Raw genomic sequence first — 144179 nt, 5'->3', positions numbered from 1 at the left:
CCCAAGCCTGGTGCCAGAGCACATGGCTCTTTAATACACTGCTGTACCTTCAATAAGAAGCCTTAATACAGAGCGGGATGGGATGGGATGGGATGGGATGGGATGGGGTGGAGTGAGGTGGAGTGGGGTGGAGTGGGATGGGGTGGAGTGGGATGGGGTGGAGTGGGGTGGAGTGGCATAAAACGGATTAGAAAAACAACACAGTGAGGAGAAGGAAGGAGAGAATGGCATGTGTCAGGAGAATAACACACATTATCAGAGGAAAAAAGTAGGAAAAACAGTACAACGTGATCACTGCATTTTTACAGTAAAGCCACTTGTCCATTCCTTTTCTTCAAGGCAGTTCTGAGTATGAAAATGAGGGAAAAAAAGCCAAGAGAATGTTGAGGAAAAAACAGCACTCCTTAAAAACACAAAGTATTGTTCATCTTGTCCCAGTGATGAGGGAAATGACAAGGCTGGGTGCTCCCCCTTTCAGAATGTTCTGACCTAGCTATGCTGACATCAAGATCATTGAGAACAAGCAGATATTTCCTCTTCTTTCATCAAATGCAAAATTTATTTCTCCTTCTCTCTAGCAAGCTGATAAATGACAGAACAGAAGAGGACTAGATCTACCAGGCTCAGGTCCAGCTGAAAGGGACTGGTTCCAGAGGTGAGCTTGGGCCAAGTTTCTGACAGGTCATTAATCCCAATGGGGCAGCAGGCATGGCGGGCCATGCAAAAATCCAGGCCATAGTTATGGTCAGCAGCTGGGTGCCCAGAAAGAAGGTAGCGAGGACCCGCTTCACAAGAATAGGTTTTATATCAGGATTCCATTTTTTAATGAATTTTGTGCAGAAAAAAATGGGTACCCTTTCCACAGACAAAATACTGTGTCACAGCTAGGAACTAAGATACAAAGAAATGTCTTGGTCACATCAACTATTCAAAGGCCCAGATGCAAGTCTAGGAGCAAAATCTCTTGCATGCCAAGTCACTGAATCTCCTCACTGGCAGCTGTACAATCATTAGGACTGACCAGGCTGCTCTGCCGGGTGGAAGTCAAGAGGTTCCATCTACAGGTACTCTGGGCCCTCTCCCCCTGGCCCTATCTGATTTCAAAGCAAGTTAAGGTCCCAGCTAAAATAATGGAAATTATGTATATTATGATTTGGAGTCTTAGAATGCCAGCCTAAACTATGGACCCACTGTCTATTGAAATGTTCCAGACTCTGAGCAAAAAAAAAAAAAAAAAAAAAAATTAAATATGTGGTGTGATGAGGGACCAAGGCCACTCATTAATTCGCTATTTTTCATTTATCAAACATGACAAATGAAAGACTGTTTCTGCTTTGAAGGTGCTCACACAAGACAGACATGTAAATAAATTACTATGTACTTTGAGTAAAGTGTCATGCCAGAGGCAAGCACATGTTACTTCGAGTTTACTGTGAAAGCTCAGAGGAGGAGCATCTTAATCAGACTTGGGAGAGGGCAGGCTTCCAGGAAGAGATGAGGCTTAGCTCAAATATTGTAAGATAAGAATGAGTCCACTGGATAATTGAAATGGAGAACATCTTGGAAAATACTTAGTTTACTCAGTATATATTTGCAGAGATCATATCAGGTACCAGACACTCTGCTAAGGACCAGGATATGGCAGTGAACAAATACACATGGTCCCTGGTTTCATGGAAATTGCACCTACGTACCTCACACCATAGACACTATATAAACTCTCAGTTGGTATCTCTGATAGGAAGAGAAATTTGAAAGAGATTTATCTCATAGAAGGTTGTTGCAAGAGGGTCAAAATGAATGAGGGTCAAGGAAAAGCCAGAATTGAGCCTGGTATGTATACAATTAATGGCTTGGAGCCAAAGTCCCAGAGAACAGGATGGTGTGATAGGTAGCAGGTCAATAATCCAAGAAGATGGTCATATGCAATAGCCACATTGCTGAGTCTTTTGGTAGGTACCAAATCTTCATAACCTAGTGAGAGAAGGCAATGCAGGTATAATGGAAGGTGAATCCCCAGGTATTCACTTGGAGCAGAAGATAGATGTTAAGGAGGTTGAGCATTATCTCACTTCAGCAACCAAGAGGCAGGGAGGTAGAGAGAGGGTGACCCTTCAACTACAGAAGCCACCTGGTGTCTTGTATCAAGTACGGAGGAATAGTAGGTGCCAGGAAATGGGAGGGAATGATGGGCCCAGCCATTGGTAAGTCCCTATGAGCCACTCCATGGACTCCTGAAGAGAAGGAAAGAGGGATCTGGGAGGGTTGGAATCCTGAGGACTCCATGGTAGGAACTGAGCCAGGGTAAGAGTTTCGGTGTGGCTCCAGAAATGTGACACCCTGACTCAAAGGCTACCACTTCTTAGTCAGCAGGGCTCCCTCTCTTTAAGATCATAACACTAGATCTCAGAATGAGATCTCTTGAAAAATGAAATGGGCAAGAAAAGAAAGTAAGACTGACCAACCAGGATGCCTCAGCTGTTGGAGGCCAGAGCTCTCCTCTTATAATGAAGGTAGGCTGGCTGCCTTCACTAGCTGCTCTCAGCTTTCCTGGAATGCCTGTTGGTGACATCACCCGTTATCTCAGCCAAAGATGCATGGCAATGTATGGTTGATCTTCTTGGCAACAAAAGGGCTCCAGATATTTCTACTAGATACCAGCATCTCCCTTTCAAATGAAGTAAAGACATACAGGCAAAACCAGTGACCAGTGTTGGGGGTAGCAAAGAACATTGTCACATACTTGGAGAGATACATGGATAAAAGGCAAATGCCCCCTCCTTCATCCAACAGCCCTTTCTCCTCTCAGTCTTCATACTCTCCCTCCCACTCCTTTTTTTTTGAGATGGGGTCTCACTCTGTCACCAGGCTGGAGTGCAGTGACACAATCTCAGCTCACTGAAACCTCTGCCTCCCAGATTCAAGCAATTCTCCTGCCTCAGCCTCCCGAGTAGCTGGGACTACAGGCATGTGCCATCATGCCCAGCTGATTTTTGTATTTTTAGTAGAGACAAGATTTCACCATGTTGGCCAGGATGGTCTTGATCTCTTGACCTCGTGAACTGCCCACCTTGACCTCCGACAGTGCTGGGATTACAGGCATGAGCCACCATGCCTGGCCCCTGACTCCTATTTCTAAACATCTTACCTCTTCCTACCACCCATGAAGGTTCCTTATCTTACCAGTCTTCACCACCAACTGCTCACATGGTGTTAGGTTAGCAGGCCCCCAAAATAAACCAAGAACTTCTCACCATCATCTACAAGGCCTTTCCCAGGGGGCACAGGCAGAGGCCAGCATATGTTACAGGGAAGGGGTCCCAATCCAGAACCCAAAGAGACAGTTCCTGAATCTCATGCAAGAAAGAATTCAAGGCAAGTCCATAAAGTAAAGTGAAAACAGGTTTATTAGGAAAGTGAAGGAATAAAAGAATGGGGCCGGGCGCGGTGGCTCACGCCTGTAATCCCAACACTTTGGGAGGCCGAGGCGGGTGGACCACGAGGTCAGGAGATCGAGACCATCCTGGCTAACATGGTGAAACCAGGTCTCTACTAAAAATACAAAGAAAATTATCCGGGTGAGGTGGCGGGCCCCTGTAGTCCCAGCTACTCGGGAGGCTGAGGCAGGAGAATGGTGTGAACCTCGAGGGGGCAGAGCCTGCAGTGAGCCAAGATCGCGCCACTGCACTCCAACCTGGGCAACAGTGAGACTCCGTCTCAAAAAAAAAAAAAAAATGGCTACTCCATAGACAGAGCAGCCCTGAGGGCAGCTGGTTGCCCATTTTTATGGTTATTTCTGGAGTGTATGCTAAACAAGGAGTGGATTATTCATGTCTCCCCTTTTTAGACCATATAGGGTAACTTCCTGATGTTGTCATGGCATTTGTAAACTGCCATGGCACTGATGGGAGTATAGCAGTGAGGACGGCCAGAGGTCACTCTCATTGCCATCTTGGTTTCTGTGGGTTAGAGTCAGCTTCTTTACTGCAACCTGTTTTATCAGCAAGGTCTTTATTACCTGTATCTTGTGCCAACCTTGTATCTCATCCTGTGACTTAGAATGCCTTAACTGTCTGGGAATGTAGCCCAGTAGGTCTCAGCCTTATTTTACCCAGCTCCTGTTCAAGATGGAGTTGCTCTGGTTCACACACCTCTGACATAAAGGAGTCTGGGAGAGGAAGTTGGGAGCTTCACACTCTGGTGTCAGCTTAGTATTTCCTGAAGGCACAGGGTTTTGTTTTTTTTTTCTCTTGTTTTTTTTGTTGTGGTTATTGTTGTTTACAGCGTCACTCTCAGGATATCCTGAAGGCACAGTTTAGCTAGGAGGGAAGATAATGAAGAACAAACTCAAAGGCATGATGAAAGGGAGAAAGTGCAGCAAGTGAGTGACATTTAGCCTCATTTTGTAAGTGAGGAGAACTGGGGGCTCAGAGAGGTTAAATTACTCAGTAAATGTTAAACAGCACATGAGTGCAAACAAGTTATTAATCAGGTCAAATTTGAATTCTAAGTCCACTTTAGAAATTACATCATGCCCACAATAATAATCTGTTAACATTTGTTGACTATTTACCATTTGCCAAACCCTCCTCTAAATACATTTTACATAAATAACTCATCTAATCCTCACAAAAAAAAAACATGCAAAAGGTATTAGTATTCTTTGAGGTAGATACTCATATTATCTGCATTTTACATATGAAAAAACTGAGATCACACAGTTAATGAGTGATAACACTAGGGGATTTATACCTAGATGGCCCAGCTCCAGAACTCATGTTCTTAATTCTGTCTCATGCTGACTTTCTAATTCTTGCTGATGATCAATAATCACTTTGCTAAGCCCTTGATGGAGAAATATGCACAGGACAATGCCCAGAAAATCAAAGGCAAAGTAGCCCTTGATTTCATGAGCTGAGACTTGGGGCAAAACTTCCAACGCAGAGATCTCTGGCAAGACAAGTGGGGCAATGTCTTTTCTCTAAGATAAGCTTAAACACTTCTAACCCAGATAAGACTCAAGAGGTCTGTTCTATTTTAACACTAAAGCTGTATTTCAGATATTAACAGCCTGAAGTAAGGTCAGCTCCCTCTCACAGAATGGGCTGAGTCCTTACTCTACATTCTGTACTGTAGGGAAGACGAACTGATAGCTTGCAGAGGGATTTGAATGTGGCCAGTGACAAGTCTTGACCCAGCTGAAAAATCATCAGCGAAGGCAGCCAAAATCAGTTGTTTGAGGATCTCATCCCAGAATTATTTAAACTGTATCATGGGCAACTCTGCTGGGACAACTAAGACTAAGAAGACTCAGTTAGAAGTCAGCGTCCCAGAACTTTAAGTCCAAGCTGGTATGAGAGAAAGCCTTGCAGCTGAGTTTCCTGAAATTTCAACTTTGACTGTTTGAATCTCCCCTTATTGCAGTCATACATGAGGTCACCGTGGCTTCAGATGCAGGAACCAGAGAGCTGAGGGGAAGACACTAAAGATAGTTAATGGCAAATGTGTTTAACTTCAAATGGGGACATCTTAGAGCAACCTTGTGGTCAATAAGGAAGTAAAGAGGCGAAGTTATTAGCCAAATCCCCACTGACTGGGGGTGATTTATTCCTTACTCCAATGCTATTGGGACACTCTGATGGCAATCTCTTTATTCCTTCGCTTTAACCATTGCATTCGATGTGAAAACATTTGTATTTGGGCCTCTGGGGCAATGAGGTGCCCTATTCTTCTCAGGGACCACAGTACAGCAACACTTAGGCTGAAGGTCTGTCTTTGCCTTTCTGCTCTGTTCAACATTGAACATGTTCCTTACCCTCTCTGAGCTCCAGGTTCCCATTTGTGAAGCTAAGAATGATAATAGTGATGGTACCTAATTCAGTAGGTGATTATGAGGATTAAATGAAAGAGGTGGTGTAAAATGTTCAGCATCTCATGGTTTCTAACGTATTACTCTTTTGAAGCTGGGAAAGTGCTATTGAGACAAATCTCAATTCACATCAACTCAGATATTTTCACTACCCCCAGATCTGCCTGTTTAGCCCCATGAGGGAGCTTCAATCCTCTCCCTACTAATGGCTTTCAGTCATCAGCCCCCTTACACAGTAAGGACAAGCAGACTTTTCCACAGTACCCAGTGGGGCACATAGGGTGGACAGGAACATGTGTCCCAGTGGGAAGGACAGACATGGGGTGACTAGCAGGCAATCCAGGGGAGAGGGAGTCAGAGCTGGAGATTCCGGGGACAGTGCATGCTGCAATGCTCATACTGTCCCAGCAAATTTCAAGTTCTGGGACTCTTTTTCCCAGAGAGTTTTCAAAAAGAAAAAGGAGAGAGAGAGCAACAAAAAGAGAGAGACACATTATTTCACTGATTTTAAAAGCACTGACCTTTTAATCTGTTCTTCCAAAGAGAAAATGGCTTGTGTTTCACAGTCTCATTGGAATTAGTGATCCTGAATACATTCCTTGAAACAGACTCTCATAAATCTATATATGTATGAGTTAAAAAGATAATGAAACGCTCTGATTCTGGGAACCAGCAGTCCTCAACAATTAAAACACCCAAAATGCATTCATCTCAAGCCCTTCTCTTTTTGGACCCAAAGACCTTTCCTTCCATTCTCACTTATGCTCATTATAATTCAATCAAAATAATACTCAGCAAGCTTATTTTTTTTGTCCAGACTTAAGAAAGCCCTGTAGAGAATACAAAATAAATAAAAGAATGAGGCCCCTACTCTCAAAGAACTTAGACCAGGGACAAGGTAAATTCAATTATTTATCCTACCAATATTGTCAGGTGCTACAGATATAATCGTGACCTAGATAGACACATTCCTTCACTATATGGAGTTTACAATCCCAAAAGGTATTGAAAATAGGCAGTGAGCAAACTTAGAGCTAAACTCTGGGTCCCAGATAAGTGGTAAGGACAGAAAAGAGGCTAGTAGTTTTCATTCATTTGAGTGCCTACTATGAACTAACACTATGAATGCTACTTTGTGTGCATTTTGCATTATTTAATTCTACAAGGAAGGGGTAGATTTTGTGTGACTTTGTGAGGGAATTAAGTGGCTGACCCAGCTCACATAGACAGCTGATGACAGAACTGGGATTGGAAACCAGGTCTGACCCCAAGGGTGTGTAATTTCAGCTACTGTAGAAGTGCTATAGTACAAAGACATGCTGAAGATGCTGGATCCAAGGCCTAAAGAATGGATTGGCTCTCAAATCTGTGGTGCCTACTAAAGCCAACTCCTCATTTGATTCTGAGGTTCACAGAAATAGACATGTATTATCACAGATTGAGCATATATGCTGTTCTTTCTTGGCCTGAGGACAAAGCCTTCTGCTTTAGAGAATCCCTTTTCCCCACTCTCCATTGAGTGAGGTGGAAGATTCCCCCATTTGTTTCTGGGAAGAGCTGGTATTAGTTTCCTAGGGCTGATACAAGAAGTTAGCACAAACTTGGTGGCTGAACATGGCAGAAATGTATTATCTGCAACTTCTGGAAACCAGAAGTCCAAAATTAAGATGTTAGCAGGGTCATACTCCCTCTGAAGGCTCTGGAGGAGGATATTTTTTTTCCTGCCTCTTCCAACTGATTGTGGGTCCTGGAATTTCCTGGCTTGTGGCAACATGACTCTAACCCCTGTTTCTGTCTTGATGCGGCCTTCTTCCCTCTGAGTTCTCTCCTCTTCTTATAAGGATACCAGTCACCAGATGTATGGGCCTACCCTAAACCCAGGAAGATCTCACCTTAATTGAATATATCTGCAAAAACCCTAGTTCCAAGAAAGGTCGTATTTTAAGATTCTGGATGGATATGAATTTGGGGAAGCTACCATTCAACCAACTATGAAACTCCATTATCTTTTGTTTTGTATAGAGAGAGGTGGATGTTGGTCAACTCACAATTGCCTTTCTAAGCATCATATTACTTATGATGATGTTGTGAGGTGCAGTAGGAACCAAGTGGAATGGGAGCGGAGATATATTGCTTTTATTCTTAACTTCATCATTTACCAACTGTGTGACCTTGGATAATGTATTTCACATTTCTCAGGTAAGAAAATGGAGGCTTAGGCCAGGCATGGTGGCTCATGCCTGTAATCCCAGCACTTTGGGAGGCCAAGGAGGGTGGATCACCTGAGGTCAAGAGTCTGAGACCAGCCTGACCAACATGATGAAATCCCATCTCTACTAAAAATACAAAAATTAGCTGGGCGTGGTGGCAGGCACCTGTAATCTCAGCTACCAGGGAGGCTGAGACAGAAGAATCACTTGAACCCAGGAGGTGGAGGTTGCAGTGAGCTGAGATCATGTCATTGCACTCCAGCCTGGGTGACATGACAGAGTGAGACTCCATCTGAAGAAGGAAGGAAGGGAAGGGAAAGAAAGAAAGGGAAAGAAAGGGGAAGAAAGAAAGGGAAAGGAAGGGGAAGAAAGAAAGGGAAAGGAAGGGGAAGAAAGAAAGGGAAATGAAGGGAAAGAAAGAAAGGGAAAGGAAGGGAAAAGAAAGGGAAAGGAAGGGAAAGGAAAGAAAGGAAAGAATGAAAGGAAAGAATGAAAGAAAGAAAGAGAAAAGAAAATGGAGGCTTAGAGACCATTAGAGACATCCAAACACCCACCAAAGATTGCTGTTATCTCAATAGGTTATTATTTAAAAGTAAGTGAACAGCCAAAGATAACATTTCAAGTTTACCTTCCCTCTCATTGGGGCCCTGTGACATGCTCTTGCTTATGGAATATGTGTCACCTCTAGGTCAAGTTGGTTAAGATGTGGTTGTGCCTTTTCCATCCTCTACCCATATGCAAGCTGAAGAGGACTGGGGTACAGGGTACAGGAGAGGATGCAGCTCCAAACATGGGCAGAGCCTGAGTCCCTGAATCACAACATAGGAGACCACCCAATAACAGGGAGCACAAAGAGCAAACTGTTTTGTGAACATGAAATCAGTGTCTACTGCATCTACTAAGTCATTTAGAGTTGGGGTTTGGGAGCTGTACTTGTTATGGCACCTAATATTACCGTAAATAATCCCCTACTCAAAATCATGGACTAGAAGGGCTGAGATACAACTAAAATCTTCCTCCACACCCTATATTCTTCCCACGGTACTTTCTTTTCTAGTCTATGAAAGGCAGCAGGATCTGGACTCAGGCCAGAATCTCCATCCTAGAATCAGGATGAGCAACTGGCTGGAACAGAGTTTATCCTAAATCCCTTAGGAAATTGAGTTTGATGGATGGGGTGCAGAAAAGCAAGTGCTCAGGGTGTCATGGAGTGCACAGGAATGGTGGATTGGATAAATCAACATGAGCATTGTGGAGGGTGAGCTCAGAGCCAAATCTGCAAGGGAATCTCAGGGTGGATGGCCAATTCCTCAGGCTCTGCAAAGGCAGATGTCTTTAAGATGCAGCATAACCTCTTTCAAATTTATGGCTTCCTCTTTCTCCATACAACCAACGCAACACAGAACAACTTCTCAAAGATATTTTATTGTTCTTTTACTAAACCTAAGCTCTCTCTTTTCTTTCCTGCTACAGAAATGTATTGGCCTAACATAAAGAAACCCCTAACTACAAATTCAAACATTGGATATTAAAAGTCAACTGTTAGAATTAAAAAAAAATTAAAAGAACAGTTCTTATATAGTACATTCCTTTGAAAAGCACTTGTATTTCCCATTATTGAAGCAATGGTATTTTACTCATCCAAACGTAAGAAATTTGAAGCTGTTGTAGAATATCCAGAGGAAGTTTGCAGACAGAATTTCCTTTCAAAGATTAAAGCATGTTTGAGCAAATGCTTAGCATTTTATCATACATAGGAGATCCCTTTAGAACTGGGGACTGGGGCTTTGTCAGGTGGTGGAAAAGGCCTCTATTACTGCATTTAATGCCTTGTGTTATACTTAGTTTTGTACATTCTGAGCACTGGGTTTGAAGCCTAACGGACATGATGTTCACGGATTCATCATAAGGTTTGGTCTTTGAAACCCAACGAATACTCAGATCGAGCCATGCTGGCTTCTTCCCAAGGAAGAGATACTCACAAGGGACAATGACAAATGGGAAAACTCAGCAAAATGTTATTATTAGTTGAGCTTCTGCCCAAAAACCACATGAAGAGCTCTCTGGTAAATTTAACAGAAAAGAAAGCAGAATTCACCTGAAGCCTTGGAAAGAGGGATCCACTCCAATTCCATAGACCAAAACCCCAGTTACCACCAGATGGCTGTTCTGCTCATGACTGAAAGAATGACAACATTTAAGTTTGAATAAGAGAGACAGAGAAGGACAGAAAGAAAAGAGAGAGGGAGAGAGACAGAGAGGGAGGGAGAGAGAGGGAGAAACTGTCATTATCTTAGGGCTGCCCTTGTACATATAATCATCCTTACCTCTGGTATACCAAGTGGAATCAGATTTCCAGAATTTACCTATCAGATGAAGAACGTCTGGAGTGAAGAGGAAAAGGAAAGCAAAAGAGGGAGAGTTGAACCCTGTGGGTGCACCTTACACCCTAAAAACCTACAGTGGTGCTCACAGAAGCCTTCTATTTGTGTGGCCTCAGGAAAGTCATCGGTCCTATATGCCTTGACCTTCCTCAGATAATTGACATGGTAAATAAAAGGAATAAAACACATAGAGTCTCTAAAGCAATGCCTAGGCTCAAAAAATCTGGTACCATTCCTAGCTCAGATCAAAGTAAGGGAAAGTCTGAGCCTAATATAAAAGTCAGGTGGCCCCAGTTGCAGAAAGAAGAATGGAAAAGCTGAGAAGGGATTCGGGATTAGGATGATGACACAGAGTCAAACTGGAATAAGAACCAGAATTCCTGGACCAGAAGAAACAAGAGCCTGGCTCACTAGGAGACTGGAGTACAGGTCATGATGAGATCCTCAGGCAGGTTATATATCCAAGGATTTTTTTTTTCCTTTCTGATTAAGAAGCTAGTTAGTTTCAGAGCCTGAGGCAAGCCAGGCCTGCTTTGGGGACTAAATGGCCCGTGCTGCAGGATATCAGAGAAATATGAGGGAGGGAGCCAGGCAGGTCATTATTTTTTCCAGGTGCCAACCTACAAAGGGAGTGGAATCTGGCATTCACAAGCCAGAAAACTGCCAACATTTTTGACAACTGTCATTTGATTTAATTGTTCTGAGGCAGCATGGCTCAGCAGTAAATACACTTAGGAGGCTCACAGAGAACTCAGATATTCTGGTGGCCACTGTGACATGATGAACAACTGAATAACTCTATCAAAAGGAGAGCAGGCCAGGGGAGGGAGGGAGAGACAGCTGTGAGAAGAACTGGGCTGCCCTATTGTTCTAGTAGGAAAAAAGTCCAGGACTCAGAGCTCAGCAGTTCTTCTTCTGGGCTCTGACCCCTAATCTAGAGGTTTATGCAAAGACGCTTTTTGGTGGAGGTCTCTGGTCTACTGGGGATGATGGAGTAGTCGAGCTTTTGTAGGTTTTCAAAGACTAGGGTACAGAAGGGATTTTTTTTAAACCAGAGATGTTGAATGAAGATTCAAAGCTACAAAATCAGAGTATGGAAAATAATGCTAATTACTTATTTATTAAACAATTACAACGTCCAAAGCACTATGTTAAGTGCCTCTATGAATTATCTCATTTCCTCCACTAATTAACCCTAATGTCTTAGTCTGTTTTGTACTGCTATCACATAATACTGGAGACTTGGCAATTTATAAAGAACAGAAATGTATTCTCTCACTGTTCTGGATGCTGGGAAATCCAAGATCGAGCCAGTGGTATCTGGTATAGGCCTTTCTATTGTATCCTTACATGCCGAAGGTGAAAGAGCGAGAGAGAGTGAACCCACTCCCTCCCTTTTTATAGTGGCATTAATCTATTCATGGGGGCTCAGCCCTCATGACCTAAACACCTCCCCAAAAGCCTTAAAAACCAATGCTGTTGAATTAGGGATTAGCTTCCCAACACAGGAATACTGGGGGACACATTCAGACTGTAACACCTATGGATTCACAACAATTGTAATACCAATTGTTTAAATGATGAAACTGAGGCTTCCATATGTTAAATAACTCCCCCTGGAATACACACAGCTGGTAAGCAGCCCCTCAGGAACTCACACCAATGCCGCACTTCAAACTGCACTCCTATGTTGCCAGGAATCTGAAGTTTGATGAAAACATATACTTAGTTGCTGCTAGGATGCATTTGGCTACAAGTAATAGATTGCTTGACTGACAGCCTAAAGTGTAATAGTTACTGTTTACTTAATGAAGTCACATCCCATAGATTGGTCCCTGTCCAAAGTCTCCGAAGGTTGCTTGGCCTCTCTACTGTTATTGAAAGAAAGGGCCACACTTCAAGTATGACATTCTCACTTAACAGCTCGCATCCCATTTCTGTTCCCCTTTACAGCAAGACTCTTTAAAATAATTTCCCATACCCTCTGTCTCTCCTTCATCTCCTGCCATTCTTCCTGGAACCCAATCCAATAGGGCCATTTCCTGCACCACCCCAATGAAATGCTTCTTTGAAAGTCACCTGTGACCTCCACATTGCCTAATTTAACAGTCAATTCTCAGCCCTTACTCAACCCATCAACAGCACCTCATAAACAGGATGACCCATCCTTTGAGAAACACCTTCTGACTTTGCTTCCAGGACTCCGCTCACTCTTGGTCCCCCTTTCACCTTTATGGTCACTCCATCTCTGTCCTCTCTTCCGGTTTCTCCTCGCTTGTCAACATCCAAATTTTATGTGCCTCAAGGCTCAAGATTTAAGCATCATTTTACTGTATTTGCTCCACAACCCCTAGGTAATATTATCCAGGAGAGCTTTAAACACCATTTATAAACCTATCAAAATGTATTTCTCCAGCATTAAATTTCAAACCTGAATATAAAACTGACTTTTTGACATCTACACTTAGATGTCTCCAAAGTTCACATGTCCCAAACTGAACTTCAAGTTTCACTCCCTTTCCGAAGCCTAATTTGTCCTCAGTCTGACTCTTCTCATTAAACAGCAGCTCTGTTCTTCCAGTTGCTCAGGTCTAAAACATTGGAATCATCCTTTTTCTTTACCTTTATCAGCCTACATCCAAGCCATCAGAAAATCCTGTCGAATCTTTGAGATAAATCTAGGATCAGTCCACTTCTTAGTATCTCTCATCCTACCCCTTTAAGATGATGGTCTAAGCCCCCATCATCTCTTACATGAGCTATCAAAATAGCATCTTACTGTTCTCTGTATTTCCACCTTTGCTCCCCTATATTACATTCTCCGAAGAGCAATCAGAGTCATTTTTTTAAAATGCAAAACGTTCCTTAACTGTAAATGTTCTAATAGCCCTCCTACTTATTCAGCTTGCTTGCAGAATCCAAAAAGCCTGTTCTCTGGCCTCCCATTACCTCTTTGATCTTAATTCCTATCACTCTCACCCAAGCTCAGTATAATTGTGGGATCTGACCTACGAGAATGTTATATAGTCAATTTAGATAGTAATGACCAGGACATTTTAATGAAATAGAATAAAATATAAGAGACACTATCACAGCGCATTACACATAGTAAAGGTGGGTTCTTTTGTGAAACTCTGAATTCAGTGTGTGTGAGGGCATGTGTGTGTGTACTTGGTTAGAATATAAGATTTATTTCTCACTGTGGGTCATGGTCCAAAAGTTTGGCACTGGCTTACCCTGCTCCAGTCACTCAGATACCTTTTTAATTTCTCCAACATGCCAATCATTCTACTGCCTGAAGGACTTTGCCCTTATTACTCTCTCGCCTGGAATTTTCTTACACAAGATATCTGCTCCCTCACTTCTTTTCACTCTTTACTCAAGGTTAACCCGATTAAAGAGGTCTTCTCTGGTCACATTGTATAAAACAGCACCTCATTGCTATCTTCCCATTCTGCTTAACTTTTCTTCATATTGCTTCTCACCACTACAGGTTAATTTTTGAAACTAGATTATCATCTACCTTCCTCCATTATAAGTTCCATTAGGGTAGGGATTTTGTCTGTTCTGTTTACTACTTTTCTAGAGATCCTATTTTAGTTTCTGGCACACAGTGTGAACTCAGTAAGTATTTTTCAAATACATTAATGACACAACCCAATCAAGAAGGAAGGAGGGCAGCCGCAGAAATAATTCTCTAACCACCGATTGTTGTCTTTTAACAGGGTAGTCTCCAGCAACTTTCCTCTTTCATCTCGTTGTTCAGAAGTTGATCATATGACTACCCCCAAAGCAGTATCAGTCAAAGAGGAAGTCAATTTCTACTTTTGGCTTAGACCAACCATGACCCATTCTGAGGAGATGGTGGTGAAGCTTCCTACCTGGTGCCTGCACAAAATTGGATTCTATTAGTCAAGAAGGACTTGGAGTGCAGGAGGAATGGACGTTTCAGGTAACTAGTAGGATATGTCACAAAGACCTCAGAACGTTCAGGCATGCTCAGCAGTGAGGTATAAGACCTATGCCTTCAGAGGCATGCAGTATGGAGGAAGAAGACTCTAGGAAGGGCCAAGTGAATTGTCCAAACCCACAAAGCCCCTAAGTGGTGAAGCTGTAATTCAAACTTGGGTTGTTTTGGCCCAATCTCTACTCTTCTAAGCTTTGAACCTCAATTACTTTGTGTCTGTGAATTTCAGCTTCCTGAATGTGTAAAAGGGAATGTCATTAGCTACTGAGGAAAATAAGATAACTTCATAGCAGAAAGGACAAAGACACAATATATAAATCTTAGAACTATTCTGGTTGTGATTTATTGAACACAGAATTTTGTCAGGCAGGGCTTTCTCATTCTTTGAAGGGAGAAACTGACCCCCTCCACATACAAGCCATTTGTCTTTCTTGAAACATCTATGAAGTATGTAAAAATATAAAATTCCTGGAATTGGAGTCTAGGCATTTTAGTTTGAATCCTAACTCTAGCTAGACAGCTTTGGGTAAATCACTTAAACCTTCTGAACCTAAGTGTTCTTTTCTGAAAATGGTTATATGTATACTTTTTTCATGAGATTGTTGCAATTACTAAGAAACATATATATATGTATAGAATATGTTGTAAAATAGGTGAGCAATAGTTGTAATAATAGAGCAATTAATCTTCAATGCCCACAATATCCTATCACAATTTTTGGAGGAAAGAAGGGGCTAATTAACTCCTAGTTTCTCTTAACCATATTATATTCTCTGCAATGAGGAGTCAAATCTCACCAAATGCTCTTCTTTCTAGAGATGAGAATAAGGCATTTCTCCAGGAGAATTGATCTCTCTCATTAGAAGGGGTAGGAGAAGCCTCATTCAAAACGCTGAGTGTACTTCAAGTAGGGAAGGAAGAAGCTAGGGCAGAAACATGAGCTGAAAGCTCCCAGCTTCCCTAAATAAACTGAATTCCTCGCCCAGCAGTCACGAATCCATATTGGGCCCTGTGTGTGGGCATCAGGTTGGAGGCCTCCTTATCTGCCTTCCCCAGCTCCTGGCACAGAGTCAGGACAGGACCCAACTCCATTTTAAATAGCAGGGAGAGTTTAGTTGCTCCATCTCGGGGGATATCAACAAATTCATATCCAAAAATGTTTAGTGAACATTTTTGTGTGAGGCACTCTTCTAAGCTCTGGGGATAAAACCATGAAAAAGACAGACAAAATATCTATTTTGATGGAGCTTATGTGGTAATAAATTTCAGAACAATTAAACTAATAAAATAGCTTCAGCTAGATGTGAGTGCTGTGAGGAAAATGAAATAGGGTAACGTGAGAGGGTGGCAGGGCATGAGGACAGAACTCTATTAAATAAGGCAGTTGTGGGAAAACTTTTCTAAGAAGGCATGTTTGAACAGAGACAGGAGAAATTACGGGGTAAGTCTTATTCCTGTACTGAATACAGGCCGTCCTCATTATACACAGTAGTGCAGGGCCATGACCACACACGCTGAAGAAAGCAGTCTTAACCCTGGAAAAAAATACGATTTCATGACCTTTAAAAATGTTTGTCAAAGCATTTCTGTCATTCATAAATGTAAAGAGAGATAAAATCAAACTAATAGTCCAATTTCCCTCCTATGTATATCCTCTCTGTGTGACAGAATTCTGTTTCTGTCCCATTCACATTAGATTTGCTGAAGACAATTGAATATGAGCAGAAATGACGATGTAACTTCTCAGCCAAGTTTTAAGAACTAGCCCTGGGTTTGCCATGTCTTTATTTTCTATCCTAATTAGGGGCTGCTCCATATGCTGGTAAAGTAAGGATAATGTAGACCGCCACATAGTGCTCTTGAAAGGTGAATGAGAAATACACCTTTATCATCCTAGGTGATGAAATTAGTGCATATCAAAAACACCCAGAAGGCTTGGTAAAGCAGATTGATGGGCCCCATCCTTAGAGTTTCTCATCAGTAAGTCTGGGGTGGAGACCAAGACCCTGCATTTCTGACAGGTTCCCAGGTGATACTGTTGCTGCTGTAAGAATTGCTGTTCTAAGCCATGAAAATCTGGGGATTCAGTTGTTAGCGCAGTGTAACTTAGCTACACTGACTGCTACAGAGGGGAAATAAAGCAGTTATGCACAGATTTTAAAAAAAAGAGTAATTCAGGCAGAAGGTACTTCAGGGTTTTGGAATCAGATTTAAGTTAAAATCCCTCCAACTACTTACTGTGTGCCAGGCAGTACGCCAAGATACATGACGCTGAATGAGAATTCCTGCTCTCAGGAAGCTTATACCTTTGGAATATTTATTCAAGTTAAAAAATGATACCTTAACTACTTTTGTCGCCCAAGAGAGTGACACTTTTGATTCTGCTAAATGACTTTATATTGAATCAAGATGAGTTAATTTGAGTATTTCTTCCAGAGATTTCAAATTTGGTTAAAGATATTCTGGTTACACCTGATCTATTATTGTAGAAAATGTTAACTGAAGATTCTATTGGACGGACATCAACAACTTCGAATGTGTAATGAGTAGCAAGAAAAAAATAGCCTTCAGTAGAATAGGGAGGAATTCTTCAAAGAAAACTAACATATGAGCTAGGGAGATTGTCCTCATGTCTTTCCAGATTCTGGTTCCAATTCTATCCTAAGGCCCAGCTGTTTTCTTCTTCTTGGGTGGCTTACATGAGATACTTACGTATTTTTATAATGAAATCCCCCAATCCCTGTATCTTTTTTTTGCTTTAGCAGACCCCAGAGGATATTTATAACTTACATCCAAAGAATCATAAGAATGAAATTTTAAAACAAATAAATGCAATACACTGTGATAAGCGCAGTGCTACTGGTCTATTGAATGCACTGTGAATGACTGATGAGCCGATCATGCTAACAACTCAAGCACATTGTCCTTATGCTCTAAGATTGCAAGATAGATGTAATGACATACTTCTTTGGCAGCACTTAAATATATAATAACTCACTAAGATATTATTTTCAACTGACCAGACACTGCTTTTAGACAGGATATCCTACAGGGAATTGTAGGAGGTGGAGTATTCTGTTTGTACTCAGAGCCAATGAGGGGGAAGACTTGAAAGGAAGAGGATTTATGTTAAGGCTTTACTAGGTTTTATTCATTGTCTAGCCCAGTGCTAACCCTAGGCCTCAGAGGAACCCCCTGCGTGGTTCCAGAAACCAACTTCAGCCCTGCTTCCTGCACCAAAGCACTCAAATTCCCATCTTGGTCACTGATGTGTAACATTACCTGCTGATGGAAATGTTTCTCTTTTTTTTTTTTCCTTGAGACGGAGTCTCACTCTGTCACCCAGGCTGGAGTGCAGTGGCATGATCTTGGCTCACTGCAACCTCTGTCTCCCGGGTTCAAGCGATTCTCCTGCCTCAGCCTCCCGAGAACCTGGGACTACAGGCACCTGCCACCATGTCTGGCTAATTTTTATATTTTTAGTAGAGATGGGGTTTCACCATGTTGGCCAGGCTGGTCTCGAACTCCTGACCTCATGATCCACCCGCCCCAGCCTACCCAAGTGCCGGGATTACAGGCATGAGCCAATGCGCCCGGCCTGTTGTCATTTTCTAACTGAGGTCTGTTCAGTGCACACACTACAAGGAGGATGATGAGGCATTACTGCCTCTTAAGGTGCATTCATTCCTTCATTTATTCATCCACCCATCCAGCCATGCATTTACTTATTCTTTTTAAATGTAATTATCACCCATGTATCATGAGTCAGACCTCATGCTGTAGATATACAAATGCAATAGATATAAACAAAAGTAAAATATTATTTCTACCTTCCAAGAATCTGCAGTCTTATCTAGTAGATAAGAGCATTGACTTTGAAGTTTCTTCATCTTTAAAATGACTTGTTTATTATAAATTGGTTTAAATATTCACTGAGATATCGCATGTAACTAAAGGATAAAGAACACTCTGGTACTTCGATAAGTGTTATGATAGTATGTATTCTTCTATCCTTTTACTTTTGGCTTATCTGCGTCTTTATATCTAAGGGATTTATTACAAAAAACAGAGGTCTTGCTTTTTCATCCAATCTGACCATCTCTGGAGTGTTATACCATTTTGATATAATGTAATTATCAATGTGGTTGGGATTTAAACCACTATATTGAATATTTGTTTTCTTTTTATTCTATCTTATTGTTTTTTCCTCTTTTACTACCTTCTTTTGAATTAATTAAGTATACTTTAGTATTTCATTTTGTTTCCAATATTGGCTTAATCACTATACTTTTGTTTTTGTTTTGTTTCTTTTTAGCTGTGGCTCTCAAGTTTACAATATACAACTTTAATCACAGTCTTCCTTCAAACGACATTATTCAACTTTATGAATAGCATAAGCATTATATATCATTGCAATTTCTTTTCCCTCTTCCCATCCCTTGTCCTATTATTGTTTTATAATTTTCTTCTAATGTGATAAACCCCATAATATGTTGTAAACATCTTTGCTTGAAACAGTCAATTAATTTTTAAAGTGATTACAAATGAGGAAAAAAGTATTTCACATTTATTCCAATAGTTACCACTTCTGGTGGTATTTATTCCTTTTTGTAGATTGCAAATCCTATCTGATATCATTTTTCTTATGCCTAAAGAGCCTAAAGTTTCTTGTAATGCAACTTTTTGTAAATTGTCCCAGCTTGTACTTTTCCAGTTTTCTTTATAATTTTTGAAAAATATTTTCACTGTAGAAACCATATTTTCTGTTCAATCCTTTAAGTATATCACCTCAATGTCCTCTAGTCTGCATACACTTTGAGAAGAAGTCTGCTGGGATTGTTAAATTTGTTCCCCTGTATGCGATGTGTCCCCTCCCCAGCTGCTTTCATTTTGTCTTTATCTTCAGATCAGTTTTTTCAGATATTTAACTCTGATGTGTATTTACATGATTTTCTTCAAATTTCTCTACTCGCTACTCATGATTCATTGAGTTTTTTGATTCTGTATCATTCTCATCAAATGTGAAAAATTTTTAACCATGACTCCTTCAAATGCTTTTCTAGTTTCCCTCCTTCTGAAATTCTACACATACATCATGAGCCACTGAGTTTGGAAAAAGACATGAGTTTTGTGGGAAGCTGGAATACCTTACCCTACATCTGCAGCCTCTTAGAGTCCTTTTGCTTGCAGTTATACAGTCCGTTCATGATTATTAATTTTACTGTTGTTGTTGTTGTTGTTACTGTAACAAAAGAGCATGAGGGAGAGAGACAAAAGGTGAGAGAACATTGGTCCCACATCAAATAGAGCATGTTCTCAGTTCCAGTCTTCTAAGAGACCTATGAAGCCTGCTGATGAAGATCTCCGGAGAGCACAAAGAGGGGACCAGCAACACCTATGGCCTTCCTCTCCATTTACCATCTTCTCAGCCGTCTACCACCACTCACTCATCACCCCATCCCAATCTTAGTCCCCATTCTGCCAGGGCTGGCTCTGGATGTAACTATCTCTGTGACGTTTCAGGGAATATAGGTTAGGCCTTCTGATTCTCAGTTATCATGGGTGTCACAGTGCTTGGCATGTACAGAACTCTCTATTGGATGGATGGATGGATGGATGGATGGATGGATGGATGGATGGATGGGTAAGTGGATGGATGGCAGGATAATAATTAAATATCTGAGTTTCGGAATCAGGCAGAATTGGTTTAGAATCCAATTTCCTTTACTTACGACCTCAGTAATCATGGGCAGATGATAAAGTTTTTCCACAGTACGATTTTCTCGTTGGAAAAATATTACCTAACTCATGGAGTAGAATATTCAGTAAATATTAGCTTTTCAGAAGTCATTACAGGAGCTAGCTTATTGGATGTTGAAGAACCTTCCTTCAAGATTATTTTGATAATGATGAACAGGATGAGGTAGATGTTGAGGTAGGGAAAGAGAAGGAAAAGTATAAAAGATCATGTAAAATTCAAGAATGAATTAAATGATTCTTGGCATCTGAAGACCAATGCTGAGATAAGTAGATTAAGCAACCAGCTACAGGGATCTCAATGTACATCCAAAAGTAATTTAGAGAGAAGGAAAAGGGAGAGGTATATACTCCACTTTCTCCTTCTGTAAACTTGAGAAAGTGAGTTTGGAAGTGGTTTCAGTTTTCATTGCTGATGTTCTAACTTGGAAAGCCATTGGAAAGTAGTTAACCTTAAAGGCTCTGATTCAAAATTCTTTGTAATTTCTCTCCCCATGGCCGTAACAGGTAGGAGTCACTGCCTTTAGGAGTCAGTGTCCAGGCCAGATGTGGTGGCTGAGGCCTGTAATCCCAGCACTTTGGGAGGCCGAGGCAGGCAGATCATGAGGTCAAGAGTTCAAGAGCAGCCTGACCAATATGGTGAAACCCTGTCTCTATAAGAATACAAAAATTAGCTGAGCTGAGCCTGTAATCCTAGCTAGTAGGGAGGCTGAGGCAGGAGAATCACTTGAACCCAGGGGGCAGAGGTTGCAGTGAGTCAAAATCACGCCACTGCACTCTAGCCTGGGTGACAGGGCAAGGCTCCGTTTCGGGGAAAAAAAAAAGTCAGTGTCCATACAGAAAGTCAGGAACCACATTAGGTATTTCACAAAGAAAAGAGGACGTATAAAAAACTAGTTTTCAACATGCTGCCAAGGCCTAAATACAAAAAGAAGGTGTGATAACATGATAACACAGAGATGATTAACTGCAGGGAGTAGCGACCACCCCAGGGCTGGAGGAACATGGGATGAGAGATGGCATTAGCAGAGCCCAGGAGTGTACCTGCTACAGCAGGGCTGGGATGCTGTGGGTCAGAGCTGGAGCTGCCCAGGAGAGATGGTCCTAGTCAGTGCTAGAGCCATGCAGGAGGGTGCTACTGGAAGAACTGAAGAGGGGTCACCCTGCTGAGGCTATGGTCACCAAAAAGAGAGCAGCTGTGGCTAAAGCTTAGATTATGTAAAAGGATGCAACCCTTTCTGAAGACACAGCCAAAAGCAGGAAAATGGAACAAATTCAAGACTTTCCTCTCCCTAACAGTGCCTCCTTGTTGGCAAAAGAAACAAGAAGCCAGATGGTAGGAGAGTTCAGGAAGTGTAATTCACACCGGCTCCCAGCTTTGACATTATAGGAAACGGTACAGGAAGATCACCTCTACTGGAGAAAGGAGAATAAGCTGCAAGGAAGGAGATGATTACACTGATGATGGCCATGACAACGATGATGACTACTACAGTAAAAATAACAATGGCAACAAATAGCATTTACGACCAGGCACTATTCTCTAAGCACTTTGCATTTATTGGGAGGGAGAAAGAGGAAAAAGGAGAGGAAACCAGGGGTAAAGAGAGTGAAGAAGGAGGAAACCACAGTGCCATGAGATTTAGCATTTCATCCCTGAGAAATTTCATTTTGTCCTTCCTCTCAATCACATCCCTCCTCTGTACAGACAAAGGAGGAAAAATTAACATTTATTGGATGACAGCTAGGGGCTAGGCACTGTGCTGAGAAATTTTACTACATTACCATATTCAATTTTCACAAGAATCCTGTTAAAAAGGAAAACAGGCTAGAGAGGTTAAATAACTTGCTCACAACCTGCAAATAGTTCACAGACAGTAAAATTTAGTTCTGATTCTATCTGTCTGAAGCTCATGCTGCTAGAAATTAAGTGGAAATAGTAAAAGCTGTTCTCACTCAGACACCCAACCAACGCTCATCCCTACTTCTTCTCAGAATACTGCTTGGATCTACCAGGAGGCTCTGTGGCCCTGGTGCTGCCTTTTAACTAGGAATGTATGTAGCGAGTTGGAAGCCTCTAGCCTGGAGCAAGCCATGCTGCCCTAAATGGGATGTGCTTTGAGAAAGGGGTTTTGAAGTTGATAATGAAAGTAATTCTTCCCCTAATGGAGCTGAAATAGCAGACCGTGAAAGCCTGTCAAGCAAAGAATAGTTTAAAAGAAAAAGAAAAAAAGACAGAAAAATTAGAAGTGCCACCATAATCCACTCCCTAAAAAGAGGAATCTAATTCAAGAAACAGTAAGTTATCTAAACTGAATAGCAGGAAGAGACCCATCAACTGTCTTGCAAGGAGCTGCAGCTGTGAAGGCTCCCTGGTGTACAGGTGCCTCTGTTGGGAGAGTAGCAACCTGAACTGTAGTCGGTCAAGTACATGTCAATGTGAACAGGTTTAGTGTCCTTTACTGGAGAGACCACCTTGATAATGGAAGGAGATAGAAGCATTCGTGCCCTAGTGCTCAAAGCAGGAAGAAAAAGGGACCACAGTATTAGTTTTCTACCATTGTTGGTTTCTATCACTACAGAACAAATTATGACACACTTAGTGGCTTAGAACAACCCACTTATTATTATCTCACAGTTTCTGTGCATCAGGAGTCTAGGCATGACTTAGGGTCCTCTGATCAGAGTCTCAAAAGGTGGCTATCAAGTTGTCGGTCAGAGCTGGGTTCTTATACGAGGTCTGCTTTCAACCTCATGTGGTTGTCAGACAACACTCAATTCCTTGTAGTCGCAGGATTTGTGGACTTGCTTCTTCAAAGCCAGCCACAGAGAAAGAACAGCAGGGAAGATTGAGAAAGTCAGTCTCGTGTGAGTACACCAGCGGAACATGCCCTTATGCAACATAACGTATCACAGGAGTGAAGTCCGTTCACCTTTGATATACTTATTGGTTAGAAGCAAGTGATAAGTCCCATTCATAGTGAAGGAGAGGGAATACTAGAAGGACATGAACCCCAAAAGCCCCAGAGGCAGGAGTCAAGAGTCTGTCTTCCACAGTCACTGAGGCTGCAGACCAGAGTAGTGATAAGATGCTGATAAGAACCTCCCTGGCTTTCTTACCTTCTCTCTCTCTTCATCTTATCCTATACACCCAGTCTTTTCTTACCTTGCACTCCCACCAACCCCATAACACCATGCAGCAGCTTCTGATCTTTCCACATTTCCCAGGGATCCATTTGCCAGGAAACAACACCAGAAGACTTTGCTGCTCACGGCTTTCCTGAGAAGTCCGGGAGAAGGAAAGAAGGCCTTTGGAGGGCTCTGTGTGCATCAGCAGATACATTTCTAGGGCCTCTGCCCCAGGGCCTAGTGTGGGAATGGATTAGCAGGTGATGAGAAGAGGCATGGCTATGTTTAAACCTTCTCACCTATCTAATCTCTTATTGACTGAGAAACATCACAGGGAGGTGTCTGGTAGGAATTAACACTAATTCCTTCCCAACTCTTCAGTGTCCTGGCTCACCCACTGCCTCCTCTGCTGGATGCTCCACGTGGGGTATGTCAGTGAGAGAGGATCCTGGGTAATTGATTAAGAGACTAACACCCCCCTTTGGAAATACATGATCCCTGATCCCACCAATGCTTCCTTAAATAAAACACAGTAAAAGTAAGATCTGGGGCATCCCAAATGAATTAAGAAAGAAAAATGAGAGTGGGGGTAAACACAGAAACAGCATGGGTTTTATTTAAAGAGGAAAGAAGAGATCAAAGAAAAGAAAAATGAAAGAAAAGGAGAGAAGAGAAAAATAAAAGGACTAATTTTTCTCTTAAAGCTTAATTCTGCGGCTAACTGGATCAGACGAGGCCCCCAGGAACCTGTTCATTCACAGTGCATAGTTAGGCTTGCTAAAGGGTGGGATTCAAGGTAGTGAGGGCGCCAACAGGAGCCACATGGTCAGGGACAGGGTCCTGTTGATTACGAAGGTCCTGGCTCTTGTCTCCCAGGTCCAGATTTCCCAGTACACAGCCTGAGACAGAGGAGATATTCTGGAAATGTTTGTCAAATGCACCGGTATTTTGTTTCTTATGCCAATCTTGATTAAGTCATTCTCCTCCAAGGCTATGGTGACCCCATTTTTATGCACATACTATCTATTCATCCATTTCTCAGGTATTTATTAAGTGCTATGCTACCTACTCAATGTCAGTCACTGTGATGATAAATAGTGCTCTAATAGTGAATCAGCTGACATGGTTACTTTCCTAATGAGCCCCTGCTGTTGGGCAGAAATCCATACAACCTAAACAGTGTTAAAAGTAATACGTTTTAAGTTAGGCACTTAACCCCAATTTTATGGGATACAGAAAACATTTTGGAGCAAGGTACTTCTAAGACCTAGTTGGTGAAAACAGGCAAGATGGCTTGGCACAGGTGTATTTCATTTAAAGGGAAGAGCATGGTAAAAGGCCCAGATGTCAGAGCAGCTCAGTAGAGAAGATGAACATTATTTAGAAGGATGAGAGCAGGGACAAGTGCAAGCTTCCAAGTACAGGAAGGTGATATAATTTGGCTGTGTCCCCACCTAAATCTCATCTTGAAATGCCGTTCCCATAATCCCCATGAGTCGTGGGAGGGACTTGGTGGGAGGTAATTGAATCATGGGGGCAGTTACCTCTATGTTGCTCTCATGATAGTGAGTTCTCCTGACGGTTTTATAAGGTGCTTTTCCCCTTTTTGCTGGGTACTTCTGCTTGCTGCTGCCATGTGAGGAAGGACATGTTTACTTTCCTTTCTGCCATGATTGAAAGTTTCCTGAAGCCTTCCCAGCCCTGTAGAACTGTGAGTCAATTAAACCTCTTTTCTTTATGAATTACCCAGTCTTGGGTATGTCTTTATTAGCAGTGTGAGAACAGACTAATACAGAAGGACGGGGGTCCTGAGACACAAGCCTAGAGGAATGAGCAGCGTTAGTTTATGTTTGGTATTTTCTTCTGAGACAAATGGAGAACCTCCAGAGGACTTTAAGCAGAAAGAACTACATGATCAGACTTGTGTTTAAAAAGCTTTACCCCTGGCATGGGGAATAGGTTAAAGGAGATAAAACTGAAGGTAGTCAAGCTAGTTAGGAGGCTAAAAGACAACAGTCCAGATCAGAGATAAAGGTGACCTGAACATAGGTAGAAGTGGAAGAGATGGGGAGAAATGAAGAGATTTGGCGGGGGGAGCTGGGGGGGAACTGCTAGAATTGAATGGCTAACTGGACTTAGGGGAAGTGTCAGGAATGACTTTCCTCCTGGTATTCGTCTTGTGTAACTGGGTGGAGGGTGGTGCCATTTACTGGAGGGAAGACAGATGATGGGCTCAAATACAGAGGAGCTCAGTTATCTATGGAATGTCCAAGTGGAGACACCCAGTAGGTTTCAGGAGGGAAACCTGAACTAGAGACCAATATTTGGGCAGCATCAGCATGGGGTGGTAATGAAGGCCACAGCCCAAGTGAGTCTGGGCCAGGAGACATGGATCCTGCAGCCATGCCCCCACCTCTCTGCTCATGCATCCTCCCTGGGTCAGATTCTTGACTCCCAGCCCAAACAAGAAGTGTAGATATGGCTGAGCTCCATTAAAACGAATCTTGCAGCAGTGTTTTGGTCGGGGGACTTCCTTAGCATCAGGTTTGGGCAACAGAAAAGCTTTCTGCTGTTTCTACTGTGATTCCTAGAGCCAGAAATGTGTATTTGGAAAGTTGGCTATTTTTATACTGCCTATATTTGCTGCAATTATTTCCTTTCAGTTTCCCTTAGTGTTTAGTAAAAATCTTTCCAAAAATATCAGCCTGTCTCAGTTGTGTGAAAGGCACAGAAGTAAAGAAAATTTTGTCAAGCTTGGAGCCAACTATTTAAAAGGTGGCTGTGGCTTTAGGAGGCTTGGCTTGGTGTCACAGGAGGAACAAGCTGGAAGGAGACCCACAAGGAAAGTAAAACCCTGAAGAACAGAGTTGGGGGTCACTTGTGCAGCCACCCCTTGCCACCTGAAATTAATCTTCCAATCTGGTTCTCTACTACCACTTGTAGTGGAGTGTTGTGGAAAGATAAAAGACACTGGTGTCAGAAATGAATTTGAACCCTAACACAACCACTTAGCAAACTGAGAAACTTTGGGCAAATTACTTAATTATTCTGGGCCTCCATCTTCTCATAGGCAAAATAAAAATAATAACGAACTTGGAGTGTTTTTAGAATAATGCCTGCAAAACTCAAGGCTTAGAGCAAGCGCTCAGTATATGGTGCCTGTTGCAATTATTACCCTGTGGGTGGCCGTAAGTAATGAAAATGGCCAAGGACTAGAATTCAGAAATCAAAGATGGTCCTTAAGTAACAGAATCAAGTGGACCAAATGGCAAACATAATGTAGGTTAGCATCTGGTCAAAGCCAGGCAATGAGTTCAAACCCAAGAGGTCTGCAGGAAGCAGAAGGACGGAACAAAGTACATAAGCGTCCCCAACCTTGAAAAGATGACAGCCTGAGATCACGTCCTGCTCTAGCTTCTCGCATTTCTCTTGCTGGAACAGAGGTCTACTCCTGGGCTTGGTTTCCCTGTGATCTGAGGCTGGTCCAATAGCCAGAGAGAGCAGGTGGCTGGAACATTATGGTTTTTCTGATATGCTGAGGTGCTCTCTCAAATCATTCATGCTGAGTCCTTGCTGCTTGCCAGTGGCTCTGAGTATAGCCCATAAGCTCTATTTTTCCTATCCACTCTTTCCCACAATCCCTAAGAAATTGAGCAGGATAAAACCTCAACTGCATTTCTACCTGAGCACCTTCCAAAGACTGGGTGAGTGACTACAGAGAGAGCAACTCATGGCCTCCAGCCCATTTCCTCCCCCTTGCCAGTTGTCTCTGTTCCTCTTCCCACCTGCCGCCAGTGGGGGTGGATGGATTATAGTCACTTCCTAGGAATTAGAGCTGGAGAGATGACAAAATTGCTAGGGAGCAGGTGTATCTGGCATGGATTCACTCTTTTTGGTGGGGGGTAGATATTTACATCACTGGAGCTGAAAGAAATCATGAAAATCACAGAATCCAGGGGCTGCAAACTCAAATGTAGTCGCCTCAATTCCTCACTCCTTTGTCCTTGGGTCAGAAAAGTGCCCTTCCTGAGAGGCCAGCACATGGTGCTCTCCTGGGGGCACAGGTCTTAAGTTGTCAAAAGAGAATGAGCTTCAAGACTTTTATTCAGAAGAGGGGGATGGAAAGTCATGCCCCTGCTCCTGAATGTGAACGGGGAACCAAGTGGCCCCAGGAGCTGTCAGCATCTAGATCATTAACATAAGAAGTCAGCCTGAGATCAAAGGAAACCACAAAGGAGGGTAGAACCAAGAGATCTGGGGGCAAAGCACAGGAGGACAGGGTAGATTGGAGTTGAAGCCACAGATGTATTGTGAGCCCCGAAATGAAGGAAACTCTGAAACCTGCAGTGCTTTGGGAGTTCCTAGCTGGTGTGCCAGTAAGCCAGTGTGAGTCAGATTTTCCATTCCTTGAAATGTGGGAGCTTCTTCCTGATTTACTGAGGAATCCCTTCCCTACTGTTCTCCTCCCACTTTAGATCAACATGGGCCTAGAGTCAAGGAAGCCCTTCTTGCCTTACTCCTTTCTGCACTCTATTTAGAATGCTGGCTGCCCTTTGACTTTGGGAAAATTACTTAAGCTTTTAGGGTTTCAGGTTTTTTATCAGTGAGGTGGGACAGTAATAGGCCCACCTCATATAATGTACTTAGCCCAGCACATAAGTGCTCAATGGATATTGGTAGTGGTGGTTCGTCATTGTAAGTAGTAGTAGTAGTAGCAGTAATAGTATTGGTGTTGATATTAGTGATGCTTAATTTTATGTGGTAACTTGACTGGCCACAGGGTGCCTCAATTTAACACTTTCTGGGGGTGTCTGTAAAGGCATCACTACATAAAATTGGCATTTGAATCAGGATTTGGGCTCAGAAAAGCAGATGGCCCTCCCCAGAATGGGTGGGCATCACCCAATCCATTGAGGGCCTGGATAGAACAAAAAGGTAGAGGAAGGAGGAATTTGCCTCCCTTTTTTTTTCCTGCCTCATTGCTTGAGCTGGGACATGTCATCTCATCTTCTCCAGCAATCATGCTGGAATTTACACTGTCATTTCTTCTGGTTCTCAGGCCTTCAGACCCAGACTGAATTATACCACTGACTTTCCTGGGACTCCAGCCTACAGAGAGCAAGCAGGCTGCAGATTGGGGGACTTGTCAGCACTCATAAACATGTAACACAATTTATATTCATATATATATATATTTATATATATATATTTATATGTGTATCTCAGCACAGAAATAGAATATACTTATTTCATCCCTTTCCATTGAATATATACATACATTTTATATCTATTATATATATATAGAGAGAGAGAGAGACAATACATATATGTAGTTATATGGAGACAGCAAGGGTATATAGTATATAATCTGTAAATATACGTTTTATAAATGTATATCTATATGTTCATATATACATATATAAACCCTCTCTCTCCATATACCTACATATATATGTATATATTCGATGGAAAAGGATGAAATAAATATATGTGTGTGTGTGTGTGTATATATATATATTCTATTGGTTCTGTTTCTTTGAGGAACCCTAATACAGCATTATTACCCAAACCCTAATCCTGAGAAAGTTCTTCCAAATCTGCCGTGTGCCCTCCCCCAGCTTCCCATCCAATACAGGTCCATTATCATCCCTGCTCTACAGTCTGGGGTAAGTTACTGGGGTAAGATCAGTTAACTTCATATCTGTTCTTGCACAATCTAGGGAAAAGCACAAGGTTTAAGAAGGCCTGGAAGGGGAGACCTAGCCAGTTGCCAGTTGAGAAGAGTAATGGTGTGACCTGGGTGACAGCCAGATCAAGTTGTCTTATCAGAGCAGCTGACAGAGAAAACAGCTGAACAGACTAATCCAAAGCAAAGCCCTTACTGTTACACTGCTAGACAACCCAGGCATACCCAAGTCAATTAATAAGCCTAAAGATAAGGAGCAGGGTAAAAATTTGGGTGCAAATTGGAAGACAACTGGAGCAGGGCAGGAGGTAGAACAGATTCCATAGTGATGGTTATTCTGACCTGTGATCTTTGTTGAACTGAACTGCTTTCTCTAGACACTATTGTTACCAAAGGAAATAACACGTTCTCAGTCTACCTTACTGCTTATCGGTTGTGTGGGTCACAGGAATTGGGGGTGAGGGACTGCTTTAAAGGATCAGGATCAGGGTGAACAAAAACTACTGAGGCTTCAGTGTCAGTTATCCCAAAGCCCACATGGATTGTGTGATTCTGTAAATCCTAAACTAAATAGGAGCAACCATCTCTGATATTTATTTTGTGCGACTGTCAACCTCAAATGCCATCCTGAATTCTGTATATGACAGTCACCAGCCTGCCTGATACCTCATTGATCAACTTTTCCCCATGCTACCAAGCCATGCCAGGTGGACAGAACAATTCTCCAGGGAAGCCAAGAGCTATCACTTCCTTTTTCTACCTAATACATTTTGTCCCTGATAATCCATTTGTCATATCTGACTTTCTCCTTCCTGCTGGCAGCAACCAGAGACCCTCTCATTACACGACTGCCAGGCTTGCTTCAGCCTGAACTGCTGCAGAATTAACTTGTCATGTCCGCTCCACCATGGGAACCTGTGGGGAGTCAGAGCCTCAAACAGCTGAAACACCGGAGGGAAAGATTTCCTGCCTGTGTCATTTCCATCTACAGCACCATGGTGCACTCATTAAGGCGTGGGTTGGAAGGTGCTATAGACAGATACGTGCACTGGGAGGATGGAACCTGCTTTTGAACTTAAAACCATGAAGACACGTGTTTGTAAGACATTTTGCACCTTTCAAAAACATTCTCAGATGTGAACAGGCCATAGGGAGGTCATTATTTCTCTTTTCACAGAGTTAGTTGCCATGTTGCAGAGAAATCTCTGAACTCTAAATCAGGAGCATCAGTTTAAGTAATGTCTCTGCTACTAACCAATTTATGAATCTATGCAAAGTCACTTAACTTTTCCAATCCGCAGCTTTTTCAACTCCAAAATGAAGGCAATAAAACCAATGTTAAAGGCACTTGATTAAATGAAGATAATTTTTAAATGCTTTATAAATTTTGAAGTACTATACACATCGATCCATTACGATGATTATATTATGAAAGCGCAGCTCAAGCTGCAATGAAGCATCAGAGAAGGCAGGTAGGGCAGTGGGTGCCCAGAAGTTCTGGTCTCTACTCCTTTTTCTCACTCTGTGGCCTGGGGTGAGTCATTTAACTTTCTTGTGGATCCACTATTTCATTTATAAAATGGAAAATAATAAAAACTATTTTGAGATTAATTTTGAGGATTACATTAGATAGTGCAGGTAAAGTATTCTAGCACACAGGCTAGCATACCATAAACCTTCAACGAACAGTTCGCATCATCATCAGTATTAACTTCTGGTTAACTAAACATCTGGACCAGAATCCATGATTTCTGGTTTAGTGCTGCAGAAGTTTCTGTTAATTTGATGAACCTGACTTCAAACCACAGAATGTTAGAACTAGGAGCACACGATACCATAGTTACCTTTCTGTTACTACAGACAAGAGATCTGGAGCTTACATAAGAAAGTGAATTGTTCAAGGTCATAGATGGAATAGGAAAAGAGCTCAGACTTCAGCCCAGTTCTGGGCTCTCACTCCAGTATGCCTTCCACCATCCCATGGAGACAGAGACTCACAGATCTTGGAACCGCAAAGACTGAGAGATCATCTAGCTCATTCCATCGCCCATGGTGGAAGGAAGTCACAATGCAGAGAAAAAAAAATGGCATGGCATGGTTACACAGGGGCTGGAAGTCATTTCAGTGTATACATATCTTAACACACCATACTGTACACCATGAATATACCCAATTTTTATATGTCAATTATGCTTTAAAGCTGGAAGAAAAAGAATGGAGAAAAAATATATATATGATACACTTTGTCCATCTGATTCCAGAGCTTAAGCACATATTTACTCAGTTTCTATTTTTCTCACTTGTGGAAACTCAGGCTTAGAGAGGCAAGTGATTTTCCCATGGTTTAACAGTGATGAAGAGAAGAGCTGGCAGGACTGCCTAGTCCTCCCACTACAAGTTCACAGCAATTTCCATCAGGTAGTATTTCTCTTATGCAACCTTCACGTGTATACTTTCTGGCCAAGTCTTCCTTGGATTTAACATTCTGGGATTCACATACAAAGTGTTTGGAACATTGGGACCAGGTCATGGTGGACAGGGATTATGCTATTCTGCCTACATGAGAAGTAAGAGAAATGGGGAATAGGATTTGGCAGGTGTCAGGCAACTAGACTGTCAAGGGAATGAAAACTACTTCCTTTAAAACTGGTGTAAGGGACTAGCTATGCTTAGCTTGAAGAGTAGAGTCCTACCTTTGTGTGGCAAGGTAGGTTTCCATGAAGTTTCCATGAAACTTCTTTACAAATTTTCTGAAAAATGCCAGGTAGAAGAGGAAATAGATTAACAAACGTGTTATTTGGATTCTGGAGTCAGAGAGCCCTGGTTTTGAATTCTGACTTTACTGCTTCATAACCATGAAAGCTTCCTCAAGTGAGTTGGCCTCAGATTACCTACATCTGCTGCACATAATCCAGTATGAATAATGATGCCCTTGTCCACCTGACTCCAGAGTCCATGTGACTGCACTGAGGATTAAAATGAGCTAAATCCCAATCCAACGTTCTTTCCACCTCAATCTTCAAAGAACTTACAAGGCCCTAGTCAATTTCCGAAGTAGGAGGTAGGATTACAAAGAATTTCCAAAGCCCTAAATTGTGTGATTATATGTGCCACTTCAATAGACTCAGATATAGACATCATTTATGTCACGTCTGTAATATTTGAGGGGGGAATTATGTCATTTAATGTGTATCAGCATCTGTAAATGATACAGGTGCATTTAATTATGTGGGTTCTCCGTAGAATTACTTTGCCCAAGAAGGCTGTCAGCAGTAGTTTTCATAAAACAACTCTATAGTTCCTTTGAGACTTCCTGGTATGCAGAGATAAAAAGGCTAATTTCATTATTTTTCAAAAGAAAAAAAAAAAAAAAGCCTTACTCAGTAGAGGGAGATCTCCCAGTATTCACAACCTGGTACTCCACTCTAAAACAGGCTCCATTCAGGTGGGTGCGGTGGCGCATGCCTTTAATCCCGGCACTTTGGGAAGCTGAGGTGGGCACATCATCTGAGGTCAGGAGTTCGATATCAGCCTGCTCAACATGATGAGACCTCCACCTCTACTAAAAATATAAAAATTAGCTGGGTGTGGTGATGTGTACCTGTAGTATCAACTAGTTTGAGGCTGAGGCAGAAGAATTGCTTGCAGCCAAGAGGTGAAGGTTGCAGTGAGCCAAGATCATGCCACTGCACTCCAGCCCGGGTAACAGAGTGAGACTCCATCTCAAAAATTAAAAAAATAAAAAGGCCCCATTCCTTTCTTGGATTCCCCATTCCTTTGGTTCTGGTTTCTTCTCTGGGTTGGCCTATTCAGATTGATGTTTGGGTTAGTTGAACTTCATGATTAGTTTTCAATTTATTCTTTCTTCCTTGATCTGGCCCATCCCTGTGCCAAGCTCAGGTTTTCCCAAATCATCTTCTTCTTCTTGCTGCTGCTGCTGCTACTACTATCACTCATTCATAGAGAAGTTGCAACTCATTGAGATGGAAATAAAAAATGATTGTATTTTTTCAGGACCTCTCCCCAAACTCTGTTATATATATTTTACTGAAATTTTATGGAAATACATACATACAGAAGCATGCACAAATTACAATAAATTCCACAAAGCGAAAAACATTTGTAATTACAGCACAGGTCAAAAAATAGAGCATTACCAGAAAAATAGGAGCTCCCTTTGAGCTCTCTCATGGGCACTATTTCCTCCTCTTCTCCAAAGCTAACTATTATTTTTACTTCTAACATCAGAAACTATTTCTATATTTTATGAAGATTACTATAATGGAGTTATACAGTATGCATTATTTTGTGTCAAACATTGTTTACTCAAAATTACCTAATATCCACTCACATTGTGAATAGCAGTATTTTGCTCATTTTCATGGCTTAATAGTACTCTATTTTTACGCATATGCCGTAAGAGATCAAATCAGTCTTCTGTTGGACATTTAGGTTTCCAGTTTAGAGCTATTATAAATAATGCTGCTATAAAACATCTCCACATTTAATTTAGTGCACATATGTATACTTTTCTGTAAGATATATATCTAGGGGTAGCATTGCTAGGTCATAATATCTGCATATATTCCGTTTTAGGAGTTATTGCTAAATAGTTCACCAAATTGGTTGTACTAATTTACACTCCCACCAGCAATGTTTGAGAATGCCGATTTCTCCAATTCCATGCTAAAATTTAGTATTGTCAGTCTCTTTAAGTCATGCTGGTGGCTGTGTAGGATTATATTATTTATCTCATTTTATTTAATTTACATTTTCCCAATGAATAAGGAGACCAAGCACATTTTCATATGCTTCTTGGAACAGTTGAATGTCTTAATTTTTGAGGTCTTTTGAAGTTGGTTTATTGAAATACAGTGACATACAGAAGCATTCGATTATTTTTCTATTGGTTTTTTTTTTTAATTGACTGATAGGAATATACATATATAACATATATATTCTTTTTTGGTTTTTTGAGACGAAGTTTCACTCTTGTTGCCCAGGCTGGAGTGCAATGGCTAAATCTCGGCTCACTGCAACCTCCAACTCCTGGTTCAAGCGAGTCTCCTGCCTCAGCCTCTCAAGTAGCTGGGATTACAGGTGTCTGCCACCACGTGCAGCTAATTTTTTGTATTTTTAGTAGAGTCAAGGTTTCACCATGTTGGCCAGGCTGGTCTTGAACTTCTGACCTCAGGTGATCCACCCACCTTGACCTCCCAAAGTGTGGGGATTACAGGTGTGAGCCACTGCACCCAACCTACATGTATTTTATATATATATATATATATATATATATATATATATATATTCTGAATTTGAATTTTTATGTATACAACATACATATAGCAAATATCTTCATCCACGTAATTCTTTCAATGAATATAAATTTCTCAATTTAACGTAATCCAGTCTAGCAAAATATTGGTGTATTTTGTGTCCTAAGTCTTTGCCTGTCTTTCACATTTAAATCTAAAATCTCATCAATGATTCTTGTGAACAGTGTGGCATATGTCATTAACTTTTTAAAATTTAGAAATTCAGTAGACTCAGAACCAATTATTAAACAGCCTTTTCTATGCTGTAGGCCAGCTTTATCAATACCACACAGTGGCCCTTTAAAATTCCCAGTCATGAGGCTAACACTAACCCTAACTCCTGCTACTCCCTAATCCTTCCCCTTCCTGTTACATCACTGCCTAGAGCTTTACCTCTTTCACTTTGTCCTACCAAAATTCAATCTCCCCAGCTCCACCCCTTCTCAACTGCCCAAAACCATCTCCTCCCAACATCTCACTCCTGTAGCTTATGTTGGAGGAAAAGGAGAAAACAGTTTTCAAAGAATTCTGATATCTGGTGTATTAATCCAGTTGGGTTACAATAACAAAATACAGTAGTTTCCCCTCATCAGCAGGAAATGTTCCAAGAACCCCAGTGGACACCCTGAAACCTTGGACACTACAGAACTGTATATATACTATATGTTTTCCCATACATACATACCTAGGATTGGGTTACATTTATAAATTAGGCATGATACTCTGTTTTGTGGCTATTGAGTAAAATAACGGTTACTTGAATTCAAGCACCGCAATACTGACAGTCAATCTGGTAATGGATTTGGCTGCAAAGTGACTAACTCAGGTAGCATGTAAAGCATGGATCTATAGGACAAACGGGATGATCCACATTCCAGGGTGGACAGAGTGGGACAGTGCAAGATTTCATTATGCTGCTCAGAACAGCACATAGTCTAAAACTTATGAATTGTTTATTTCTAGATTTTCTCTTTTAATCTTTTCAGACCCCAGTTGACTAAGGATAACTGAAACCATGGAACACAAAACCTGAAATAAGGGGTGACCACTGTACCATGTGGCGTGGCTTAAACAACAAAAATGTATTCTCTCATAGTTCTGAAGTCTGGGAGGTCCAAAAGCAAGCTGCCACCTGATTTGGTTTCTGGTGAAGAATATATATGTATATTCCTCGTAGACGGCTGCCTTTTCCTTGTATTCTCCCATGGTAGAGAGAAAAAGAGCGAGCTTTCTGGTGTCTCTTCTTATAAAGATACTAATCCTACTGTATCACCCCCCAATTATGATCGCAATTAACGTTAATTACCTCCTTACAGACCCTACTTTCAAGCACAGTCACATTAGCAGTTAGGGATTTAACATACAAATTTAGGGGGAAGACACAGTTTAGTCCACAATATTCTGCCCCAAACCCCTCAAATTCATGTCTTCATCACATGCAAAATACATTCCTTCCATCCCAACTGCCACAAAGAACTTAACTCATTCCAGCATCAACTCTGAAGTCTGAAGTCCAAAGTCTCATCTAAATATCATCTAAATCAGATATTAATGACACTTAAGGTATGGTTAAACCTGAGACAAAATTCTTTAGTTTTGAAACTGTGAAACCAGACAAGTGATGTCTTCTGAAGTACAATAGTGGGACAAGTGTTAAGATAGACATACCCATTCCAAAAAAAATAAATAGGAAAGAAGGAAGGGGCGATGGGTCCCTGATATGGTTTGGCTGTGACCTCACCCAAATCTCATCTTGAATTCCTATGTGTTGTGGGAGGGATGCAGTGGGATCTAATTGAATCATGGGGCAAGTGTTTCCACTGCTGTTCTTTCGATAGTGAGTAAGTCTCATGAGATCTGGTGGTTTTAAAAAGAGGAATTCCCCTGCAAAACTTGCTCTCTTTGCCTGCTGCCATCCATGTACGATCAGACTTGCTCTTCCTTGCCTTCTGCCATGATTGTGAGGCTTCCCCAGCTACCTGGAATTCCAAGTCCAATTAAACCACTTTTTGTAAATTGCCCAGTCTCTGGAATATCTATCAGCAGCATGAAAATGGACTAATACAGTACATTGGTACCAGCAGAGTGGGGCATTGCTGAAAAGATACCTGAAAATGTGGAAGCGACTTTGGGACTCGGTAACAGTAAGAGGTTGGAACAGTTTGGAGGGCTCAGAAGATGACAGGAAAATGTGGGAAAGTTTGGAACTTCCTAGAGACTTGTTGAATGTCTTTGACAAAAATGCTGATGGTGATGTGAACAATAAGGTCCAGGCTGAGGTGGTCTCGGATGGAGATGAGGAACCTGTTGGGAACTGGAGCAAATGTGACTCTTGTTATGTTTTAGTAAAGAAACTGGCAGCATTTTGCCCCTGCCCTAGAGATTTGTGCAACTTTAAACTTAAGAGAGATGATTTAGGGTATCTGGTGGAAGAAATTTCTAAGCAGCAAACTATTCAAGAGGTGACTTGGGTGCTGTTAAAAGCATTCAGTTTCATAAGGAAAGCAGAGTATAAAAGTTTGGGAAATTTGCAGCCTGACAATGCAATAAAAAAGAAAAATCCCATTTTCTGAGTAGAAATTAAAGCCAGTTGTAGAAATCTGCATAAGTAACAAGGAGCCAAATGTTAATCCCCAAGACAATGGGGAAAATGTCTCCAGGGCGTGTCAGAGGTCTTCATGGCAGCCCCTCCCATCACAGGCCCAGAGGCCTAGGAGGAAAAAGTGGTTTTGTGGGCCCAGTCCAGGGTCCCACTGCTGTGTGCCGTCTAGGGACTTGCTGCCCTGCATCCCAGCTGCTCCACATGTGGCTGAAAGGGGCCACTGTAGTGCTCAGGCCATGACTTCAGAGGATGCAAGCCTCAAGCCATGGGAACTTCCATGTGGTGTCGAGCCTGTGAGGGCACAGAAGTCAAGAACTGAGGTTTGAGAACCTCTCCCTAGATTTCAGAAGATGTATGGAAACACTTGGATGTCCAGGCAGAAGTTTGCTGCAGGGGCGGGGCTCTCATGAAGAAGCTCTGCTAGCGCAGTGCAGAAGGGAATTGTGGGGCCAGAGACCCCACACAGAGCCCCTACTGGGGCAATGCCTAGTGCAGCTGTGAGAAGAGCACCACCATCCTCCAGACCCCAGAACGGCGGATCCACCAACAGCTTGTATCATGCACCTGGAAAAGCTGCAGACACTCTACACCAGCCACTGAAAGCAACTATGAGGAAGTCTGTACCCTGCAAAGCCACAGGGGCAGAGCTACCCAAGATCATGGGAACCCACTTCTTGCATCAGCATGACCTGGATGTGAGACATGGAGTCAAAGGAGATCATTTTGGAGCTTTAAGATTAGACTGCCTCACTGGATTTTGGACTTGCATAGGGCCTGTAGCCCCTTTGTTTTGTTTTAGCCAATTCCTCCCTTTTGGAATGGCTGTATTTACCCAATGCCTGTACCCCCACTGTATCTAGGAAGTAACTAACCTGGTTTTGATTTCACAGGCTCATAGGTGGAAGAGACTTGCCTTGTCTCAGATGAAAGTTTGGACTGTGGACTTCTGAGTTAATGCTGAAATGAGTTAAGACTTTGGGGGACTGCTTGAAAGGTATGATTAGTTTTGAAATGTGAGGTTTGGGAGAGGCCAAGGGTGGAATGATATGGGTTGGCTGTGTCCCCACCCAAATCTCATTTTGAATTTGTGTGTGTGTCATGGGAAGGGCCTGGTGGGAGGTAATTGAATCACAGGGCAAGTCTTCCCCATGCTGTTCTCATGACAGTGAATATGTCTCACGAGATCTGATGATTTCAAAAGGAGGAGTTCCCCTGCAAAAGCGCTTTGTCTGCTGCCATCCATGTAAGACGTGACTTGTTCTTCCTTTCTTTCTGCCATGATTGTGAGGCATCCCCAGCCATGTAAGTCCAATTAAACCTGTTTTGTAAATTGCTCAGTCTCAGGTATGTCTTTATCAGCAATATGAAAATAGATTAATACAGTCCCAAACGAATCCAAAACCTAGCAAGGCAAATTCCATTAGATATTAAGCCTCATGAATAATCCTCGGTTAGCTTGATGTCCCACCTTCCAAACTCACTGGAATGGCAGCATCACCCTCCTGGCTCTGCTGGGCAGCCCTTGTCCTTTAGCTGGGCGCAGCAATCCCCCTGCCCCTTTGTCTTGGCAAGATTTGTCTCTCAGAAGTCACCATCCATAAGGGTTTCTTCAAGGGCTCCCCTCCCAAAACCGAGGAGAAAACATCCTTGTCTCCTGGGCCTGTGTGGGAGTGGCAGCTCTGAAGCCCTCTGAATCTCTTTCAGAGTGATTTTCTCTTTTCTTGAATAATAGTGTATGTTTGCAGTCAGATACCTCTATGGTTTAATCTTGTAGATTCCAGGAAGTCCAACAGCTGTCCTTCACTCCATATTCCACTTTCTCTGCCTGCTTTAGTTCAAACTGGCAGTGTCTGCTGGTATCATCCCATCTCTATTCCTGACTTCTATTGAGATGACTGATTCGGTCTACAAGTCATATTCATGATCTCCTTATCAAATGGTTGTTTAGTCTTATATTTAGTGTTCTCTTCAGAACAAGGTTTCTTGTTTTTGTTTTTTTTTCAATATGGATACTCTGAGAATTTTTCAAGTCTTCAAGTTCTGACTTGGTTTTGCTTCACAATTTCTTATTTAATCCATCCTTCTTCTTTCACAATTTACTATAAGCATTCAGAAGAAACCAAGCCTCTCCTTCAACACTTAGCTTAGGAAACTCCTCAGACTGAGTCCTACAGAAATGAATCCCATGTTGTTGCCCAAAAGTTCCACCTTCTGCAAAACACTAGAACACATTTCAGTGAAGTTCTTTGCCATATTATAACAAGGATTATTTTTTTCCATTTACAATAACAAATTCCTTATTGCCACCTGAGACCTTACCAGTACCTCCCTTAACATCCACACTTTTATAGTATGCATCTCAGAACTCTTCCAGCCTGTACGTCTGAGTTCCAAAGCCACTTTCACATTTTTTAGGCATTTATTACAGCAGCACCACAGTTCTTAATACCAAAATATGCATTAGACTGCTTGGGCTGCTATAACAAATTATAGATTGGGTAGCTTAAATAACAGAAGATTCCAGCTGATTTAATTTCCATTCAGAGCTCTCTTCCTGGCTTGTAGATGGCCACCTTCTTGCTGTGTCCTCACATGGTGGGGAGGACAAGCTCTCTGGTATCTCTTCCTATTAGGACAGTAATCCTTAGCATCAGGGCCCCACCCTTATGACCTCATTTAACTTTAGTTACCTCCTTGTAGGCCTATCTCACACTAGGGGCTAGGGCTTCAACATATGAATTTTGGGAACACAGTTCAGTCCATAGCATCTGTTAATAGAAGTCTTACCATTTTATTCTGTTTTATCAAGATTGTCTGGGTGATTCTCAGTCTTTTCAATTATTATATAAATTTTAGAATCAACTTTTTGATTTTCACAAAAATATCCTAGTAGTATTATTATAATTAACCTGTAGATCAGACTGAAGAGAAGTGGTATCTCAAAAATATTTAGTCTTCCAATTTATAAATATGGTATATCCTTCCATTTATGTTTGGTACTTTTTATTTGTGAATTTTTGTTTGTATATTTTGATGTTGCATTGTCTGATACATATTCACAATTGTTGTATCCTATAGGTGTATTAACCTTTTATCATATTTATCTCAAATAATTTTCCATTATAAATTCAACATTCTCTTATATTAATATAGCTTTGATAGACTGTTTCCACTCCTCTAAATACTTTTATTTAAGGACTATCTCAAACGCAGTTGTGGCACTTAATTCAATTTTAAAATCCTAGCCTTTAATTAGAATATTTAATCCATTTACATTTAATGTAACTATTAAATATAAACCCAAATTTGAGATTATAACTAAAATCTTACTATTTGGTTCTTTTTTTCCTCTATTTTCTTTTTCTCTGATCTCTTGACTTTGGATTAAAAAAAAAAATTCATGTCTCCTACTAGCCTACCAATTGTATTTTTTTGCTAGTCTTTTAATGGTTACAAAAGACATCAAAAATTTATCATTTGCTTATCACAATCTAATAGAAATTATTTTTAAGCCACTTCCCAGATAGTGCAAAGGTAGAAGTATTTTATATCTATTTAACTCACTTGCATTTTGTATTACTGTTGTCACATATTCTACATAGAGCTTAAACCCTAAGTGTTATTCTTTTATTATTTTATTGATTTATATGTTTAAATCTTCATTTTTTCATTTACATACACATTTACTTTTTCTGTTGCTTCTCATTTCTTCTTTAATTCTGTGCTATTCTGAGAATATTTTCTCCTACATGAAGACGTTTGGTATTTCATTTAACATGGGTAAGATGGTAATAAATTCAGCTTTAATTGAAAATGTCTATTTCACTTTAATTTTTGCTCTGAGCAGAAATTTAAGTTGGCAGTTATTTTAGCAGTTTGAAATTTGTCTTCCGAACTCTGTCATTTCTATTGAGACACAAGTTTTCTTACTGATGCTCTTTTGAATGTAATGTGTCTCTTTGGCTACCTTAAAAGTTTTCTATTTGTCTTTGGTTTTCAACTAACTTACTATAATGTACCTACATGTGTTTTCTTTATATTTATTAATCTAGAGATCTGTTAAACACCTATAATCTGTGACTTAAGTTTGTCATTCATCAGTTTAGAGAAATTCTCAGCTAATATCTATCTATCTATCTATGTATATATGTCTATCTATCTATGTATATATGTCTATCTATCTATGTATATATATCTATCTATGTATATATGTCTATCTATGTATATATGTCTATGTATATGTCTATCTATGTATATATGTCTATCTATGTATATGTGTCTATCTATACATGTATATATGTCTATCTATACATGTATATATGTCTATCTATACATGTATATATGTCTATCTATACATGTATATATGTCTATCTATACATGTATATATGTCTATCTATACATGTATATATGTCTATCTATATATGTATATATGTCTATCTATATATGTATATATGTCTATCTATATATGTATATATGTCTATCTATATATGTATATATGTGTATATCTATATATGTATATATGTGTATATCTATATATCCATATACGTACATATATCGATATATACCTATATCCATATACGTGTATATATCGATATATACCTATATCCATATACGTATATATCGATATATACATATATATCCATATATGTATATATCGATATATCTATATGTATATATATCTATATATCTATATATGTATATATATCGATATCTATGTATATCTATATATCTATATATGTATATATATCGATATCTATGTTTATATATCTATATCTATATATCTATATATATCGATATCTATGTTTATATGTCTATATCTATATATATCTATATATATTTTTTTTTTTTGAGACAGAGTCTTGCTCTATCGCCCAGGCTGGAGTGCAGTGATGCAATCTGGGCTCACTACAAGCTCTGCCTCCTGGGTTCACACCATTCTCCTGCCTCAGCCTCCCGAGTAGCTGGGACTACAGGTGCCCGCCACCACGCCCGGCTAATTTTTGTTGTATTTTTAGTAGAGACAGGGTTTCACCATGTTAGCCAGGACGGTCTCGATCTCCTGACCTAGTGATCCACCTGCCTCAGCCTCCCAAAGTGCTGGGATTACAGGCATGAGCCACCATGCCCGGCCGCTAATATCTCTTCAAATATTGTTTCTGCTTTATTCTTTCTCACCTCTATTCTGTAATTTCCCTTATACATGTTAGCCTTTTTCACTCCAATATTGTATATTTTGCATTTTTTTCTGCATACCCCCATTAATTTTTCTCTTCATGCTCAAGTCTGGATTTTTTAAAAATAGGTCATCATTTTAGTCTTTCTTTGCTCCTATCTAATCTACAGTTAAACCAAGTAATCAAATTCTAAACTTTAGTTACTGCATTTGTGTATTCTAAAATTTTAATTTGTTATTTGTCTGGTTCCCAGGTCTATGATGAAAATTTCCAATTTACCTAAATCTTTGAGCATGTTAATATTCTTAAAGTCCATTTTTAATAACTTTAGTATCTATATCTCCTGTGCGTATCTTTTCATTATTGGTTTTTCTCTTGTTTTGTCTTCTAGTACACTTGGTAATATTTTATCGAATGCTATTTTCCATAATTTTTAATGGGGGCTCTGAAAAATATTTTTTCTAAAGAGAGGATGTTATTTTATTTGTAATTGGCCACAAGGGTAAAGACAGATCATCTCTGTTCTTATTTTATAAAGGATTTTGTAAAGGCTAGTCTATTTCCAGTTTTCTTTCTAGCAGAAGGCAGCCCTTCAGGATTTTGTTTTTAAGTCTCCCTCTGTCATGTAGGCTGGAGTGCAGTGGCACGATCTTGGCTCACTGCAACCTCTGCCTCCTGGGTTCAAGCAATTCTCCTGCCTCAGCCTCCTGAGTAGCTGGGATTACAGGTGCACACCACCATGCCTGGCTAATTTTTTTGCATTTTTAGTAGAGACAGGGTTTCACCATGTTGACCAGGATGGTCTTGATCTCCTGACCTCATGATCCACCCACCTTGGCCTCCCGAAGTGCTGGGATTAGAGGCATGAGCTACAGTGCCCGGCCACGATTCTTAATTAAAATTTATTTGTCTGGTTTCCAGTTCTATGATGAAAATTTTCAATTCATCTAAATTTTTGAGCATGTTAATATTTTTAAAGTCCATTTTTAATAACTATAGTCTCTTTTTTAAATTAAAAATCCTGAACGGCTGCCTACTACTAGTATGGTTTCTCCTTGATGAACCCTAAAGTCTAATTATTTTCCCCCTCTATGTCCGTGAGATGGGTGGAAGCTTTGCCTGTCTATGCAGACTTCTAACCACCACTTTTTGCTCAGCCTCTCAAGTCCCTCTTTTGAATCAGCAAATGTTACAGGGAAAAGTAGCACCCAAAGTCAGGTTGACTTCTCTCTGGAATCTTGACCCCTCAAGTCTTAGCTGTCTTGATAGCTCTCCAGTTCCTTCTTATTTTTGTCCAGTTTTTCTTCTTGTTCTTGGAGGGTTCACCTGAACAAGCTAATTCATCTTTGCCAAAAGTAGAAATTCCAACTGTATCACAGGAAGTCCCCTCTCCCCTTAATAGTGTGTTTCTTAATGTCATAGTGGCACCAACCCACCACTCTTTCACCTTTTAATGTCTAACACTTTGTCTCATTCAAAGCTCTTCCCTGTTTCAGAGCAGTCTAAGCTACAAGTGGGGTGGTGGGGAGAAATCCTCTATTTTACCTTGCTTCTTCCCCGAGTGTCCTCTGGTGTTAAGCTAGCAGGAGAAACAAGGAGACAGAAGTGTCATTACATGAAGGCATATACCATAATGAGTTGGCAGGTCTTTTTCTGTCAATAGCCTCTGCTCCTTGACATTGATGGGCTTAAGGATTCTTTGTTTAACAGTCATCAAAATACTGACTCTTTCATGAAAAACACGTGTTGGTTAATCACGAGCCCTGTGGGTCTCCAAACCCTAAATACATACACCATCTTGGAGAATGAAAGAGCCAGATCAAGTTTGTGCTTTCCATCTTCCCAATCCCTAATACCATTGATATACTACATAAACTTTTTGTTTGTTTGTTTGTTTGTTTTGAGATGGAGTCTTGCTCTGTCACCCAGGCTGGAGTGCAGTGGTGTAATCTCGGCTCACTGCAACCTCCACATCCCAGGTTTAAGCAATTCTCCTGCCTCAGCCTCCCCAGTGGCTGGGACTACAGGCTAGATTCCCTTCATCTAGACCTCAGTTTTACTGAGCACGAATTTAGCAAAACAGCTCAAGCCCAGTTGGCTTCTGGGGTTTCTTTTCAATCCATATGAAACTTATATACCTTATCCATGCCAAATAGTAGACTATGGAACTGCCTTGTTGGAGGAGAGGATAAGGCTGATTTTAATCAGCTCTGCCATCTCTCTCCTATTTATTTCTCTTAATCCCAACATTATTAAACATTCTGCAGATCCAGCAGCACTATAAAATTTCTAGGAGTTGTACAAGACCCCAGGGCAGAGGACAGAGGTGTCAGTATGGACATATCGACACTCTCCTTTGTCCCTCTGGTTTGAATGGAGAAGTGAAGTAATGAGCAATGGGAGAAAGCCTGTCTTCATAAGCAGTTTTCTCCCCAGAGCAGCTTGTCTCATTTGCAGCCCTCATCTAATATTGACTGTCTGAGGACTCTAGTGGGTGAGAGCTACAGACAGTGTCTAAACTGGTGCCTTGTAGTTAGCCCTCTGAGATGGGGGCTGATATCAACTGATGGCAGTTTTGTTAAGTTGCAATATGTGATACTTATCTTCTTTACTCAGTTTTGGACCTTAGCCAAAATTCTAGAATAGGAAAAACCCTGCTTGACACCATTAGAATAGCAATTGTTATTAATAACACATAGGAAAATACAATACATATTATATTAAGCATCCTTCAAATACTTTGCAGTTCATCCTCTACCTTAATTTAATCTTTATAACCACCCTATGAGGAAGATACTATAGTAGTCCTCCCTTATCCACAGTTTCACTTTCCATGGTTTGTTACCTCTGGTCAACCATACTCCAAAAATATTAAATGGAAAATTCCAGAAATAAACAATTCTTAAGTTTTAAATTGCATGCTGTTCTGGTAGTGTAATGAAATCATAGGCCATCCTGCTTGAGTCATGAATTATCTCAGTTTACAGCATATCTGTGTTGTATACACTACTTGAATTAGCCACTTAATAGCCATCTCAGTTATCAGATTGACTGCCAGGGTATCACACTGTTTGTATTTATGTAACCCGTATTTTACTTAATAATGGATATAAAGTGCAAGAGTATTGTGCTTAATTTATAATTTAAACTTTATCATGGATATGTATACACAAGAAAAAACATAGTAAATATAGGGTTCTAGACTATCCACCTTCAGTCATCCACTGGGAGTCACGGAACCTATTCCCTGCTGATAAGGCTATCCCCAAGTTACTGGTAAGGAAACAACAGGATAGAGAAGAAATTATCCCCAAGATCACACAATTTGTAAAAAGTAGGCTGCGTTCAAATGCAGTCACCCAAGATCTTCAACTCAATGCAGGAAGTTTCCACAGTCTGAAAGAAGTAACAACCTCCCATGCCCAATGAGGTCACCAGCAAGTTGACCAGAGCAGGTGGGGAATGCAGGTGCAATGAACAAACACATCCAGCTCCTCCGAGGACAGTTCCCCTTTCCCTCCACTCCCTATGCCCACAGAGGACAGAAATACATAATGAAAGCTGAAAAACTACTTTTCAAACACCTTAAACTCAACTGATAATCATGAATTATCTGAGGTTCTGTCACTCAACTGCAGGAGCACATTCTTCCCTTCTTCCTGAAAACATTTCTTTAAAAAATCCTGCTACCCATAGATGTTACAACTCCACCTACTGCAGGTTTCATTTGCATTTCAAAAAGGCAAGGAACCAAATATCCTGTCATCTCCTGAGCATAGAGAAGAAGAAAATCCCTCTGCTTCCCTCAGGGAAGCCCACTGTGACCTCAACAGCCCCTCCCCCATGAGGCAGAGGATGTTGCCTAGAGACAGCCAGAGGCTGGAGCTGGGGACAGAGACTGTGGGGAGTCTTGATGTAGTCTTGTCCTTGATGTAGTCTTGTCCTTGAAATCCATTCACAGCTCTGCTGAGATCTCGGGAAAGAGTCTCTTAATAAATATGGGGTTTTGTTTTTTCAAATTTTGGAAAAGTCACCTCTGGTTTTAAAACAATTACTTTCTGCTCCAAACAGATTAGTCACTTCCCAAGAACCATGCTTCTCTCTTTTTCTTCTCCTGTCAGAGTCACCTGGACTCAGATCCCAAAGTATGCTTCTCAGGAGAAGCACACAACAGAGAAGTCAAATTTTTCCCCTAAGGACAAAAGATGTTACAGCTTTATTTCTGTGAAAGTATCTACAAAATCTTAAATTGCAATGCACGTATTCTTTGACTGTGTTATTCTACTCTCTTTTAAATAACAAATACATGAAATGATCTTCATTGCAATACTGTTTATAATAGCAAAAAAAGCTATGATCAACCAAATAATGTAGTGATTAAATTCTCTATGATACACCTAATATATGTAATAAAATATTGTGTAGTCATTAAAGACAATGATATGCAGTAATATAGAAAATGCTCCATGATATAATTTTGGAGGGAAAACAAGATACATAACAGTATGTAGGTCTTTCAATTCTGGTACAATGTTGAATTGAGATAATGCAACCATTCCATCTACATTTCTACCACACTCCAGTAAAAGCCATTACAATTTTGGGTAAACTATAACCCACCTTTCCCTCATGCCCTCACAAAAATTAATAGCTAAGTTCAAAAGAAGAGATAGTCAGGTACCAAACACGAAGAAATTAGAGACAGTGAGTTAGGTTTCTGCCGTATAAAGGCAGCCTGAAAAGGAATCAGATTCAGATATATGTCATGACAGCTGGGGGCTGGAATCTTCATGTGCATGCAGAGATTTAAGCTGGGACTGAGAACCACACATCTTGAAGAGCTAACCCTCAAAGAAGAACTTGAAAATGGTGCCAATGAAAATAAGAAAATGAATCTTATTTCTGCTTTGATGCTAGAGTGGAAAAAGAAAATTTCCTATGAGAACATAAAATCCCAAATCTGAGCTACATGTAAATATGAAACCTGAATATATGCCTTTCCAATGGTATAAGGATCTTCAGTTCAAGAAACTGATCTGCAATTGGCCCTATGCTTGTAAATATTTTTGGAGATCACAGAAGAAACTAATGTAGACCCATACTCAGGAGAAACTTCTATAACCCAGGTGTCATCAGACTATCCAAAAAAATAAAAAAATCCCCAAAGATGATGAGCTCACAGAAAAATAACTACAAACCCCCTCAGGTAATAATCCACCATGGAGGTGATTCAGAAGACATAACAAACAGCTTTAGCACCTACAAGAACTTGAGTTAAGAGAACAATCTGTATGAGACCCTAAAACAGTTATGTTTAAAATGATTAGAGAGATAAAAGTATAGAAACCATATGAAAAGACAGAGCTCTATGAGAAAATAAAATAAAATGTTTAAATGTATAAAATAAGACTTTCAGAAATTAGGACTCTAGTAATTAAAATTCAAATTACTCTAGTAATTAAGAATTTTAAGTAGCCTTCAGTTTAAACATAGTCCATCTCTATTCCTAAAATTTACCACAGCAATAGTAATGTCAGAGGCATTTGAACCAGAGCAACTCCATCTTGAATAGGGGCTGGGTAAAATGAGGCTGAGACCTACTGGGCTGCATTCCCAAGAAGGTTAGGTGTTCTAAGTCACAGGATGAGATAGGAGGTCAGCACAAGACACAGGTCATAAAGACCTTGCTGATAAAACAGACTGTAGTAAAGAAGCCGGCCAAAACCAAAATGGTGACCAAAATGACCTCTGGTCATCCTCAATGCTCATTATAATGCATTAGCATGCTAAAAGACACTACCACAGCACCAGGACGGTTTACAAATGCCATGGCAATATCAGGAAGTTACCCTATATGGTTGGTCTAAAAAGGGGAGGAACCCTTAAATTCCAGGAATTGCCCACCTCTTTCCCAGAAAACTAATGAATAACCCACCCCATGTTTAGCATATAATCAAGGAATAACTGTAAGTATCCTTAGTCCAGCAGCCCATGCTGCTGCTCTACTTATGGAGTAGCCATTCTTTATTTCTTTACTTTCTTTAAAAACTTGCTTTCACTTTACTCTGTGGATTCACCTAGAATTCTTTCTTGTGCAAGATCCAAGAACAATTTCTTGGGGTCTGGATTGGGACCACTTTCCAGTGTTAGTAAAATATAAAAATGTATACACTCAGAAGGTAAAAAGATCAACAGGAAAGGTAACTTCAGAGGAAAAATGACAGCACAATTTTTCAAAATGGAATCAACCTAACAAACTAAAGAAAGCTGAGACCCAAGATCCTGTAGGAAGGAAAGCCAAATAGAAAGAAAAAGCAAACCAAAAACACCACTATGCACTTGCATAACCCCAGGAGAGCTTTAAAAATTGAGGTCCCTGATACCTGGGAAGGTGGTTGGGAACAAAACCAGAATTCCTTGAAACTCTATTTCAAGAGCCTTTGACCCCCAAATTCCTCATTAACTTTACACAGCCAAGCGACTCCCTCTCCTCCATTTAAGCAGGAGAATGTACTACCTATAAAATTGAACTAGAGAGATTCTACCCTGTTACCCAGGGCACAGCAAAAGAGTAATACAAGTGTTAAAAGAGGGAAGGTTAAAATATAGATAGATTGGATGGATGGATCAATGGATGGAAGGATAGATAGATACGTACATACACACATAGAGATAGGTAATGATCATGATAAGGTACCCCACTTGGCTCCCAAATGGTATTAGGAAATTAGAGAATTCCTGTCTGGAGAAAGAAATGGCAAACCCAAGAGAAGAGACCTACAAATACTGACATTTGAAAGCAGTCCACTGAATTGTATGGTTCCCTACACAAACACTGTTTGGCAAAGCTCATCAGTCAACAAGTATCACCCAGGAGAGAGAGAGCTCAATGTTAATCAATATTAATTACTTCACACTATTAAAGTGGTGACAGACAGCAAAGAATAATCAGAATCAAACAGACACTCAAGACCTGCACAAAACAAAATCTGCAATTCAGAACTAATTGGATGAGTATAACAGCAGATGTAGCATGAGTAAACTCAAAGGCAAATCAATAGGAAATATCTAAATCAAACCACAAAGAGATTAGAAAATAATGCAAAACACACAGCAGTGCATAAAAGAGCTTTAAGATGTGGTCAAAATACCTAACATCAATGGAGCTGAAGAACCAGAAGGAAACGAGAGCATCGGGTAGAAGAAATATTGTAAGGAATGATTTCTTAAAGCTTTCCAAATCTGATAAAAGACATCAATACACATAGTCAAGAAAAACAAAACTCAAAAATAATGTCACAGCCAAACTAAACACTAATGAAGAGAAAATCTTTAAAAATCCACCCCCCCCCACCACCACAAAAAAGAAATCGTCTTTGGAGAAACAAAAATGAGAAATATAACTCAATTAACAGATACTATGTGTCTTAATCAATTTTCTATTGCTTACATCTGACACTGGGTACTTTTTAGAGAACAAGAATTTATTTCTTATAGTTATGGAGGCTGATAAGTCCAAGGTCAAGGGACTACATCTGGTGAGAGCCTTCTTACAGGAGAGACTCCACGGAGTCCCAGGGCAGTGCAGAGTATCACACGGTTCCAGGGCAGTGCAGAGTATCACACGTTTGGGGACTGAGCATGCTAACATGCTATCTCAGATCTGCCTTCCCCTTCTTATAAAACCATCAGCTCACCTCCCATATAACTCATTTGTCCGTGAAAAGATCAATCCATTCATGAGGACAGAGCCCACATGTTCCAATCACCTTCTAAAGGCCCTACCTTTTGACACTGGCACATTGGGGATTAAGTTTCAACATGAGTTTTGGAGGGGACAAATATTCAAAGCATAGCATTGCAAAAGCCAGAAAACAAAGAAATTGCCTCTTTAAAACTGTGAAGGAAAATGATTGCCAGCCTGGAATTCCATTCCCACAAAAATATTCTTCAAATATGAAGGTAAAATAAAGACCTTCCTGGACAAACAGAAATTGAGAGAATTTGTGACCTGCAGACACACTACAATAGATGAAGCTTTTCAAAATAAAGTTATTCCAGATGGATTCATGAAAGTGCAAGAGGAATTAAAAAGCACTGGATGGGGTAAATATATGGATCACTTTTTAAAATGTATTGACTGTTCAAGGCAAAAACAATGGCAATACCTTGTGAAAACTATACAGTATGTTGAGGGAAATGTGTGGTAATAATAGCAAAAAAAAAAAAAAGTGGGGTGGAGAAGATGTGAGTGGAAATACTGAACAATATGATTGCAAAAATCTACAGGAGATAAAGTGGACTAATAAAAATATATAATAAATACCCAAAAAGTGGTAAAAGGGAGTGATTGAACAAAGAACAGAAAACACAAATAGTGAGATGACACATTTGGTAAACTTAACCAATTATAGTAGTTAGCTACAGTAAATGAAAATAAACATTCCAATTAAAAGATTATCAGCCTGGAGAAAACAAGATCTACCTATGTGCTGATTATAAGAAATGCATTTTAAACATAAAAAACAGATTAAAAGTGAAATGATGGAAAATATCTATCCTCCAATATACAAACACTAGCAAAAAAAAGCATATATGGCTAATATCAGAGAAAGGTGATTTTAAGAAGAGTTGAGAGAAAAGTGTGACATGTAACAAAAGAGTCAATTCAACAAGAAGATATAGCCACCCTGAAGTTGAAAGTACTTAATAATATAGCTTTAAAATATGTAGATTTTAAGTAGACAAATGATGAAAGAGCTAGACAAAACTACAACAAGTGTTGGAACTCTTAACACACATTTCTTGGTGATAAAAAAATTTAATCAGAATAAGTTATATAGCTATAGAAGATTTGAGCAATATGATTAACCAATCTAACCAAACTGAATACATCCAACAATGCAAAATGCACATCTACTACAAGTACACGTGGAACATGTACCAAAACTGACAATACCATAAGCTAAAATTCAAGTCTCAAAAAATGTCCAAAGAAGGAAATGATTTAAAGTGCATACTCTAATAACTGGGAGATTAAATAAGAACTCAGTAACAGAAAGATAACTAGAAAATCTCCAGATGATTGAAAATTAAATAGCACACCTCTAAGCCATATATCAAAGTGTAAATCAAAATGAATTTTAGAAAATTTTAGCTGAACATTTCAAATACTAAAGTCTAAATTTATGAGATGAAGCTAAAACAGGTCCGGGAGTGAAAGTAAATATGTGCATCTATCAGAAAAAGAAGAAAAGTTGAAAATAAGTAGGTTACCAATTCATAAACTTTAAAAAAAAACACCAAATTAAGCCCAAAGTTAAAGGAAACAAAAATAAAAGCAAAAAAAAAATTACAAGAGAAAATAGACACACAAGAGGAATTCAATAGAATGAAAAGTTGATTATTTAAAAATATTAATAAAATAGATGAAAATATAACAAGACAAAGAGTAAATACAAATTACAAATATCAGGGGAAAAAAGGACATTGTTACAGAAGTTGCTGACATTTAAAGGATAAGAGCACACTATGAACATCTTTATGCCAATAAAGTTTAAGTACATGAAGTAGACAAATTCTTTGAAAACACAATTTATCAAAACTCATACTAGAAGAAATAGAAAATATGAATAGTCCTGTAACAAAATGGCTTCTCTGGTAGATTTTATTAGACATTCAGGGAATAAATACAAATCTTTTTGAAATTCTCCCAGAAAACAGAAAAACAGGAAACACTACCTTCTACTATGAGTTTGCCAAAACCTTATCCTAAAATCTGATAAGAACATTATAACAAATATAAGGTCAATATCCTTCATGAATACAGAAGTAACAATCCAAAACAAAATCTTAGCAAGTCTAATTCAGTAGCTGATTTTCTTTATTCCAGGAATGCATTAAACAAATAAACAGTACAAGAAACATTATAAATAATTGAAGCCAATCTGTTGTGAAATAATAATAGAAGTTGGGGCAGGGCCAAGAGTGCCAACTAGAAGCAGCAGTGCTCTTGGAGACTCCTATCGAAGAAAACCATGTGTGTGAATCCTTCACTGGTAACCAAGGTATCCAGGTTCTCTCATCAAAATTGACTAGAAGGCTGGCATGACCCATGGAGAGAAGGAAGAGCACTGTGGTGCAACAGCCCACCAGAGAGCCACACAGGGAAGGGGAACCCCCTACCCCCAGCCAAGGGAGGCAGTGAGTGAGCACACTACCCAGCTGGGGAAACTATGCTTTTTCCACAGAACTGTGAAACCCACAGATAGGAAGATCCCACTTGCGACCCCCTGCCACCAGGGCCTTGCATCCCAATCCTGTAAAGTGCAGATACTTACAGCCTCTCAGCTGGAATCTGCGTAAGCCTACCAAATTCTCAGAAGGGGTGGGGTGGGGGGCATCCAGCATCCAGCACTGGTCTGCTGTCTAAGCCATTTGAGTTCCTTGTGGGAGGAATAGCAACTAGTACTTGGACTCGCAACAGCCTAACACACTAAGCTCCCTGGGTGAGGGAAGGGCAGCACCAATTTCTACAGCTGCAGGCTGCATTTTTCCCCTGCTGGAGCCAGGGAGACTGGATGGCTTGGTCCCAAGACTTGTCCCCATGGCCCAACACACCAACTGTGGCAGTCTGCCACCAGAGTGCCTCTTCAGGTCTAACCCTGACCCATATTTCCTCAGTGAGCAGGGTTTCCCTGCAGGATCTCCAATCACTCCAGTCAGAGGCTCAGGGACAGAATTCTGATCTCCTTAGGCCTGATCCCCTAGGTGGAGGTGTACCCACAGTCTCTGCAGACTACCAGACTTAGCCTCTCCTCCCAGTAGTTCTGAGGAATCCAGAGAATTCCTCATCTGAGGAATCCAGCCCAGATGAGTGGGTTTCTCCCCAGCGAAACATACCCTCTCCACCAAGGGACAAAGTGCTTCATTAAATGGGTCCTGCTCCCCGTGCCACCCAACTGGGTGAGACCCTCCAACAGGGGTTGTCAGACACCCAATACAGGAACAATCCTACTAGCATCAGGTTGGTGCCCCTCGAGGTCAGAGATCCCAGAAGAAGCAGGCACCCATCTTTGCTGCTCTCCAGCCTCCTTGAGTGGCATCTCCAGGCACAGGAGCAAATCAGATGAATAAGGCCTGAAGTGAAGCCCCAGCAAACTGCAGCAGCCCTGAAGAAGAGAGACCTGACTATTGAAAGAAAAACAAGCCGAAAGAGACAAGAACAGCATCAACAACAACAACAACAACAAAAAGGCCCCCACAAACACCCCATCCAAGGATCAGCAGCCTCAAAGACAAACTCACAAAGATGAGAAAGAATCAGTGAAAAAATGCTGAAAACCCAAAAGGTCAGAGTGTCTCTTCTCCCGCAAATGATCACAGTATCTCTCTATCAAGGGCACAGAAATGGACAGAGGATCAGATGGACAAATTGATAAAAGCAGGCTTCAGAAGATGGGTAATAAAAAACTACGATGAGTTAAAGGAGCATGTTCTAACCCAATGCAAAGAAGCTAAGAACCGGATAAAAGGTTAAAGGAATTGCTAACTAGAATAACCAGTTTAGAGAGGAACATGAACGACCTGATGGAGCTGAAAAACAGAGCATGAGAACTTCGTGAAGCATACACAAGTATCAACAGCCAAATCGACCAAGTGGAAGAAAGGATATCAGAGTTTGAAGTCCACTTACTGAAATAAGACATGCAGATGACAATGGAGAAAAAACAACAAAAAGGAATGAACAAAGCCTTTAAGAAATATGGGACTTCATACAAAGACCAAACCTACGATTCACTGGAGTACCAAAAGGAGATGGGGAGAATGGAAAAAAGCTGGAAAACACTTCAGGATATTATCCAGGAGAACTTCCCCAACCTAGCAAGACAGGCCAACATGCAAATTCAGGAAATACAGAGGACACGATTAAGATACTCCATGAGAAGATCAACCCCAAGACACAAAATCATCAGATTCTCCAAGGTCAAAATGAAGGAAAATATGTTAAGGGCAGCCAGAGAGAAAGGCAAGGTCAACTACAAAGGGAATCCCATCAGACTAACAGCGGATCTCTCAACAGAAACTCTGCAAGCCAGAAAAGACTGTGGGCTGAAATTTAATATTCTTAAAGAAAATAATTTTTAACCCAGAATTTCATATCCAGCCAAACTAAGCTTCATAAACAAAGGAGAAATAAAATCCTTTCCAGACAAGCAAATGCTGATGGACTTTGTTACCAGGCCTGCCCTGCAAGAGCTCCTGAAAGAATACATATGGAAAGGAAAAACTGGTACCAGCCACTGCAAAAACACACCAAAATATAACGATCAATGACACTACAAAGAAACTGCATCAACTAGTGTGCAAAAAACCCAAATAGCATCATGATGACAGGATCAGATCCACACATAATGATACTAACCTTAAATGTAAATGGGCTAAAGCCCTCAATTAAAAGATACAGACTGGCAAACTGGATAAGGAGTCAGGACCCACTGGTGTGCTATATTCAGGAGACCCATCTTATTTATGTGCAAAGACACACACAGGCTCAAAATAAAGGGAGGGAGGGAAATTTACCAAGCAAATGGAAAGCAAAAAAAAAAAAAAAAAAGGCAGGGGTTGCAAAATCCTAGCCTCTGACAAAACACTTTAAACCAACAAAGATCATAAAAGACAAAGAAGGGCATTACATAATGGTAAAGGGAACAATTCAACAAGAAGCACTAACTATCCTGAATATATACGTACCCAATACAGGCGCACCCAGATTCATAAAACAAGTTCTTAGACAACTATAAAGAGACTTAGGCTCCAACTGTCAGTATTAGACAGCTCAACAAGACAGAAAATTAACAAGGATATTCAGGACTTGAACTCAGCTCTGGATCAAGTGGACCTAGGAGACGTCTACAGAACTCTCCACCCCAAATCAACAGAATATAAATTCTTCTTAGTACCACATTGCACTTATTCTAAAATCGACCACATAATTGGAAGCGCTACTCAGCAAATGCAATAGAACTGAAATCATAAACAGTGTCTCAGACCACAGTGCAATCAAATTGGAACTCAGGATTAAGAAACTCACTCAAAGCCATACAATTTCATGGAAATTAAACAACCTGCTCCTGAATGACTCCTGGGTAAATAATGAAATTAAGACAGAAATCAAGGAGTTCTTTGAAACCAATGAGAACAGAGACAACACACTAGAATCTTTGGGATGCAGCTAAAGCAATGTTAAGAGGGAAATTTATAGCACTAAATGCCCACATCAGAAAGCTAGAAAGATCTCAAACTGACACCCAAACATCACAATTAAAAGAGCTAGAGACACAAGAGCAAATGAATCCAAAAGCTAGCAGAAGACATACTAAGGTCAGAGAAGAACTGAAGGAAATAGAGACAAGAAAAACCCTCCAAAAAAAAAAAAATCAGCGAAGCCAGGAGCTGGTTTTTTGAAAACAGTAACAAAATGGATAGACTGCTAGCTAAACGAATAAAGAAGAGAGCGAAGAATCAAATAGACACAATAAAAAATGATAAGGGGGATATCACCACTGACCCCACAAAAATACAAACTACCATCAGAGAATACTACAAACACTTCTACACAAATAAACTAGAAAATCTAGAAGAAATGGATAAATTCCTGGATGCATACACCCTCCCAGGACTAAACCAGGAAGAAGCTGACTCTGTGAATAGACCCATAACAAGCTCTGAAATTGAGGCAGTAATTAATAGCCTACCAACCAAAAAAAAAAAAAAGCCCAAGACCAGATGGATTCACAGCTGAATTCTACCGTAAATACAAAGAGGAGCTTGTGCCATTCCTTCTGAAGCTATTCCAAACAATTGAAAAGGAGGGACTCCTTCCTAACTTATTTTATGAAGCCAGTATCATCCTGATACCAACACTGGGAAGAGGCACAACAACAACAACAAAAACCTTCAGGCCAATATCACTGATGAACATTGATGTGAAAATCCTCAATAAAATACTGGCAAACTGAATCCAGCAGCACTTCAAAAAGTTTATCCACCACAATTAAGTCGGCTTCATCCCTGGGATGCAAGGTTGGTTCAACATACACAAATCAATAAATGTAATACATCACACAAACAGAACCAAAGACAAAAAACACATGATTATCTCAATCGATGCAGAAAAGGTCTTTGATAAAATTCAACATCCCTTCATGTTAAAAACTCTCAATAGACTAGGTATTGATGGACCATATTTCAAAATAAGAGCTATTTATGACAAACCCACAGCCAATATCATATTCAATGGGCAAAAGCTGGAAGCATTCCCTTTGAAAACTGGTACAAGACAAGGATGCCCTCTCTCACGAAAACTGGTACAAGACAAGGATGCCCTCTCTCACCACTCCTATTCAACATAGTATTGGAAGTTCTGGCCAGGGCAATCAAGCAAGAGAAAGAAATAAAAAGTATTCAAATAGGAAGAGGGGAAGTCAAGCTGTCTGTTTGCAGATGACATGATTTTATATTTAGAACACCCCATCATCTCAGCCCCAAAACTTCTTGAACTAATAAGCAACTTCAATAAAGTCTCAGGATACAAAATCAGTGTGTAAAAATCACAAGCATTCCTTTACACTAACAATAGGCAAGCAGAGTGAGTGTGTGTAAATTGACAAGATAATTCTAAAATTTATATAAAGGTAGAAAGAACCTCAAGTAGTTAAAAACATCTTGAACAAAATTGAAGCATTTTGACTATCATATTCCTATAATACCTATGAAGTTACAGTAAACATGAGGGTGTGATATTGGTTCAAAAGAGAAATAAAACAATGGAAGACAACAGTGATTCAGAAATAGAGACTCATATACACTGTTATTTGATTGATTGCTTGGGCAACTCTGGGGGGAGAACGGTATTTTTTAAATGTGATCTTTAATTTTTTTTACATTTTGTTTTTAACTGACAAACAATAATTGTATATATAAAGTACAATGTGATGTTAGGATGTATGTATACACTGTAGAATGATTAAATTAGGCTAATTAACCTATACATCACCTCACATATTTAACATTTCCTTATGGTGTAAATATTCAGAATCTACTCTTTTAGTGATTTTGAAATACACATTATTGAGTGGTGTTTTCAGTATATGATTTTGAAGCATGTGATTTACTCATATGAAAAAATAATGTTATCTTGGCTTCTGTCTCACATCAAAGATTAACTTGAGGTGGAATGAACACATACCTAAATATAAAACAGAAAAATATAAAGTTTCTGGAAGAGAACATAGGATATCTTTACAAGCTTGGGGAATAAAAAAAATTCTTAAGTAGGACACAAAATACTATAAATAAGAAAGATAATTTGCATTTCATTAAAATTAAGAACTACTATATATCAAAAGGAATGATAAGAAAGTGAATAGGGAAGTCTCACACTAGATGAAATTCTCCATGCACGTATTTGACAGGAACTCACATCCAGAAAACATTTTTTTTTAAACTTCAACAACCCAATTTTAAAAAAGTAGAGCACTTCACACAAGAGGATATCCAATATATCTGCAAATGGCCAATCAGCATATGTAAAGTTGCTCAACGTTGGGAAATGCAAATTAAAATCACAAAAGAATACTACCACATAATCACCAGAATAGCTAAAACTAATAAGACAATGCCAAATTTTGGCAAGGATGTGGAGCTACTGGGTCATAAGGGTCCAAGCAACTCCACTTCTGTGTGTGTATGTGTTAGGCTGTTCTTGCACCTCTATAAAGAAATACCTGAGACTGGGTAATTTATAAAGAACAGAGGATTAATTGGCTCACGTTCTGCAGGCTGTACAGAAAGCATGGTGCTGGCATCTGCTCAGCTTTTAGGGAGGCCTCAGGGAGCTCTTACTCATGGCAAAAGGGAAAGTGGGAACAGGCACTTCACATGGCAAAAGCAGGAGCAAGAGAGAGGGAGGTGCCACACACTTATAACAGCCAGATTTTGTAAGAACTCATTATTGTGAGGCTAGCACCAAGAGGATGGTGCTAAACCATTCATGAGAAATACACCCCCATGATCCAGTTGCCTCCTACAAAGCCCCACCTCCAATACTGGGGATTACAATGCAACATCAGATTTGGGCAGGGACAAATATATATATCAGCATATACAAGAAATGAATGCACATGTCCAACAAAAGGTGGGATTCTCATGGTAATTTATTCATAACAGCCAAATCCTAGAAATGACTCCAATGTCCAACAGAAAAAGAGAAGAAATGTGTATATTTCATATGGAAGACAGCACAGAAATAAAAAAGAATGAACCACCAAAACATACAACACAAATGAATCTCACAGATATTAGGTTGAATGACAGAAGCCAGTAGTTTTCATCTTCTGTTTGGACCCTGATTGATACAAGTACATACTATATGATAGAAGTTCAAAAATAGACAAATTAACCTATGGTGATAGAAGTCAGAACATAAATTACCTCTGGGGTTGTGATATTGACTAGAAAAGGATAGGAGGGAGTCTTTTGAGGTGCTGGTGGTATTCTACACATTGGTCAGCTACACAGTTGTACACATATATAAACACTCATTGACCTCCTCTTCACTGTATCCAAGTTAGACTTCAGTAAAAAAGAGAGAAGTTTGAACTGCCCTTTCAAATCTATTTTCCTATTATCTTTTCCTTGTCAAATCATAAGTATATTTTAATGTTATAGTGTATTATTAGTCTGTTTTCACGATGCTGATAAAGACATACCTGAGACTGGGCAATTCACAAAAGAAAAAGGTTTAACTGGACTTACAGTTCCACATGGCTGCAGAGGCCTCAGAATCATGGCGGAAGGCAAGGAGGAGCAAGTCACATCTTACATGGATGGCGGCAAACAAAAAAGACTTGTGTGGGGCAACTCTCATTTTTAAAACCATCATACCGCATGAGACCCACTCACTATCATGAGAACAGCACAGGAAAGACCCACCCCCCAAAATTCAATCATCTCCCACCAGGTCCCTCCCACAACACGTGGGAATTATGGGAGCCACAGATGAGATTTGGGTGGGAACACAGAGCCAAACCGTATCATATAGGTATTATTTCTTGATCTATTAGAAGTATTACATTTTTCACACCTATTGTTTATTAATTTGGTCCACTGATTATGTTTATGATTTTTTGTCATAGACAGTTGTTAAATTTTATACATACAAATGTGCCTGTATTTTTTATAGCTTCTAGGAAGTAACTACATATATATGAAAGATTTAGGTATATAAAAATTAGTGAATAAAAATCTTACAAATGTCCAGGAAATTACACATATAGTCTGGGAGACCTTGTGACCTTGCTAACCATAGCTAACCAAAAGCTATAACAGAAAAGATAATATAATAGGAAAATGGCTTTGAAAGGGCAGTTTAAACTTCCCTCTATAGAAATAAAAGCACGAGTACATAAGGACGTGAGTACTAGGGTGTTTATTTCAGTATCATTTTAAGTGGCAATGAACTGGAAATAACGTTAATATCCATCAATAAAGAAATGAGTGAGTAAACTGTGAAGCATTTGCACCATGGAATATTATGTAGCCTATTATAGAAAATAAATTAGAGCTATCTGAGGAGTTGGAAGGATTTCCAAAAAGGCATCACTGAGTGAGAAAAGCAAGATAGCTGAAAGGTTGTATATTTTGACTCCATTTGTCTAAGGCAACAAACTTTTAATATGTACAGGTACATAAATGTCTATATATGATCATATGGATACTAAGAGAAATTTGGAAAAATTCAACCTACATTACTAATATAAGAATACAGTGACAGCAAGTAGAGAAAAAGAGATTACGTGTTTGGGGGAAAAAAGACAAGCCTAAGACAAAGGAGGTATAGGGCTGGGCACGGCGGCTCACATCTGTAATCTCAGCACTTCGGGAAGCTGATGCAGGCGGATCACTTTAGGTCACGAGTTTGAGACCATACTGGCCAACATGGTGAAACCCTGTCTCTACTAAAAGTACAAAAATTAGCCAGGCATGGTGGCAGGCCTGTGATCCCAGCTACTCGGGAGGCTGAGGCAGGAGAATCGTTTGAATCCTGGAGGCGGAGGTTGCAAGGAGCTGAGATCGTGCCACTCCATGTGTAAAATCATGTGTGTACAAATTTTTTAAAGTATTTTGACTTAAAAGGAGAAATATTAAAAAATTAGTAAACTGAAGTTTAAGCACAAGAATTTACAGTAAAAATCTGAGAAAGGATGAAACAACAGATAAAACATCAGAGATTAAAGAAATAGGAAAAAGGGCCGGGCGCGGTGGCTCATGCCTGTAATCCTAGCACTTTGGGAGGCCGAGGAGGGTGGACCATGAGGTCAGGTGTTCGAGACCTGCCTGATCAACATGGTGAAACCCCATCTCTACTAAAAACATAAAGGTTAGCCAGGTGTGGTGGTGGGTGCCTGTAATCCCAGCTACTCAGAAGGCTGAGGCAGGAGAATTGCTTGAATCCGCGAGGTGGAGGTTGCAGTGAGCCAAGATTGTGTCTCTGCACTCCAGCCTGGGCAACAGAGTAAGACTCTGTCTCAAAAAGAAAAAAAAAAAAAGAAATAGGTAAAAAAAATGATAAACATGAGTAATAAAATCAAAAGCTAACTATTTTAAAAGACTATGCTCTGTCTTTAATAAATCCAACAAACCTCTGGGAAGACTGATCAAGGAGAAAGGAAGAGTGACTGCACACACCAGGACAAAGAAACAAACACACATCCGCCAAATGATGTAACAGATTGTCCTAGGAATCTAAGCTTGGAAGAAGAATTAAACATCACTTGCTGCAACAATTTACACAGTCACTGAATTCTTGCTCTTCTTAGGAGTATCTATAATCAGACGTGTACCTACATAACTATTGCAACACCACAGTGGTCTTGCAGTCAGAAGATCTGGATTAAAGCAGACATCTGCCACAGCAGGACAAGGAAAAACAAAACCCACTCTCCTAACATTTATTGAAGGTTTACTCTCTGCCAAGCCTTATACTAAAAGCTTTATATGCACGCTCATTTAATCCTCACAACTCTATAAAGTAAGAACTATCATCATTACCATTTTACCCATTTTTGCAGATGAGGAAATTTCAACACGAAGAAATTAAATTGTTTGTTGAGGGTCACGTGGCTAATAAGTCAAAGAGCTGGAATCATCCCAGGTCCTCTGGGCCTTGGTTTCCCATTTATAGAAGGTGGCTCTATCTCAGAGAGGAGGACCTCAAAACAAAGCCATAAGGAAGCTGAATGTAAATTGAAGACTATAAAGGGTAGATAAATATTACTTATAGCATAGTAGCATAGTAGCTAAGAATGTGATTTTCAGAGTCAAGCAGACCCGGGTTCAAGTCAGTCTTTGCAATTAAAAAGTATCCTTGAGAAAGTGATTCTCTCAACCTAACTTTAAGGGTTGCCAGAGTTAGCAAAATACAAATACAGGAAGATGAGTTAAATTTGAATTTCAGATAAACAATGAATTTTTAGCATAAGTATGTTCCATATAATATCTGGAATGTAATTATACTAAAAAAAATTGTTCCTCTGCAATTTAAATTTAACTGGGCAGCTTCTGTTTTATCTAGCAACCCCTAACCTTAGTTTTCTCATCTGAAAAGATAAGATAAAAATAAATAACTGGTAATGTATCAGTGTCACCAAGTCTTCTACTTGTCTTTAAATATCCATCCTTGTCTTCTCCCTTAGTAACAGAACACTAAATTTTTAGCTGGGCTTGAAGCTACCCAACTAAATGATTACATTTCCTAGCCTCCCTTGCAGAAAGAAATGGCCATGTGACTAAGTTCTGCCCAAAGATGTGATGGAGAATATAGAGTAGAGAGATTTCTAGGAACTTGCCTTGAAAATAAAAGATTACATCCAGTTTTTGACTTCTTTTCCTTACATGGATGTAATCGCTGAAATTCTAACAAATTCCGTTCTAGGCCATAAGGATTTGCTGCATGCCCTGAGAGTTGGCAGACACAAGAGCTGAAAACATTAGGCAGGAATGACCGTTGGCCACAGTCCTTACCTTGGCTGCATGTTAGAATTTTCTGGGCACTGTTGAAAACTCCCCATGCCCCAAACAATTAAATGAAAACTTCTGTGGACATCTGTACTTTTTAAATTTTAAAATTAATTGTTTCATTGATATAATTGTACATATTATTGCGGTACAATTTGATGTTTTGAGACTTATCTATTTTGGATAATGATCTAGTCAAGGTAGTTGGTGTATCCATCGCCCAATGCATTTATTATTTCTTTGTGGTGAGAACATTCAAAAGCCTCTCTTCTAGCTATTTTGTAATATAGGATATCTTATTGTTAAACATTTAAAGCTTCCTAGGGTCACACTGTATGGCAAAGGAGAAAACAACTGCTTTAAGTTTTCTTCACTGATTTCCAAATAATACCCTACGAATAACAAGAATTGCTATGGCCATCCAATGGACATTACAATAGGGTAGTTTTCGACTGGGGTCCAGGATTCATGGATTGTTTTTTTAACCAAGCACTCCAGGTGGTGCTTATCTTCAGTCAGGTTTGGGAAGCGCTGTGTCAAGGTCAATGAGCATATGAATCAGAATCACTTGGAGAGCTCATTTTTTTTTAATGAGATAGAGTACACATATCACAGAATTCACCAATTTCAAGTGTGTACTTAAAATTCAATGACTTTTAGTAAATGTACTGAGTGGCACCATAAATCATTTTATTTTTATATTTTGTAGCAACAGCCTCTCACTATGTTGCCCAGGTTGGTCACGAACTCCTGGGCTCAAATGCTCCTCCCACCTCAGCCTCTCAAAGGGCTGGGATTACAGGCCCAAGCCTTTGCACTCGCCCTATAAATCAGTTTCAGAATATTTTCATCCCCCCAGTAAGATCCCTCCTGCCCATTTACAGTGAATTCTCATTCCCGCCTCTAGCCCCGGGCAACCACTAATCTATGTTCTGTCTTTATAAATTTGCCTTTTCTGGACATTGCATACAAATGGAATCATATAACATGTGGTCTCATGCCTGGCTTCTTTCACTTAGTGATGTTTTCATTTCACTTAGTAATGTTTTTGAAGTTCATTCATGACACAGCATGTGCCAGGAGTTTGTTCTTTTTTTTGCTAAGTAGTATTTGATAATACCACGCAGCAAAAGTTTGCTGAAACCCAGACCCAGTCCTGGACTCCACCCACTTAGATATTCTTTTTCAGTTGAATTTGCATTTCTAACAAGCTCTCAGCTGGTGCTGATCCATAGACCACACCTTGAGTTGCACTGGTCCAGAAAATGCCAAACCACAACTGACTCATTTAACACATCAGTCTACTAAGTACAATTTCCCAACTAGTGACAGAACTTCATCATGAAGTTCATATGAGTTCATCCTAAAGAGACTTATCGCCAGACTTTGCCTTTTATTTTTACATTGTCATCTACTGACAAAGGTGTCACTACACACAGATCCCTGCCAAAAGTTCAAAAGCCATTTAGAAAATTAAAGGAAAATAAGATCATCAACACTCAGGATCATTACATTTGCCCAACAACTGCAAAGAAAATGTTTTGCTTCATTAACAATTAGTAAAGATAATTTGAAAAGACAAAAATTAAAATTATGCTAATACAGCAAACTGTCAATCATATACTTAAATATCAAATATTCATTGTTAATGAGAGTGCAGAAAAATAAGTGTTCCCATTTACAGCTGGTAGAAGATTAATTGGTAAAACTATCTTGGAGGATAACATCACAGTATTGTCCATATCAAGGTCTTTAAAATACTCGTGCCCCTTTCTCAGAGTCACAGAACTTGTGGTTGTAGCAATGATAGTTGAACCCAGATAGTCTCCAACGTCTGAGTTATTAACCACTACAGGACATTTCCTCTTAAAGGAGTTCACAGTCTACTTAGAGAACAGAGATTTCCACAGAGTAAATAAAGGAGCAAACTTTTATTTTTATGGAGGAAGGGCATGATAAAAATATAGTATGAATGGCTGGGCACAGTGGCTCATGCCTGTACTCCCAGCATGTTGGGAGGCCAAGGCAGGAGAATCACCTGAGGTCAGGAGTTCGAGACCAGCCTGGCCAACATAGTGGAAACCCGTTTCTACTAAAAATACAAAAATTAGCCAGCTGTGGTGGCACACACCTGTAATCCCAGCTACTCAGGAGGCTCAGATGGGAGAATTGCTTGAACCTGGAAGGTGGAGGTTGCAGTGAGCCAAGATTGTGCCACTGTACTCCAATCTGAGTGACAGAGCGAGACTCCTTCTCAAAAATAAAAAAAAATTAAAAATATAGTATGAATGGAACATGTAACAAGTCTTAAAATTTTCATATTAGAAAATGGATACTTAATTCCAATGGCTTTATGTTACCTTTCTGATAAGGTGGAATAGATCACAGATATTTAGAGTTGTATTAGGGAGTTTTCACTCCCATTTCTAATGGGTAGATCTTCTGGACTGGCTGGACTCAGTGCCTCTCAGCTAGGCTTGCTTGTGTGTTTGTGTTCTGTTCTAAGGTTGTTGAGCACTGGTAGCTTGGCTGGACAGTAGCTAGTGTCAGCTGCCCTCATTCACATGTCTGGAGTTTGCTGGCTAGGAACAATAGGAGTGCCACATGTCTGTCACCATCCAGCAGGCTGCCTCAGGCTTCTTCACATGGCGGGCTAGCCCAGGCTTATTCAAACAGTGGCAGGTTTCAAGAGAAGCAAGAAAAGGCAAACCCCAGCGTGCAAGTCTTTTGAAGAAGAATCTGTGGCCACCTTTGTAATCTACCACAGTCTACCCTCTGCAAAATTTACATTCTACTCACAGACAAATATGCTTGTCCCATCTCCAGACCCTCCAAAATATCATCCAATTATAGCATCAGGATTAAGCTCTAGGATTCTATTTTTAAAGATTTCTCCTAATGAAATAATTAAAAATGCACATACATATACAACACTGTTTGAAGCAGTGCTGTTGTTCATGTAGAAAAGCCAACTGAAACTTAAGTGTTCAACACAGTAGAAAAGGGACTACACATACTTTAATATTTTCAATATGTTACAGAGGCCAAGAGCCCTGATATTTGGTAAAAGTGATGAGTTCAAATCCCAGTTCTGCCAATTGTGGGCTGCACAACTCTTAATCTTTAAGAGATTAAGGAAATCACTTAATCTCTCTCTGCCTCAGTTTCCTTATATGTAAAATGGAAATAACAACACAACCTACCTCACAATATGGTGATTCCTAAAAATATTAACATAAAATTACCATACGGTTCGGCACATTTCTGAAAGCAAGAACTCAAACAGATATTTGTACACCCATCTTCATAGGAGCATTATTCACAATAGCCAACAGGTTGAAGTAACCCAAGTGTCCAAGGATAAACAAAATATGGTTTATTTATACAATGCAATATTATTCAGCCTTGAAAAGGGAGGAAATTCCACATGTTACAACATGGATGAGCCCTGAGGACATTATGCTAAGTAAAATAAGCCAGTCACAAACATTGTATAATTCCATTTCAAGAGGCACCAAGAGAGCCAAATTCATAGAGGCAGAGAGTAGATTGGCAGTTTCCAGGGGCTGGGGGGACAGGAAATGGGGACTTGTTTAATGGGTACGGAGTTGCAGTTCAAGATGAAGAACTTCTGGAGATGTACGGTGGTGACTGTTGCACAACACTGTAACTGTACTTAATGCCACTGTATTGTACACTCAAAAAATAGTTAAATGGTAAATTTTAGGTTATGCGTATTTTACCACAATAAAAAATGGAAAACATAACTGCCTCATAGAGTCTCTGTAAGAAATAAATGAGTTAATATATGCAAGCCATTAAAATAGTAGCTGGCACACAGTAAGCATATGAGTGATACATGACAAATAAGATGCAATATACTTTCAAATATTAACATGTAAAAATACAAGAGAAGGTTAAACAGAAATGCAGAATACATTTTCAGATCATGCAGTGTCGGTAAAAATCTAATTTTGCTTCGAATATATATATTTTTTATTTTTTATTTTTTTGTGAGATGGAGTTTCACTCTTGTTGCCCAGGCTGGAGTACAATGGTACTATCTCGGCTCACTGTAACCTCCGCCTCCCATGTTCAAGCGATTCTCCTGCCTCAGACTCCCAAGTAGCTGGGATTACAGGCATGAGTCACCACACCTGGATAATTTTTGTATTTTTAGCAGAGATGGGGTTTCACCATGTTGGGCAGGCTGGCCTCGAACTCCTGAACTCAAGTGATCCACCCACCTCGGCCTCCCAAAGTGCTGGGATTACAGGTGTGAGCCACTGCACCTGGCCTGCTTCAAATATTGTAAAGATCTATGTATATCTACACATAGGAAAGAAAGGATGCAAAATCAAGTGCAACAAAATGTTATCCTGGTTAGTTTGGGGTGATGAGATTATAAGTGATGTTTGTCTTGATATATTTCTGATTTTTTCTCCTTTGAGCAAGAATGTGTGTTATTTTTATAAGCACCACCCCTAATCATACTTTTTAGGAGTTTAAGGGAGCTTTTCTGGCCCAATATCCTGTTTATATGTCCTCAATAACTAGAATGTCTTTCTTTTTCCAGAAAAAGACACCAACCACATGCCCTCTCCATGTACTGTTTATATTCCCTCAAACTTCACCCATGTGCTCAGATCAGGGGTCCCTCTAATAAAGGCAGTTCTCAGAACATTCATTTCACGTCCTGTACTCAGAGGAATTCTGAGAAGCACCAGAGACAAGGAGACTAGAACTTCAAGGAGACTTTCTTGCCTGACTTTCCTGCCATGGATGCTGTGAACCTTTCACAGCTTGTGCTTTTATCACTGCCTAGAGTTATTCTCCCTATTCCACCTTTGTCAAAATACTTTCTATTTTTCAAGGCCCAACTGGATTTCCTATCTTTGTGCAGCCTTCCCCAATTCTCCAGGCCGAGAGGAGCTCCCCATCCTGAGTTGCAAAGGCAGTTAGCAACTACCCAATCAGTTCTCTTGATGTGTCTTCCTACACAACTAAAACTATGAGTTTCCTGAGAGCGGGGATGGTACTCACTCAGGTCTGCAGCAGGGATTCAATTAATACATATTAGATACAAAAAGTATTTTGTTTGGTTTTACCTTGGCTATGCCACATACCTAATGGTATCCACAAACTCATATGTTAAATGACAGACTATTCTTGTCAAGTTTGCATGATAAGAGAATGTAAAGATCCAGTAAATCATCTGAGGTGGCGGGGGTCAGACAACAATAAAACGTCTTATTCCAAAAGTGTCACAATTATCCCAAAGAATCATGATAATAAGAATGAGTCTGCCTGAATCCATCTCAGCAAGCTGAGCCCAAAACATTGTCCTGGTCAAGCTTTAATTTATACTGCAAGAAATGGAAATTTTTCAATGATATCCACCTGAATAATTGAATGGTTTATTGCTTTGGAGAGGAACAATTGAGTAGTGTACTTCATTGTTTGGAAGAGGACTGACTGAATGTTCCATAGCTTGAGAGGGGAACAATGGGGCATGAAACAATTTGGAAGAGAAATAATTAGCATTCCATTGTTTAGGAGAGGAACAATATCCCATTCCTTAAGATAGGAACACTTAAGGACAGACTTCTACCAATTTAGGACACTATTCCAACTAAAAGTTATTTTTCAAGCCATTTATTTATTTGGAACAGAAAATATATTTACCTAAAGGAATCATGCTTGTAATTATTTGTGAGATCCAGAGTAGTACCTTCATCACCTCCAAAATCTATTAAGTTTCCATTATATTTGAAGTAGAGTGCCAGTTTCAATTTCATTGACATTATACCACCAATTCTAACATTGTACCAATAAACAAGTGTATTCCCAAATCTAGCTCTGGCTACCAAGAGGTTGCTTTACTGCCTTCACTGCAAACACATGTCCTCTTTCTCCACTGTCCCTGCTGGAAGTGCTTCCCAGGTGGACAGATTAGATACTTCAGTCAAGTCATTGTAACTCTCAAATATTCTGCATAAAGTAAAATTGACTTGTGTGTATTGGCATAAGAGAAAGTAACTCTCCAGGCTAGTCATTCCTTAGGGTGTCCCGAATGGAGCATTGACTCAAATGTTTTGGATCCAAAAGTCAGTGAGAAATTTAAGGCTAAATCTCAACGTTCTATCACTTTATCTTGTCTCCCAAAAGTACCATCTGCTCAGCCAATGGAACAAGATTTCAAAGCTCTCGTTGTCTTCAAGCTTTTTGCCACCATTTAGGAACTGAGATGAATTTCTGAAAGTGACAATATCTTTTGGATAGATTTCAAATAAACCCTTCCACTCTCTTCTATTTTAATGTCTGTGGTAGACTGTTTGCAAAACTGGCCACCATAGTTTCCCTCCCCTTAATCACACCCTTGCATAGCCCCCGCATAGCCCCCTACCCCACTGACTCTGAACTTGCCCATATAGCTTCATTAACTGATGGGACAGCAGAAAAGGCAATGCAAACAGAGACTTAAAAAGTGCTTATGCATTGCGGCTTGCTCTATTTTTTGTTGCTTTTTTCAACTTTTATTTTAAAATCAGAGGATACGTGTGCAGGTTACAAAGGTATATTGCATGATGCCGAGGTTTGGAGTATGAATGAATCCATCACTCAGGTAGTACCCAGTAGTTTTTTTCAACCCTTACTTCTCTTCTTCCCCCTCCTCTCTTGCACTCCCATGTCTATTGTTTCCATTTTTATGACCATGTGTACTCAATGTTTAGCTCCCACATATAAGTGAGAACATCCAGTATTTTGTTTTCTGTTTCTGCATTTGTTTTCTTGGGATAATGGTTTCCAGCTGCATCCATGTTGCTGCAAAGAACGTAGTTTTTTCTTTTTAATGGCTACATAGTATTCCACAGTGTATTTATAGCACATTGTCTTTATACAGTCCACCATTGATGGGCACCTGAGTGATTCCATGGTTTTGCTATTTTGAATAACACTGCAATGAACATACGGGTGCATATGTCCTTTTTGGTAGAACAAATTGTTTTCCTTTGGGTATACACCCAGTAGTGGGATTGCTGAGTCAATGGTAGTTAACTCTCAGCTCTTTGAGAATCTCCAAACTGCTCTCCAAAGTGGCTGAACTAATTTACATTTCCACCAACCGTGTTTAACTGTTCCCTTTTCTCCACATCCTATCCAACATCTGTTTTTTATTTTTTCATTTTTTTAACAAAAGCCAGTCTAACTGGTGTGAGATTGTATCTCATTGTGGTTTTGATTTGCATTTCTCTGAGGATTGGTGATATAGTTTGGATGTGTGTCTCTTCCAAATCTCATGTTGAAATATGATCTCCGATGCTGGAGGTGGGGCCTAGCAGGTGGTGTTTGGGTCATGAGGCCAGATCCCTCATGAATGGCTTGGTGCTGTCCTCTTGGTTATGAGTGACTTCTCACTCTGAGTTCATGTGAAATCTGCTTATTTAAGAAGAGACTGGCACCTCTTCCCTCCTCCTCTTACTCTCGTCGTGTGATACACCTGCCCCCTTTTTGCCTTCTATCATGATTGTGAGCTTCCTGAGGCCCCCACCAGAAGCCAAGCAGATACTGGTGCCAAGCCTGTACAGTCTGCAGAACTGTGAACCAAAATAAACATTTTCCTTATAAATTACCCTGTCTCCTTTATATTCATGCAAAATTGACTAACACAATGATGGTGAGCATTTTTTCATGTTTGTTGGCCACTTGTGTCTTCTTTTGAAAAATGTCTGATCATGTCCTTTGTTCATTTTTTAATGGGGTTATTTTTTGCTTAAGTTGTTTAAGTTACTTATGGACTCTGGATGTTAGAATCTTTGTCAGATGCATAGCTTGCAAATATCTTCTCCCATTCTATAGGGTGTCCGTTTACTGTGTTGATAGATTTTGTTTTTGGTTTTCACTGTGTAGAAGCTCTTTTTAGGTCTCACTTGTCAATTTTAGTTTTTGTTGCAATTGCTTTTGAGGACTTAGTCATAAATTATTTCCCAAGGCCAATATCCAGAACGGTTTTTATGGTTTTCTTCTAGGATTCTTATAGTTCCAAGTCTTACATTTAAATCTTTAATCCATCTGGAGTTAATTTTTGTATATGGTGCAAGACAGAAGTCCAGTTTCATTTTTCTGCATATAGCTTACCAGCTATCCTGGCACTGTTTATTGAATAGGGAGTCCTTTCCCATTGCTTATTTTTGTTGACTTTGTTGAAGATAAGATGGTTGTATGCATGTGGCTTTATTTCTGGATTCTCTATTCTGTTCCACTGGTCTATGTGTCTGTTTTTGTACCAGTACCATGCTGTTTTGGTTACTGTACCCTTGCAGTATAGTTTGGAGTCAGATAATGTGATGCCTACAGTTTTGTTCTTTTTGCTTAGGATTGCTTTGGCTATCCAGGCTCTTGTTTGGTTCCATATGAATTTTAGAAGAGTTTTTTTTCTAATTCTGTGAAAAATGGTGTTGGTAGTCTGATAGGCATAGCACTGCATCTGTACATTTCTTTGGGCATTATGGCCATTTTAATGATGTTGATTCTTCCAATCCATGAGCACAAGATTTTTTCCACTTATTTATGTCATCTCTGATTTCTTTCAGAAGTGGTTTTGCAATTCTCCTAATAGAGACCATTCATCTCTTGATTAGCAGTATTCCTAAGTATTTTACTCTTTTTGTGACTATTGTAAATATGATTCTGTTCTTGATTTGGCTCTCAAACATTATTGGTGTATATAAATGCTGCTAATTTTATATATTAATTTTGTATTCTGTAACATTGCTGAAGTTGTTTATCAGCTCTAAGAGCCTTTTGGTGGCATCTTTGGGGTTTTCTAAATACGATGATATGATGATACAAATCATATCATCAGTGAAGAGAGATGGCTCAACTTCTCGTTTTCCTATTTGGATGCCTTTTATTTCCTTCTCTTGCTTGGCTGCCCTGGCTAGGACTTCCCATGTCTATTTTAAAAACTCTACTATCATGTGACGAAGCCTGGTCTAGCTTGCTGGATGAGAGACACAGTTGCCTCAACTGACAGTCTGCCAACTGCCAGGTGTATGAGTGAGGTCATGACTACTCAGTCACTGGTTGGTCTGCCAGATGACAGCAGATTCATGTGCAAGCCCAGCAGAGGTCAGCCAAGCTGACTCAAACCAGAGGAACACGCTGATCACAGAATGAGGAGCAGAATGAACGTCAGTATATTTTGCAGTGGATCATTACACAGCAAAATCTAACTGGTACAGAAACTGCTACCTAAAATTGGGGTGCTACCACAACCAAAATCTAAAACATGTGCATTGTCTTTGGGACCAGCTGATGGAGCTTTGAAAAGAGGCAAGGAAAATGTTATGAAGACTAGACAAATGGTGAGCAAGCTGTTAGCAGAAATGGGAAAGTAGTGAGAAAACAGCAATGGAAATATGAAAATGTATTGACATGTGATATACAGGATGGAACAATTAGCAATGCTGCCATCTTCAGCAACTGGGGTGATAGCAAAGGTACATAAACTTTTAGACACTGGCAAAATTATTTCCATGTATAATGAGGAAAGAGTTGACTGGCTTATTTAGGTGCCTATGATTAGATACAGGAAAAGAAAGAGTAGGTGAAGGAAGACTTGTTCAGTTGTAAGCAGAATTTACAAGAAATAGAGTCAGGATTTGGTGGATGGTAACATAAGTCTGTTGTTCAATTCCAGGTTTTTGAGCCAGTCAAAGATTCTCATAGCAAGCAATGACCACCAGCAAAAGAAATCAAGGATGTGACTCTAAGACACTTTGTGAAGGCCTCTGAAAGATTTAATGAGCTGCCTATCAGAATTGTTGGCTAGAGAAAAGGGTATATAAGAACTTTAGGGTGATTTTCCCAGAGTAGAGACAGGCTTACGTGGAGTAGGGTATACTTATAATGGGATACACAAACCCACAAAGTGTTAAGGGACTTGTACCAATAAAACACTCATCAGTTTTAACTGGATGAGAGTGATATGTGCCTTTATATAGGCACAAATGGGCAAAAAAAAGCTAGTCAACTACCAATATGTGTCATTTCCAACAAAAAAGGGATGGGCTGGGTGCAGTGGCACATGCCTGTAATCTCAGCACTTTGGGAGGCCAAGGCAAGCAGATTGCTTGACATCAGGAGTTCGAGACCAGCCTGGCCAAGATGGCAAAACACCGTCTCTACTTAAATACAAAAATTAGCCAAGTGTGGTGGTGTGTGCCTGTGGTCCCAACTAATTGGGAGGCTGAGGCATGAGAATCGCTTGAACCAGGAGGCAGAGGTTGCAGTGAGCTGAGATCACACCACTACACTCCAGCCTGGGCAACAGAGTGAGATTCTGTCTCAAAAAAAAAAAAAGTCTCAAGAGGTAGGATCAAAAATCAAGATAATAGACCATTGAAACCAACAGACTTGGAGTCTCTCTCAAAGAATTACACTGGGTCTTGATCAAGAAAAATTTCCTATCTCCAGAGTATAAGACAGAGCAATATTTGTCTGGCGAGATTTCAGAATTGCTATGGACCACAACTACTATAAGCCTCCCATCATTTTCACTTTTATGGTTGTCCTTTCCTGTCTTACCATAGTCTGTTGGGTGTGTGGGGGTCAGATGTTTCTTTTAGGTTAAGGTCTCCAGATTACTGATACCCACATTCAAAGAACCATACCTAAGAAGGCTCTTCTATATCTGGATGTGATGTAGATCAGGAAGTCCTAGATAATCTTAAAATTAATACATAATATAGATGTACATATTTTAGAAATACATGAGATATTTTCATATATTCATATAATGGGTAAAGATTAAATAAAGGTAATTGGGATATCCATCATCTCGAATATTTATCTTCTCCCTATGCTAGGAACATTCAAATTATTGTACCTATTTTGAACTGTACAACAGGTTGTTAACTATAGTCATCCTACTGCTTCTATCTAATTCTTCTATCTAACTGCATATTTGTACCCATTTATCAACCTCTCTTCATTCCCTCATCCACTTCCACCTTTCCCAGGCTCTGGTAATCACCAGTCTACTATCTTCAACAGATTCACTTTTTCAGCTCACACATATGAATGAGAACACGCAGTATTTGTTTCTCTGTCTTTGGCTTATTTCACTTAACATAATGACCTCCAGCATGTTGCTGCAAATGACAGGATTTCATTCTGTTTCGTGGCTAAACAATATTCCATTTTGTATATATACCATATTTTTCTTTCTCCATTCATCCATTGAGGGGCACTAAGGTTGAGTTCATATTTTGGTTATTGTGAATAGTGCTTCAATAAACACGGGAGTACAGCTATCCCTTTAATACACTGATTTGCTTTCTTTTGGATATAAACCCAGTGGTGGAATTGTTAGATCATATGGTGGTTCTATTTTTAGGTTTTTGAGGAACCTAGATAGAGTTAGAGTTTTCTGTAGCGGCTGTACTAATTTACATTCTCACCAACAGTGTACAAGAGCTCTCTTTCTCCACATTTTTGCCAGCATCCATTATTCCCTTTTTAATAAAAGCCATTTTCACTGGGGTGAGATGATATCTCATTGTAGTTTTGGTTTACATTTCCCTGATGAGTGATGTTGAGCATTTTTTTCATATACCTATTTGCCATTTGTATGTCTTCTTTTGAGAAATGTCTATTCAGATATCTTGCCCACATTTTAACCGGATGCTTTGTTTTTTGTTATTGAGTTGTTTGAGCTTCTTATATATTCTGGTTATTAATCCCTTGTCAGATGGGTAATTTGCAACTATTTTCTCTCATTCTGTGGGTTGTCCCTTCACTTTGTTGATTGTTTCCTTTGCTGTACAGAAGCTTTTTAGCTTAGTGTAATCTGATTTGTCTTTCTGCTGTCATGTGCCAGGGGTACATGTGCAGGTTTGTTACATAAATTGCATGTTGCTACAGCTTGATGTACAAATAATCTCTTCACCCAGGTAGTGAGCATAGCCTTCCAATCCATATCCCCCTCTGCCCCTGCCCCTCAAGCAGTCCCCAGTGTCTGTTGTTTCCATCTTTGTGTCCATTATTTTTCCATGTTTAGCTTCCACTTATAAGTGAGAACAAGCAGTATTTGATTTTCTGTTCCTATGTTAGTTCACTTCGGAACAGCTACTATTAAAAAGTTAAAAAACAGATGCTGGCAAGATTGTAAAGAAAAGAACACTAATACACTGCTGGTGGGAAAGTAAATTAATTCAGCCACTGTGCATAGAAGTTTGGCGATTTCTCAAAGGACTTAAAATAGAACTACCATTTGACCAGCAATCCCACTACTGGATATATACCCAAAAGAAAATAAGTCATTCTACCAAAAAGACACATTCACTTGTGTGTTCATTGCAGCACTATTCACAACAGCAAAGACACGGAATCAACCTAGGTGCCCCATCAGTGGTGGACTGGATAAAGTAACTCTGGTACATATACATCATGGAATACTATGCAGCCTTTAAAAATAATGAAATCATATTCTTTGCAGCAACATGGATACAGAACTAGAGGCCATTATCCTAAGGGTTCTTTACACTCTTTGCTTAAATTCTTTGTAGCTATTATAAATGGGATTTCTTGACATCTTTTTCAGATTGCTCACTGTTGGTGTATATAAATGCTACTGAGTTTTGTGTGTTGGGTTTTTTTTTTTTTTTTTTACTGGGCAACTTTACTGAATTTATCAGTTCTAAGAGTTATTTGTAGAGTCTTAACAGTTTTCTTAATATAAGATCATGTCATCTGCAAACAAGGATAGTTTGACTTTTTTCTTTTCTAATTTGGATGACCTTTCTTTCTCTTGTGTGATTTATTTTCTGACCAGGATTTTCAGCATTATGCTCAATAAGAGTAGTAAAAGTATGTGTCCTTATCTTGTTTTAGATCTTAGAGGAAAAGTTTTCCCTGGTCAGTACAATGTTAGCTGTGGATTTGTCAGATATTGCCTTTATTATTTTGAGGTATGCTACTTTTATACTCAGTTTGATGAGGTTTTTATCATAAAGGACTGCTGAATTTTGTCACCATCTATTCAAATGATCACATGGTTATTTTTCTTGGTTCTGTTGATGTGATATATTTTATGTTGAATCATCCTTGTATCCCTGAGGTAAATTCCACTTGATCATGGTGAATGATCTTTTTAATGCGCTGTTGGTTTGCTAGACTTACGATTTTGTGTTTTACAGTGATACTGGCCTGTAGTTTTGTTGTTGTTGTTGTGTTCTTGTCTGGTTTAGGTAGTGATGCTGGCCTCATAGAATGAGTTTGGAAGTATTCCCTTCTATTCAGTTGATTTGAAGAGATTGAGTAGAATTGGAATCCATCAGGTCATGGACTTTTCTTTGACGGGAGACATTTTACTACAGCTTTGACTATTGGTTTCTTGAGGTTTTCTATTTCTTCATGGTTTAGCCTTTGTAGGTTGTATGTGCCCAGGAATTTATCCAATATGTTGGCATATAGTTGTTTATTTAATAGTCTCTAATAATTCTTTGTATTTCTGTGGTCTCAGTTATGTCTCATTTTCATTTATGATTTTTATATTTGGTTCTTTTCTTAGTCTAGCCAAAGGTTTGCCAATTTATCTTTAAAAAAATTTGTTTCATTGATCTGTATTTTTTAGTCTCAATTTTATTTCTCCTGTGATCTGTTTCTTTCCTATTACTAATTTTGTTTTTGCTTTGTTTTTCTAGTTCTTTGACGTGTAATATCAGATTGTTTATTTGAAGTCTCCCATTTTTTGATGTAGGCATTTATTGCTACAAACCTCCCTCCTAGCACTGCTTGTGCTGCATCCCATAGATTTTGGTATACTGTATTTTCACGTTCATTTGTTTCAACATATGTTTCAATTTTATTCTTAATTTCTTCACTGACCCATTGGTTGTTTGGAAACAGGTTGTTTAATTTTCATGTGTTTGTGTAGTTTCCACGGTTCTTTTTGATATTGATTTCTAGTTTTATTACATTGTGCTCAGAAAATATTTTATATAACATTATTATATATAATATTTTATATAATTTCTATCTTTTTTAGTTTGTTGAGACTTGTTTTCTGGTCTAAGAAATGGTCTATTCTGGAGAATGTTCCATGTGGTGAAGAAAATGTATATTCTGCAGCAGTTGGGTGAAATATTCTGCAAATGTCAGGTCTATTGGTCTAGTGTGTAGCACAACTCCAATGTTTGTCTATTTTCTGTCTGGATGATCTGTCCATTACTGAGACTGGGATGTTGAAGTCTCCTACTATCGTTGTATTTCCGTCTATCTTTCCCTTTAAATCTATCAGTGTTTGCTTTATATTTTTAAATGTTCTAGTGTTGGGTGCATCGTAGACTTTAATCTTGATGCTATAATTGGATAATATTTTGGAGAGTTTGGAGATGGGACAAGCATATTTTGCATGTGGATGAAACGTAAACAATTTTGCAAAGGGAAAACTGTGGCAGATCACAAAGGTGGCCACAGATTCCTCTTCAAAAGACTTGTACACTGGGGTTTGCCCTTTCTCGCTTCTCTTGAAACCTGCCACCATTTGAATAAGCCTGGGCTAGCCTGCCATGTAAAGAACTCTGAGCTGGCCTGCTGGATGATGGCAGACATGTGGCACAGTCACCTTTATTGCTCCTAGCCAGCAAACTACCAGATACATGAAGCCAGCTGGCACTAGCCACCCTCCAGCCAACCTACCAATAACCAACAACCCTACAACTGAACGCAAACACATGAGCAAGCCCAGCTGAGATTCACTGAGTCCTACTAGTTCATATCCACCCAGCAGAAATGGGAGCAAAACTCCCCGATACATTCTAAATATCTACGATCTACTATTAACCATCTTGTCAGAAAGGTAACAATCCACTGGAATCAATTATACAGGTTCTAATATAAAAACTTTAACAGTAGTTAGGTACATGCTCCATTAATACTTTATTTTGATGACTCCCCCTCATACATGAAAAAAAAAAAGTTTGCTCCTTTGTTTACCCTGCATAAAAATTCTGTCATCTTCTCTAACTAGACAGTAAACTCCATTAACAGGAAATGTGTGTAGTGGTTGATAGCTCAGACTTTGGAATATGACTATTTGGGTTCAAGTATCAATGCCACAAGTTCTATAAATTGGAGCAATTTACTTACCTCACTGTGTTTAATTTCCTCAGCACTGAAACAGGTTTTATAATGGTAATCACCTCTAGGACTGTGGAGGATTACAAGAGTCAATACATGTCATCTGCTTACATTGGTGTCTGGCATTATTTTAATAGAGAGTGATGTATATTACCATTATTTGATATCAAGATGAGTCTTAGCCAATGCTGGGCACTTCTCACTGTGCTTTGAAGGTAACATATATCTATAAATAAGTAATCAATAGAAGAGTTTGGGAATTCTAGGGCATTAATTAGACCATGAAGCATTGAAGCAAATGTAATATATTCATAAAGTTACCAGTATAAGGTATTTATATAATACTTTTGAGGATCTGAAGTATGCTCAGTCACTATCTTAACCAGTCCTGCCATCTGCCCTGCAAAGTTTTAAGCCTAAAATGGGTAGATAACTTTTTTCCAATACTGGTGCTTTGCTTTGATACCAGAATCTAATTCTCAGCGCAGGGGGGAAAAAAAAACCAGGAAAACAAATGCCCAAGGCTGACAAGAGCACCCCCCCGCCCAAAGTTTACATCCCATCTTCCTCATAGAATCTGCCATGTGGTCTGTGGCTCTGCTTTTCACAAGACTTTTATCAAATCCTCAATCATTGGACAATCACGCAGTGCAAAATCTTTGAAGGCAGAGCCACAATGGTGTTATTATGGAACAAAACGTGGGAATAAGTTCTTTATAAGCCAGTGCAAGTAAAATTTTCCTAATGAAAGAGGAAGAAATAACAAATTAGCAATTCCATGAAGAAAAGGAAGCTGCCTCAATGCAAAAAGTCATCTTCATCTCCTCAGATGTGATGTTTGTCAATCTCAAGTCACGTATGGATCCCAGTAGGAACGGGTAACATTGGAAAGTCAGGCATACCCATATAAATACCCATATTGATTTCATCGTTTCCTCTTGCAACCAGATATTTATAAAACGTGATTCTTGACTCTGCATCAGAATCTCCATGGAGTCAACTAAAAATTCTTATGCTGAGCCTCAATGCAGCCCTACCAAGTCAGTGTCCCTAAGGTGGAGAGGGCCTGGGAAGTGCCTCTCAACAATCTCCCCAGACGTACCCTGAGCACACTGATATGCAAGGTCAGGTGCTGGCTTGTGCTAGAATGGCAAGGAGCACCATTAAGAGATTTAAGTGAGGAGTCAGAGTGCCCCAAGTGTCCATTCTAAACAATGGCTTGCTGTGTTTCAGACGAGGGAGCTGGAAGAGGGAGAAGAGTGAGACAGAGAAACAGAGAGAGTCAGGGAGACAGAATGTCTATCCATAACAGTTTTTTATTTCAAGACATAACACACCACATACTCAAACACATGCACTTACTTACCTGAAACAAAAGTTTCAGGAAAGAATACTTACTGAAACTACCTGACACAATTTGAGTATCTTCTATCCTTTATTATGTATTTTAAGAATCCTAGTAATATTCAAGGAAATTGTTTTTTCTACCCACTAATGGATTTCAGAAAGCACTGGTGCAGAGAAATCAAGGGTGGTGGTGGTGGAAAGAAAGACAGACAAGAATTATAAAAGCTTGAGCTTTTTCTACCACAAGAGCCAGTGATAGTTATGAATCAGAAAGAGGATATAATGGTGTCTTTGCTCCCCCTGCCTCAGCAGTGACTGCTCTGTCCCTTTCATGAAATGGAAGTCAAGAATCCCCTAAGATAACTAACAGTCTTGGAAAAAACGAATTAAGAACAGGAATAGTAAGTAGTTAAGTAGACAAAAAACACACTAACCTAGGAGAAAATAGTAAAATAAAGATAATTGTAGTTATTTGTAGAGATTCTTTGGTTTATACCAATGTTGCTCCTCATGTGGGGAAAAAACTATGCTTAGGTCAACATGAATCTGCCAAAAGGAGAAAGGAAGTTGTGTACCTATAGCCAAAATACCTAGACTTCCCCAACATTCATTCAACAAATGTTTATTGAGTACCTAGTAGAGTTAGAGATACTGCAGTGGACAAAAGATACAAAATTCCCTGCCCTGCTGGAGCTCATATTCCAGTGGAATGAGACAGTTACCTTTTAATGAGTAAAATATATATGTTAGATGCTGGTTAGTGTTAAGGAAACAAGGAGGAAAGTGAGGTGAGGGTGTTAGGGGAGGCCCCACAATTTTAGATAGGGGTGACCAGAGAAGGTCTCACTTAAAAATGACTGTAGTGGATAAACGCCATCCCCCAAAAAGACACTGTTCTACTAGACCTAAGCCTAGGTAGCTGTGAATGTGACCTTATTTGGAAATAGTCTTTACAGTTGTAATCAAATGAAGATGCAGTCATTGGCCCCAAATCCAATGACTGGTGTTTTGTTTGTTTGTTTGTTTGTTCTACTCTGTCACCCAGGCTGGAGTGTAGTGGCGCTATCTCAGCTCACTGCAACCTCTGCCTCCCAGGTTCAAGTGATTCTCCTGCCTCAACCTCCTAAATAGCTGGGATTACAGGCGCCTACCAACATGACTGGATAATTTTTGTATTTTTAGTAGAGACAGGGTTTCACCATGTTGGCCAGGCTGGTCTCAAATTCCTGACCTCAGGTGATCTGCCCACCTCAGCCTCCCAAAGTGCTGGGATCACAGGTATGAGCCACCAGGTGTAAGTTTATTAAGTCATACTTCAGGCACGTGGAGTCAGCAGATATGTTGGCGTGAGCCATCACGCCCAGCTTAGTGTTCTTATAAGAAGAAATTTGAATATAAACAGAGAGGAAAATGCCACCTAAAAACACAGAGAGACCCACAGAAAAAAAAATGCCCATGCGGCAACAGAGGCTGAGATTGGAGTGATGGAGCTGCAGGCAGAGGAATGCCAAGGATTGCCAGCAAACCAGATGCTGGAAGAGGCCAAAAAGGATCCTCCCCTAAAGGTTTCCAAGAGAAACCGGTCCTCACAACAACTTGATTTCAGGTTTCTAAGCTCTGGAATTGTGAAAGATCACATTTCCATTGTTTTAGGCCACTCAGTTTGTAGTACTCTGTTACAGAAACAAACACAGTGACATTTGAGATTATTTCCGAAGAGGGTATCCCATGTACCTACCTGGAGGGAAGCACATCTCAGGACAGGGGACAGCCAGTGCAAAGGCTGTGAGATAGGAGGGTGCCTGGCATGTCCAATGATGAGAATGAGGCCAGTGGGGCTAAACCAGAGTGAGCAAGGAATAGCAGAAGATGAGTTCGGAGAATGAATGGCGACCAATCAAGTTAGACCTTGGGGTTTGGTAAAAAGTTCGGTTTTTATTTTGAGTGAAAAGGGAAACTATTGCAGAGGTTTGGACAAAAGAGTGACTTGATCAAAAATAAAAATATTCTTTGGGCTTAAATATCATTATGAATACAGATTTAAATATATTTTGTAGTTATTCATTTTGCCAATAAATGCCTCATGAAGGTGGCTTCCATGTCTTCTTGACACATTCCCATAAAGTTATAATGGCTTCCTGGGTTCCAGGAAGGTGATTTCAGGTACATCTTATTGTCTTTCCCAGATCTAGAATTAGATATTTCTCTAGAGATTCCTAGTTGCTTTTATTGGGAAAGGTATTTAGAGACCACATTATGATTGCTAGGGGAGTTCACTGTTGCAGGGTACGTCACTGTATCTAGGCTCTATCAGTGGTTTGGGCTGGAACATAGGTGTGGTTGTCATTGTTGGTTTAAATGGAGAAATTCATTATGAATTGCTTAATGAATCCCAAGTCAAATTCGGGACTACAGAATTTTCACTTAATCTCTTCAATCTGACACTTTTATATCCTTTCCTCTACACTAATAATTCTGGTTCTCAATAATATAAGTACTTATCTCACAATGTTCACAAGTATCAGAATAATCAACAAGATCAGCACTACATCAACACTGACTACTGCAGATGCTTAAATTTATTTTATAGATATTTTTATCCGCAGAGTATATCCCACTAGAGACGCAGTCAAATTACTGTGTTTCAAAATCACTTGAAATAATTCTCTATTTGGTTATGCCATAATCCCAACACACACAGTTAAGCTTATTTCTTTCACTTTGACTTCAATTTTTACAAATAGCTATTTTGTAAATTTGATTTTGCTTTGTGATTATGTAAAACATCTTCCTGGTTCCAGAGGTGAATCTATAAAGCCAGGCATATTCAGAGATATTTTGCTCCTTCCCCATCCTTCTTACCTTGTTTCTTCACTGACCTTATAGATATGTAATACCTTTTCTATTTGTTTTTGGTTTATCTCCCTATCATAAATATAAATATACATATATAATGTATTTATTCACCCCCACTTTAAGTTATGCATCTTTTTCTCCACTCTGTTTATTTGGTTTAATCCAGAATGTAATCTGAAGATCACTCCGCAGCTGTTTATAAGCATATTCCTTGTTACAGCTGTGAATATATCAAAGTTTAACTAGTGCCCTATTGATCTACATATACTTTTTTGCACTCTTTCATGCATCTTTTTGTCCAAGAGTATTTTTTGAGTCTCCTTTAAATTTTATGTAAATGTTATATCTAGAGACTACAGGAATCTCTAAAGACCAGTTTGGAGGCAACAGATGAAGAGAAATACACTTGGTTTATGTCTTATTTCAACTTAACAAGTGTTATTGATCCCATGCTACATTGAAAACACTCTGCTACGTTATCATGGGAGACACCAAGATAAAGAGCACCATCCTGACCTCAAGGGCCCCAAGTGGGTCAAAAAAAAATAGACAGTTGTGTAATAAAGGGCAGAATGAGATCAGTGCTATAAAAGAAATAAAACAAGAAGATGAAGAAAATACAAGTAATGACTTACAGCTGGGAAGAATCAGATATTACTTCATAATGAAAGACCAATCCTTTTAAAAATTACAAAGAAATAATTGATCTAACATATGTAGAGAAGGATGAGCATTCCCGGAAGACTCAAGGGCACATAGGAGAGGTCTGCTCAAGGGATATGCAAGCTCAAAAGTCAAGGGAGGCATTGAGAGGTGACATAAGGATAGAAACAGATAGAAATAATGTTAAGAACAGAGGCTTGGGAATTAAACACTGGAGTCCAAGCCCTGAACCTATCACTTACTCTGTGACCTTCAGCAAGTTCACACAACACATGTTTATATGTGCTACCCTAGATCAGACATTGTGAGCTATCCCCTGTGCAGCTGAGTCCTAAAATAGAACTCTGCAGTGTCTGACATTGTTGATAACCTCCTTTTTGAAACTCTCCACCTTGGACTTCTGAGTCAATCTCTCCAGTTCCAAAGATACCCTTCCTATTTTCTTCTCCTCTCACTGGCTGCCTTTCTCCTAAGGCCATAGGGAGACGCAACCTCTGCAGAGGAGACCCAGCCTTTGTTCTCAGCACGGAATTCTTCTACCCCAGGTTCCCGCCTCCTCTGCTAGCGAACGTGTTGACTTCTATAGTAACCACCTCTGCTACATACACATCTCTTCCCCCACACACCTCAAGATAACTTTCCCAAGCTTGGGATGCTGTTTTGCACCTGCAGCATCTCAGCCATCCTATAGATTATGTAAGTCACAGAAGTCTCCCCCATGCTTGTCTTGTCTTACTCCAGCACAACTTACTCTTTGTTGCCATGTCAAACGACTTCAGGCATTGTGATGTAAAGCTATGCTTCCTCTTTCCTCAGTAACAATAACAATAGCTGACATTTTAACACATATTCAGTACATATTTAATGAAGATCTATTTTGTGCCAGGCAATGTTCTGGGCACTGAGAATAAACAGTGAAAAAAACAGACCAGGTGAGGCTGTTATAAATTGTGCAAAATATGCCAGGAATTCTGCTAAATATTTTATGTGGATCAGATAGTTGAAACCATTTTAACAACCTTCGCAGATAATTATTTTTGTTAGGCTTATTACATAGGTAAATAAAATGAATGTTAACTCAATTAACTAACTTGATAACTGATTTTGTATCCTTCTTGTCCTCTGACTAGTTGTCTAATTTTAGGCAAGTTTGTTATAACTGCTTTCTGACTCACTTTCCATATCTGCAAAACAGATTATAGTAACCACCTTATAGTGTTTCTTGAGAAATAAATGAGCTCTTACCTGGAAAGAAAAGTAGAACAGTACCTGGCACATTCAATAAATGTTAGCAAGTATGACTGCATATTTCCACTCTTAGCATATGACATAACGTTCATCTGTTTAAGCATTTGGCCCATTAGATAGTGAGATTCTAAGGATCTGCATTTTAGTTTTTTCATCTTAAAATTCTCATGTGGAAAACAGGGTTAATTGTACTTACTTTGCAGCTGAGTTACAGGATTAGCGACAGTGTTTATATAAAGTACTTAGTATAGTTCCTAAGATAGAGTAGGTACTCAATAAATTTTCTACTCTTATTACTATCATCACTTAGTATTATTCTCTAGTGATTAGCACATTTCTAACAACAAAAAGATTGTTCAAAGAACATTTTGTGGATCACATAGAAATAAATGTGATAGAACTGCCTCAGAAGCACCCCCGTTGTCGTTGGGACCTGAGGGATTACTATTGCCTCCGTTTCCTGAGTGGCAGGTCATCACTTGCTTTGGTTAACACTGAGTGGCAAGGGCTCATCCCTGCTAACTACTTAAAAGCTAATATTAGGTTTGCAAAAACTGCTTTTTAATGATCTTTAACGGCCCTCCAGAAAATCTCATTAGCAGACACCGAATCACTTGGGGCTGTGCAGAGGAAGGTTGGCACACATGGTCGGAGGTCGTCAGCTCCTATTCGGCTCTGATCAAAGGCAGAGCACGTACCATCTATGAGCTGCAAAGAGGCCCCTCCGCTAGGTGTCTGAGAGCCATCTCTTCCCTTACCTTGTCCATCTTGTCTGGAGCCTCAGGCCTTCAGAGAAGAGTACTGCAGTCCCCTGCCAGCTGATCTAACAGATGCCAGTCTCGTCCTGCACAGCCAGATCCTCCCTGGTTTTAACAGCTAGGCATCACTCCTCTGCTCAAACACCCACCATGGCTCCCTTTGCCTCTTCACAAACTCTGAGCTCTTAACCAGGAGCCACTTTCCACCTCCCTCACTTGCTCCTTGTGACTCCCCTACAATGAGTGACTATCCAAATCAAGAGAGTCAGGTTGCTCTGTCCCAGACAGAAACTTTGTACTGTTTCTTCCTGCTTCCGATCATTTTGCACATATAGTTCCCACTATCTGGATCACCACTACTCACTGCACAGTTGTCCCTGTGGCAATGTAGGGGTGAGGAAACGGTTCAGGACATGGATGCTATAGATACGGATTCTTGTCCTAGCTTTACCCCTAAACAACTCTGACAGAAGATAAATCACTCTCACCCCCTATCTCTCCTCATTGCTCAAAATATTGCAGGTGTATTTCTAAACCTTGGTGATACTGACATTTAGGGCCAGATCATTCTTTCTTATTGGGATGAGAGTATTAGTCTGTTCTTGCATTGCTATAAACAAATACCTGAGACTAGGTAATTTATAAGAAAACAGGTTTAATTGGCTCACAGTTCTACAGGCTGTACAGGAAGCATGGCACCAGCATCTGCTTCTGGGGAGGCCTCAGGAAGCTTTTTCTCAGAGCAGAAGGCAAAGCAGGAGCAGGTACTTCACATGGTGAAAGCAGGAGCAAGAGAGGGGGTGGGAGGAGGTGCCACACACTTTTAAATGACCAGATCTCATGAGAACTCACTATCACAAAGACAGCACCAAGCTTGTCATGAGCTTATGATCTTATGAACCAACCTCCCACCAGGCCCCACCTCCAGCATGGGAATTACAATTTAACATGAGATTTGGGCAGGGATAAATATCCAAACTCTATCAAGGTGCTACCCTGTTCATTGTAGGATGTTGAGATGTACTTAGCTAATTCACCATCACATACCCAAAGAAGTGCTTCTATTGTCTCCATTTTAGAGATGAGGAAAATGAGTCACAGAAAAGTTAGATCACTTGCCCAAAGTCATAGGTCGGAATTCACTTCCAGGAAGCCTAGCTCCAGATTCCCTCTTCTGAATCCATAATGCCTCTTAGAATAAGAAGGTACTTTGAAATAAGAAAGACTGATATTTATATTCCAGCTTTAGCACCTATGAGCTTCAGCGTTTTGGACAAGCTGCAGCTCTGATTTCTTCAGTCAGTAAAATGGAGATAATAATACCTATGTCGTGAGACTGAAGTTTAAAAATAACACATATAAAGCTCCTAGGATAGAGTCGACCTATAGAAGATGCTTAATGCAAAGGACTGGTGGTGATGGTGATTGAGATAAAAAAGTGAGGGTAACCGGAGGGAAGAAACTATAAAATCCTTAAAAAAATAGGTCAGCCCACGACTTTTTTCTTCTTTATATTTCCAGGGTTTGGACAGTGCCTTGCATAGAGGAGATAGTATACCTCTGTCTTTTCAGGATCCTATATTATGGCTTGGCAAACTACATCTCACAGACCAAGCTGGCCCACCATTTATTTTTGTTAATAAAGCTTTATTGGAACACAGCCATGCCTGTTCATTTATACATTATCTATGGCTGTTTTTGTACTACAGTGGCAGAGCCAAGCAGTTGTGACGGAGACTTATGGCCAACAAAGCCAAAACGATTGGCTATTGAGCCCTTTACAAAAAAGGTGTGTCTCCCTTTAAATTATAATTTGGATTGAAACACACCAAATGTGAAAATCTCCAATATCCCCTCCTGGATCAAAAACATTCTGTGATTTTTCTGAGTTCCCAACTCCAAGCTTACGTCTTGCATATTACCTTTTATAATTGACCTCACCCAGCTCAAGCTTTGCTGATTATTCTCTCTCATTGCCTCCCTTACACCCCAGATGAAGGCACTGCACTATTAATTTGCACCATCTCTCATGTTGTCAATTTGAAGGTGTCCCACAATTGCTTTCAGCAGTTGTTTCTGCAGACAAACCCCCAGTGCTTGCTCTAGGCTGGTGCCAAGGGCTGCCGCCTGAAGCTTGCTGACAGCCCAGCTGCTAACCTCCAGGTCAGAGAAATGATACCAACTTCACAATCAGAGGGAATAAGACAGAAGACTCAGGTGGGCCCACACTGGGCTCAACCTTTTGCTTCTTGATTTTTCCCCTGTCCTTCCTCATGGTTCCAGACCTGATTGTTAAGTACTACCATGCCTCTCAAAAGCTGTCTCTCTTAACCAGGTCTGATAGGACAAAGCTATCTTTCAAGAAGAACTCAAAAACTGTAGGGGGGAATAAAACAATTTTTAAAAATAAAGAAAAAAGTTGAGTCAAACTTTTGCTTCCTAGGGGCTTTTACTTTATTTATTTTTGAGACAGGGTCTCACTCTGTCACCCAGGCTGGAGTGCAGTGGCACGATCTTGGCTCACTGCAACCTCGGCCTCCTGGGCTCAAGTGATCCTACCTCACCCTCCTGAGTAACTGGGACAATAGGTGCACACCACCACTCCGGGGCTAATTTTTTTGTATTTTTGGTAGAGATGGGTTTCACCATGTTTCCCAGACTGGTTTTGAACTCCTGGGCTCAAGCAGTCCCCCAACCTCCGCCTCCCAAAGTGTTGGGATTACAGGCAGGAGCCACCACGCCCAACTTAACTTCTAAATTAGCATTCAACTCAGAAATTCCAGTACTCCAAGCATTCACAAAGTAACGGTATTAGTCTATTTTCACGCTGCTGATACAGACATACCCGAGACTGGGCAATTTATAAAAAAAAGAAGTTTAATTGGACTTACAGTTCCACGTGGCTGGGGAAGCCTCATAATCATGGCAGCAGGCATAGAGAAGCAGGCAAAACGGAGGAGGCAAAGAGAGCTTGCGCGGGAAAACTCCACCTTATAAAGCCATCAGATCTCGTGAGACTTATTCACTATCAGGAGAACAGCATGAGCGAGACCTGCCCCCGATTCAATTATCTCCTACCGGATCCCTCCCACAACACGTGGGAATTATAGGAGTATAATTCAAGATGAGATTTCGGTGGGGACACAGCCAAACCATATCAGTAACTGATAGTTACAGATACGAGTTTAACAAACCTAGGTCAGGACCACTTACCAGCTGTGTGACAATGAGGCATCCTAAGTGCTTCTCTCTTCATTAGAGAAGAAATTCTTCCCAGAAACATCCTGAAACTTCTTCTTTAGCCCTACTGGCCTGTGCAGACTTATATGTTCTTGCCATATCTGCAAGGGGAGTCTGAGAAAGCAGGCAGTTACGTTTAGTTTCTGTTGTGAAAGGTGGTCTCTCCCAGAAGAGAGTGAGAGGAATGGAAACTGAGCAGGAGCCATCAGTGCTTGCAGTAGTGAGTTACTACCATCTGAAAATATGTGGCCGGGCGCGGGGACTCATGTCTGTAATCTCAGCATTTTGGGAGGCCGAGGTGGGTGGATCACTGGAGATCAGGAGTTCGAGACCAGCCTGGCCAACATGGTAAAACCCCGTCTCTACTAAAAATACAAAACTTAGCTGGGCATGGTGGCGGGCACCTGTAATCCCAGCTACTCAGGAGGCTGAGGCAGGAGAATCGTTTGAACCCAGGAGGCGGAGGTTGCAGCGAGCTGAGATCACGCCATTGCATTCCAGACTATGCAACAAGAGCGAAACTCCATCTAAAAAAAAAAAGTAATAAAACATCTTCTTTCTATATACAACACTGTATATTACTGTTTGCAAATGTCAGGTACCCAGAGGGCCCGCCCTTTGAGCCCACTTTCATTTTTTGCTCCAAAAAGGACAGGGGTCTCTTCTTTCTAACGGGTGCGCTCTTACCCTTCAAAAGGCTTGAACTTTCTAACAGATTCCTCAGGTCGCCTCCGCATTGAGTGATGAGAGTAGCATATGCTGGGAATGGGTTAGGAAGGTAAGAAAGGAGGAGGGTACCTGAATACTCACAGTTCCCATGTATCACGCACTCTATAATTAACTTTCCCTGTGAGATTTTATTTCATTCTCATCTCGACTCTATGAGGTAGACATAATCATCACCAGTCACTCCTCCACGAGAATGAGGCAGGTGTGATGCCCAAGGCTACACATTTAAGAAACCACTCTTTCTCAGGGTTATGCCTATGGTATCCCTGCACTGATATAACCTAGAGAGTTAGTGCCTCCTTAAATTTTGCTCACTAGGCTCCTCACTGGCCTGAACCTCATCTGGCTGTGATCATCACCCTCGTATAGTGAGAGGATCAGAGAGGTCGTAGCTTATCCAAAATTATATTTCTGAAAACCGACAGAGCTGTGATTGAAACCCAGTTTGCCTGATTCCAGAGAACTTGCCCTTTAACACTAGGTGATGCTGTTTTGACTACGAGTGAGGCAGGTACCATGGAAACAGGGAGAGGGTATCACATGGAATCTGTTCAAAGAGCTGGGACCAACTGCTGGGCAACATATATCAGGAAACAGGACTCCACCCCATTGAGTACTCATCCTTCATGAGCCACATGTTGACCACAGCTGGTAGAAGGCAGCTGCCTTACTTCCCTGGCTCCCTGTCAGCCCCAACCATGCTCCATCCCCTTTTGCGCCATTCTTCTTGGGCAGCATTTACTGTCCCCCCTGGTGGAATACGCCACAAGTCTCCCTTCACACTCCTGAATCCTGCTTTCAGATAATTAATTGAAAGTCTAAAATAGATCTTTACCCAACACCTCCCTAGTGTCACTCAGTAAGAGCTCTTCTACCAACTGGATACCTTGTTGTTTGACACATCTTAGTTTAGATTTTCTGCATGGCAGGTATTGAGGAAACTGATATAGGGGCCAAGGGAAAACTTCCCCTTCACTCTCTGAAGGTTCACTGAAAATCACTGACAAAAGGCAGACTGATAGGAGAAAAGGCATGCATATTTATTTGATCATAGTTTTATATAACATGGGAGCCTTCAGAATGAAGACCCAAAGATACAGGGAAAACTTTCCATTTTGTGCTTAGGTTCAACAAAGTATGGACAGCCATGCAGAAATATGACTGGACAAAAGGCAAATGATCGAATGCTAACAGACAGAGTGGAGAAATCCAGCGAGGGCTATCTGTCTAGATTCTTCTTAGATTCTCTGTGCAATAGTTCTTCCTTCTGGTTATAGGGTAGGGCCCTCTGGAATTAGGGTCTTATGACCTACAACCAAACAAGATAAGCCAGATAATTTCTTTATAGCCAATTTTTACACAGAAAGGTAGAGGAAAGTTGTAATACTATTTTTAGGTTTTCTGGCTGGCTTTGAGGAAAAAGTTCTGGTTTCTATGTCCTGCCTTGGGGAAGAGAGATTCTAGTTTCTATGGGTAGTCTCAGGGAAGAATGAGGAGTCAGAGGCAGGAGGGTGGGAGAAAGTCACAGAAAAACGTTTGCTTCTGAGACTTTCATTGTGTGGTACTGCTTTTTGAGCCCTACCACTGAGTAGCAGAGTTCTTTATCACATTCAGGTGAATTTCACAGGACTGTTTATCTAGTTGTGCCTGCGTTCTAGTAAATCTTAAGCATACTGAGTATAGATAGAAATTCATCTGTCTCCTAGAAAAGAGGAAAAGATTCAAATTGTGTTTAATAAGAGTACTTGTCAATCAAATATTAAATAGAGATGAGGCACTGTGCTAGTCTCCACCAAGGACACAAGGACATAAGTACTGAGCTATTCAGGCTCTGCCCTCCCTCTAATTTGTGGTCAATTAATTTCTTCTGATAGGTCCATTCTATCAAACACCTGGAGACCAAATTTTTTTTTTCTTTGAGACTAAGTCTCTCTTGTCGCCCAGGCTGGAGTGCAATGGCACAATCTCAGCTCACTGCAACCTCCTGATCTCAGCTCACTGCAACCTCCTGATCTCAGCTCACTGCAACCTCTGCTTCCAAGGTTCAAGCAACTCTCCTGCCTTAGCCTCCTGGGTAGCTGGGATTACAGGTGCCTGCCACCACACCTGGCTAATTTTTGTATTTTTAGTAGAGACGGGGTTTCTCCATGTTGGCCAGGCTGGTCTGGAACTCCTGACCTCAGGCAATCTGCCCACCTCAGCCCCCCAAAGTGCTGGGATTACAGGCGTGAGCCACCGCACCAGGCTGAGACCAATTTTTACTCCCTTCCAAATCTATCCAGGCCCTGACTTCAGCTTTTATTCCCCTGGAATTGCAAGTATATTCTACCAGGGGGACACCAAATGCCACCCAAGATGAATGAAACAAAAGGGGATGGAGCCATGGGTGGGGCTGACAGGGCACCAGGGAGGTAAGGCAGCTGCCTTCTACCACCTGTGGTTGACATGTGGCCCTTGATAGATGAGCATTCAATGCAGTGAAGTCTTGTTTCTTGAAGTGTGTTGTCCACCAGTTGGTCCCAGCTCTTTGAACAAATTCCATGTGATACTCTCACTCTGTTTTTATGGTACCTGCCTCAATCAGACTCAAAGCAGTTGCACCCAATGTTTAAGGGCAAGTTCTCTGGAGTCACACAAACTGGGTTTCAATCACAGTTCTGTCAGTTTTCAGAAATATAATTTTGGATAAGCTACGACCTCTCTGATCCTCTCACTATACAAGGGTGATGATCACGGTCAGATGAGGCTGAGGCCAGTGAGGAGCCTAGCAAGCAAAATTTAAGGAGGTACTAACTCTCTAGGTTATATCAGTGCGGGGATTCCATGGGCACAACCCTGTAAAACAGTGCTTCCTTAAATTTAGCCCTAGGCATCACACTTGGCTCATTATATGAAGTAGAATTTAGCCTTATCATTCAACAATCAAGCCTCTACCTTATGTCTCAAATTTAAGAAGCAGATCTCAGTCATAACCCACCAAAGCTCACACATTTCCTGACTTAACCCCTCTCCTATCCCTGGGTAGACCTCATGGTGTAATGGAAAGAACCTGGAGTTGGAGGGAGGGAGGTCCACCTGGGAAAGCCTGAGCTGAAACAGAAAGTTTCTTGGTCTAAATACACCCTGTTGATACTAGTTAATGCTCAGATCACACAGATCATATGCCAGGGACTATTCTAAGTGCTTTATGTGAATTGACTCATTGAATCCTCACAGAAACTCTAAGAGGCAGGCATGGTTATTATGCCTGTCTGATCAATGAAGAGATGTAAGGCACATGGAGGTTAAATTTCTTGTCCAAGATGTTACAACTAGAGAGTTGTGGAGCCAGGACAGCCTGGAAGTCCAGCTTAAGAGACTGTCCTCATAATGATGATGCTTCACTGCTACTCAGATAGAAGTGTTAAGGGTAATGACAACAAAAATAAAAATGGGGATGTATTTTATTGCAATAAAAGATAATTCCAAGATGCCACAAAGAGTGAATTTAAAGACAAAGAGGTGGCCAGGCGTGGTGGCTCATGCCTGTAATCCCAGCACTTTGGGAGGCTGAGGCCGGCAGATCATGAGGTCAAGAGATCAAGACTAACCTGGCCCACATGGTGAAGCCCCATCTCTACCAAAACTACAAAAATTAGCTGGGTGTGGTGGCGCACGCCTGTAGTCCCAGCTACCTGGGAGGCCGAGGCAGGAGAATAGCTTGAACCTGGAAGGCAGAGGTTGCAGTGAGCCGAGATCATGCCAATGCACTCCAGCCATGGCGACAGAGACTCTGTCTCAAAAAAAAAAAAAAGATGAAGAGGTGATCAGGCATTGAGATAAATATCCAAATTGGTATTAGAACAAAAATTGGGCCTTAGGGGCTGGGACCAGTGTTTTGATACCCACCCAGGAGCAGGAACTGAGATCTCAGGCCTGCTTAAGGCAGAACCCTGGAACTACTCTCACTCCATAAAGTGCATAGCCTGACTTGTTGTTCTGTCCATGAGACAGCTGTTAGAAAAACAGCCCTGACTTTTATCTCCAGATGAAATAGATGACCAAAGAAATCTTTCTGACACAGAATTCATTAAAATTCTGAATAAAATATAAAAACTAAGGAAATCTCCAGAGGTTTGAAAGGAGGGAAAATATAGTTCAGAAGGAAAATTATTATTTTTTTCTAAGACTATCTACCAATTTCTGGGGACCTACAACTTAAGATTTAACAAACCATGCACCCGAAAGAATGGTAGACAAAACTTAGGACTTTCTCAGAGGGGACGTTGAATTAGGAACCCATAAGTTAAAAAAAGATCATCATAGTGATTTAGGAAAAATAAAATAAAACCATAAATCTTGCTTTTTTTCAGAAAGCAAGGTTGGAATGTTTGCTTTTTTCTGGATAAAGTAGATTAAGACCTCCCAAAGAATTTCTACCCACAAGCCCATCTGCACATAAGTTTGGGTCCAGAATTCACATATGATTATAATCCAAAAAAAATTCCAAACCAAAAATGTAGTTGAAAGTAGTCCAGTGTTTTAGTAGTGCAGAATATAAGTAAAATCCTCTTTTGAGGAATGTACTTTAACTCAGGTCTGTGAGGAATAACATTCCATGAAATATGTACTCACAGTAACAAATTACATAATGTATAGAAGCAAGTCACCATGATTAAGACTAAAAACAAGAATAACAACAAAACCCAGATTGCAGAACTGACTCATAAAGATGATCAGTCTTGGAATTAACATAGGCAAGAAAAAAAATTAGGATAGATAACATATTTAAAGAAATAAGCGTTGAAAGTATGAAAAAAGATATCCTCTTTCTCCCCAAAAGAAACTATCAAAATTGGTCAGAAAAAAATGGAAAAAATCAAATGGAACTTTTAGAAATAATAAATGAATAAATGAGAATTACAAACTATGAACAAATTAGAGGGCATGTTATATAGAGATGACGACAATCTTGATGAACTGGAAGATAGTTTTAATTAATTACCAAGATAGCAGTCAAGAAAGACAGAAAACAACAAATGTGAAAAAGAAGTCAGGAGTCATAAAGTGTAGAGCAAGATGGTCTAACAATAATTAATTGGTGTTCAAAAGGAGATAATGGAAAGACCAGAGAAAAGGAGATCATATTTTAAAAGGTCATTATCTGAAAAATTTTCAAAATCACTGAAAGGTATTACTTGGTAGGTACGGAATATAATAAATCTCAGAAATCAAAAATTCATATTACTGTCAAAAGGCCTGTAGACTGACTGCTGACTTCTCATCCCCAAAAATGGAGACAAGAAGACAACGGAATAGTAAGTACCAAAAAAAATTATCAATCTAGAATATATGTAATTCAAAGAAGCCATCTTTCAAGAACAAGGGTTAAATAATTTTTAAAGGAAAACAAAAAATAATAATATTTAGTGCCAAGAAACCAAAATTTGTACTTCAAAAAGAAGAAAAACAAGCTTCAAAAGAGGCAGGAGATTAAAGGAAGGATAGCAAGGGGAAAAAAGTAAATATGGATAAATATAAACAATCTTAGAATGTGGAAAGGAATAAAATTATGCCTTATTTGTGATGTTAAACAAGAACTAAAATAAACAGCATTTTAATCATTTGAGGGCAAGCAGCATAAAACATTCTATAGTTCTTTAATTGTGCAAGAAGATAAACTTTAGATTTGTTTAAAGTTAAATATACATGTTAAAACTTCCAGCATAACTGCTAGAAGAAGAGAAAGTAATACCTTTAATATTAGTCACCAGAAAAGTAGAATATGGTATATCTCGATTCACAGATGGCACAAAAGGAGATAAATTATAGACACAGAAATTTCAAACAAAAATAAAACACATTACCTTTACTTTCTTCTACTACTTGGAGAAAGAACAAGGAAACTTGTTGATCACCTGAGCTAGAGGAAGAGAAAGTCATCACTGAGTAGTTAGTGCTCTAATCCTGTGCCATGAAGCATGGAATCCAAATTAACACTGTCCATGTTGTTCAGGAACTCCAAACTAGAAAATGTGTGAAGAAGTTGGTCCAGACAGGTAAATTCAATAAGTCCTCCATACAGGCAAATGCTAAACTACTCAATAGGACGTCTCCATAAATCAGGACATATATAATAGAATTTACAAAGGAAAATAAGTGCCACTACAGATGAGCTTGTAGTAAAAAATTACAAACTTCGAAATGACTAAATTTCAGTGAGTGCTGTCAGACACAGCAAATGTTAGAGTCACACCCTGAGAACCATGAATAATAATAATAATAATTAACAGCACTATTTTGTAGATATGGTAACTCAGTGTCAGGGAAATTTATCTGTCTTTCTAGCCATCGGTATGTTACATTTTACCCAGCATTCTGACAAGTTTGGAGCCAAGGATAGATTGGGATGGGCTTTCAAGTTAAGTATGTTTAAAATATTCAAAGAGATGAGGGAAGAAAGAGAGTCAGTAATTTAATAGCACAGTGAAAAAAAAATACCAGCAGATTTGAGGAAGAACCAAATACAAATTGTGGCAATGAAACATATAGTAATAGAATAGATATATAGGCCAAATGGTAAATTTCTAACTAAATTTCAGTTATACCACCTATTAGCTATCCTTGGGTTAAGTAAGTTTATTTCTCTGGGCCTTAGTTTACACATTTATAAAATGGTCTCATAATATGTAGCTCATAAAGTTACTGTAGAATTTAAATGAATATGCAAAGACTGGCATATAGTTGGTCTTAACCTTGTTCCTTTTTCATACTTCTGCCTGGTGTTTTGTCTTGTTTAATAATTAATACTTGAATTTTCCACTACTAGACTGTAAGTTCTTTACAAGCAAGGTCTAGTACAAAGTTTGCATATAGAAGGTTCTGGATAAATACAATTTTATATGATAAAATATTATTAAACATACAGTATATAAGGAAAGTAAAATATATTTTAAAATAAAAATAAAGAGAAAATCCAGGTAGAAAATGAAATAAATCTAGGAGAAATGTCAGTATCCAAATACACTAACAAATTCTGAACAATTGTCCCAAATTTGGATTTACAGTTCCTGGAATTCAGCCATACCTAGGTAGATCCAGAGTCAACAAGCTTTTTCTGTCAAAGACCAGAGAGTAAATATTTTAGGCTTTGCAGGTAATATAGTCTCTGTTGCAACTACTCAATTCTGCCATTATAGTGCCAAAGCAGGCACAGACAATATGTAAATAAATAAGCATGGCTTTGTTCCAATAAAACTTTATTCATAAAAACAGGCTGCAGACTGGATTCAGCCCACAGGACTTAGTTCGTCCAATTCTAAGATAGGCTACATTTTCTCTATACTCTTTTGCCATTTAGTCCCCACTTTTATTAGTTCTTGTCACATGATATGGATATTAAAAATATATAATGGCCTCCACAATTAGATCATGAATTTCTCCAGATTAGGAACATGAATGATTCATTTTTGCAAACTTAGTAGTAGCAAGCAAAGGCTTGGCATGGAATAGGAAATTTAGAAATATTTGTTGTGGAAATGGATGCTTGAGGGGAGGGTCTAATTGAATCTCTACTGCTCTTAGTGACTTACTTGACAAATAGAATTTGACAGAAATGACATTGGGGAAGTTCTGAAGCTAGGACATAAGAAATCTTATAGCTTCTGCTTGGGTTTCTTGGAAACCCTGAGCAGCTATGTAAGAAGTCAGACTGCTCTGTGGAGAGGCCCTGAGACTACATGGAAAAGGAGAGTGCCTGACTAAGTCAAACCTTCCAGCCATCCCCATCAAGGCACCAGGCACGTGAACAAGCCATCTTGTACCCTGCAGCCCAGACCAGCCACCATGTGAATACCATGAGTGACTCAAGTTGATGCAGTATGGAGTAGAAGAATCATCCAGCTGAGCCCTGTCTCAATCCCTGACCAATGAAGTCATGAGATATCGTAAAATGGTAGTTAGTCTAGGCTACTACATCTTGGGGTACTTATATAGAATCAGATTACTGGAACATTTGGAGATATAAGCACACCATTGAGGTAAGCTCCATTCATGTTTCTGAGTACCACTGTCTAAGGGCGTTCTTCAGGCAGTACTCAGAGTTGTCCTGCCCTGCCTTTGTCTTTCTCAGAGGACTTCTGGCTGCTGTTCACCTTTGAAATTTGGGCTTCAGGACCTACACTAATCCCTACTGCTTCCCAAAGGTTTTGTGGACTCTCCCCAGGCCATGGTCAGCACTTTCTCCTCTGCATACCAATAGCATGTGTTTCCTGTACCATCCTTTGAAAATTCTGACATGACTGTTGCCTAAAATTATGTTTCAATCTTACCTGGGCTTTTACATTTTTCTGTTCCTGTATTTGCAGGAGATTGGGCTGTATGACATCTGAGCTCTCTTCTAGCTCAGCAATTCCAGGATTACATCTAAGATATGTGAGCACTTACTCTAATCAGATCTGAACTTCTTCTTTTTGGAGATTTTTCAGGAATAAGGCCTGGGACAATCATCTTTTTAAGAGAGTCTTTCTCAGTCACCCAGGCTGGAGTGCAGTGGCATGATCTCAGCTCACTGCAACCTCTGCCTCCCAGGTTCAAGTGATTCTCATGCCCCAGCCTCCCAAGTAGCTGAGACTATAGGCATGCACCACCACCATGCATAGCTAAGTTTTGTATTTTTAGCAGAGACAGGGTTTTCTCATGTTGGCCAGGCTGGTCTCAAATTTCTGGCCTCAACTGATCCACCCATCTTGGCCTCCCAAACTGCTGGGATTACAGGTATAAGCCACTGCGCCTGGCCTGTTCTGCCTTTATATGGGATGAGCATGAAAGCGGCCTTGCAGAAAGAAATACACATCTCAGACTCTGGAACCAAGCAGACAAAGCCTAGGTATTTCAAGGTGCTCTGAGGATCACTAGGGATGATCACTTGGAGATCTCCAGCACCTGGAGACCTTGGGAAGTGGAGGTCGTGCATAGCCTCTCCTATCAGACGAGGGGCCCTCAGGCCCAGCTCGCAGGTTGCTAGGCAACCTGGAGAGAGCTCAGCAGGGTCACTGGGTCATTCTTGTCTGCACAGGGACGAGAAGGATACGCCTCCTTTCCCTCTCATGTCCACCAAACCTTGGTCTCTTCTATTTTGCCCTATAGTCTAAAACAATCCTAAACCCCCGCCTTTGTGTTGTCAGGCCCCATCCCCCACCAGCTTTGCCCAATGGAGAACAAACATGCTCTGTGCCTCATCCATGCTGTCAAGAATTTCTTTTTCTCACACTCTGCATCCTTGAGCAGTCCTTCATGAAACCACAGCAGATGTTTCTCAGTCCTTTCATTTTCTTTTTTCAGAGGAATTGTAATCGGCTGCGCTTTAATTAGGATCTCCCCGAGGATACTTCGGCTTTCTTCCACACCCGGGAGTTTGCAGATTCCCTCTTAGTGCACCAGGCTGATTAGATTTCTTAATTCCCTAAAACATGCTGTCTCGAAGCCTAATACCCTTGTAGGGATGAGGTCTGTTTCTCTGCCTCTCCTCTCATTACAGTGCTAAATCCAGGCAGTGGTCTCCCTTACGGCACTTGCTTCTTCCCTGGCTCCGGACCCCTTTTTTGATGGGTAAGTGGTCTCTTAAAAGCAACCTCTCTTTGCATGAACAGCCTCACGGAAGCTGAAAAGTGCCCTCTGCACAGATTTTTAAAGTCCTCTCCTGGGCACTAGGTTGGCACCAGTCTCCTGAGTTGGATCTAAATTGGGGTGGATACCTAGCATAAGCCTTGTTCAGGTTTAGTTGTAGCTTCTCATTTATTCACAGTCAATTATTGCATGAATTTTTATTGTGCTACTGACATGTGCCATGGCGATATAATGGCTAACATGGTTCCTAATTTCATGGAAATGATAGAGATCAATAAGTGAAAAGATAATTGAATCCCATGTGATGCTGTGAAAGGTGCTTTGCACAAAGCACGACTCCTTGGCAGGTGTTTAAGTCTTTGAGGTACAGAGAAAGATTTATGGGAAAAGCAACGTCTAAATTGAGACTTGAATAGTAAGTAAGAGTTTTTGGAAGACTGAGAATGAGATGAGAAGGTATGGTAGAAGAGAGGAGAGCATTCTAGGCAAAGGGAAGACCCTAAGGCAAGAGACAGTGAGGCTTGTCCTGGGACCTGCAAAAAACTCTTTGTTGCTGGAGTGCAATGCAATGAGCAGGGAACTAGGGCTAGAGGGAGTGGAATGAGGAGTGTTGAGAGATGAAGATGGAAAGGTAGGCAGGTGCCAGAGCATGCAGGAACTTGTGAGTCTTGTGAAGTCATTTGTGCTGCATCAGGTAGAGGTGGGTACCCTCCCTTATTTCTTTAATAGTGTGGAGATTAGCACCTGGCACAGCCCAGGAATTGGGAAAGCCGCTGAGTACTCACACCGTAGTTAAGGCTGGTCCTGGCAGCAGATGCCTCTGAAACCTAAAACACACACCATCTCTGCTCTTTGAAGCCTGCAAACCTTCTGACAAAGAAGCTGCCTTGAAAGACAAAATGGGTCCAGCAGGGAATTAGAAAATATTTACAGACTCGGTGAACCAAGAGCTGGGTGTTCCGGGCTGTTGAAGAAAATGGAGTAATGGGATAGAAGCTGCTTTCAACTTCCTGCTGTAAGTATCACCACCACTACTTCCAAGCATGGTCCAATATCCACCCTAGGTGGATGCTATTGTTTTTTTGTTTGTTTGTTTTTGCTTTTTGTGTTTTGTGTTTTTTGAGATTCACCCTGTCGCCCAGGCTGGAGTGCAATGGCGCAATCTCGGCTCACTGAAACCTCCGCCTCCCGGATTCACATGATTCTCCTGCCTCAGCCTTCCGAGTAGCTGGGATTACAGGCACCCGCCACCACGCACAGCTAATTTTTGTATTTTTAGTAGAGATGGGGTTTCACCATGTTGGCCAGGCTGGTCTTGAACTCCTGACCTCATGATCCGCCCACCTCGGCCTCCCAAAGTGCTGGGATTACAGGCGTGAGCCAATGCACCCAGCCAGATGCTATTATTAATACGTGCCACAGATATATGGGTTGCCTTTTTTATTTTAGGAAGTTTTAAAAATCCACAGTTTGTCTCAAAATCTTTTCGGGCTAGAAACCAGAAGAATGGAAGAAGGAGGCAGAAAGGGCAGTTGTGTTTGTTATTTTTTGTGTGTCCATATTCAGGGTAAAGCAGAGGAATCAAGCTCTCCATTCCTTTCTAGGAGGACCCAAGGCCAGGAAAAAAGAAAATTTTTGGATATCAGAAATCAGAATAGGCCTGGAGTTGGGGAATAAATTAGGAAAGACACGGACTCAAGCAAAGGAAGACATCAGAAGTAGAGGTTGGCCAAAGGACAAAACTACAAAGCAGCAATTGCAGATTGAATCAAATCATCAGCTACTGGACATTACAACATTCACCATGGAGAGTAACAATAATATGCATTTATCAGAACTTCACTATGTGCCAGGCACAACATTTTATGGAAGATGAACAGGTAGATAGACAAACAGATATGAGTACATAGCTAGGTAAGTAGGTAGATAGGTAGCAGGATTCTCTGTCTCCCTGTTCCTTCTGGTAAGAAGATAAAAGCTAATGACTTCAAAAGCATAACTGTGCATTCAATACTCATAGAAAGGGTCTATGTGTGGTAGGAAAGAGACACAGGACAGGCATGCTTGTCAATTAAAAGATTACAGTAGTGTGGTAAACTAGCCTTATAAGCCTGGGTGAGGATTATTGGTGCAGTATTAACCCTCACCGGAATAGATACCCAGTTACGTTTTACTACTCCAGGCTGTTGAAGAAAACTGGAATAAAAAGTCAAGGCAGTGGCCAGATGCAGTGGCTTAAGCCTGTTATCCCAGCACTTGGGGAGGCCGAGGTGGGCAGATCAACAGAGATCACGAGTTTGAGACTAGCCTGGCCAACATGGTGAAACCCCACCTCTACTAAGAATACAAAAAATTAGCCAGACATTGTGGTGAGTGCCTGTAGTCCCAGCTACTCAGGAGGCTGAGGCAGGAGAATCACTTGAACCTGGGAGGCAGAGGTTGCAGTGAGCCGAGATCGCACCATTGCACTCCGGCCTGGGCAACAGAGCGAGACTCCGTCTCAAAAAAAAAAAAAAAATCAAGAAGGAACCCAAGGCAGATGGTTCTCAAGTCTTCCCCCCATGCCACTTCGCCTTTGCAGTTTTCCATCTCCCCTACCCAGCAACAGAAGCAGATGCAGGAATCCTGAGATACAAAAGGAGGCTGAAAACTCGATAATTGCTAGGGAATAATGATAGTCTAAGAAAGAAAGAGAGTAGGAGGGAAGGGGGCTTGGTGAGAAAGATAGGAGTCTGCTCCACATTCTTCCCTGGCTGGGAGATTGTCTGCAAGGGCACCTGGAGGCTGGCAGCTGGTACTATGAGCTGCTATTAAAGCCCTGTTATCCAGAATGATTACAAACAGCTAGTTGAAAAGATGGTTAGAGAAATCTTTTAAAAATGAAATATACATACCCTAAAGCTTTTGTTTCAAACTAAAACATATGACTGCATATTTGTTTGCCTTTTACCATAGGGCCCACACTGTTCTTTGAGCCAGGGCCTGCAAATTGGATATCCCGATCTTCTTTTATGAGCCTCCTTTACATTTCAATTCTAGTTTAAAATCTTTCAAAATGGGATGAGGATGTCAAGAAACACATGAAACAATCTGAGTGAACAATCACTTCCCATTTTACCGTTGTTTTCCAACTGCTTAGTATTACCTCACATACATCTGATGGCACAGCATTTTAAAATAACTTAGCTTTTTCAAGCTTCTCCAACTAATTTCACTTAGTTTCTTGGAGACACTGCTCTATTTCCGCGTACATGCACATTTTATCAACTTATATAATATCTAATTAGGTTAAAGTAACAAGAGTAGCAGGATATCAAATAGGACTTTCACTGTTAACCCAGAATTAGCTACTAAAACTCAAAGCAAATGGCAAAGTAGCCTCTAGTCACCCACATTCTAAAGGAAAATGAGAGTATTAGGAGGCCACACACACCCCCTTCAGGGTATCAAGGGGAGGCTAAAACCCCCAAACCTTCATTCTACATAAGTAGATGAATGACTGGAGGAAGAGATGGAATTCTAGGATATCAGCAGGACAATGGCATGTGTGTGGGTCTATGTATTCCCTTCCTCCCCACAATGGGAGCAGAAGAGTCACTCCTCATTTCACAACATGAAAGGAAGACTCTTAGGCATCGCCAGTAGAGACTGGGGGCACATGCAATGATGATAGTCTAGCACTTTGTTCTTTGGTTGGAGGATGGCTGGACATCATACTTTCTGATCTGCCCCTGCTCCATGCCTATTTGAGCAGAGGGAGAACAACATTTGGAGAAATGCCAGGGCAATGAGGAGGAACCAGCAGGAAAAGGTGCATTCCCACAGTTGAGGATGATGAGCCTCTGTGGGTTTGTGGACACTAAAGACTGCAGCCAGGAGCTTGGGACCAGAGCTGGTTACTGGTGAGGGGTCATCCTTAGCAAAAGTCTACAAGCTGGAATATGGGCTATGAGCTGAGGGACGCCTATCTTGGACCTATGCATGTACCTCTGTAGCGAGTCCACATGGAAGTGCCTACCACACAAAGGGCATCTCTGGGAATCAGTGATGGACACTTGGCCTGTAGCATGATTCATTTTTCCCCTTTTCCAGCTTGTACCCCTAGAGTTAAAAAGAACAGATGTTGTAATCATTGTGAAGAGGAAAGGAAGTACTTTTAGAAACTGTCTGTAAAACACATATAAATATATAGACACCTAACAGTAAAAATAATGATAGCAAATCTTTCTATGGCACCTAATAGGCACTATTCTAAACACTTTACCTATGTTAATTCATTTCTAAATATTGATGCTTATATTGATATTTAGGAATATATAAGAACATACATAGACATATGTGTGCCTTTTAGCCTATAAAAATGAAACTTATTTATTCAAAAGTGGGCACACAAAGCACTGTTAGTTGCTTACTCAGCAGCCCCCTCCACCATTCCTTTTTTTCTAACAGAACTCAATTTTATTCTGGGTAGCCACATGCCCATCCCCAAGTGATGAATCATGATTGTTCTTCTCTTTGCCATATGACCCTGTTTTTGAAATAGGTGAAAAGTTTTCAGAAAAGTTTTGCTTTCCTGATTAAAGGGACGGATTGCTGGAGCTCTTCCTTCCTCCTTCTTTCCCCTTGGACACAGATGTGGCATCTGGAGCTTCAGCAACCATTTTGCATTTATTAGGTAATAAGTATGAATAGGCAAAGCAAGCCTGCTAAGGATAGTAGAACAGAAAGATTAAAAGACGCATAGTCTTTGACTGTATTACACAGCAGCTGAACCAACAACACACTTCTAAATGGGAAGGGCAGAAAGTGGGTATTGTTTAAACCTGGGTTACGTTTCATGTTATTCACAAATAAAACATTCATAATTAATAATATTCATCCCCAAATAGACATATACCTAAATTACAATATAAAATAGATTTAATAGATTTTAAAGCCCCTCTATTTTATTTAGTTGTATATTTAAGTGTATTATATCAGTGATCCAATGTAAGTGGACAGAACTGTGTCAATTGCAGTGGCGGGCACCTGTAAGTCCCAGCTACTTGGGAGGCTGAGGCAGGAGACTGGCATGAACCCGGGAGGCAGAGCTCGTAGTGAGCCAAGATTGTACCACTGCACCCCAGCCTGGGCAACAGAGCGAGACCCCATCTCAAAAAAAAAAAAAAAAGAAGGCCTTTTCAGAATAGTTGAAATGAATTCTTAAGAGTAATATATAAGTAGTACTCTAACCGTGAACACTAACTAATATATAACTACTATATATATATATATATATATGAAATCACAGGGCTTTACCACAACAAATAAAATTATATCTCATTTCTCTAAGCACCTCTGTTCTAATTAGAAGAAGACAAGATTAAAAATGACACAGATTTAATTATTGTAGCTTTGTGAAACATTTTGAAATTAGGAAGTATAATGCCTCTAACTTAGTTTTTCTTTCTCAAGATTGTTTTGGCTATGCGGGGTCTTTTGTGACTCCCTTTGAACTTTAGAATTATTTTTCCTATTTATGTAAAATATGCCATTGGCATTTCTATAAGTATTGCATTGAATCTGTAGATTGCTTTGGGTAGTATGGACACTGTAATAATATTAAGTCTTCCAATCCATTAACCCAGAATATCTTTCCATTCATTTGTGTCTTCTTTAATTTCTTTCATCAATGTTCTATTGTTTTCAGTGTACAAATCTTTCACTTCCTTAGTTAAGTTTATCCCTAAGTATTTTATTCTTTTTGATGCTATCATAAGTGGAATTATTTTCTTAATTTCCTTTTTAGGTAGTTTATTTTTAGTGTATAGAAATACAGCTGATTTTTTATGTTGATTCAGTGTCCTGCAATTTTACTGAATTTTTTTATTAGTTCTGTTTTGTTTATGTGTATGTGTGAAGTCTTTAGGGCTTTCTAATTATAAGATCATGTCATCTGTAAACAAAAAATTTTACTTCTCCCTTTCCAATTTAGATGCCTTCATTTCTATTTCTTGTCAAATTGCTCTGGCTAGGACTCCCAGTTCTATGTTTAATAGAAATGACTAGAGCGGGCATCCTTGCCTTCTTCCCTATCCTACAGGGAAAGTTTTCAGCTTTTCATCATTGAGTATGATGTTAGCCATGGGCTTTTCACATATGGCCTTCAAATTGGTGAGTTAAAATCCTTCTTAGTCCTAGTTTGTTGAGAGAATTTTTATCATGAAGCAGTGTTGAATTCAGCCAAATGATTTTTCTGTATCAATTAAGATGATCATATGATTTCTTTCCTTCATTCTATTATGTGCTGTATCGTTGTATCACATTAATTAATTTTTGTATGTTAGACAATTCATACATTTCAAGGATAAACCCAACTTGGTTATGGTGTATGATCCTAAAACTACTCGGGAAGCTGAGGCGGGAGGATCACTTGAGCCTAGGAGGTAGAGACTGCAGTGAGTTGTAATTGCACCACTGCACTCCAGCCTGGGCAACAGAGCAAGACCTTGTCCAAAAGAGAGAGAGAAAAAAAAAGAAAACAGAAAAAGAGAGAGAGAGAGATGACCAATGGAACAGAATGGATAGCCCAGGAATAAAGCCATGTGTATACGGTTAACTGATCTTTGACAAATGCGCTAAGAATACACAATGGGGAAAGAAAAGATAGTCTCTTCAACAAATGCTGTTGAAAAAACCCTGCTTTTTTCTTACTCCACACACAGGAGTCAACTTAAAATGAATTAAAGACTTAAAGATAAGACCTGAAAGTTCAAAACTCCTGCAAGAAAACATAGGGGAAAAGCTTTATGGCATTGGTCTTCGCAGTGATTTCTTAAATATGATACCAAAAGCACTGGCAACAAAAGCAAAAGTTAACAAGTGGTACTACATCAAACTAAAAAGCTTCTACACAGGAAAGCAAACAATTAATAGAGTGAAAGGCAACCTAAGGGATGGAAGAAAATATTTGCAATGCAAACCATATATCTGCTAAGAAGTTAATTTCCAAACTATGTAAGGAACTTCTATAAGTCAATAACAAAAGCAAACAAATAACCCAATTAAAAATGAGCAAAGAGGCTGGGCGCAGTGGCTCATGCCTGTAATCTCAGCACTTTGGGAGGCCAAGGCGGGTGGATTACCTGAGGTCAGGAGTTTGAGACCAGCCTGGCCAACATAGCGAAACCCCATCTCTACTAAAAATACAAAAAATTAGCCAGGCATGGTGGCAGGCACATCTAATCCCAGCTACTCAGGAGGCTGAGGCAGGAGAATTGCTTGAACCCAGGAAGTGGAGGCTGTAGTGAGCTGAGATTGAGCCACTGCACACCAGCCTGGGTGACAGAGTGAGACTTCGTCTCAAAAACCAACCAACGAACAAAAAAAAGAACAAAGAACTTCAATAGACATTTGTCCAGTGACATACAGATGACCAAGAGGTATATGAAAAGATGTTTATCATCACTAACCATCAAGGAAATACAAATCGAAACCATATAAGATATCAACTTACACTTGTTACAATGGCTGTTTTCAAAAAAACAAACAAACAAAAGGTAAAAGGTAGCAAGTGTTGGCAAAGACATGGAGAAATGAGACTTTTGTATATTGTTAGTGGGAATGCAAAATGTTTCAGCTGCTATGGAAAACAGCATGAAGGTTTCTCAAAAAGCTAAACATAGAATACCATATTCCAGCAATTCCATTTCTAGGTATTCATCCAAAAGAACTGAAATCAGGTTCTCAAAGAGATGTTTACACTCCCACATTCATTGCAGCATTATTTGCAAGAGCCAAGATGTGGAAACAACCTAAATGCTCATTGATGGATAAAAGATGGATAAAGAAAATGTAATATGTGTGTGTGTATGTGTGTGTGTGTGTGTGTGTGTGTGTGTGTGTGTGTGGTTTATTTACATATACATATAATGGAATATTGTTCAGCCTTGAAAAAGAAGAAACCCTGCAATATTCATCAATGTGGATGAACCTGGAAGACATTATGCTAAGTGAAATAAGCCAGTCACAGAAGAGCAAATATTGCATTTTTCCACTTATATGAAATATCCAAAATAGTCAAATTTATAGTACCATAAAGTAGAATTTTGGTTTCCAGAGTCTAGAAGAAAAAGGAAATAGGTAATTGCTATTCAACAGATTCAGTTTCAGTTTTGCAAGATGACTATGTTCTAGAGATCTGCTGTACAACATCATGCCTGTAGGTAATGATATGATCTTGTCCATTTAAAAATTTGTTAAAAGGCTAGATTTCATGTTAAATGTCCTTACCACAATAATAAAAAGAGTGAAACAGAAGAGGTGTGCATAGTAGCTGGGTTTCCTTAAAGCAAAAGAGAGAGAAAGGGAAAGATTTAGAATTGAAAAAGAATACGTGATTTAAAAAAATAAAAAGATTCCTTCAATACTAGTTAGGAATAAATAGTAAGAGAAGTCAAACTGCATGTTGGTCTTCATTAACTTTTGCTACCTCAGCCTTCAGATCAAGCCGTACAGGGTGGCTGATGTTAATTCACATTGTGCTTTTTTCAAGCACCCTGTGTGTCTGTCTCCATTTTGGTGAAGATTTGCATCCAGCCCCAGGCTGGCAGGTACTCTCAGTAAATATTAACCGCTTGGCCCTAATGCACCTGAATGGACCATTCTTGACACAAATTAATGTGCTCCGAGGAAGGATTCATAGAACCTTCAAATTTTGAAAAGTAGAAGTCAGAAAAGTGTCTTGATCAAATCTCTTTTGATTGCAAATAATACAGACCAACTCAAGCCAGCATTTAAAAAGGGGTCGAGGAGTGGCTGTTTGTGGTTCATTCAAAGGAAAAGATTTGTATTTAGTTTTAAGTAAGGCTAGATCCAGTTAGTCAGACAATGTTGACAGGATCAGTTTCTATCCCTTAACTCTGGTCTTTATTGCATTTGCTTAATTATCAGCCACGTCCTCACCACACTGGTAGAAGCAGCAGGGCCAGAGTGCAGAAGTTCCTGGAAGCTCCATGCTTACATGATCCAAGCTTCTAGGCAAATAGAAAGAGAACTTCTCTGTTCTAGAAGTCATACAGAAGTTCTATAACTGTATCTCACTGATTTTCAGATTGGGTTACAGGCCCATCCTGAACCAATCGTGGTAAAAGAGAGATCATGTTATCAATGACTGAGCTGGGAGTAGGTACCTTTCCCTGGGGCTAGGGGTTATATCAGCTACCTATGACACAATGACTGAGTAGGCTGGGAGTGCTTTCCTAAAATATTGGACACTGTAATAAAGAGAAGGGGAATGGGTCCATCGTAGGAAAACTCAGATGTCTTATACAGATAAGGAAAGTTATTGAATCACCATTAACTGAGTGTGTACTATGAGGCTGAAGAAGCTATGAGCATTGAGTCTTTTAATCTACACCACACTTGCAGAGGTTGATGTAATTATCCCTATTTTACAATAGAAGAAACTGAGATGTGGAATATTTAGAAAACGTTTTCCAGCATCACGAAACTAGTAAGTCAAATTGCAGAGACTCTAACACAACATACACATTTCATCCTAATGTGTCTACTCTCTGGTGTTTTGCCTTCCATTGCCCCATATATAAACCCACCAATGAGTCAAGCAAGTTCCCGTTCAGTCTGAGGTGGGATAAGCCTAGTGCTTATCTTCTGTTCTGCTTGGGGTCAGCAGGTTATTTCAAAGGCGAGCTGAGAATGAACAGTACCTTGAAGTGGGAACAAAGTTAGTAAATTGAGAAGAAAAGATACAAACAATATTGTGAATATTGAATATTCTAAATCTGTAAAAAATGTACCAAAAGAAAAAAGACTGGAATCATAAATCCAAAAAGGATGAGAATAAGGGCTTCAGGGAGTTAAGATTTGAGGAATTATTTTCTTCTTTAGATTTTCCTGATCTTTCCAAACATTCTACCATGAGAGTGATTTATTTTTAATCAGAGAAAAATCTATTTAAAACAATCTTGCAAGTATAGGGTGAAGAAAGGTAAAATAACCTCTATGATATTTGAATTGGGTTGATAAGCTGGAGAAAGCTGTAAAGATCTTGTCAGGTTTCTGTGAATAAATTTTTTTTTAAAAAGGAAGCATTGGAGTTAATAGCAAATTCTCTGCATGAACAGAAGTTAATATTTTCATGCCCTCCAGCACTCAGGGACCAGCAGCACACAGTGCATGTATATATATTAACAACCTGGACATGGGTACAAATAGCAAGGTTGAAAAACTCGCTGACTCAGGTTGGTGGAGATGAAGCAAGGACAAACTTGGAGAATTCTTCCTGGAAGATTTTGAACTTCTAGGATTGTAGGCAGAAGAAAAGGTGAGCAGTGGATCCAGGGGAAAGAAAGGAAATAGGTTCTTCCTCTGGGGTGCAGGGCCCTGAACAATTCTCAGTGGGGAAGGGATCCTAGTTCTCACCTACATTAGTCTGTGTTCTCTAGAAAAGCAGGATAGATAGATAGATAGATAGATAGATAGATAGATAGATAGATAGATAGATAGATAGATAGATACATAGATACATAGATAATAAATAGATGATAGATGGATGGATGGATAGATAGACAGACAGACAGATAGATATTCTGTCTCTCAAAAACATCAAACTCAAATTGAGAGATATTCTATAAACAACTGCCCTGTAAGAGAGGGAGAGGGAGAGACAGAGAGAAAGAGAGAGAGAGATTTAGGTATGGTCTGAGATAGATTTAGGTAAGGTCTGAGAGCTGGAGAGCTTGCAGATTTAGGTGTAGATTCCAGTCCAAGTCCAAAGGTCTGAGAACCAGGAGGAGCACCAAGGGTAGATCAATGTTCTAGCCAAGCAGTCAGGCAGAAAGAGAAAGAGAGAGACTCCTGCCTTCCATCCTCCTTTTGGTTCTATTCATCCTTTTTCATTCTTTATTTTCTATTCAGGCCCTCAGTGGATTGGATAATACCCACCCACACTGGGGAGAGCCATTCCCTTTACTCAGTCTAACGATTTGAATGCTAATTTCTTCTGGAAACAGCCTCACGGACACACTCATAAATAGCATGTAACCAGATACCTGAGCATCCCATGATGCAATCAAGTTGAAACACACAGTTATCATTCTCCCTGAAACCCCTTTACCCCGTGAAATCGAAGAATATAATCTTCATCACAATCAGAGCCCCTTGGATTTCTGTTACACATCACAGTTTGCAAGCCACTTTCTCATTTGCTATCTCATCTGATTCCTGCCATCTCTTCATTGGGCTAGAATAGCAAGAGGAGCAAATCTCTTAAAAGTTTGGTTGTGACTGTCTCACATCAGAAGATAAAGAAAACAGAAAGCTTCAAGCTATGTTTTATGTTCATGTTCTGAACTGAAAGTAGTGTTTTAAGAAAGTCAAAGTGGTCTTGGAATTTCTAGCAATGGCTAAACAAAGTGTGTGCCTTTGTGCTATTGGTGCTTGTTGTACTAAGAAAAAAAAATGAAGTTGAGTCATTAAGAAAGAAGTCTCCCTCCACTAATGAATAAACCGGTGATCATATGCTGCCCAACAGACAAACTGGGAAGGACACAGCATCATTTTTGTGGTATTCCTGCTGAAAAAAAAATCATAACCTCATGAATCTAGTCATCAGGCAAACTCAAATTGAAACGTACTCTATTATAAGCAACTGGTCTATACTCTTCAATAATAATTCATGAATGATAAACTGTGAATAACTGTTTCAGATTAAAAGACACTAAAAAGATAGCAACAATTTAATGTGCCACATGATTCTAGGTGGAATTCTAGACCAGAAATTGCTTTGGCTATAAAGTACATTATTAGGATAATTGGTGAAATTTGAATAAGATCTGTAGGTTAGATAAGTATCATTAAATCAATGTTAACTTTCTGATTTTGGTCATTGTACTCGATTATGTAAGATAATGTCTTTGTTTTAAGGAAATACTTAAGTATTTGGGGTAAAGGGACTTCACGCCTGTAACTTGATCTCAAATAATTCAGAAATAAATACATGGATAGATAGATACATACTTACAGAGTAACGGATATGGAATGGCAAAGCTAATGGGTAAAGAGACAAAGAGACAAAGCTAACGGGTACAGATACATAGATATAGATATAGATATAGATATATAGATATAGAATGATAAAGAATATTCATAATTGGGGAACTGTGAATACAAATGGTAGAAGAATTATTTATACTATTTTCTTGCAATTTTATGAAAGTTTTAAAGTATTTCTTTTTAAGTTTAAAAAGAAGGGAAAACAAAACAAACAAGCCCTCATTTCTGTGAGGGCAAATTTGGGATGGATGGGAGGTAAAAAGCAAGTCGCCTTCTCTTTCTGATTAAAGACGCAGGAAGAAGACAGGTGGTTGAATGTGGTCACATGCAGCACTGATGAGGTGTACATTCTGCTTGTTTGCTTGACTTGACTCTGTTCTTTTTCCCCTCACAAAAACCACTGTCTGAGAGCACTCACTATGGTCACATGAGCCTCCAGTCACACCTGCTCCTGGAGAGACACCCTCTAGCCCATGAGACTATCACACCCCAGAACCAAGGATTGGAGATGAGGAGGAATGAGCTACATATGATTCTCTAATAAATGGACATCAGTCTTAAGAGTATGAGTGTTAAAAGCACTTATTTCAACTTGTCCATGCGGATGGGTTGCTAAGGATGGTAACAAGCTGCTTTTATAATTGAAACAATGGAACTTGCCAGTGAGCTGGCTGTGATGTCTAACACTTGAGCTATAGCAAAATGGCCCGACAGAGCCTGAATGATCCTGTCTTCAGCCTAAACAAAATGGATAGACCACAGAAACCCTGCCTCCGATAAGAGGCCAGTATGGTGCCCAGAGTAGGACAACATCTGAGGAAATTGGCACACAGAGACTTGTTGAATGACTTGTGAAACTTGTTCAGACGGGTGTAGTGGCTCATGCCTGTAATCCCAGCACTTTGGGAGGCCGAGGCGGGTGGATCACCTGAGGTCAGAAGTTCGAGACCACCCTGGCCAACATGGTGAAACCCCATCTTTACTAAAAAACACAAAAATTAGCTGGGTGTGATGGTGGGTGCCTGTAATCCCAGCTACTCAGGAGGCTGAGGCAGGAGAACTGCTTGAACCCAAGAGGCAGAGGTTGCAGTGAACTGAGATCGCGCCATTGCACTCCAGCCTGGGTGACAAGAGCAAAACTCCGTCTAAAAAAAAATGAAAGGGAATAGAATGAGCTGCAATGCAATACACTGCGATACAACATGATGTGATGGAATTATACAACAGGACAGACACTGTCAAGCAGATAATAGAACATAGGTGACAACTCCTAACATTCATGGCATGAAACAACCTTGACCTGGATGGTGTTCTGCATACTCAAAACTGTAAGTGATTTAGTTCCATGTTCTTCTTCCATATTTTCTTCTCAGCTGAGAAGAGAAATTTATAATATAAATATTTGACTTTCCAGTCAGAAAGATCTAGATTTTTCTATCCTGGCTTTACCCTTTGCCAGCTTGAAAACTTTGGGAAATTCATTCATGTCTTTAAATTCCAAACCCCTCAATGGGGAAAATATGCTTGGGTCACAGAGCTTTAAAGAGAAAATCTGAGACATATAGTAAACATCAAAGTGCCCAGAAGAGACACTGGCACACAGAGGTACAAAATACTTTTTATTCTGACTGTCCATCTTTACTTTCTCAGCATTTGTCTACAGCACACATTGTGTCCCAGAGGGACTAGAGAGTTGGGCCCTCTGGAAGGCCCTCATTTCACCTTTAATCACTAGGTAACTGACCACATGTGGCTTGAGTCTGGGATCATGAATGGATGGGGCTCCTTCTGGAACCTTATCCTCTTACACACCAAGTGAACATTTTGGAAATATTTTTATCCAAATGGATGACAAAAACAGTAGTGAATATAATGGAAAATATCCTGATATGAACCCCTTCCTTTCTTAACTAGGCCACAAAAATGAGGCACCCTTATTCATAATGGGAAGTGATGCTTCGTTGCATTTGACAATTTTTGATTTTATATTTATTCTTTTTTATAGTGTCTGTCTCCCCTTTAGACTGTAGTCACCACGAGGCAGGAATGATATCTCATTCATCAATTCCGTAGTGCCTATCACAGAGTTGCCAGTGCATGGTAAATGCTAAATAAATGTGTGAATAAATGAATGAATGAATATAATTTTCTAGGTTTGGAGGGGCTTCTTAGAAGTCACTTGGAGCACTCTGTGTCTGTTGTCTGGATTACACCCATAGAAATTCCACCTGTCCATTCAATTCTAAAATATTATCCATGAAAAATTTCTAATCTTGCCCAACCTTAGTTCCCTAGGACTAATCATGGAAGGATTTGCCTCCAACCTCCTAGGGTGCAGCCAAGTTGGAAGACATTCTCTGTGTCCCGATTCTCAAAAGAGGAAGATGAGGCTCCATTGGATTGGACCAGGAATTATGTGCTGGGGTGAGGCTGTCATCTCCAGCCTTTTACCTGCACAATAAAGTGACCAACTAGGAGAGGACCTTGGAAGCCAGAGAAGACCTGAACAGGAAGAGTGAGATGTCAAAATCCACCTGGAGAAGAGAGTAACACGAGTTCCTACATCCTGACTAAGATAGCTCCAGGGAGGTGAAATTGTGGGTTCTAGAGTCAGATAGACTGGGTCTGAATCCCAGATCCACCAAGTGAGTGCTCTGGGACCTCAGAAACACTCCATAAATCACGTGTGCCTCAGTTTCCTTCTCCTTCAAATGGAACGGGACAATATAGTACACAGGATTACCATAAATGAAGTAATATGGTAAATAAATTAGAACAGAACCAGATTCATAATAAGCATTCAATCTTTGCTCTTTTTATGGCTATCCAGGGTAAAGAACAAGCCTGTGTCAACAAGAGACCGAATAAGAAACCCTCAAGGAGGAGACGTGGGAGTTGCCTTCATTCATTGGATAGAGTGCCGCAGCACAGGATGCTCTGAGAGGCCAGCACCACACCCTCTTGACCAGGCTGTAGCCATAAATGTTCCAGAGGAATCTGAGAAAACCACTGCAGAATACACAGAGCACAGCTGCATTTTGTCTTCTCCACCTACAACAGGGTTTGCTCTACCCTGCCATATCACAGGCTCCTGAAAAGACCAACTCACAGCACCACAGGATGTGATTAAGCCTTGGAGAAGATTAATTACCCACTTTCTTAGGAGTCGGTCTCTCCTCGCCACTCACTCAAGTTCCTTTACCCCCCACTAAGCCTCTGAAAGAATCTAACATCATAAACAAGGATCTCATTAGCAACTTGAATTCGGGCTGCAGATCTTTTGTGAAGATTTGGTTACAGATGCTGCTTTAACTTCTGAGGATTATTCTTCAGCATCCAGAGAGACTCCAGTTGCTCTCCTGGGAAATGTTCTCTCACTTGAATAACTCATCTGTTCACCCATTGGCATAACTGCTGCCAGTTCCAAGCACCTGCTGAGGAGTGGACCCAGATTAGGCCTCTGGCAGGGCTACAAAGAACGCATTTCAGTGTTGGACTTCCCATTCCATTTGCATCTTCAGGGGAAGTTAATGTCCCACTCAAGTTTCTCTCAGTTAGGGTGACAGGGAGATGCAGTTCTTCAAATGCTGTCCTCAAGTAGAGAGGGAGACCACAGAGCTCCGACTGGCTTGCCAGCCCATGGAGCCATTTTTTCTTTGGTGGTGGATGCTCTCGGTGTGGCCTCTAGAGCTCCTTTCATGTTCCTTTTCTCTCTGCATTCCCACCGAGGGTCCACATCACCTCTCGCCTGGACCTCAGTCTGTCTCCTCTCTGCTAACCAGGGTATTTTCACTTCCCTGCAGCTTTCACACAGCAGCCAGATTAATGTTCCTCAGTGCAGCTTTGATCACACCACTGTGCCCAAACAAAATCTTTCATGGCCCCCAGCTACCCAGTGATCAAAGTCCAGGGTCCTCACTCCAGCATTAAAGAGCCTCTGTATTGTGGATCCCAAATCATCACATGCCCCACCTCCATCACCCATCTGTTCCACTCCCACCTACCTCAACCTCAGTTCTAGTCCTTCAAGCTGCAGGCAGCAGCTCATCGAGAAGGTCATGAAATCAATGAAGTATGTGACGAAAGCATTTTAAAATGAAATTTATAGCAAAAGAACAAATATGTATATGGCTTTCTATATAGCAGGCTCCATTCCAAATACTTTGCATAGACTCACATACTTCTCACACTGTCCCTAGGGAAATAAGCACTCTTGCTATCCCTGTTTTACAGATAAGGACACAGACCCAGGGAGGTTAAATAAGTTGTCCAAGGTGATTAATTCTGGCTTGAACCCAGAGAGCCTTGTATCAGAAGCCACACTCTGCTATACTCCCCATGATGTACTATATGGAATAAAACTATATTCTAGATTTTGTAAAACCATATGGAACAGAATAGAAAATTTAGGGCATTCTGTATATACAATGGTAAATGTTCCATGAAGGTCTGTTGGAGATAAATATAAATGTATACACACAAGACTACAGTGGAAAATGTGTATTGTGCTGAGTACACAAGGTCAAGTGTTTGTCTTACTGTGGCTTGTGGTCAAAAACACGTGAAACCTGTTGTTCTGGCTAAAACCAAGGAACTGCCAATGATCTCTCATGCTTCTTTGCCTCTACATCTTCACCCACACTGATCCCAGCACTGGAAATATCTTTCCCCGTCGTTTCTCACCTGTCTCTCTGGTCCAAACATGTCTTGTCCATGGAGTCTTTCTTAATTCTTCTCTTTATTCTGTCTTCTAAATTATAAGCTTCTTGAGGGCTTAGGTACATACATTTCACAATCAGTTCTTGCTTCCTAACAAAGAAGGAAGCATCTTCCAGGAGGCTTTTACTCCCAACCTACTTTCAACCCCCCATTGGTGTGATGAGATTTCTGATATTCGTCTTCTTTCTGTGATACTTTGGGACAATGGTTCTCAAAGTGTGGTCCCCAGACCAGCAACGTCAGCATCGCCTGGGACTTGTTAGAGATGCGTATTCTCAGGCCCCATCCCAGACCTACTGAATCGGATTATCTGAGGGTGAACAACAGCAGTGTGTGCTACAACCAGCCTTCCAAGTGATTCTGATGCTTGTGCAAGTTCGAGAACCACTGGCTTAAGAAAAAGCCATTCTTATTCAATATGAGAGAAGGGTTTGTTTCATGAATCTGGGCCAGTTGGCTGCATTGTATTGCTTATGAGGACAAGGTCAGGGGATCAACTTTGTGTATCCAAGTCAGCAACATGTCACACCACACATTGAATCCCCCAACCCTAGCTTTTGTGCAATTGCAAGCTATTTAGTCCCAAAAGAACTATGGATGTCTCAGTGCCAAAGCTAACTCACCTAAATTATTACTGTCATTGCATTAATGGAGCCAGGCTCACAGCCATGAGCCATCAAGCACCCTGCAGGGGACAGTAAAAGCAGAATCAGGAATGGACAAAGACATTGTTAGAAGTCAAGAGAACATGGACTTTCTAAATACCAAGGCATTTTAGAAGGTATGGCTAAAACAGATTGCAAATGATGACGAAAGGCAGTAAAAATCCAAGTGGGTTTAGGATGGGAAATTTCAAATTTCATAGGAAATCCAAGGTCACAGAAATAATAAACCAGAATGACCTAGGAGCTAGCACTTGATAGATTCAGGAGCATTTCCATGGACAGACATTTTATATTTGAAGAAACTCGAATCTATATTCCAAGAAGTTAAGAAACACGATCACGCAATGAGGAAATAGCAGAACTAGAATGCAAACCAACTTTTGTTACCCAGGAGTCTCTACTAAAGGTCTGCCTGCCCTGCTGAGGGCACTCCCCTCTCTGCGGTTTCTCTTCTACACTCCTGCCACACTGGCCCCAGTGCTGCCATGTCCACTCCCAGGGCTCTACACTTACTCTTCCTTCTCTTTTAAGTATTTTTTCACTAGCTGTTCCCAGAGCTGCACCCTCCTCATCCTTTAGGCCTCAACCCAAATGTTACTTACTCAGAGAGTTCTTCCCTGACCACCCAGCCCACACTTCTGTGACTGTACAAGTTTCCTGGGGCTGCTGAAACAAATGACTGCAAAGTTGGTGACTTAAAACAACATAAGTTGGCTGGGTATGGTGGCTCACGCCTGTAATCCCAGCACTTTGGGAGGCCCAGGCAGGCGGATCATGAGGTCAGGAGATTGAGACCATCCTGGCCAACATGATAAAACCTCATCTCAACTAAAATACAAAAAAATTAGCCGGGTATGGCGGTGTGTGCCTGTAGTCCCAGCTGCTCAGGAGGCTGAGGCAGGAGAATTGCTTGAACCCAGGAGGCAGAGATTGAAGTGAGCCGAGATCACACCACTGCATTCCAGCCTGGACAACAGAACGAGACTCCATCACAAAAACAAAACAAAACAAAACAAAAACATAAGTTTTTTCACTTACAGTTCTGGAGGCCAAAAATCCAAACTCAATGTGTCAGCAGGGCCATGTCTCTCTGAAGGCACTAGGAGAAAACCTGCCCCATGCTCCTCTCCTAGGTTCTGGTGGCTGCCAGCCATTCATGACATTTCTTGACTTGTGGCTGCATGACTTCCAGTGGCACTGTCCTCTCTGTGTCTGTGTTAAATATCCCTCATAAGAACACCATTCGTCGGATTAGGGCATACCCTAACACCATATGGCCTCATGTTAACATCATTACATCTGCAAAGACCTTATTTCCAAGTAAATCCACATTCATATGCATTGGGCATTAGAACTTTGACACATCCTTTTTGGGGGAGGTGGGGAAAAACTCAACCCACACACAGCCACAGACATTTCCTACAATACCCTATTCTATCGTCTCCATACTGCTTCTCAGTATGTGACATTATCCTATTTATTTATAAGTGTATGTGCTCATTGCCTGCCCAACCCTTCCCCAACTAGAAAGAAAGCTTCTTATAGCCGTGCACCTCTCTGTCTTGTTCACAGATGAATCTCCAGCACGTAGAAGGGGGGCCTGGAACAAAGCACTGTTTTACAAAGATTTGCTAACTTCCTGAACTGCCTCTCCCACTGGGGTCTTTCATTACATGGTCCCACCTCACCAACCACAGGGATGAATACATGACCTAAGCTGACTTATCAGAACCATTGTAAGGACAGACCCTGTGAGAGAGGGAACCATGATGTCTCCTCTGAAATCATTGCTGTGAGGATGATGTCATAGTGTTGCCAGATAAAATACAGAATGTCCAATACTCTTTTTAGCATAAATAAAGATCCCATGCGATATTTAGGACAGTGCAAATACTACTTGGGACCTCCTTCTTCTGAAAAAGGTATTTGTTGTTTATCTGAAATTCAACTCAACAGAGCCTTCTTTACTTTTATTTGCTAAATCTGGAAACTCTATGGTGTCAGTCTCAAACTGCCAGAACCTTGTTGTCCACACAAGGAAGGAACAAACCTCCCTGAGAATGAAGCCTTTGTAGAAGGAAGCAGAGTCAAGAGATAAAGACTAATTCCTGGTCATATTTCCTAAGCCCCTGCATCCAGCCATGCCTAAATGCTTCCTTTACCTCTGAGGCTTCTCAGTAATCTGTGTCAGTAAATCCCTCATCCATCTTATATTTTTCTTTCCTAAGCTATTTGAAACTAAGTTTTTGCTACTTGCAAATGAAGTTCTGGTGAATGTAAATCACCTTCCAATCAGTGCCAATTCTTGCCTTCATGATCTCCTAAAATCCATAATCCCTTAGTTTCCCTCCTAGTTTTTCCACTACTTTCCCCAATGATGCCCATTCCACTCTTAGTTAAGAGTAGTCTGATGTAATCCTTTGTGTTCAGGCCAGAAAGGTCCATCTCAGCTGTCTCCCTCCAATCTGTATCATGAAGCCCATGAAGATGCAGAGGAGAGCCCCAACAAGACACAAACCCTCTCTCTTGCTGATGCTGACCACCCTATAAAGCATAAATGCAATGTCTTATTATGCTAAGAGGTCCCCTTTTGATCAGGTATGAAGAATAAAAGCAAGAAAAAAAGGGGAGAAAAAGGCAGGAAACTCTATCCTACTATAGCCAAAATGTTTCTCCTGAGCCTCCAAAGAAACGGGGCCCATTGCAAGGTCTGGGTGCTGTGGGTTTCTTGAGCAGCAGAATCCCAACCTTTCATTCTCTTCTCCAGCTTTACTGCAGAGTCTTAAGAGCAGACCCAGTTGGTCATACAAAAGTGACAGCAAACAAGAAGGTCCACAGAGCTGAGACAGCACCCCAGATGGTATTGCCTGCAGATGACTTGTGCAGTGTTCCTGCTGTCACACATATCCCCTTGGTCCTACATAATAAATCTCCTCTTGTTGATGGGACAGACAGCTAGGATTGCTGCTTTTACTTTTGGCAGATCCTGATTTGCTAAAGATTGGCCCCTCCATTCCAAGCAGAAGAGAAGGAACAGGCCAAGTGCTAGGGTGCCAATCCCTTAGCATCTAGGCAGGAGAAAAGAGAGAAAACTCATATCCTTGCCAAGAGATCTGTCAAATGGCCATAGGCAGGGACATAAACCTCCATCCAAATTAAACACTCAGCCTTCTGAGCCCGGTAGTTGCCAAGCATACACATTGTAAATCAAGACAGCATGTATTCATCCAGCAAATATTTATCAAGATCAGGCAATATGCAAACACTGTGCTAGGCACTTGGGAAAAAAATAATGAGAAAATGTAAATGTGGTTTGCTGTGGTTTGAGGGCTTATGGCCCCTCAAACATTTATGTTGAAACTTTTTTTTGTTTGTTTGTTTGAGATGGAGTTTCGCTCTTGTTGCCCAGGATTGAGTGCAATGATGCCATTTCAGCTCACTGCAACCTCTGCCTCCTGGGTTCAAGTGATTCTCCTACCTCAGCTTCCTGAGTAGCTGGGATTACAGGCACGCACCACCACACCCAGCTAATTTTTGTATTTTTAGTAAAGACAGGGTTTCACTATGTTGGCCAGATGGTCTCAGTCTCTTGACCTTGTGATCCACCCTCCTCTGCCTCCCAAAGTGCTGGGATTACAAGTGTGAGCCACCGCACCTGGCCTATGTTGAAACTTAATTCCCAGTATGAAAGTATTAAGAGGTGAGGCTTTTAAGAAGTGAATAGGTCATGAGCACGTCACAGTCATGGATTGATTAGTCACCTTATGAAAAGGCTGGAGACAGCTAACTAGACCCCTTTTGCCCTCCTGCTCTTCTGCCATGGAAGGACATGATGTTCATCCTCTTCAGAGGACACAGCCACAGGAGTTACCTTGGGAGCAGAGACCAGCCTCTCTCCAGGCACCAAACCTGATGGCACCTTGACCTTAGATTTCCCAGCCACCAGAACTGAGAGAAATGAGTTTCTATCATTCATAAACTATCCAGTCTCCAGTATTTTGTTACTGCAACAGGAATGGAATAGACACTGTCCCTCAACCTAGCAACTTCTCTAGTTGGAAAACTAGGCATCAGCCACATAAATGCTTAAGTAAATGAAGATGTTACTGTGGTAACAGAGAGAAACAGAAAATACGAGAAAAATTACAAAGATTCAACAGACTTCATTCAATGTTCAACAAATATCTGTTGCACCTCTGCTGGGTGCCAGACATTGGTGTGGGTGCTGGGGTGACAACCTCACTTTATTCAACAAAAGTTTGGATTGAATTATTAACTGGAATTATTTACCCACCTTATGTAGAAGCTCATTTCACTCTCAGCTTGTGCAATGAATGTTCCTCCCATCGGGTTGCTGGCTTTCTGGTTATCTTCAGCCCAGAATGTATGCCTGCAATACCTATTGGTCTAAGCTCACAGAAATCAAGGGTCTGCAATCAGTCACTAGGCTCTTGGGAAAGCAGGGCACAGGCAAATGAGAACTTGAATCAGAATGGAGCAGGCCGTTATTTTGTTTTTGGACTCCATCTGTGACACTGGTAGAATGTAGAGAATTACAGAGTAGAATTGATGTAGTATCCAACTGGTTAGCATTCAGGAGCTCTACACTTTGCTGATGATTCATGAGGTGGGAAGTTGGGGTTTTAACTGTTTTATATTAGCATTTGCATCTTATAAAATATTCCTAGATTCTACAGCTTCTCTCCAAGTTTGATGGTCCTGTGAGAGTTTGACTTCAGACTCACGAACTACAGTCAGCTGAGGAAAACCCAGTGGTTATTTCTTTGCCATGAAAGTGCCCTTGCTCTGCCTACAGAGCATTCTGGCTATTTGCCCAGACTCAAAATTCTCAAAAGTGTGTAAACTTAGAAAGCATTCTCCAGCTGCTCTGGACTTCAGCATCTCAGGTTTTAGTTAAGAGTCTTTCAACTGCATGTGAAACAATCCACTTTAAATTAGCTTAAAGGAAAAATGTAAAGGGGGAAGGGAAGGAGTTTATTAGGAATATACAAGGACATCTCACAGAAGCCAAGGGAGCAGAGCCCAGAAGAGTCCCCTGAGGGTCTGGAACCGGAAATTGGAAAAGCCCACAAGAAATAAGATAACCACAACTCGATCTCCCCTGTGACCCCAACAACTCTCATCCCGGCTGAACTCTGCAGCATCTGGTTCATTCTTTTGTCTCTGAAAAAAAGCATGTCTCTTTGCTCTGTGTGCAAGATGGAAAATGGCTACTTTACAGTTCCTGCATTTCCATCCTTTCACCTTCAAGCCACATCAGAGACCAACTAGCTGCCATTTTCCTCTAAAATTCTAAAATTCTGTCACTTAGTAATTTAACCACAATTTATGAAGTGCCTACAATGTGCCAGACTCTGTCCTAAGACAGTAGAAATAACCACTCATTGAATTGGCCCCTCAAAAACCTCAACGCATCAATGTTATTAGGATCTTATGATTGGGTCCAAGACATAGTATCTTTCCACACCTGTGTACTAAATAAGTTGAGAGACAAGAAGAAGAATATCAGGCCAAAATATAATGTTTATTATCAATAAAGACTAGGTTGGAAGACATGAGTTCTATTCACAGACAGATGAGACCTCTAAGAGTTCTAATCCTAGACAGGTGAGCCCTCTAATTCTGAAATCCAGAATTTAAGCGATGTACCCTCTCAGACACCTATCCCAGCAGGGGAGAGGTTTCAAGCCCTATGCAGACATAAGACTCACTGCCCCAAGCAGCTGCTTAGAACTCATTTACCCTAAGGGCAGTTCATGTTCAAGGAGAAACAGAAAGAGCTGAGCTGAGCATGATAACTTCACTTTTCCTATTTACCAAATAGAGAAATCACTTCACCTTTCCTAGGGCAAAGTACCTAAAGAGGCAGAGAGAGGCCAAATGTGGTAAAACTGACTGAGCTGCTTCCACATGGAAGAAAACGTTAAGAATGGGAAAAGCATTTCCCATCTCCAAACAACCATATTTAATATTATTCTTTGCTTTTATCATTTAAGCTTCTTAAATCTGTCATTCAAAAGTCTGAGTTCCTTTTCTTTCTTTAATTGAGTGGACATGTTTTTCTGCTGATATTTTCAAAGGTTTGATTTTTTGGTTGTTATTATTCTAGTGGTTGTCTTTATAACTATTATTTCTTCAATACTTATTCTTCTATTCTCTAATCCATGCCTGGCAACTCCCCACCATATTCCCTTCTTGTTCCTTACCACCATATTTTAGTGGATTATTATATGTTTAAATATTACATCTGTGACATGGTATCTTTTAACCTCTGGCTATGAAGGATTAGAAAGGCAGCGTACATAGCGACATCTTTTACCATTCTTTTCCCTCTTCTCCTTTCAGCTTTTCTTAATAAAATCATTTCTACACTGGGAGAGCTTATAAGATTTTGTTCTGCAATCATAATCTTCAAATTTACTTTAGTCTTGGTCCCACTGTTACACGGAATTTCACACTCACCATAAGTCTTATTTCCATACTTCCAGCTTTCATTCTGAAGTTCATCCTCTAGTGGCTTCTCAGGAAATACATTCTCTAAGCTATTGCATGCTCAAGAATATCAGTCTTCTGCCCTTATACACAAGCAACAGTTCTGCTGTGTTTTTTAAAAAGTATCATTTTTTTCTTACAGATTTTATAAGCATTGCTTCATTGCTCTCCAGATCTGAATTGCCATGGAGAAGACTGAGAACTTTAAGTGACTTGATACTTTCCTTGGTTGCCTAAAGTATTGATTCTTACCTTTGAAGTCTAGTAAGCCTAACCAATATATGTCTCAAGGTTTATCATTGTAGGCCAATGTCTCCAGGGTATGTCTGTCACTTCATATATAAATATGCATATATATATGTGTGTGTGTGTGTGTGTGTTTATATATAATTATTTTTCTGTTTTATTTTCAGGATATATTTTATCACCATGTTAAAACAAACTTCAAAAACAAAATAGAAATGTCCACTACATGTATGTTGTATCTTCTTTATTCATCTTCCATTGCCATCATTTTTTTTCTAATCCATTTTAACCCTCTGTCCTTGTACATTTTACTTAAATCACTTTTCTTAATCCTCTCCTCGCGGTCACTTATTATGTTTTTAGCCAAGCATTGTCTTTATTTATGTGTCTCTTCCAATAGGAAACCTCATTTTTGTGAGGGTTTTAGTTTTATTCCTTTCCTGAGTTCTGCCAGTACATATTTAAACTTTTGTTTTATTTTACCTTATTTTCTATGAACTATTGTACAGCCATTTTACACTCTGATTTTATGAAGGCAATTGTTTCATTGGGGTGTTTTTTAAAACCTAGTAATAAAATGCCTTTTAAAGTTTACTACTTTTATGATAGAATTATAAAGCCATCGAACTTTGCTTGATCTTGAAAAGATCAACGGTTCAACCACCGCCCCCTCAACACACACTTACTTACATGCAAAGAAAACATTTCCAACCTCACCACCACAAACTTCCTTGGAAATCCACATCATCCCTATATTCCTATTTATGTTAGATACCACCAGAATTCTAAGATTCTCTGCATATCATCGCTTATCATTTGGGCTCTCAATTCCACATGGCAAAATATGTTCTTTAACCACTCACCTATCTTCTTTTCTGGAAAATGTCCTCTGGAACTCATAGTCCATTATCAGCAAAATCTCTTATATTCTCAACATCTCTGAATTACCCTTCATCTTCCTCCTCTAAGTGAAACCTGGCTACACCTAAGGACAGTTTATCTCCTACAAAGCTTTCCAAAAGTGGCTGATCTTCACCATATTCCTCTATATCATTGAACATGAAGGTATGATGTTTGTCCCTTTTGTTTATTGTTGCATTTTTTAGACAATTTACACCCCTTCCCCTTAAAAAAAAAACTTGGATTTGAAGATTATACTCTCAGATTGTATCACTCACTACCTCTCCTTTTTGTAGTCATCTATACAAACCTAGGCCAATCCCCTTCATCCCTCAAGGATTTTAGCCTCAAGGCCATTGCAACTCCCTGCAGTAGTATTCTGAGTGATTTCAATATTCTTTTTTTTTTTTTTTTTTTTTTTTTTTAAGACAGAGTCTCACTTTCTCGCCCAGGCTGGAGTACAATGGCATGATCTTGACTCACTGCAACCTCCGCCTCCTGGGTTCAAGTGATTCTCTTGTCTCAGCCTCCGGAGTAGCTGGGATTACAGGCGTGTGCCAATACAACCAGCTAATTTTTGTACTTTTAGTAGAGATGGGGTTTCACTATGTTGGCTAGGCTGGTCTCAAACTCCTGACCTCAGGCAATCCACCCACCTCAGCCTCCCAAAGTGCTGGGATTACAGGCGCAAGCCACCACACCCAGCCATAATTTCAATATTCTTATGTGTGATCTTCCCAGTACCATGGTCTCCAAGGTTCTCTGTCTATTCTATTTCAGTAATTTAATTCTCCACTTAACTTAGTTCCTCATTCTTATAATCACAGGTAGATCTTATCATCAATATTAATTGCACCCACCCCACGTTCTTGAACCCAGTTTCAGGCATCTTTAGTCTTACTTTCTTTGAGCTTTCCTGCTCATTCATTCTATTATCTCAACATCACTAATTACTTAATTTAATGAGGACTTTCAATGTACTGATTCAACCACCATTTGACTCCCACTTCACACACACACACACACACACACACACGCACACACACACATGCTGCCTGGGTTCACCTTAAGCTTATCACCCCTAAATTCACATCAGCCCTTTAAAAGCACTCAGTAATCATAATTTCATTAGCTCTTTCATTCTCCTGCCCTCCTAGACAATAATTTTGCCTCTTCTTATTTCTCTGCAAATCTCCCACAACTCTTTCATTACCTTACTCTCAGTTTATAATGATGCTTTCTTTATTTGAAAAAATAAAAGCAATGAGAACTCCAACATACTCCTTCCACCACATACATGAAACTATCAGGTTCATTCTCATATACTGTGTTTCCTTCTGTTGCCAAAGATGAACTGCACATGTTCCCATCAAAAGCCAAATCCTTCTCCTGTACAATGGATCCCATCTTGTCTCACCTCCACGGCACCATGTCTCATGCCTGTAATCCCAACACTTTGGAAGGCCAAGGCAGGCAGATCCCTTAAGGTCAGGAGTTCAAGAACAGCCTAACCAACATGGTGAAACCCCGCCTCTATTAAAAATACAAAAATTAACTGGGCGTGGTAGCATGCCTGTAGTCCCAGCTACTCGGGAGGCTGAAACAGGAGAATCACTTGAACCTGGGAGGCAGAGGTTGCAGTGAACCTTAATAGCACCATTGCACTCCAGTTTGGGCAACAAGAGTGAAACTCCATCTTAAAAAATAGAAATTTAAAAAAAGAAAATAGTTTTCATATTTGTCTTCCCTTATTCCTACATTATCAAAATCTCTCCTATAGATAACTACTGTCAGCACACTAACCTGCTTATGCTCCTCAGTCACATCTTCCTGCAGCCACTACCCTATTACTCTGTTCCCCTTTGTAGCAAAACTCATGGTCATCAATCTTGGTTAGGCTCAGCTAACTAGTTCTTCTGCTGCACTTAGTTGGGCTCACTCATGTGTCTAAGGTCTGCTGCTGGCCAGTTTGGCAGCTCTGCTTTTTGAGACCGTGAAACTCATGGGGGCACTTCTTCACCTCTCATTCTCTTTTGACCTCATCCAACTGGTTTCCATCTCCACCAGTTTCCACTTCCCAGTAAATGTCATTTCATCCTTCAACTTGCTCGGTCAAAAAAAAAAAAAGGGTGGGGGATGGCTATGTTTTGTCTGCCTTGCCTTACATGCAGACTGTCTTCTGAATTTACGATTCGTCTATGTGAATTTTTTAATTCAGTCCTGTCTTCTCTTTAGGCCAAACTGGGCCACCAAAGCTCCTGACATCAACCACACTACCATTTCCATTGCTCCATATAAGGGCTTGCTGGGTTTGCCCTCTGGGTGTGCCGGGTATTTAGAGAAATGTGTTTGGCAATATTATCCTGATATCTGCAGCTCTGAGCATCTTTTCCCTGTGCTTCCTCATCTTATTTGATCTTCACTGCATGTGGAAGCTATTCTCTATATATTGTGGTTTAGGGTTATGGATGTCCCTTGGTTTCATCAGAAGTGGACAGCTCCTTTCTTTCCAGGTGGTCTTTGTTGCTGTGAGGGTGATCTCCAAGAGGACAAAGAAGAAATACTCTCTATATTCACTATTTTAAAACTAGAAATCACAAGAAATATGATTAGTAATTTACTTTTAAGAAGATAAATCTGACCACAGTATGTAGCAAGAGGCAGGGTATATTAGTTTATCAGGGTTCTCCAGATAAACAGAACCAATAGAACAGATGAAAGAAGAGAGAGGGAGATGTTAAAGTATTGGCTCATGTGATTACAGAGGCTGAAAAGCTCCACAATCTGCCCTCTGAAAGCAGGAGACCCACCAGTGATGTAGTTCAAAGGCCTGAAAGCTGGAGAACCAGTGGCATAGATTTCAATCCAGTGCTGGAGGCCTGAGAATAGGAGTGCTGAGAACAAGAGAAGATTGATGTTCCAACTCAAGCAGTGAGGCAGGTGAGAATTCAGTCTTCCTCCACCTTTTAAAAAATCTATTCAGAGTTCGAGACCAGGCTGGCCAACATGGTGAAACCCTGTCTCTACTAAAAATACAAAAATTAGCTGGGCATGGTAGCAGATGGCTGTAATCCCAGCTACTCAGGTGGCTGAGGCAGAAGAATCACTTGAACCTGGGAGGTGGAGGTTGCAGTGAGCAAAGATCACGCCGTTGCACTCCAGCCTGGGCGACAGAGTGAGACTCCATCACACGCATACACACACACACACACACACACATACACAAATCTATTCAGGCCCCCAACGGACTGTTTCATGCCCACCCACCTTGCGGAGGGTAATCTTTACGCAGCCCACCAATTCATATGTTAATCTATCCATAAACTCCGTCACAGAAATAATGTTTTATCAACCATCTAAGCATTTCTTGGCCCAGTCAAATTGACAAATAAAATTAGCCATCACTAATTTTGGGAAAGCCATCTGGTAATAGCAGAAAATCTAAAGGAAGCTATTGGAAGTAGAGCCTGAAGAAGTCAGAGAAGAATTGAGCCAAATGGGAGCCTTCGATTCCTTTAGAGATGTGGCCACTCCAATATGCCAGTAAGGGCTCAAATGTAGGTGACAAAAAAACTAATGCAGTTTAATTTTTTTTAAAGGCGCCGGAGGGGGGGGGGAGCGTATGTGAGACAGGAAATCAGAAGCTTATGAAATCATTAGAAGGGCTGAAGAAATAAGTTCTAGGTAAGAAATGATTTGGAATGTCTCTAGAAGAGCATCCCAGAACTGACTCGCCAAGAGAAACTCTGCAACAGTGGGGCTGTTAGGGAAACAGAAAGCCAGTGTTCTAAGTACTGCTTCCAGGATCTCATCATGTGAGCCATAATCTAGGCATCTGGGGCCCAATGCCAAACGTATGGGTCCAGGAACGATTCTCCTTAAGGGAAGTTTGGGGTTCAGGATGCTGCCATCAGAATGTTGACCTCTAGAGCCAGAGTAAGTCCAGATCCTGGCAAAATAAACACTTGATTTATTTCCTCTGCCTCCTTCCACTTACATTGGTTGTGAACCCCAGTCTCACATGTATCTGGCTGGGATAATCTTACATCAAAAATTATACCTTCAATTGAGGAAGCAGTCTTTAGATACCAAACTGTCAAGTACAGAAAAGCACATAAGAAAAAATTTGGAGCAGGTGATGAACAAAACTACCCAAACTGCCCAGCTTTGGTCAAATTTTCTTCTCCTCCCTGCTGAGCTCACTTTATCAATCCTTTAGCTGCTATAAACACCGATTTCCTCAATCCTCTTTCCCTAACCCACAGTCCTCTCCCACAAATATCTGTTACTCCGTATTACATATTGTCATGTTTGCTTATTATGATAGCTGTAAGTATTGTTAGCCCCCATTTTGTGAATGAGGGTACTGAGGTCCAAAAAAGTGAAATAATATGTCCAAGGTCACCCAGCCAGTCAATGATGGAATTGAGACTTAACCTCATGATCTGACTCTAAATCTCATTTTCTTTCTTCTACCTGTTAAGTCAATGAACGTCTATTACTATGTCCCCTTCTCAACTGAGAAGAAAACCCAAAACCAGCCTCTCCTGGGCAAGCAAAATAAATGGGTTTCTTAATCATCCTTTCTTTCTGAGGCCTCTTTAGGCTGAACCCCTCAGTGCTCATGCCCAGATGGTTAATGTTGCTGCCAGCCAGGCTGAGGGCTATACGTAACATTACTCTCTTCTTAAGGGGCTGCCATCTTACATTGTATTTTGCCTGTATGGACCATCAATCAAGTTTTCCCTCACTAGAAAAAGTTATTGATGACCACTTGCTCCTGAATGTCTAAAAAGAACCTTCTGGTCTTTCCAAGCCACAGGCCTTATTCAGTCAGTAAGCACTGATTAGAGCCTTTCCTGGTCCCAGCCTTTCCTGATAACCGTAACTTTCTTCTATGAACCTCATCAAGTTAAACTTCTCGTTATTCCTGAACATACCCCTGGTTTCATGCCTTTGCTGATACTAGTCTCTCAGCCTGGATTTTTATTTTCCTTTTCAATGGCTAAGAATCTAGTTCTTAATCCATCTTGCAAGATTTAATCCCTCCCTTTTCCACAATATTTCCCTGGAACTCTATAACAGTTAGAATTGAATTCTTCTACTTTTGAACTATTTTGACATTTCTATGTATATCTCTCTTACAATATCCCTGAATTTCTACTTGTTATTAAATAAACATGATGTAAGTTGAATTGCCGGCTGCAAATGTTTTATCTCCCTTTGGTAATTAATATTATATAACCACACTTTTGGCATAGCCAGGAGTACTCCACTTTGGGCTTGAATAGGTGACTTGCTTTGGCCAATAGGATTGTTAGAGAATGTATGACAACAAGAGGCTTGAAGTGCACTTGCATAGTTGGGCCTGGCCTTTTGCATTTCTGCTCTTTGCCAGGAGAATGTCCTGAGGACAGATGTTGGTCCAAGGAAGATGAGAGGCACATGAGAGTATCTGCATCCAAACTATAGCATAGAACCAAGCCTAGCCTAATATAGATTAGCCAAACCCCACCAAATTCAACATATATGTGAGCAAAATACGCAGCAGTAACTGACTGAAATACCCATCAGTGCAATTTTATCTCTTTTACTAGATTGTGTATTCCAAGAAGGCAAGTTTCTATCTTACTCTTTCTACAGCTTTGTAACAACATCTAAACATTATAGGAAGCTTACTATCCATCATGTGAAAAAACTGAGGGCCAGCAAGGTTTAATAAGTTATCTCAGGAAAATGCAAATCAAAACCACAATGGGATCACCTCACACCTGTTAGGATGACCAGTATTAAAAAAAAAAAAAAAAGATAACAAGCATTGGCAAGGATGTGGAGAAAAGGGAACTCTTGTACACTATTGTTGGAAATGCAGATTGGTGCAGCTATAATAAAAAACAATATAGAGGTTCCTAAAGACATATCATATGACCCATTAATCCTCCTTCTGGGTATAAAGCCCACAGAAATGAAATCGCCATCTTGTCAAGATGTCTGCACTCTAATGTTCATTGCAGCATTATTCACAATAGCCAAGATATGGAAACCACCTAAGTGTTAACAGATGAATGAATAAAGAAAATGTGGTATACACACACACACACACACACACACACAAAATGGAATATTATTCAGCCTTTAAAAGGAAGGAAATCCTGCCACTTTAAACAACATGAATGAAACGATTATGCCCAGTAAAACAAGCTAGATAGAAAGAAAAATGTCACGATCTCAACTACTTGTGGAATCTTACCAAAAAAAAAAAAAAAAAAAAGAAATAGATACACAGAAACAGAGTAGAGGTCAAGCATGGTGGCTCATGCCTGTAATTCCAACACCTTGGGAATCAGAGGTGGGAGGATCACTTGAAGCCACTAGTTCAAAACCAGCCTGGGCAACACAGTGAGACTTCATCTCTACAGAGGAAGAAGGAGAAGGAGGAGGAGGAGGGAGGGGGAGGAGGAGGGAGGAGGGAGGAGAAGGAGGGAGGGGGATAAGGAGGAGGAAGGGGGAGAGGGAGAGGAAGGAAGGAAGGAAGGAAAGAAGGAAGGGAGGGAGGGAGGGAAGGAAGGGAAGCAGGGAAGGAGGTAAGGAGGAAAGGAAGGAAGGGTAGAAAAGTGGTTGCAGAGGCAGGGGAGATTGGGGATACCTAAGCCAAAGAGTGAAAAGTAGCAGTCACATAAGATGAATAAGTCTAGTGATCTAGTGAGGACTGTAGTTAATACTGTATTCTACACTGGATATTTGCAAAGAGAGTAGATTTTAGGTACTCTTAGCGCAAAGAAAGTAACTATGTGAGATTATTTACATCTTAATTTACTCCACTGCAGTAATCACTTCACTATGTGTGTGTAGGTGTGTAAGTATGTGTGTGTGTGTCATTTTGTACAGCTTAAATATATACAATAAAAAATTACAGTGGTTATCAAAACTGCAATTGTTGAAAATTTTAATCATCATTAATAAAATAGTAAATTAAAAATAAAGCATGATGTTTGTAAATAATAAATTCTCATTATTTTTAAAATTTGGTTTTATAATTTGTCTGTTAAATTTAATAACGGAAACACAATTAAATTAATGTAAAAATTTAATATTTTTCCCAGATGCAAGCTCTAGGTATAAAAAATATTGCATTGTAATTTGAGTATATCAAGTTAAACTTAATTTTTAAATTTCAAGGTATGCAAACAAAAACATGAGGAATCTGGGGAGAAAATTATTTTAAAACAAAAAGTAGATTAAGTAAATGAAGGAGGGAGGGAGAGGTGGAAGGAGGAGGCAGGAGAAGGAGGGAGGGGGATACCATAAAAAATAAGTTATCTAAAGTTACATAATGAAGTCGTAACAGAGATGGGGTTCAAATTCAGGCAGCCTGACTCTAGAGGCTTGATGCAATACATCTATCTAAATAAAGGATGTTCAAGAAAATATTTGAGGATGGGAAGGAGAAAGGGACAGAGAAAGGAAGAGCGGAAATACAATAGTTTTTTGTTGTATTTTTAAAGAATATTTCTATATTTGCTACTGAGTTTTTTAAAGCATAACTGTCATTATAATTTATACCCTTAAAGATGATGCTTATCATTAGACTGTCCAGGAATTTTTTTTTTCTGTACAAGCTCCTGACTATCCTTTTTTTTTTTTGACGGAGTCTCACTCTGTGGGCAGGCTGGAATGCAGTGGCGTGATCTCGGCTCACCACAACATCTGCCTCCTGGGTTCAAGCGATTCTCCTGCCTCAGCCTCCCAAGTAGCTGGGACTACAGGCACATGCCACCACACCCAACTAATGCACCTGACTATCTTTTAGGGAGCACTTTGACCCACATACCTTGGAGAGGTATTCTCCTGGTAAGACCCTCCCACTGCAGAGCTTCTCTCTAGATACAGAGTCTCCTTCCTCCTACAATAGTATAGCCAAGGGCAGGGCTTGTGACCCGAGCTGACCAACTGGCTGCTCTCTCCAGGACTCAGGTGAGTGATGGAAAGAGGAGATACAATCAATCATCACAGAAATAGTGTGCATGCCAGACTCACTTCATGGGAACCATGGTTGGGGCTCCTGCTGTGAGCTCCCAAGCTCCCCCAGCTCCTCCCAATTTCCTTGCCCAGTCCCCCAGCCTCCCTTAGATCTGTGGATTCTCCATATTCTTCCAGTAAATACCCTTTCACTTTAGAAATCCAGCCTTGGTTTCTGCTGCTTGCAACCCACAACCCTGATTGGTTTCATTTCTTTTTCCCAAAACAATCTCTATAGTTTATGAAACTGGATGCTCCATTGGCCTGAACTCAAGAAAAGGCCATGAGAAAGGCTGAATGACCTAGGTTCTAAAAGAAGCAAGTTCATAGGCAAACTTGCTTGTGAGTTGCTCTTTTGCCACTGTGGTCAGCACGACATTAGCTCTGGGCCCAATACCCCAGGGTCTGAATACATCCCATGAATACATGAGACGACAATTAACATGATCTATTTAACATCTTCTGTCACTGATCACAGAATGTTAAAGCTAGACAGAATCTTAAAGAACATCTAGTCCACCTCCCTTATTGAACAAATGAAAATAAATGAGGACCTGTCCAGCATTGAAAACTAAGCGGCAGAGCTGAGACTATCTTGTGAGCCTCTTGATCCCCATCCGGGTCCCTTTTTGCCCCACCACCTGCTGTGCATCTGCCAGAATGTTTTGCTCTTGAATGTTTTGTTCAAATACTGAAAAAGTAGTGTTGTGACTAAGAGCACAGTTTGCGGGGACAGACCACTGGGCTCATATCTCAGGTACGCCATTTACCTACTCTCTGGAAGAATCACTTGCCTGTCTGCACCTCAGTTTACTAATCTGTCAAATTGGGATAATGAGAGTATGTACCCCATAAGATTGTTATGAGTAACAAGTACCATAAATAGCTGAGTACTGCACATATAGCAAGCACCCAATGAATATTAGAAATATTTATGATTACTCATAAAATAATTGATCTGGAATATCAAGTATTCTTTATTTGGGCAAAGAGAAAATAAGGTGCAAAGATAAAGGGACCTGACCAAGGTCATATTGTTCCCACAAGCCCTGACTAAAGATTGTGTGCCCCCCACAAACTCATAGGTTGAAATCTAACCCCAATTGTGATAGTATTTGGAGGTGGGGTCTTTGGGAAGTGAAAACAACTTTGGTATGTGATCAGGTCATGAGGATGGAGCCCTCACGAACGGGGTTAATGCTGTTATAGAAGAGACCCTATAGAGCTCCCTTGGCCCTTCCACCATGTGAGGACACAGTGAAAAGATAGCCATCTTTGAACCAAGAAGTGGACCATCACCAGACGCTGAATCTGCTGGTGACTTGGTTTTGGACTTCTCAGCCTCCAGAACTGTGAGAAAGAAGGTTTGTTGTTCAAGCTGCTTAGTCTGTGGTATTTTTCTTATAGCAGCCCAAATGGACTAAGATACCATGCATGTCCCATCCAAGCCTAGAACACTTTCAGGAGCAATTGACAGAAAATCTCAGTCTAACAAAATAATTATTGACTTCTGTAACTGAAAAGGATGCTTGCTGATTTGAGTCATGTTGGGTCCAATTCCTTACATAATTACCTCTCTGTCTCTGTCTGTCTTTCTCTCTCCTTCTACCCCTTTCCCATTTCTTGGCTTTATTTCCCACTGAGCTGGCTTCACCCTTAAATCCTTCACTCATGGAGATTCTTGCATCCCCAAGCTTAAATTATCTTTATAGATAATGATCCCTGTGGAAAAAAAAAAAAGAGCTATGGTTTTTTATTATCCCTGAAAAGTTCTGGAATTCATGCCAATTGGGCTAATTAAAGTGAGGTGTTCAAGCATGAACCAATCATGCTGACCAGGGGCACTTCAGTGACTGGCCAAGCCTGACTCATGTGCTCATTGCTGGATCTGGGTAGGATGGGGCCACTCCCACTTACATCACATAGACAGGGTGTAGGAAATGGAGCCAATGCCAGAAGAAGAGAGGATGGAAGATGTGTACTGGCAAATGCAGCCACCATTGGAAGCCTTACCTTTTGAATCTTCTCCATTTTGGAAAGACCCCAAAGGTACCCTGTTTACCATCAATTCTCTTCCCCTTTTGCTTTCTCCATTCTATTCCTCAGTCTGCTTACATCACCTCCTTAGGACTTAAAACTCTTAACTCCTCTGTAGATTCCTACGGGATCTCTAGTCCCAAATATGAACTCCAGCCACTAAGTACAACTCCCTGCACCAAATACAAATGTGGTAACCAATAAGCACAGTTATGCTCAAAGCAGGTCTGGAGACTTAGCAAAGAGGGTAACTTACTTTTCTTTAGCACCTCAGGTCCCTTCTGGGTCAGAGACTGCTGGCTCCAGCACTGGCCTCACACCCCAGCAGCTGGGATCCTCTAAAGATGAAACAGTGGGGGCTCAGATGTTCTAAGAGCCAGCACAGCTTTGAACACTGCAGGGAAAAGCCAGAGTCATGCTCTCCTACTGAGAATAGCATTTTTAGAGCAAGCACTGCTACTTGCTTATTCAGAAGGCTTAGGGCCACGGGAAGAGGCATATGCTTTGGAGGTGCACATTCTAATAACAGGTCTGCTGGTCTGTAGTCAGGTGACCTTAGGGAGGGCTCCTAGCCTCTAAGAAGTCCCAGTATTCTAGTCTGTAAAATAGGAGCATGATACCTACCTTCCAGGGGTAATGGGGATGTAAGCATTAAATGATAAAAATGCATGTGTTGACCTCTAGAGGTTACTCAACATGCTTTGGTTGCTACCCGCTTTCCTCCCCACCCCACTTTCCCCAGCATACATATGTATGCTCTTTAGGGGTGAGTCAGGATCTAGGAAAAATATCTCCACCCCCCTCAAAAGGAGAGGTGCCAAGCTGGTGAATTAGATTCCAATGCACAATTGGACTATGCATTCTAAGGTATAGATGAACCAGGTCTCTGCTCCTCTTTATATCTTTAGGGTAAGGGCTGGGACTGCCTCTGAATTCGAGGCTCTCAATCCAGTTCTCTCTCTCCTAATGTCTACGGGTCCAGGTTAGAAAGACCAAGGCTGGCAGTTCCAGGCATTGTAGCTGATGGTTTTCTTCTGTTTCCCGACTTTATATTCTCCACAGCTGGAGAGAAGCCTCATCTCATTGCAGTGGCATGTTCTGATGCTCTGGTCTGAGCTTAAGAGACATAGCATTTTGCTGCTCCAGTTTTGGTTGCTAAGCTGTCTTTACAGAAAGAAACAGAAGCTTCTGCTTCAAGGGTTGGCCCTTGGGTCAAACAGGGCCCAACATGGGTATTTGGAAATAAAGTTTCATTGGAACACTGCCATACCCATTCATTTACAAACTGTCTACTATGGATACTTCTCTGCTCCAGTGGCAGAGTCAAGTATAATATCTGCAGGAGACCATATGGCCTGCAAGACCACAAATATTTATTATATTTTCCTTTACTGAAAAATTTTGCTGGCCCCTGACTTATATAACCCAGCCCACCCTACTAGACTTCAACTTTAGGGTTTAGGACCAAGCCCCACCAACTAATAAACATCACTTTTCTTTCTTTCCTTGATCATATCACTCTCCTTATAAGATTATGTAACTGGCCTTAGACAGGATTTGGACATATCTAGGTCTCCAGGCTATAGGGTCTAAATTTATCATCACTTTCAATAATATTAAAATGCTTACTACTTTATTTTCACCAAAATTGACAGTTGTTATTATTTTATTCATTCACAGATTCATGGTAATGGGAGCGAGGGGCTTTCTAGCATGAATGTAGCCCATTGTACGATCTGGAGAATCTCACGTGGCTGACTTCAGTAGCAGCTCTTCTACTTGGTAGCTATGTGACATTGGGCAAAAACTTAGCCTTTCTTGTCCTCAGTGTTCTCTTCCATAACGTAGAGATAAATGGGAATGGACTTCCAAGTCATTATAAAGATATGTGATATGAGATTACAGATGCCATGCAATTAGCACAGGGCTTGGCATATTATAGATACTAATTATAAAATTATAAGTCATTTACCCTTTACTCTAATTACCCTTCTGGTAATATGATGACACCTATCTTTTTTGTTTGTTTGTTTGTTTGTTTGTTTTTTTGTTTTGAGACGGAATCCTGCTCTGTAGCCCAGGCTAGAGTGCAGTGGTACAATCTCAGCTCACTGCAACCTCCACCTCCCGGGTCCCGGTTCAAGCAATTCTCCTCCCTTAGCCTCCTGAGTAGCTGGGATTACAGGCATCCATCACCATGCCCAGCTAATTTTTGTATTTTTAGTAGAGATGGAGTTTCACCATGTTGGCCACGCTGGTCTTGAACTCCTGACCTCATGATCTGCCTACCCTGGCCTCCCAATTATGTGATTGAATCTTCAGCCCAGTTCCATGAAATGGCCACTGCTAAATGTATGTCCTGCCCAGACAGTGCCCAGGGCCCAGAGCCTTCCTTTTGCTCCACTATCACAACGTGTTTGCCAATATCCTGTCTACTCAGGGCTGTGCTCTCTCATACCAGCCAATAGGATTTTCCGAGAGGCATTTTTTGTATCTCCATGATGACATTCATCCCATCCAGCTTTGTGGTTAAGGGGAAAGAGTGCTAGACTTGCAGCCATGCAGTCTTGACTCTGCTAAGTACTGGCTGTGTGACTTTGAGCATCTCACTGCCTCTCTGCCTGTTTTCTTTAGTGAGATGGGGATAATAATACTTTCCTCGTTAAAGTATTGTGAGAATCCAGTGATGGTTATGGCATAAACCCGTATACATATGGGACATTATTTGATACAAATTTATGAAAGTGTTTTCTACAAATTTCTCTACTTCTCCTACTACACATAGAATTCCTTAAAGGCAATATATCATTTCATCAATGTATCATTCATTTGAAGGCCCACAATTTCTAGCACAGAAAAGATATCTGATCCATCAAATGATTAAGTGGATTGATGGGGATTCTCTTATAAAATATATTTTAATTTATTTTACTTACAGGGCGAGGAATTTTTCTAATTCATTTCCGCATCCTTATGTCTAGTAGCTGTCCAGTAAATATTTTCTAGAAAATAAATGAATAACAGAAAAGTCATATCTTTCTTCTCTCTATTCTTTCTCTTCATTCTCTCTTCCTTGTACATGCATTTGTCATCTAAACTCCAAGCCCCTGGTCTACGCAACTTATTTCATACACTAAGAAAGTACGTAATATATACTGCATAATAACGAGGCAGTACAGTGTAGTTGTTATGATCATGGGCCCTGAACTAAGACTACATCGGTTTAAATTCCAGAACCACTGCTAATTAACTGTGTGATCTTGGACTGGTTAGTAAACATCTTTAAGATTCAATCTCTTTACCTATAAAGTAAAAATAAAAGGAATTATCTCACAGAGCTTTTGTGAGAAGTATATAAAGCACTTAGAACAGTGTCTGTATATAACATGTCATAAGTTAAATGGTATCCCACCAAAAAGTTATACGAACCTAACCCCAAGTATCTGTGGATATAACTTTATTTGGAAATAAGGTCTCTGCAGATGTATTCAAATTAAAATGAAGTCATTGGGGTAGGCCCTAATCTAATATGACTGATGTCCTTATAAGAAAGAGAACTTTGGGCATATAAGCATACATAGGGAAGACGTTTTGAAGACACAGGAGAACACCGTGTGAGCTGCTTGGGAGAGAAAGGTTGGAGCATCTGCAATGAACCAAGGAGTACCATGGATTGTTGTCAAACACCAGAAGCCAAGGAGCAAGGAAAGAGCCTTTCTCAGAGCCTCCAGAAAGAGGGCACGGTCCTGTTGACACTTCGATTCAGACTTCTAGCTTCCAGAGTCATGAGACAATACGTTTCTGCTGTGTTAAGCCACCCAATTGTGGTACCTTGCTATAGCAACCTTAGGAAACTAAGACAATTACCTATCATTACTCTTGTGTGGTTTAAATGCTCATTGAATACAAGAATAAATTCTTGTGCCCTCTTTCTGGAGGCTCTGAGAAAGGCTCTTTCCTTGCTCCTTGGCTTCTGGTGTTTGACAACAATCCATGGTACTCCTTGGTTCATTGCAGATGCTCCAACCTTTCCCTCCCAAGCAGCTCACACGGTGTTCTCCTGTGTCTTCAAAACGTCTTCCATATGTATGCTTATATGCCCAAAGTTCTCTTTCTTATAAGGACATCAATCATATAAGGTAGATTAGGGCCTACCCCAATGCACTGTTCTAAGTGCATTTCTTATGGAAGGACACCCTCTTTTGGTTTCCAGTGTTTTGGGAGAACCAATAATATAAAGAGAATTCAGAGAGTGAACCGGTGTGCAGAATCTTAGGAGATTTTATTGGAACCTTTCTTCTCATGACATCATGGAAACAAGGCCATGAATATCTCCAGCCTGATTCACTAGGTGAATTTTAACTGAGGCTTACACAAGTCACAAAAAATTCTGCTCTTTCTCTGACACTTTAGAGTCCTCCTACAGTTTCACCCCCAACACCATCACCGTAATAAGCTATATCCCATGACAAACAACAAGCACATCATACAGAGAGATGAGAAGAGCCAGCCAGGCAGTGCAGCCTCTGTCCCATTTCAGAAGTGCTTGTCATCAGAGGTCACATCCTACCTGGTTTACTCTCTGCATTTGGTTCTCTTTCCCAGGAGCTCTGAAAGGGTTTCACTTGGAATCAGACTTCAGTCAACATCTTCTCATCGAGTATATGACCTAGAAACTTCCTTCTCATCTTACAGTATTTTTCCATCATACTTCCTCCAAGAAGGTAAGTATCTTCGTGGACTGATGCATACACATAGTGGATACACTTGGCTGCTTCCCTTTGCATCTCCTCCTCCCTAACTGAACAGTAGTTGTGTTCAGGGACCGGCCCCTCCTCTACAAGACAAGGGCAATGGGAAACCCAGCCCTCTGAGTTCAGAAATTGATCCTAATTGGTCTAAGCGTGGTCTCAGTTCCCTGGCCAGGGGTTGCTTCAGAAATGGGCACTACCCAATTCAGGCATATAAAACAGGAGGGGAATTCTGCAGGTGGGCTAGTGAAAAAAAAAATTTTTCACTTCCAATCAAAGATGGGGAATACGGGAAGGGGGAGTATAGAGACAGGATTAAAAAAAAAAAAAGAGCACATGAATGAGCAAAGAGGGCAAGTAGTCTCATTTATCTAGACACCACTGGATCTGGATATGACACCTCCAGCCTAAAGATGAAGACAACCCTGGGGATGGCAGAGAGATTGAGAAGAAGCCTGGATCCTTGATGAAAATGCTGACCAATAAATCAACAAATTTTAGAGCCTGATGTGTTTGGTGTTATTGTCTACTATATGAGCTAATAAATCTTCTGTATTATTTAAGTCAGTTTGAATCAGGGTCTGTTACTAGCAAAATAAAAGCATATCAATACATAAAATATAATTTTAAAACAAAGCTACAATATAAAAAATAAAGCTTGTTAGCTCACCTTTTCACTTACAAGAATATTTTCCTGTGTCAGTAGATAATTTTATACATTTAATTTTATAGGCACATTATAATATTTTGAAAGTGCATCATAATTTACTTAACTTTTCACATATTTTGAGTAATTCAATTATTTCCATTTTTCACTATTATAACTAACATTGAGGTCAACAACTATAAACAATTCTATTTAGTTCCTTAAGATAGATTAGAGAAATAGAATTACTTATTTGAAAAAAATATTTTTAAAGGTTCTTGATATTGCTTTCTAAAAAACTAAATCAATTTATACCCCTATTAACAGGTTATGAGAGAACCTATCTCACCACAACATAAATCATATGCAATTTAAGATAAAAGAATAGTATTCTCATCTTCATTGAAATGTCTTGATTACTAGTGATGCTATGTTTCTTTTTGTTTCACTGGCTACATATATTTTTCTTCAATGAATTGCCCATTCATGGTTCTACTAATTTTTAAATTGAGGTTTTCTTTATATTTCCTGGCAGAGTTGTAGGATTCTAGGACTGAGATTTGCCTAATATATGCAATAAACTTTACATTTATAATTTACTTTAATCATCAAAATAATTTAGCTTGGTAGGTTTGATTAAGCTCATCTTACAGAAGAGAAGATGAGGCTGAGATGCTAACTTCATAGTAGTCATCTAAGTGTGTTTCAAGTTCCAGTACAGATGCACACACAAATATCAATTTGACATTTGACATTTGGAGTGACTTAGATATCCTCTAACCTCTGCTCTTTTTCCTGCAGGTGAGCCTTCATATGAAGTATCATCTGGTTCTCTATGCAAAAGAGATACTGGCAATTCATTTTAGAAAAATATAAGGATGTAATTTTTCCGCTAGATGTGTTTCCTGTTCATTTGATGACACATATAACCTCAACTCCCTGAGAGTGCCCTATTTATCACCATCAGAATGCCCCCTGAAGTGGCAACTGTAGCAGTAAATCCAGATGTTCCTAATATATGAAATCCAGCCAATAACTGACTGTACCACCTGCTCCTTGCTTGTTAGCAATTGCAGGGATAATTGCATCCCAAGCTTGAATTGTCAGACAATACAAGCAGTAATGGGACACTTTGAGCTCCCATTTTGGTAGAAATTATACACGTAATCCAAAGGAAGAAATCAGCGGGGTTTCTAAAGGTTGGGAACTATAGAGCAGAAGTTTTGAAACTTTATGTAAGAACCACCAGGGAAATTTTTTTAAACCTCAGACTCAGACCGTACCCAGTACCAACTAAATCAGACTCTCCAGGGTTGGGATCCAGGCATCAGTATTTTCAAAAACTCCCCAAGTGATTCCAATGTGCAACCAAGTTTGAGCAGTAGCGCTATAGAATCACATCTCGAATTTCCTGTCTTGAAAAGAAACCCCTTATACTTGAGCTCCTGGAAGGTTCCAGGAGAGTGTTCTGGGAGAGCCTGGTAAGTTGTTAAGACCACGCTGGGGCTGTATTCCCACTGCATGCCTCAGCTCGAGGATGTCTTCTCACTGAAGATGTCTCTGCACTGCCAAGTTCATTGCAGAATTTTCACAACAGCCAAGATATGAAAACAAACTGTCCACACATAAATGAATAAGGAAATTGTGGTGCGCATACATATATATTATACGTGTGTGTGTATTTATATATACATATAACAAAATATTATTCGGCCTTATAGAAGAAGGATATTCTGCCATTTGCAACAACATGGTGTAGGGTAAATGCCTCGATAGCAATAACTTAAGCATAACCTTAGAATGACCCTATATGGCAGACACACCTGAGTGTGTATTTTGAGCTAGGGAATCCGGAAGGGCCAACCGGGAGATTCATTCCTTGTCCTGAGAAACATCTAAGTCCCCATCCCATCCTGTAGAACACGGGGTGTACAGGGGATTGAGGCCCTAAGTTTTGAGTTAAGTGAAAGTTGCCAACTGGAGGTTAAGAGAAGGTTGTTAAGTGAAAATGCTCTGTAAACTGCATGCTATTAGCAAGCGGTTGCAGGTTTCCTGCACAGCCCACCACCACTGAGTCCTGCGGTTGTCTTCTCCTGCCCACCTCAAAGGGACTGTGGGAAGTTGGCTATGTTGTCCAGCCCATCACTACTGGACTGTAGGAAGGTAGATATGTGGTTGTGTCTGCTGCCACTGGACTGTACATAAGGCAGATACATTGTCCAGCCCGCCACCACTGGACCATAGATAAGAGGATTATGTTGTCCAACCTGCTGCCACTGAACCATAGGAAGGCAGATATGTTGCCCAGCCCACTGCCACTGGACTGTAGGAAGGCTAATGTGTTGTCCAGTCTGTTCCCACTGGACTGTATTTAAGGTGGATATGTTGTCCAGCCTGCCACCGCTGGACCATAGGTAAGGTGATTATGTTGTCCAGCCCACTGCCACTGGACTGTAGGAAGGCAAATACGTTGTCCAGCGTGCCACCGCTGGACTATTTTTGTATGTAAGGCAGTTCTCCTGTCCAGCCTGCCACCACTGGACTCTCTCCTGCAGGAGGAGTAAGCTCCTGATAAAACCCCATGTCTAGTTTGCTATAATAGCTCTGGGTCTCTTCCTTGACCCCTTGAACCTGGCTCCTTAGCTGTGCAGGCTCATAGGAGCTTTGCACAATGCATGGATGAAACTGGAGATTATGCAAAGTGAAATGAGCCAGACACAGAAAGACAAATACTGCATGATCTCACTTCTATGTGGAATATTTAAAAAAAGAAAGTCAAACTCATAAAGCATGGAGTAGAATGGTAGTTACCAGGGGCTGGAGTGGGGGATAATGAAAAGGAGAGATATTGGTCAAAGGGTACAAATCTTCAGTTATGCAAGGAATAAGTTCTAGAGACTTAATGTACAGCATGGAATCTATAGATAATAATACCGATTTTATACTTAAAATTTGCTAAAAGAGTAGATCTCAAGTGTTGTCACTGTCACAGAAACAAATAGTAACTACACGAGGTGATGGATATGCTAATTTGCTTGATTGGGGTAATCATTTCACAATGTATACACACATCAAAACATCACTACGTGCTCCATAAATATATGCAAGTTTATTTGTCAATCTTACCTCAATAAAGCTGGAGGGAACTAAAACAAAAATAAAGGCATATGCAGTTTTTTAAACAAAGTAAGATACATCCTCTTTCTTAGGTAACAAATGTTGAGATTTTCCCATCAAGCCTTTGGGCAAACTCACGCATTGAAAAAGTCAGCCCATCATCTCAAGAGAAGGTTATGGGTCAAATGTTGAAGTAGGTTCTTGGCTTCCGACCAAGTCATAGTTAGGAGATGAGGCTTATTTTCTTTCTTTAAAATCTGTCTTGGGACCATGAAATGGAAACCAAGCTTGAAGGTGAGGAGGGCCCAGGGTCCCTCCTCCATGAGCTTGAGAATGCTATGAGCACTCCCCAAACTCAGTGCTTGTGTCTAGTCCTTCTGAGGGATACGGTCTCCCTGGGATTGAGGAAAACCACGGGAAAGTGTGCCCTCCCTCCACCAAACCAACCAAAGAGAAAAGAGCAAACACACTGAAGTAGCTACCACCTGCCTCCAAACATGGTGAACTCCCATTCATTCTTGCCCCCCTTGGCTCCCATCCTCCTCCACACTGGGATTTTCCTGCTGCTAGTTAAATGGAAGCCATTTATGCACAAATGTGCTTCGACGTTACTGTTGTCCCAGAAAAATCTTTCTCTCACATGATCACAAATCAAACTATTACTTTATCTTCCAGTAAACTCTGTGTCTATGGCCATGTGATTCCTACTCTCTTTTTCTTATCACTGAATGCAACTAGGCTCCAAAAGCTCTCTGGTGCAGAGCAGGCACTACAGTTCCCAATTTACATGTGGAAGAGTCCAGAGGCACGCCTGGGGTCTCAAAGCTACTCAGTGGATGAGCTGAGACATACTGAGATACAGCTGTGGCCAAAAAGCTAGACAGTAGCTCAAGGACAGGCAGAAAGCAGATAGATGTTCAGAGATTCAAAGAAAGGGAAAGGCATAGAGATTCTGAGGGACACAGAGACAGACACAGGAGAGAAAGATTCAGCGTAAAGACTAGAATGGCCTTTATTCAGAGTAAAGAACCTGAAGGCAGGTCTGAGCATCAAAACCCATTGATAGCATGCTGTTGGGCCATTTCCACCTCTCAGTTTCCCCCTGTGCAACTGCTGGGACTAGATCAAGCATGACGAATAAGTTTCATTTTGTGTGCCAACTCCAATCAGTCAGTAGTCACTTAAGCACTATATTGACAGGATCTGAGGCTACACCTGGGCTTATAGAGAAAGACTATAGTGATGGATTAGCAATGTCTGCCATTGATGTGGGCGAGGAGAATTACAACACACATGCCAGGTGTTGTCTGTCTCTGAAGTAGATTGCCTCTAAATTCAAATTTCAGCTCTGACATTCAATGATTCCATGCCACCATGACAAAAATGGAAGATCTTTTCACTAGACCAAGTTTTTCTCTAAAATTGCGGCTATTACCTGTCATCACTGGGTATGAAGAAAAAATATATACTACAAGGAATATTTAAAGAGGGAACATTTGTGGTTTTTCTTCTTTTCTCCCAGAGCTTCTAGAAATATGAACATTTTAGAGAGCTGGAGGCTGTTTTTTGCATCCCTTGGAGAGATGGAAGAAGGCAGACAGCTGGAAAAATTTAGGACAGTTGTAAATTATTTAGGACCCTTTGCTTTACTTGTATTTTCCAAAAGAACACAGGCACCAAGCTTTCAGCTGCATTCACCCTGCTCGCTCAATAAGAAATATGGAAGCTTAGGCTGTGAAAATGAAATAACCACAGTGTGTGCTCGGAAACATCTGAAAGCTGGAGTTTCATGATTTGTGTTTTACAGTACAGGTAATCTGTCCTCCAGGAGCTGAAATCTATGAAGGAAGAGGGATGGTTGGCGAGGAGTTCAGACTCATGGTGTTTAGAAGATGGTGGTCTTTGGAAACAGAATTCTCCAGCCTGGAGTTTGGTACAAATTTGCCTCTAGGGCTCTCACTCTCCTACAGTTTATAACAGAGGCAACTCTATAATGAGATGCTCTGGGCTGAAATATTTAGATTTTAAATATTTCAGAAATCTGCTCATTTCTTTCTGCCTCTTTCTGTTCTGGATGAAGTCCTCATCATTTTTCACCCAGATTCCTCCTAAGGTCTCTTATCTCCTTTCTTTATCTCTTCTTTGACTTTCTGTCCTATCAGCATCACTGCAGTCAGAGTGATCTTTTCAAAATGTACACCTGAGTGTTGCTCCTGCTTAAAATTTCTCAAGGACTCCTTCCACCTCCAGATAAAATCCAAGGTGCTGAAAACATCCTGAGAGATCTGACCCCTACCTATGACTTACCACACTTAATATGCTGCTAACACCAGCCCAGTTGAGCTTCCTACACACTGGGCTCTTTCTTGTCTTCATTCCTTTGCTCCTGTTGCTTCTCCTGAAATGGCTGATCCATGGCTGTCTGCCTGGCTAACTCTTTAGCTCTCCATTTTGCTGCCTTTTGCATACTTCTGCAGTTCCATATATACCTTATTTTGCTATAATCATGGATTTGTCTCTCTACTCTTCCATATAGGAGCTCCTTGGGGATGGGAGCCACATTCTAGTCATCTGTAATTTCTGCCATATGATTATGTGCCAGGAATCCTCCAAATCTTTGTTGAATAAAATGAGTGGATAAATGAATGAATACAATGAAAGTGCCTACCTCATGCAAGGTTCTTATTCTTTAGCAAATTTACCCAGAGGAAGTTCTAGTGTATCTTTAAAGGATTAAAACAAAGTC

General features: G+C 40.3%; 2 long non-coding RNA genes across 3 annotated transcripts; one reads left to right on the top strand and one right to left on the bottom strand.

Annotated features, from left to right (window-relative positions):
- The first annotated feature begins 97358 nt into the window (after positions 1-97358).
- Positions 97359-138244, top strand: LOC117977452 (uncharacterized). 2 transcript variants are annotated; one of them, XR_004668610.3, is made up of 4 exons: positions 97359-97748; positions 98625-98781; positions 137525-137643; positions 138046-138244. It is a non-coding gene; the product is annotated as an uncharacterized LOC117977452 (long non-coding RNA). The 2 variants fall into 2 exon arrangements; XR_008622626.2 differs by lacking the exons at positions 137525-137643; positions 138046-138244 and adding exons at positions 103849-111148; positions 112651-114447.
- LOC130541146 (uncharacterized) lies at positions 99195-135921 on the bottom strand. Its single transcript, XR_008955190.2, has 3 exons — positions 135856-135921; positions 133176-133313; positions 99195-101867 (listed from the first exon to the last, which is right to left on the bottom strand). It is a non-coding gene; the product is annotated as an uncharacterized LOC130541146 (long non-coding RNA).
- Positions 138245-144179: the final 5935 nt, after the last annotated feature.

This window comes from Pan paniscus, chromosome 23 (assembly GCF_029289425.2).
Source record: "Pan paniscus chromosome 23, NHGRI_mPanPan1-v2.0_pri, whole genome shotgun sequence".
Taxonomy (NCBI): Eukaryota; Metazoa; Chordata; class Mammalia; order Primates; family Hominidae; genus Pan; species Pan paniscus.
Note: the sequence above shows the minus strand (reverse complement) of the source record. Positions and strands in the feature narration are given on the sequence as shown.